The 141759-nt window shown below is 45.5% G+C and overlaps 6 protein-coding genes and 1 pseudogene across 8 annotated transcripts in view; 1 reads left to right on the forward strand and 6 right to left on the reverse strand.

The window, feature by feature from the left end:
- Positions 1-2946: 2946 nt before the first annotated feature.
- PRIM1 (DNA primase subunit 1) lies at positions 2947-23537 on the reverse strand. Its single transcript, XM_028721431.2, has 13 exons — positions 23383-23537; positions 21301-21458; positions 20806-20912; positions 19379-19452; positions 17951-18087; positions 17151-17209; positions 14107-14216; positions 12965-13056; positions 12074-12206; positions 11632-11701; positions 9311-9402; positions 5398-5496; positions 2947-3351 (listed from the first exon to the last, which is right to left on the reverse strand). Exons 1-13 carry the CDS (start codon positions 23483-23485, stop codon positions 3332-3334), a joined length of 1254 nt encoding a protein of 417 aa, XP_028577264.2. The 5' UTR covers positions 23486-23537; the 3' UTR covers positions 2947-3331.
- Positions 23538-28084: 4547 nt separating this feature from the next.
- Positions 28085-36992, forward strand: LOC114592979 (17-beta-hydroxysteroid dehydrogenase type 6-like). Its single transcript, XM_028721434.2, has 5 exons — positions 28085-28233; positions 30634-30955; positions 32698-32956; positions 33753-33916; positions 35994-36992. The coding sequence occupies exons 2-5, from the start codon at positions 30649-30651 to the stop codon at positions 36212-36214; spliced, it is 951 nt and encodes a 316-aa protein (XP_028577267.2). The 5' UTR covers positions 28085-28233; positions 30634-30648; the 3' UTR covers positions 36215-36992.
- A 3352-nt stretch (positions 36993-40344) lies between these two features.
- Positions 40345-46782, reverse strand: LOC114592801 (retinol dehydrogenase 7-like). Its single transcript, XM_077923811.1, has 3 exons — positions 46470-46782; positions 42017-42275; positions 40345-40540 (listed from the first exon to the last, which is right to left on the reverse strand). Exons 1-3 carry the CDS (start codon positions 46780-46782, stop codon positions 40375-40377), a joined length of 738 nt encoding a protein of 245 aa, XP_077779937.1. The 3' UTR covers positions 40345-40374.
- Positions 46783-65973: 19191 nt separating this feature from the next.
- Positions 65974-76421, reverse strand: LOC144326863 (17-beta-hydroxysteroid dehydrogenase type 6-like). The gene is made up of 4 exons (XM_077923810.1): positions 74812-76421; positions 72909-73167; positions 72287-72444; positions 65974-67326 (listed from the first exon to the last, which is right to left on the reverse strand). Exons 1-4 carry the CDS (start codon positions 75122-75124, stop codon positions 67109-67111), a joined length of 948 nt encoding a protein of 315 aa, XP_077779936.1. The 5' UTR covers positions 75125-76421; the 3' UTR covers positions 65974-67108.
- A 14151-nt stretch (positions 76422-90572) lies between these two features.
- On the reverse strand, positions 90573-103947 carry LOC114592982 (17-beta-hydroxysteroid dehydrogenase type 6-like). Its single transcript, XM_028721437.2, has 5 exons — positions 102715-103947; positions 96568-96889; positions 94659-94917; positions 94010-94167; positions 90573-92156 (listed from the first exon to the last, which is right to left on the reverse strand). The coding sequence occupies exons 2-5, from the start codon at positions 96878-96880 to the stop codon at positions 91939-91941; spliced, it is 948 nt and encodes a 315-aa protein (XP_028577270.2). The 5' UTR covers positions 96881-96889; positions 102715-103947; the 3' UTR covers positions 90573-91938.
- Positions 103948-117461: 13514 nt separating this feature from the next.
- LOC114592983 (17-beta-hydroxysteroid dehydrogenase type 6-like) lies at positions 117462-125642 on the reverse strand (annotated as a pseudogene). The gene is made up of 4 exons (XR_013391741.1): positions 125309-125642; positions 119899-120157; positions 119253-119410; positions 117462-118017 (listed from the first exon to the last, which is right to left on the reverse strand). The product of XR_013391741.1 is annotated as a 17-beta-hydroxysteroid dehydrogenase type 6-like (transcript).
- Positions 125643-137162: 11520 nt separating this feature from the next.
- The window catches only part of LOC114592701 (17-beta-hydroxysteroid dehydrogenase type 6-like), a 5674-nt gene continuing 1077 nt past the window's right edge, over positions 137163-141759 (reverse strand). The window contains exons 2-5 of one of the 2 annotated variants that reach the window (XM_077923809.1): positions 141267-141588; positions 140376-140634; positions 139659-139816; positions 137163-137566 (exon numbers count right to left, since the gene is read on the reverse strand). In XM_077923809.1, the coding sequence (XP_077779935.1) occupies positions 137508-137566; positions 139659-139816; positions 140376-140634; positions 141267-141579 (789 nt within the window). In that variant the 5' untranslated portion in view covers positions 141580-141588 and the 3' untranslated portion in view covers positions 137163-137507. Of the gene's footprint in view, positions 137726-139658; positions 139817-140375; positions 140635-141266; positions 141589-141759 lie in introns of both variants that reach the window. The other variant, XM_028720992.2, reaches the window with a different exon arrangement.

The raw sequence follows: 141759 nt of genomic DNA on the forward strand, positions 1-141759 counted from the left end.
GTGGGGCATTCTTTGGGCCCAGTTGCTGCCTCAACTTCAGGCTGCTTGTTCCCCCCTTCTGTGCCGACTTGGCAGGGCTGCACATGAGGTGGTGGCTGTTATGTACTGAAGTTCTCACCCTGGGCCAGCAGGGGGATACTGTAGTTATGCAAACGAAGGATCGAAAGTGACGTTCAGTGATTGGATAGTTTTAGAAAGTTGCTACAGTAACGTTGTACCGGAGCTCTATATAAGCAGGCTGACTGAACCCTTCAGTTCTGTTCTGTTCTGGCCTCTGAATAAACAAGAGCTGTTTGAAGAATCGCTGTGTCGTCTGATATGTTCACCCACAACTTAACAGTGGCCTTGCCACTCCATTAAGTACTGTTGGGTAGCAGCCAGGGTTGGGACTGAACCCGAAGTGAGGCAATTCCACACTAACTGCCTGGTGTGAAAGCCCCCTGGGGACTTCCAGGCTGTTGCTGTTTTGTGGGTAGAATTCAGTCTCATACCAGAAAATTCAGGTAACATAATTAGAGTGGATCTGATACTCTTGTGCCATTACCCTGCTTCTCCCCACCCACCCAGCTCCAAATATTTTTTTTTTTGCAGTAAGGAACATGGTAGGAAAATATGCTAGGAAGTATGGGATAAGAGGGACGCGGGTGGCGCTGTGGTCTAAACCACTGAGCCTTGGGCTTGCCAATCAAAAGGTTGGTGGTTCGAATCCCCATGACGGGGCGAGGTCCCGTTGCCCGGTCCCAGCTCCTGCCAACCTAGCAGTTTGAAAGCACCCCAAAAAGTGCAAGAAGATTAACAGGTAAGGTAAACGGCGTTTCCATGCGCTGCTCTGGTGTCGGTGTTCTGTTGCGCCAGAGGCGGCTTAGTCATGCTGGCCACATGACCCGGAAAAACTGTCTGCGGACAAACGTCGGCTCCCTCGGCCAATAAAGCGAGATGAGCACTGCAACCCCAGAGTCGTTTGTGACTGGACTTAACTGTCAGGGGTCCCTTTACTTTTACGGGATAAGAATTGCTTGACAAAGATCCACAGCACACATTTAAAGCACATGGCACCCTCCAAAGGATCTAGGGCACTGTGTTAAGGGGGCTGAGAATTGTGACTCCATGTGGGGGGAACTAGTCATGTGTTAAATGTGCTTTTAATGTACGGTGTGGCTCTCCATGCAGACAAATCAGAACTGATGCTCAATAAAAAGCCAATGTCCTCTAACCTCTCCACAAACTTTCTTCAAACAAATCAGGGTGATTGCTCAATGAGCAGAACATCTGGAAGCAACCCCTTGTGTCTATGCAACCATTTGAGGAAACACATGTAAACTGGAAGAGAGTAGATTCCCCCCTCCTTTCAGACCGTATGCAATCTCACAACTTTTGTGGCTGTTTTGAAAATTTTATTTATGAAAATGTAAAGATTTTAGGACAACGGAGCTTTAAATATAAAGAAAACCAAAAAGGACAACATGAACAAATTCCTTCTAAGGTGATAAAATAAAACAGTCTTAACATTTAGCCTGTACAGAATTAAAAGGAAGATAACAACAACAGGAAAGTGGGGAAGGCACTGCTGGTTACAGCATAGATGTTGCATACATTAATGTAAAAGGTAAAGGTACCCCTGCCCGTACGGGCCAGTCGTGACCGACTCTGGGGTTGCACGCCCATCTCGCTTAAGAGGCCGGGGGCCAGCGCTATCTGCGGACACTTCCGGGTCACGTGGCCAGCGTGACGAAGCTGCTCTGGTGAGCCAGCACGAGCGCAGCACACGGAAACGCTGTTTACCTTCCCGCTATAAAGCGGTACCTATTTATCTACTTGCACCCGGGGGTGCTTTCGAACTGCTAGGTTGGCAGGCGCTGGGACCGAGCAACGGGAGCGCACCCCGCCGCGGGGATTCGAACCGCCGACCATACGATCGGCAAGCCCTAGGCGCTGAGGTTTTACCCACAGCGCCACCCGCGTCCCTATATACATTAATGTACACAGCCTATAAAATACATGGAGCCAAGCTGCTCAGCCTGTTTTTTGGGTACTACAGAGGTGGGCGATGCACACATGGCTATTATGCACACTTCCTGTAACCCTCTCCTGACTTCCCCCAGATACTTTGTCACAAAAATTCATTTTGGAGCACCGTTAAGGCCTTATGCTGCTTTATTATAATACCTGCAACTCAGAGACTGATTTAGGCTGCAAACCTAATGTCACTTACCTGGGAGCAAGAACCACTGAATTCAATAGGGCATACTTCCAAGTAGACATGGCTAGGCTTATGCTGTGTTTCAGTGGGTGTGGCCAAAAGTTTGTATAGCTCTGGCAGAATCTCTGTGTTGCATCGACTTAGCTTTTGCTTTCTTTTTGCTGCTAATAGAAATCAGCAGAGTCTTTGGTAGCAGGAGTGGGCAGAAAAAAAAAAGACTTGGGAGGCAGATTAGGCTGTTGGGCTGAGAATTAAGCACTGCTGCCTTAACACATGACCTGCAGGTGGCATTTAGCTTGGTGGCTCACAAGCAGAGCAGGTCTGTTCTAGTGCCTCTCTTGGGGGCAAAATGCAAACTCTTGAGAATGAAAAACTGCCCAGATATTTACAGAAAATACCTGGCTTACATTCATTAACTCAGGACCGTTAATCTAAGAGGCATCCTACTCAAAAGCAAATGCATACTGAACTTTCTGCATAAAAAAAATGGGGGCAGGGGACAAAACCAACAAGAACTAGACTGGAAAATAGAGGATGATGAGGTAATCAGGGCTGCTTAGCACATTGCCTGTTGCCTCTTTTGCCATAAATGTGCCACAATGTTTTCTGCCGAGTCCTGCACATCTGATGCTTGGTAGCCAAATCAAGCCAGGCTCCCTCTCCTTCAAAGTTCCAACCAGAGTTTCCTGTTCTTTGAAGTTTATCTCAAGGAGAAACAACACCACACCATTTTTTCTGTGCTAGTATGTGATACAAACTCTTCTTTTATCTGCTACCAGTGAAAGACACATCATGTTGAGTAGGCTCCCACCTTATGCGGAATTTCAACACTACTGCTGAATGTTTACATTTTAATCATGCGGGTAGTTTACATCAGGTCCTTTTGCCACATGGGCTCTGTATTCTGCTGCTGGCACCTACAAGACTGTCAGCTCCTAATTCTATTCTAATCACCAGCCCTTGGATGGGGGGGGGGATTATTATTACTTTGGTCTGCTTCTGTAAATGAATGTGGTTGGGTGCTGCAAGAATCTAACAAGGCAGCTAAAAATACGTTCCACTGCAGATGAACACAGCTGTCTGGCTGCATGAAAGGGTCCTCATTACTGCACATCAAATGTCAAAAAACCTTCAGAAATCCAGTTGCATATCTAAAAAGAGAAAATGTACCGGTAAGGCATAGTTTGAAGGTATTATCTAACATGTTCTGTAACAAATTAATAACAATAGCTATTATTCTGCCCTTCACCCTAAGGCTCCAGGGCAGGTTGAAAAATTAGAATACAATATCAAAAATGGTTTAAAACAACTTACAAAAGGCTTGTCCCAATTTATTTATTTTTAAAGTTACAGAACTCTTAGGTGGCTGCAGGAAAAAGGCACCAAGCAGAAATTGAGGAACATATCATTGATCACCCACCTCCACTCCCAAAAGTGGAGTATCTGCAGAATGAACATCCACACCAGGGTGTCTTTGCACAACGATTCCAGTGTTTTGAATATTGTTGGATTTTTTGCAGCAAGTTTAAAAAAGAACAGGGATGATGAGGGACATAAACCAGAAAACTGACACAATGATGGCATTGTTTCTGGGGCTTTTTTGAGGATCAGTATAAATAGCATGGGCAACGCTATAAAAGGCATGTCTGGAGGGGTCCTCAAACAAAGCAAACAAAACAGCATTGTTACTCAAAATAGCCCGGTGTCGAGTTCCCTGCTCTGCAGCATGTAATACAATGTTCCCTGCCATCTGGACATCACTATGCTGTGTTTCCCTGACCTCCACTAGAAGCAGCCAGTTACGTAAAACAGAGAAGCCCAGTGTAACGACACCAGTGGAAGTTGTACCATGTTAGGGGGGTGGTAATGAGAAAGCTGGGACGTGGGTGGCACTGTGGGTTAAACCACAGAGCCTAGGACTTGCCGACCAGAAGGTCGGCGGTTCGAATCCCCGCAACGGGGTGAGCTCTCGTTGCTTGGTCCCTGCGCCTGCCAACCTAGCAGTTCGAAAGCACGTCAAAGTGCAAGTAGATAAATAGGTACCGCTCCGGCGGGAAGGTAAACGGCGATTCTGTGCGCTGCTCTGGTTCGCCATAAGCGGCTTAGTCATGCTGGCCACATGACCTGGAAGCTGTCTGTGGACAAACGCCGGCTCCCTCGGCCAGTAAAGTGAGATGAGCGCCGCAACCCCAGAGTCGGTCACGACTGGACCTAATGGTCAGGGGTCCCTTTACCTTATTAATGAGAAAGCTAGGGCAGCTGTTTTGGGTGGCAGACCCACATTTCTTATCTGTGGTTCTGCCTTCAGCCTAAGGCTGTGTAATGCCATATGTTTAAAGCACCCTCCCAAAGAATCCTGGGGTCTGTAGTTTGTTAAGGGTGCTGGGAATTGTAGCTCTGTGAGGGGCAAGCTACAGGTCCCAGGCTTCCTGGTGTGTGTGTGTGTATGCGCTTTAAATGTATGGTGTGTACATAGCCTCTGTCACAGAGCAAAATACGCAAAACTCCAAAATCAAGACATACAAGAATAACCAAAGCAAATTTCAAAGTGAAGGATGCAATAGAGCTGCGGTACATATCTTCTGTAAAGCAAGGGTGTTCTGTAAAAAAACAAGCTTCTAAAGCGTGTTTATAGGTCCCCAGTAAAACTGACTGCATACAGGGGTAACAAACTGGTGTTTGCCCGTTGGTTTGAAAATGTCTGTACAGGGGAGAGAGAAAGGGTTAAAATGTAGACCAATAGGAAAGCCGGAGGCGGAGCCTACCTGTTTATAAAAGGGCTTAGCCCAAGGTTTGGGAGTGGGTTGGTTTTAGTGGGTTAGTTGGGAAAGGCAGTTGGAAAAGCAGTTGGCAGGCAGTTGGAAAGAGACAGTTAGTGCAGTGGGTTCTTGTGTGAGGGGAGGTAGAAGAGATAAAGACAGGATAAAATAAGACTAAGAAGGTAAAGAGTAACAACATTTGGAATGCAGCTAAAATTTGTTTGTGTCTGCAATAAACTACACTCTTCTTTGTTAACTTGAGAACCTGACTGAGACTAAGTGATTTACCGGGGAGGACCTGGTTGGTGGCAGCAGATTAGTGGTGTACGGGTCAATAGTCCGTGAGACAACTGGGGGCTCCGTACGAACGCCACACAAACGTTTGGGGAAAGCACAGGGAGCACAAGCCAACCCTCTCATTCTGACTCAAGCCCTTACCACTAGCCTTGAGACGTTCCTTTTTGTGAGATTTTTCCATTTCCTCCAGGAACTGCTCGAAGACTTTCACATATGGAGCCAGGCTGGTTTTCTTGTAATCTATAAACAGAAGACATACAACAAAGTATGTTGTCAGGCTGTTCACTTTCCATGCTAAACTTAATAATCTGAACTCACAGCCTCCAGATATTATTGGATTCCGACTCCCCTGAGCCTTAGGTTGGCACTGCCAATGCTCAGGGATTATAGGAGATGTAATCCAACAACCGCAGGAGAGTCTCAGGTTCCCTATGCCCTTTTACAACAGAAAAACAGTAGGAGTATGTGGCTGCATACACAGCATCCATCTAAAGCACACACTGAATAATCCTGCAAACTGTTGTTTACCCTGCAGGGAGCTAGAATTCCTAGCACCCTTAACAAAGTACAGTCCCCAGAATCGGTTGCTGAGGTGCATGCGTGTGCTTTAAATGTGTGGTGTATACACAGCCTGTACAGTGGTGCCCCGCAAGACGAATGCCTCGCAAGACGGAAAACCCGCAAGACGAAAGGGTTTTCCGTTTGCGAGTTGCTTCGCAAGACGAATTTCCCTATGGGCTTGCTTCGCAAGAAGAAAGCCCATAGGGAAATCTCCGGGGACCTCTTTTAAATGCTGGCGGTGGGGAGCAAAGCCTTTCCCCCCCTCCGGCCTTCAGAAGAGGTCCAGGAAGGCCGGCGGGGGCCGAAAGGCTTTGCTCCCCACCGCCAGCATTTTAAAAGCAGTCCGGGATAGCAGGGAAGCGCTTCCCGCTATCGCGGACGGCTTTTGAAGGCAGGCCGGGGGGGAGCAAAGACTTTTGCCCCCCGCCCGCCTTCAGAAGAGGTCCTGGACCTCTTCTGAAGGCGGGCGGGGGGCGAAAGTCTTTGTCCCACCTGCCTGCCTTCCCAGGGGCTTTTAAATCGCCCCGGACAGCGGAGAAGTCCTCCGCTGTCCCGGACGATTTTAAAATGCCGCCCGCCAGCATTTTAAGATCGCCCCGGACAGCGGAGAAGTCCTCCGCTGTCCCGGGGTTTTTTAAAATGCTGGGGGTGGGAAGAAAAGCCCTTGTCCCCCCCCCCCCCAGCCTTCAGAAGAGGTCGGGGGACAGACTGTTCCCGGACCTGGTCTGAAGGCGGTTTCCATAGGAACGCATTAATTGATTTTCAATGCATTCCTATGGGAAACCGTGCTTCGCAAGACGAAAAACTCGCAAGAAGAAAAAACTTGCGGAACAAATTAATTTCGTCTTGCGAGGCACCACTGTATCTCATCTGTCCCTGAAGGTAAGGGACACAGATCAACTTTCTCCACTAGATGGAGATGTTTTAATACACTTCCCCCAGCCTGCTCTGAGCCAGCTGGGAGAAAAGAAGACTCAAATCTGCAGAGCTCTGGAAGGTACAGCAAGTCAGGGTGAGATTTGTTCCCATTTTCCCCTGCCACCCTCCATGTGCTCTGATCAGCGTTAAAAAGTCAGTCTCCTAATCTCACGTTCTAGCCCAGGGGTCGTCAAGCTTTTTGGGGGGCGGGCCAGTTCACCGCATCACAAACCTCCTGGTGGGCCGGAGTGCGTGTGTGCACGCGCATATGGCAGAGAGGGCTTCTCTCTCCCCCAGCCCTTCCCGTCCTGTCCCCCTGCCTACCTAGGGTGCTGCCAAGAGGCAGAGGCTAATGGTGGCAACGGAGGAGGAATGAGCAGCCTGAAAGGGCTGCTTTTGGGCTGCTTGTTCCTTCTCTGCCGCCGCCAGCAGTGGCACTGGCGGCGGCAGCATAAGCTGCAGTGGCAAACAGCTTGCTCCAACAAGGGGCTGCTGAAAATGCACTCAGCCAGCCCAGCCCCCTTCCTCCTCTTGGCCATGTGCAGCCGCCGCTCGCCCATTGGCTGGGGCCTCAAAACTTTGCAGGCGATTGGCCAGCGATTTGCTGCACAAGAAGGAGGGATAGAGGAGGGAGGAGGTCCTGCCATGGTGAGGAAGAGGGGAGAAAATGTTGGCCAAAAAAAATGGCGCCCGTGCCGCAAAAAAACCCACAACGGAATCCAACCCCCGATCCATGGAACTGGCCATGGGCCGGTTCCAGGAGGCTCATGGGCTGGATCCGGCTTATGGGCCTTAGGTTGCCGACCTCTGTTCTAGCCCATGGGTCAGCAAACTAAGGGCCGTGGGCTGGATAAGGCCCAATTGCTTTCTGGATCCAGCCCAAGGACGGTCCGGGAATCACTGCATGGATCGCCAGCATGCGTGTTCTTTCCCTCGCCCTCACACAGTGGCAACAGCAGCGCCTCCTCCCTCCCTCCTCCCCACCCGACCTAGAGGAGGAAGGGGGTTGGGCTTTGTTGGTGCCAGCAGCGCTCGAGTGGCCGCCATTTTAAGCAGCCCCTCTCTGGCGTCCCTCCACCGCCGCCAGCCCCTGCCACTCGCAAGACACAGGTAAACAGCCACTGGAGCTCTTGCATCATCCCCCCCCCAATAAAGTCCCCCCCCCCCAAGGTCTGAGGGACAGTGGACCAGCCCCCTGTCGGAAAAGTTTGCTGACCCCTGTTTTGGCTAGCCAAACAGGCTATAAATACGCACGTGTCAGGGTTTGGCCCCGAATGCGTGTACATGTAACTCTGAGGCCAAGCCCGTTACAGGCCTATGTAAGAACTCAATGACTGCTGTGTATCTTTTGTTCCTTTTGGATAACATACATTACATTTGTGCAACAGGACTTCCCCCTGTTCCCAAATTTACTCTGAAGCACTGAGGGAACCCCTAAAACAGATTTAGGGGTTGTGCGGGGGGAGAACATTCCACATGCAAGCAGAAATCTTTGTGCTTATGGAATGATTGCCAGGGCGCTACATTGGATTCCACTCATGAATTATTATTTCTTTATGGGTGAGATTCAACCAATGGGTCCCGTCAATTTGTGTGATGGGTTCCCCCCCCCCCCCATCTCCTCCCTGGTGGCTCAGTGGGTGGTGGTTTGGCAGAACTCTGGAACATTGCATGGGGGGAGAGAGAGATTGTCCTTTCTGCCAAGTGAAAATATTGGATCCTGCCTTTTCTCCCAAATCCAAGGCAGCAAACAGAAAAATGTTAAGCCAACACAGTATAAAAAAACATACAGTACAGTTGTACCTTGGAAGTCGAACGGAATCCGTTTGACTTCCAAAACATTTGGAAACCAAGGCGCGGCTTCCGATTGGCTGCAAGAAGCTCCTGCAGCCAATCGGAAGCCGTGCTGCACGTTCGGGATCCAAAGAATGTTCACAAACCGGAATACTCACTTCCGGGTTTGTGGCATTCGGGAGCCAAAACGTTTGACCTGCAAGGCAACCAGAGTACGACTGTACTTAAAACATTTTTTAAAACAATTTAAAAAAACCATACTAAAACTTCTAAAAATTGCCATATTGTTGTGATTATACAGTGGAACCTCGTTTTTTGAGCGTCTTGGAAGCCAAATGTTTCAGAACCTGAACGCTGAAAACCCAGAAGTACTGTATTTTTCTGTGTATAAGACTAGGTTCCCCCCCCCAATAATGTCAAAAATTAGGGGGCGTTTTATACACGGATAGTGCCGAGGGTGGACTGGCGATTGGTTGTTGCCCAAAAATAGGGGGCATCTTATACATGGGGGGTCTAAAAGATGGAAAAATACGGTAATTGCTTCTGTTTTCAAACACACCTTGGAAGTCGAACGGCTTCTGCGGCATGTTTTTCCATTTTCAACACTGAAATTGCTGACAGCCCTTTGCACCTCGGTTGTCGAACGTTTCAGAAGTCTTCCGGAACAGATTATGTTCGACAACCAAGGTTCCACTGTATACGTTTTACTACTGCCTTATTACAATCTCATGTTTGAAAGTGGGTGAAGATTTCACAAGGTCTTATGCTGCCTGCTACGAACCTCTGCTTCGCCGAGAGTTTTCGGGCTCCCCGTCATTTTCTTTTGCATCCCCCTCGTCGTTGCTAACTGTGTCCAGCTCATGACAGAGGCGGCTAAAACAAAACAGAAACATCAGGAATCCCACAAAACCTGGTAAAAAGGTAAAGGTAAAAGGACTCCTGACGGTTAAGTCCAGTCTCGAATGACTCTGGGGTTGCGGCGCTCATCTCGCTTTACTGGCAGAGGGAGCCGACGTTTGTCAGCAGACAGTTTTTCCAGGTCATGTGGCCAGCATGACTAAGCCGCTTCTGGCGAAACCAGAGCAGTGCACGGAAATGCCATTTACCTTCCCCACTAAATTATTAATGGCTAACAACATTAGCTTCGTATACCGGATACACCAGTTACAATAATAATAGTAACAATAATAACTACTACTACTAATAATAGTGGTAGTAGTAGTAGTTTCTGGGGCAGCAGAACACAGGTGTTGAAAACTAAACAGAGCAGGCACCAGGCAAGCCTCCCTAGGGAGAGCCCAAGGATCCCACCTGTCTCAGCTCCCAACCAGGCTGATGTGGGGTGATGTGTGCTGATATAATGTTTTTTGTGTGTGTGTTTTAAAAAAATTAAAGCTTTGGATTTGGAAGTTACATTTTTGCAATGAAGAATGCTATGATTCAGAAGCTCATGCTAAGCTTTGATCTTTCATTTTAGGATTTTCAAAATATTGTTGCGATTCCCTTAAAGGTAAAGGTAAAGGGACCCCTGATCATTAGGTCCAGTCGTGGACGACTCTGGGGTTGCGGCACTCATCTCGCTTTACTGGCCGCGGGAGCCGGCATACAGCTTCCTGGTCATGTGGCCAGCATGACTAAGCCACTTCTGGAGAACCAGAGCAGCACACGGAAACGCCGTTTACCTTCCCGCCAGAGCGGTACTTATTTATCTATTTGCACTGAACTGCTAGGTTGGCAGGAGCTGGTACTGAACAAGGGGAGCTCATCCCCTTGTGGGGATTTGAACTGCCGACCTTCTGATCAGCAAGCTCTAGGCTCTGTGGTTTAACCCACAGCGCCACTCTTCTAGGAACATCCTCTCCTCAAATCCACCTTCTGTATTACAGGGTGGAACTCTTTCAACAGCTTGGTCCTATGTAGTTTAGCACTCCTAAACCCACTGATGCATACGATCAGGCAACGTCGGGGAGTCCTCTGTATGTTGCTGGACTACATCTCCCATCATCCCTGACTATTAGCTGGCTGGGGATGGTGGGAGTTGGAGTCCAACAACATCTGGTAGTCCACAGGTTCCCCAGCTCTGGGCTATGACAAAACTGAGGCAGAATAAAGTCGTAACCTGCCCTGGGACCTTATTAATAAATCTCATCTATTACATTTTTTGGAAAGTTGTTTGTTCACTATGCATTTTGACACTTCATACAATATCGTAAACAAATCCTGCATAATGGTTCTAGAGATCAAGCAGCAAGAGCAGGCTTTCCTTTATGTTTGGACATAACTGGTTACCATTTTGAAGCAAGGACTGAACCTTTCAAAACTTCAGTGATTGCAACTACTGATTTCAAAACTCCACCATTTACTGTATTTTTTGCTCTGCAAGACGCACCAGACCATAAGATGCACCTAGTTTTTGGAGGAGGAAAACAAGAAAAAAAAATATTCTGAATCTCAGAAGCCAGAACAAGAGGGATCGCTGCGCAGCGAAAGCAGCAACCCCTCTTGCTGTTCTGGCTTCTGGGATAGCTGCGCAGTCTGCATTCGCTCCATAAGACGCACACACATTTCCCCTTACTTTTTAGGAGGGAAAAAGTGAGTCTTATAGAGCAAAAAATACGGTATTTATTTTTTGTTTCTTAGAATTCCCAACCAATGAAGGGCACGAGGCTGCTGGTCAACAGTAAATAAGTAATGGAGAATGTTGTGTTGTGGCTGCAGAGATATGAGGGTTAAAGGAAATTAAGAGTAAGAAACAGGAGTTTCCTCCCCTCGGTTAAAAAAAGCTATGCCTCTGTTAATGCAAGATGCTGTAATCCTCCTAGTCCAGTGACCTAAGGGTCTAACCACATGAAGAGCAGCTGATATGGTGTCTTCCAGATGCTGTTAGACTACAATGGCCATCATTCCTAACTGTTGGCCAAGATGGCTGGGGCTGATGGGAGTTGTAGTCCAACAAGCATGCGGACGCCACCACAGTGGCTATCCCCAGACTACACAGTGAAGCTAATGCAGACTGCTGCTGCAGCTCTGCGCTCCAAGAGACAAATGGCAGCGTGTGTTGCGCTTCAACTTTCCATGTGCCCAAAGCTGGATCATTCATACCTTATAGTGGGGACAGCAAATGGATCAAATTCATCCAGTTTCTTCAGGTCGATTGGAACTGAAATACGTCCTAAAGGAGGGCAATGAGCAAGTTAGAAAGGGACTTTCTGGGTGCCAGCATAGATATAACTCTACATGCTTTGGGGTGGGGTGGGGGACAACAATACTGCTACTACCACTGACCAAGATGGTTTTATCTCACCCATCCTCCACAGCTCAGAGCGCTCTAGGTGGCCCTCTTTCATTTCACCCTCTCAACAACCTTGCAAGGTAGTTTAGGCTGAGAGAGAAGCGAGTGGCCCAAGGACACTGGCAAGAGTGAAGCTGGCACACCTAAGGGGATAGGTGAACTCCCAGATCCAAGACCAAAGGCCCTATCCAACACCCTATTAGATCCCCATCTTCACTAAAGGAAGGTATGTTGAAGCATCATGCAACCAACCTGTTTTGGGGTGAACGCTGAAGGGGCTCTTCAACAAGTGGTTGATTCCTTTGCTGACATTCATATCTAGCCGTGGAAAACAGTACTGAAGCATGATCTCAGACTCAGTGTGCGCCATTTTCTTGAGTGTGCTCTGGGAAGGAAGAGGAAGATTGGAAAGGGTTCAAACTTGGGAGGATCTTTTGTAGGCATTTGTATTTCACCCTTCTATTAGAAGGAGGCTACGCTGTGGGTTAAACCACAGAGCCTACGACTTGCCGATCAGAAGGTCGGCGGGTCGAATCCCCGTGACGGGGTCAGCTCCCGTTGCTCGGTCCCTGCTCCTGCCCACCTAGCAGTTCGAAAGCATGTCAAAGTGCAAGTAGATAAATAGGTACCGCTCCGGCAGGAAGGTAAACGGCGTTTCCGTGCGCTGCTCTGGTTCGCCAGAAGCGGCTTAGTCCTGCTGGCCACATGACCCAGAAGCTGTACGCCGGCTCCCTCGGCCAATAAAGCGAGATGAGCGCCGCAACCCAAGAGTCAGCCATGACTGGAACTAATGGTCAGGGGTCCCTTTACCTTACAGTCGCTGAGGAAGGGTTGTGCCACCACAGCACCTAAGAGCACACTCTGCGACTGCAACGCTGAACAGTTTTATATTGGGGGCGGGGGTGGAATCAGCAGAAGGGGTTAGTGAGAAGTGCTTTTATCAAACACTGCCCATCCCAACAATCCCATTGCTTTAGAATTCAGCTGTCAATCCCACTTCTTGGTCAAGAAATAAAAGCTCGCCAGCTTCTCATGTTGTTTTGTTCCCCATCACCCAGTGCTGGCAGCCTAGGGACTCACCCAAAAGATTCTTATGATGCAAATGCCCCCTCCCCCGCTACCTCAAGCACCTCAAATACTTACACTGTGTCTTTCCAATGCTTTTGTCAAAAGCTCCCAGCGCTTGACTGAATCGTGCTTTTTAGTGAATTCCTGAAGCAGTTCTTTTCGAACTGGTGGCCAAATTGTTAAGGAGTTTCAAATCTGGTCCGAGGCCTGCTGGTGCCTGGGGCAGAGGAGCCCTGCTGGGTCAGACCAAAGGCCCATCGAGTCCAGCATCCTGTTTGCATAATGGCCAACCGGACGCCTATGGAAAGCCGACAAGCAGGATACGAACACAACAGGATTCTCCCACTCAAGTTCTCCAGCAGCTGGTATTTAGAGGGATGCTGTTTCTGCATCAGTAAAATTTGGGGCATCACACGGCAGGACAGCGTCTCAAGCAAAGATATGCTCTCCCAATCTCACATTCCCAGCATGCTTGTACAGTCATACCTCGGGTTACGAACGCTGTGGGTTGCGGACTGCGCCAAACCCGGAAGTACCGGAATGGGTTACTTCCGGGTTTCGACGCTCGCGCAGAATGACATGATGCACATGCGCAGAAGTGCTGAATCACGTCACGCGCGTGCACAGACGCAGCGCTTCAGGCTGCAAACGCTGTGGGCTCTTGCAGATTATTGCAATGCTTGGAGACGGGCAGGTTGTGCATCCCTAGCAGTGACCACAGGAGGAATGCCTGCTGGAAGGAGCGCAGAGAGAAGCAACGCCATGGTACATCTGCAGCAGCACAACCAGATGCCTTCATCTGCCCCAGTTGCAACAAAACATGTCTCTCCCATATCGGTCTCCAATGCCATAGCAAGCACTGTAACATTCCAAGTTTGAATTCACCCCCAAAGGCAAACGGATGCCAACAACAACAGCCGCCTCTGCCTCCGATATGGGATAAATCTGCTTCCTGACCCCTGCATCAACACAAGTGCCAGTATCTGGATTTTTGTCCCCATGGCCTTGACTATTTATTGCAGGGAAGGGGAAGCTGTGGCCCTCCCAAAGTTAATGGAATATAACCCCTTTCATCCCTGGCCATATAACCATGTTGGATGGGAGTTGCAGCCCAACATCTGGGGGGCCACAGATTCCTCATCCCTGATTTTATGGGAATGTCACTAGTAAGATGTGCAGCACTCTCTGGCACGCCCCAGAGGTTCTTGAAAGGATATTCTCTGGGACCAAAGCCAACACTTTTTCATAGCTCTCTTTACTTCCAAGAATGTCCTGCTCGACAAGTGCATACTCTCTGAAGTAACGCTTCACCACATTTAGAGATTCGCTGCAACAGAAAAGGGGAAAACATCAGAGAGTCAGAGGGGTAACTTTGGGGGAGAGGCAGGTGAATGGGCACAAGGAAGGTTACCGAGGGAATGGGCTGAAAGCACCGCAAGTGACTATGTCATCAATCATCAGGAAGCACAACATTCCTGCTATGTATATAAAGCTCAATAATCCTCCTACATATACAAAGTTAGGGACATGGGTGTCGCTGTGGGTTAAACCACAGAGCCTAGGACTTGCCGATCAGAAGGTCGGCGGTTCAAATCCCCGCGATGGGGTGAGCTCCCGTTTCTTGGTCCCAGCTCCTGCCAAGCTAGCAGTTCGAAAGCACGTCAAAGTTCAAGTAGATAAATAGGTACTGCTCCGGCGGGAAGGTAAACGGCGTTTCCGTGCACTGCTCTGGTTCGCCAAAAGCGGCTTAGTCATGCTGGCCACATGAACCAGAAGCTGTACGCCGGCTCCCTCGGCCAGTAAAGCGAGATGAGCGCCGCAACCCCAGAGTCGGCCACGACTGGACCTAATGGTCAGGGGTCCCTTTACCTTTATACAAAGTTAGTTATCTTTTATAAGGTGCTTTGGAGTAAGTGGGTGGTCTTTGCCCTGAAAGGTGCAATATGTTTACACACTCACACGCCCACCCACACCTAGGATGTTGGGAAAGAGGGAATTTCAGCAGGAACAGCCTGCCACACAGAGGTGATAAAAGCCTCAATGGCATTTCATTTGCTCTTGCCTAGGTCTGGGGAAATCTGTACAGCAGGACCTCCGGCTGTGCACGGGATCCATTCTGGAGCTCCGGTCGGATCCCAAGGAATTCGCAACCGGAGGTGCCTGTTCTGCGCATGTGCGCAGCAGGGTAGAAGGTCTCTGCGCATGTGGCAAAACCCGGAAAAACACTTCTGGGTTTGCCGCGTTTGCATCCTGAAGGATACGCAACCAGAGGTGTGCGCATCCAGAGGTACCACTGTATTGTTGAAGAAGGGAGCTGCAACGTAGTATGGCATCATTTTGTAGCATTGCCACACCCAACCCTGGTAGAAAAGCACAAATATTGCGAGAAGGGAAAAGAGAAGGTCTTTGTTCTGTGCAGATTGCACAAATGGGATGCATGCCAATGGGCATGCATTCCAGCACTTGCCTGCAGGAGGGGAAATGTAGATATGGTCTCGGAATTAGTAATGTGGTAATGTCTCTGTGCACACTAGGATAATGTGAGTTGAGTGGTTAATGTGCATAACAGCTGGCCATTGTGCACATCCACATGGGGAATGTGCACATAATCTGTCTATGAAAAGGGAATTCTGCACATTCTCCAGTCATTATGCATAGTCTTCAATGGGCCTTTCCTCCACTTCACATCTGAATATTTACCCTTGGAGCTGCATTAACCACAGCCTACCCTAGTTTTGGGTCTAAACCACAGAGCCTAGGGCTTGCCAATCAGAAGGTCAGCGGTTCGAATCCCCGCAACGGGGTGAGCTCCCGTTGCTCGGTCCCTGCTCCTGCCAACCTAGTAGTTTGAAAGCACGTCAAAGTGCAAGTAGATGAATAGGTAGTGCTCCGGCGGGAAGGTAAATGGCATTTCCATGCGTTGCTCTGGTTCACCAGAAGCGGCTTAGTCATGCTGGCCACATGACCCGGAAGCTGTCTGCGGACAAACGTCGGCTTCCTCAGCCAGTAAAGTCAGATGAGCGCCGCAACCCCAGAGTCGTCCGTGACTGGTCTTAATGGTTAGGGGTCCCTTTACCTTTTACCCTAGTTTTAGGGTTTTAGGAGCAGCCCAAAAGCTTTCCCATGGCTCAAGGCTCTTATTATATAGAACAGTGTTTCCCAACCTTTTTTGGGCAAAGGCACACTTGTTTCATGAAAATAATCTCGAGGCACACCACCATGCCAGATGGGGAAAGGTCACTTTTTACTTATGTAAAAAAAAATAAAAAAATAGTAACAGCATAGAAGGTAATGGTTAGGCTAGCATCCCTCTTCCAAATATGCTAGGTTTTTATTTGCAGGGACTGTTCTACATGGGAAAGCATTCAGCACTGTCGTTCTCCCATCTGCCATCTGAATTGGTACTATTCTGGGTCAACTTACTCTGCTGCATGTGTAGATGAAAATGGCACCAAGTGTGGGGGAGGGGGCAGAACAGGTTTCAGATACAGGATATTAAGCATACACGTACTTCAGATTGAACTGGTTGCTTGCTTTGCAAGTTTTCATTTCCCAAATGACTGCCTTGGCAAGCGCAATACCTACCAGGCTCAACGCCGGTCTCGCGCTGCCGCTTCCCGCGCTCTCAAGGACCCGGGAGGAGGAAGGCGTGAAGGGAATCCCGAAGGCGCGAAAACCTCGCGCATGCGCAGGCCTTCCGCCTGCAACAGCCCAGTAGGCCGGCCGAAGCGAGCGGCGATGGGATGTGCGAGGGAGCTCGCTCGCCGCCCCGCGTGTGCCTATGTGGGGCACGTTACAGCCCCGTGACGTCAGCGCCATGCAGGCAGCCAGGCAGGCAGACGGCGAGAGCCCCGCGCTGGGCGGCCTCTCCTCGCCGCCCCGCCTCTCGCCGCCCGACTCGCCCGCCTCCCTCCAGGCAACATCTCGCGGCACACCAGGCAACGTCTCGTGGCACACTAGTGTGCCGCGGAACACCGGTTGGGAAACACTGATATAGAAGGCTTTTCTCAGCCCCCTGGTTCATGGTTAAGTGTGAAACAGAATGCCACTGAAGCCTCATCAATAGTTGCACCTATAGCTTCTACACACCCTTCTCCACCAGAAAGCCACAAAGCAGTCCATACCTCCTTATTCCATAGTGATTCTCAGCACAGCTTAAAACAACACTTAAAGCTTAACATTTGCTGAATAACCAATTCAGGATGTGCAACCTCTCTATGCTAGAAATGCCATAAATTCCCTGGCTGTTGCCTGAACTGACCTGATGAAAGGGTGGATGTTGTCCGGAAGAGTCACCTTCTTGATGGTCTCTTCGCCACCCTGTGAAATATGGAGGTTTAGTTTAGGTTGGTTTCTTTAAGCATCTTTCAGTCTATCTAATGTTTATCGGATGGATTTCCCCCCTAAATTGATTTTTTATTTTATTGTTATTTACGCTTTATACCGTATTTTATGCTGGGTTTTTTTGTAGCATCAATTAAGTGTTTTAAATTTGTTGTTAGCCACCCTGAGCCCCGTTTCCTGAACCGGGAAGGGCGGGGTATAAATAAAAAATTATTATTATTATTTCCAAGTCAGTTTACAAACAAGAAAACATTTAAATACAAAATTAAGAAAGAAAACTAGAAGCTCAAAACAAGATTAAAAATGAATTGAAAATGCACCAGAAAATAAAAAATATGCAAAATGAGCTCTGGTTAATACCCCTCCACTGAGAGCTAGAAACGTCACGCTTTATGGGCTTCCCAGAGGCATCTGGTTGGCCAATGTGAGAACAGTCCTCAAGTAGATGAGCCTGTGGCCTGATCCAGCAGGATTCTCTGTTAATACACTTAAAGATTGCTCCTGGTCATGACACTGTGCTCTGCCTTTCCTTGTCCTAGGGGCATGTCCCAACGTGACAGGCCAGTGCTGTAGCTTAACTGGGCCACTGGTTCTCTGCCCTCCAGTGTCACATAATCATAGAACTGTAGAGTTGGAAGGCACCCGAGGGTCATCTAGCCCAACCCCCTGCAATGCAGAAATTAAGTTCCACCTCCTTCTGTCCTAAAGATACCACACCTTCACAAGGGAGAGATATTCCACTGCTGCAGAGCGGAGACTTGAAGACCACTTCCTGACCGATTCGTCACACACCCAGCAATGAACGCCTCTCCGTCCCGAGTACACCCAGAGGCGGTGCTTGATGCCAAAGTCCTCTGGAGGTGCAGAAGAGCAGAGTAGAAAGCACAAAAGGTAACAGCTTTGACGAGAATGCATGAATAGAACCTTAGTGCTGCGAGTGCTCATAGCGTTCTGCATGCTTCATCCCAGCAATTCTTACAACAGTCCCATAAGGTAGGCTGCCATTATTATTCTTATATTGCAGATTGGCTGGGTGTGTGTGTGTGTGTGGCAGCAAGTCAGAAAGAAACAGACCTTGATCACGGCTAAAGTGAGATTTGAGCAAGCATATCCTGAAGTGCAATACCACGTGTGTTAGTATTTATACCAGTAGATACTAACTCCCACACACATACACAAATGCAGCAATAGAAAATAACAGAAGCATTCCATCGGTACAAAGCATATGAGGAGGGTAAAAGGGAAGAGTCAATTCAGCAATTTACCAATCTGCAGATATTGCTGCCGAAAGTTAGGCTGCGCGGACTGACAGTAGTAACAGAGGCAAAAGCATGAAAAGGAAAGTCAGGGAGTCCCCATAATTGGAAGGCTTACAGAAGTTGGTTGTAATCATATCCACTAGAAATTTAAGGAAAATCGACTTTTCCTCACTGCAGAATGATACATTAGGTACCCTCTTAAAGATACCATTCCAGCCCTAGGACTTGAACATGGAAAAGGAACCGTAGCTTCCATGTCCGTCCTGTCTGTCTGCTTGGATAGAAAAAGCTGCAGCAGCACAGCAATGTGCAACCTCCTGTCTTTTCAGTCCCAGAATTCACCTGCAGGATGAGACCCAGTTTTAAATTTTTTTATGCATAAGCTTAATTTGCCCCCCATCTGTTTAGGCTGGAAGTTCCTTGGGACAAGGACCCATCTTCTTTTGCTTACACTTCCCAAAAGGCTCCACAAAAGCCAATGGTACTGGATAAATCATATACCGGATTTTTTGCTCTATAAGACTCACTTTTTCCCTCCTAAAAAGTAAGGGGAAATGTGTGTGCGTCTTATGGAGCGAATGCAGGCTGCACAGCTATCACAGAAGCCAGAACAGCAAGAGGGATTGCTGCTTTCACTGCACAGTGATCCCTCTTGCTGTTCTGGCTTCTGAGATTCAGAATATTTTTTTTCTTGTTTTCCTCCTCCAAAAACTAGGTGCGTCTTGGGGTCTGGTGCGTCTTATAGAGCGAAAAATACGGGTATATTTGAAAATATGGTACACACTGCTGGAAGGCGCTTAAACTCTGACTTGGGTGAGTCTCCGAAAGAAAGGTGGACAAAATGGTCAGTCTGGCAACAGTTGCTACATGGCCATTGGCCACTTACCCACGAGTGCCCGATCTATGATGCGGATGGCAATGGTCATTAGAGTCCAGCACTTGGGGCAGATCTCTGCAGAGCTGAAAGAAGAGTCATTAAAAAATGAAGCCCTGATTAGTTTAAAAATATAACCCACGACTCCCACCCTTCAAGGAAGCTTACAAAACCATATAAAAACCACAACAACCCAGTTCAGACAATTGTTCTAGACTCTGTGGTTTATGGAACAGTGGAAAAATGTTGGGGCTGAGCACTCATCCTCTCCTCTGTTGGCTTAAGTGCCAAGACCCTGGACCGCATTAATCCAGAGTTTTATGTTATGTCCAAACTAGGAAGCTCTAAGTTAACGTCCCTTAACAAACAAGGAAGTAAGTCAGGGTGTGATCTGCTAAATGCTCTTCAGCCCAAAGTGGGCAGTGTATTTTTTAACACACACACACCCCAAAGGCACTGAACAAGCAAATCCAAGAGGCTATTCTACGGCTTCAGGATTCAGTGGGAAGAGGCTTATATGTAATGAGTGGCTATTTCACTGAACATGAGAAGTCATTTGACACTGCATCCACACACACATTCTTGCGCACATTCTGAAGTTTCAGAATGGAAAAAGGATTTTCTTTTAATGAAATAATTTATACGATTTCGTGTTTCATCCAACACTTAGATCTAGCATCCTTATTATTAATAGGCGTGTGGGACAAAACAAAGGGTGGCTTCCATTATCCTGCCCACCTGCAATCTTGCATGCTGTGTCAGAAGACAGAGCACTTGGTTGAGTCAGGCAAACTCTATATTCTTCCAAGCTCCCGGAAGAGTGCTATTCAGAGTTCTTCAGGCTGAAGGCCTATCCAGACCTACCTGGCAGCAAGTCCCATTGAACACAGTGGGACTTACTTCCAGGAAAACATGCACAGGATTGCACTGTCAAGGCTCCTCCAGATGACCTAGCTAGTCATTTGTTCAACCCCCCCACTTCTGAATGAATTTCCCTGTCACTTTCCAAACTGCAAAAAGCCTGGTTCTTTTTTAAAGTGGATTTGTTGTGCCAGGGTGACAGGGCCCTTTAATCCTCTTCTACTGTACAGACCTAAAGTTCTGGTATCCACTTGTGTGGGAATCCTTCCCACAAAATACTGAGAGTCTAGACTCCCATTTAATGTGCTGTCAAGGTTCAGGGAATGCCCACACATGGAAATAAAGTACAAAAACAGACAATAAGCTTAAAGTAAAAACGAAACAAGTTTCTAGTCCATAACTGTTACAACAACGCTGGAAGCATAGAAGTGGGCAGCATCTTGTGAAGTTCAGAGCAGAACTCAAGAGTGATCAGTCAATGGAGAGCGAATGCTTCCCAAACATATACAATTATCATCCTCACCAACAAACTGGCCTCTTGTCCCCAAATCACTATCCCAGAAGGGTAACAGAAATACCTGCAGCATCTTCTAACATCATCGTAATCTGTCATGTCTATATCAAATACGAGCTCTTTCTCCTGGGCCTGGAAGGCACCTAGGTGTACCATGTTGTGCTGGATGGGCTGCAGGGAAGCGAAAGGGAACAGAAATAACTTAGAAATGATAGCTGCTTACAGTAATTTAGAATTTTATTTCCCTGCCTTGTGACAGTTAACTAACTGGTTCCCCCTCAACGGTTCCAGTAAAATTATGTTTGATCATATTTGTACGGTCAAAGGGCCAAGTCTTTTTTTAAGCCAGTTAAATGGTGGACTTTAGGGCAGGCAGTTTTGAAAACTTTTTCTAAATCATTTTTATAACAGGACTGCAGAACCTGTGACCCTCCAACTGTTGCTGGACTCCAGCTCCCATCAGCCGCAGCCAGCAATGCTACCAGGGTGATGATGGGAGTTGTAGTGCAGCAACACCTGGAGATTCCCCAGCCTGGCTTTATAGCATTGAAGTGCATACCTTGTGCGAATACACGGCCCCAATGTCAATTTTGTAAGGGCACATTTTCTGGATCTCTTTTTCCAATTCCAAGGGTGTGTTGAAAGACTGGTACCGCACGTAGATGTCATCGCGGAGCGTGAACGAAAACTCCCTTCGCTGAAAGTAATTCTTTGACACTGCAAAAGGAAGATCACATGCTAGTTACATTGCGCAGCACAGTTTCTGCTTTGAATCTCAGCTCTTCCACGAAGCTGGCAAGGCGGTCTTAGGCAAGATGCTCTTCTCCAAGCCCCAGTTCTCCTTTTGCAATATGGTGGAATAAGACAGCACACTGAACACTCTAAATGATATATATAAACTCTAAGCGTGATTATATTTTAGTCAGCCAGGTTGGCAATAATTCAGGAAAGTCCGTACAAGAAGTTCATACAACCCTAAAAATTCTGTGGCCAGCAAAATGTTGGGTCCTCCTTAACTGTCCTCTGTTAGCTGGGCTGGTCCTCTGTCCAAAAGTGTCTGCTATTTGCAGAGCCTTCCAGTACAATTCCACTTTAAAAATAACAATAAGAAGAGAAAGCAGAGGCCTTGAAGTTGTCCATTATTCGGTCACAGATCATTCAGTCACAGTCTTCCCCACTATGGTGTCATGTATTGTATTGCACTAATCATATTTGCATTTATGCCAAATACATGAGCACGTGTAAATTTTATGCATGTCTGTGCTCTCTTTTTTACCACACAGGTGGCCACGCTAACCAATGCCAGACGGGGCACGAAGGTGGCAGTGTTCCCTTGTATAGTGCTTCCAAACACAGACTCATGGAACTGAACTGTACAGTTGGAAGGGGTCCTGGGTGTCATCTAGTCCAACCCCAATGCAGGAAGATGCAGGTGGCCTGTATGGGGATTGAACCTGCGACTTTGGTGCTATCAGCACCACCCTCTACTAACCAGCTGAGCTGACTGAGTCGGGGAGCTTCTGTTTAGAAGAGAGGTGAACTAGCCCTGTTGTATATCGGGGGGGGGGGGGCTGTGTGGAGAGAGTCTCTTCCTTTAAATTCCTGGGAGTTTACCTTAGTGAAGACCTCACTTGGAAAAGCAATATAACTCAGGTGGTTAGGAAGGCCCAACAGAGACTCCATTTTCTCAGGGTCTTGTGAAAGAACAATGTTAAACAACAACTGATGACCACCTTCTACCGGTCCATAATAGAAAGTGTCATCTCATATTGTCTCACAGTGTGGTACGTTGGCTTGACAACCACGGACAGAAAGTCTCTACAGAGGGTGGTGAACACAGCACATGGGATCATGGGCTGTCCCTTGAGTCCGCTAGATGACATCGCAAGGGATCGTTGCCTTAGGAGAGCGAGAAAAATTCTCAGGGATGATTCACACCCCAGCGAGCACCTCTTTAATCTTTGGGCAGGAGATATAGAAGTACCAACAGGCTAAAAAACAGTTTCTATCCGTGGGCTGTTAAGTTGCTGAACAGAAAATAATATAGTGCAACTGACTTTAGGGGTTGGTGAATTGTGCGACAAGCACACAGAGCGCAATGAGATTGAGTGTTTGTGGGGGGTGGGGAAGGGAGGCTTGATTAATTTCATTGTACACAGGTTGTACACTGACAATAAAGTTATTATTATTATTATCAGTTCAGCGTAGTTGATAGTCCCTCTTCCACAAACCCGCAGAACCTTTTCTTTCGGAAACCTATTGCTCCTGCACCTTGCAGTTGTGCGTTCCTCAATTAATTCCTCAGTTAATTACAAACTGCGGGAAGAAGCCTGCCCTGAGTCTGCAGGCAGCGACTCATTTCCCTTAGCTACCCCATTTTCTTTGAACCGGGCGCCTCCTCCCGTTCCAGTGCCCACCATGAAGGGCGAGACCAGGTGCGTTTCTTCGCCTTCTGCATATGCTCAGAGGCACCCGTGTTGCAAGGCTGTGGGGGCTGAGCCCCGCCCCGGAGCACTTACGCGCCTCGACCACCTTCCCCCCCCCAGTTGGGGGGGCTTCCCTTTCGCTCCCTCCGCAGCTCCAGGGTCCCAGGAGCGCGACTCTTCCCCCCCCCCCGCCCACCCGCCCGCTCCTTGCTCACCGTCGCCGTAGCGCAGCCACCGCCCGTAAAGGCCGAAGGGGAAGACGCGGCGGTAGTACAGCGGCAAAAGGTCGGGCAGGGAGCCGGGTTCGAAATCTGCCATGTCCAAAGAGGAAAGCGGAGCGCGCGCGCGGGAGAAGCCAGGCTCCGCCTCCCGCTTCTCGAAGAACCAATCAGAGCAGCGCCCGCCATATATGCACCGCGCCGGGGATTGTGGGAGTTGTAGTTCCGGCGAGAAAAAGCGGCCTCTGAGAGCCTCTAGCGGCCCTTTAGGAAAATGTTGTTGTTTAGTCGTTTAGTCATGTCCGCCTCTTCGTGACCCCCTGGACCAGAGCACGCCAGGCACTCCTGTCTTCCACTGCCTCCCGCAGTTTGGTCAGACTCATGCTGGTAGCTTCGAGAACACTGTCCCACCATCTCATCCTCTGTCGTCCCCTTCTCCTTGTGCCCTCCATCTTTCCCAACATCAGGGTCTTTTCCAGGGAGTCTTCTCTTCTCATGAGGTGGCCAAAGTATTGGAGCCTCAGCTTCAGGATCTGTCCTTCCAGTGAGCACTCAGGGCTGATTTCCTTCAGAATGGAGAGGTTTGATCTTCTTGCAGTCCATGGGACTCTCCAGAGTCTCCTCCAGCACCATAATTCAAAAGCATCAATTATTTGGCGATCAGCCTTCTTTATCGTCCAGCTCTCACTTCCGTACATCACTACTGGGAAAACCATAGCTTTTACTATATGGACCTTTGTTGGCAAAATAAAAAAATAAAAAAAAAAATTAAAAAAAGTTCTCTCCTTTCTGAGGGCAGATGAAGGCCCTTATTCCAATAGGCTTTTGGGAGTGGACTTTTTTTTAAGCGAAAGGGCATATAATAGTGTTGTGCTGTTTTTACTGTCTGCATTTTAGGGTATTTTATGGTCTCTTTCTTGTGAGTAGATCTTTGGGAGCCTGCCTACCCTGGGAGGATTCCCAAGTTCTTTAAAGTGAGTTGTAACACACACCAGATCAGTTTCTGTTTTCAAGTTCATTTCTCCATTAAATTTGATTCTATTACTATAGAATTGTAGAGATTGTTTATCCTCCTCTTCCTTATGGTCTTGAGAACTGGTAAATAAATGCTGCCATCAAACTCTGGCCCAGCCTGCTACTCCCTGAAGTCATTCTGCAGCTTTCTTGGGATAATTCCCACAGGAATGTCAATAGCCACAACAGGGCTAGAGCTGGCCATTCTCTTGCTACTGTGAGGCAAGGGTAATGCTTATTAGTCAACTTCACTTCCTTGGCATTCTGTTTTCAAAGCTCTGGAGAAGTTTCCAGGTGTTAAAGGTAAAGATAAGCCCTGACCATTAGGTCCAGTTGTGGCCAACTCTGGGGTTGTGGCACTCATCTCGCTTTATTGGCCAGGTCATGTGGCCAGCATGACTAAGCCGCTTCTGGCGAACCAGAGCAGCGCACGGAAAGGCCGTTTACCTTCCCGCCGGAGCGCTACCTATTTATCTACTTGTACTTTGAGGTGCTTTCGAACTGCTAGGTTGGCAGGAGCAGGGACCGAGCAACAGGAGCTCACCCCATCATGGGGATTCAAACCGCCGACCTTCTGATCAGCAACTCCTAGGTTCTGTGGTTTAACCCACAGCGCTACCCGCGTCCCTTCCAGGTGTTAGCTCTAAATAAATTATTATTTTGTCTGCAGCTGTTCCCTCCATCAGGAACTCATCAAAGACATTTCCCTGACTGAGCTCACACGGCAGGGTAGCCTCTCTAGTTGCCACTTTGCCACTGAGGATGAAGTCGGGTTTGTCTACCATAAGGCGCAAGGTGCAGGTCTTGGCTAGCCTGGCAATTGTGTTCACACCGCTGAAATGGTCAAGGCAACTGCCATCTGTGGTATTGGCTCTGAAGCGCATTGGCATTGGGGGAGGAACGGATAGTGGCTCGAGGGAGAAGTGCTGCCCCCCCCCACAAAACTCATGTTTGTTGATCCACCCACTTTTACCTCTGCCCAGTGTAAAAGTTCTAAGCTGAATGTGCATCAAATGCTATGCTTGTATGCATTGTGTGTGAAACTTAGTGGAGGTTTGCATTTGCAGGATTTCTGTTTTGCAGAGAACTGTAAGGTCCATATAGTTAAAGCTATGGTTTTCCCAGTAGTGATGTATGGAAGTGAGAGCTGGACCATAAAGAAGGCTGATCGCCAAAGAATTGATGCTTTTGAATTATGCTGCTGGAGGAGACTCTGGAGAGTCCCATGGACTGCAAGAAGATCAAACACATCCATTCTTAAGGAAATCAGACCTGAGTGCTCACTGGAAGGACAGATCGTGAAGTTGAGGCTCCAATACTTTGGCCACCTCATGAGAAGAGAAGACTCCCTGGAAAAGACCCTGATGTTGGAAAAGATGAGGGCACAAGGAGAAGGGGACGACAGAGGATGAGATGGTTGGACAGTGTCCTCGAAGCTACCAGCATGAGTTTGACCAAACTGGGGGAGGCAGTGGAAGACAGGAGTACCTGGTCCAGGGGGTCACGAAGAGTCGGACACGACTAAACAACAACAGCAGCAACAACAACAACAACGTAGCAAGTGCAAACGGGTGCTTTTGCAGCTAGGGTTGCAACAGAGGGTGGAATCTTTGCTTCATTGCTCATATTAATAGATAACTCTTCCCGGGGAGTCTGGGCATCTCTCAGAAGCAACCTGTTTATTGGAATCTCTCTCTGGGCTATATTAACAAGTTACAGCTTAAATAAAATTGGACTGCATTGCTTGTTGTTTAAGAGCAATGTGCTGATTTCTATTTACAATGTTTTTGTGACTGGTTTAAGGTAAAACTTTGGAACTCTTTCTTGGTGTGAAGAGCTTTTTGATTCAGGCTCTGCACAAGGTCCAGATCAGGGAATTCTGCTTACATAATTCTCACAGCCCTGAAAGGTTGCTCAGGACTTAGCATGACCCTCAGCCTTATCAGCACCCTGCCAGGGCAGTTATCAGTTCACAGATACAACCCAGTACTTTGAACTTTTCTTCAGGGTTATGAGTTTGAGGTATTCAACTGTGTGGATCTGGCAAGACTTTTAATTTTGGGAATAGCCATGCTAGCCTACTGGTGATGTGCAAGGAGAACAAAGGAAGGGGCTCACATGGTAGACAGTGAATGGGTGAGGTAAAGGTAAAGGGACCCCTGACCATTAGGTCCAGTCGTGGCCGACTCTGGGGTTGCGGTGCTCATCTCGCTTTATTGGCTGAGGGAGCCGGCGTACAGCTTCCGGGTCATGTGCCAGCAAGACTAAGCTGCTTCTGGTGAACCAAAGCAGCGCTCGGAAACGCCGTTTACCTTCCCGCCGGAGCGGTACCTATTTATCTACTTGCACTTTGACGTGCTTTCGAACTGCTAGGTTGGCAGGAGCTGGGACCGAGCAACGGGACCTCACCCACGTCGCGGGGATTCGAACCGCCGACCTTCTGATCGGCAAGTCCTAGGCTCTGTGGTTTAACCCACAGCGCCACCCGTGTCCCTGAATGGGTGAGGACCCTCCCTCAATTCAGAGATAGTGAAAAGGGGGAAAAAACCCAACAACCAGAGATTTTGAGAGGAGAGCAGTGAGGAGATCTAGAAGCAGCTAGCTGGATAGACACCCAGAGACCAATGTTTGATATCTATTTAAATCCGAGGCTGTAGTTATGGGAGAAACAAAACCCTTTTGGGGTGCTAATGCTGTGAACCCCTCCATTGCAGGCTCAGCTTATATAGTTGTGTAAATAAACCACATAGCATGAAGACACCACGGTCTCTGCTCTGCGTAATTCCAAAAGGAAACACGAACCCTGGAAACGCGCCTGGGACCCTCTGGAATCTCACACCGCTTGGTGACTGGGGTGGCGGGCAACACTATGTTCTTATGTTAAATGCTGGTCTACCTGTTTGTGTGTTTCTAAGGGCCAAACAAAACATGATGCTAAATGCTACACCTGAAGTGCCATGATTGATCTTTTAAAAAAAATGTTAATAGCTCCTGTGTGATTAATACCTCCTCCCTGTTGACACAGTCTGAACAAAATCAGTTAAAATGCTGCCTGATGGCAATTAACATTGAAAGCCAACCACCATGGCGCATATATATATATATATATATATATATATATATATATATATATGTATATGCAGGTTTTGGTGTCCTCGGGTGTCTTCCCGTGTAAAAGTTGGGGTGTCTAGGCGACGTTTCGACGAGGTCTCACTCGTCATCTTCAGGCTGGTGCTTTCGGCTTCTTGTTACTGGAACAGAGCTATATATACATATACATATATGTATATGTATATATATACACACACACACACACATATATATACCATGCCCTAAATGAATGTAAATCTTTGCACGGATAAAGGAGAGTTACATCTTGAAAAATTAACGGGAAAACCTGAAAGAAGAAAGCAGGCCTAATCTGTTCTTGAAAGGCTTGCAGATAGCATTCACAGGGACATTTTGATCAGCTCCCTGCCATGCACTGTGACTGGTGCCTTGGAGAAGATGGCAAGCAGCCAGCCAGCTGCAGGAATAAGTACTTCCCTGGCTAATGATTTCAGACAACTGAAGCAGGGAAGTCATTGAACTAAGCCCCAGAATGGTTACCAATTCATAGATACACAAAGTACTTTGGACTTTTCTTGTTTTGTCAAAAAAACCCAACAACTTGGTGGCTGTTTTCCAGCCTATCCAGAACCTCCGTACAAATTCTGGGGTGGGATGTAAGGGAAAGGTTCACTAACAGAATGGATTAACAGATCTACTCTTCTGTTTGTAGAGGGTTCCTGTTTCAGACAGATTGGACAGTCAAGGTGTTGGTTGAGTTTTGAGGTAAGCAAAGCGTATTTCTTTTCGTTTGGCGATGGGAGTGCTTCCAGAAGTGACTTAATATTGTACATGGGTCACTAAGATAATCACAAATGAGTCATTGCCAACAGGTGTTTTTAATACAGAATTAATGCCTGGAGAGGGTCAAGCTGGATTAAATTGGGAGGGAGATACAGGCTGGCATTTTGATGCCACTAACACCGTGTGAATGCTGCAAAAAGCTTGCGTGCATGAGACACACCAATCCACAACACAAACGCATCTGGAAGCATCCAGGGTGTGTTTAAAAGAAGAGAGTGGCTTGAATCTTAGCTTTCCTTTTTGGAAGGAAGTTGGGTGGGTTACAGCTTAATAGAATTGTCAGTAGCATTGCAAGAAGACAAGCACTGTTCTTCCTTGGAATAATGAACCTATACGTCTATTAAGTTTTACAAGAATGACATCAATGGCTGCTTGCGGGGGGAAGCCCATGGCTCCCTAGAGGCAGAGAAATGAGGTCTCTAAAATGGAATACAGGTTACAATCTGGAACTAAGGTGCCCGGATGCAAAGGAGGACCAGCCTCGGGTCTGCAGCTGCTGTTGCTGAATGCCAGGTCGACACTGAGTAAGACCTCTTTCAGCCATGATCTGATGATGGATAAGGTCAATCTGGTCTGTATCACTGAGAGTTGGGTGAGTGAGCAGGGTGGAGTTGGTCTTACCCATCTGTTCCCACCTAGATACTCTGGGCAGCATCTAGGCAGACTTGAGGGTCAGGGAGGAGGAGTTGCTATAGTCCGTAGGGTTTTTGTCTTTCTCTTCAGGCTCTCTGTCCAGTTGGGTGGGATCTTGAGTGTATGTTCCTAGCACTGGGCAATTGGGACAGATTAGGAATTCTGTTGGCTTACTGTGCAATGTTGCTGCCCAGCAGTTTTCCTGCCTGAGCTGGTCTTGGAAGGGGCGTTGAGGACTCCCAGACTGCTGTTTCTGGGGAACGTCAACATCCACGCCAAGGCAACTGACTCTGGGGTGGCTCAGGACTTCATGGCTTCCTTGATGACCATGGCGCCGTCCCAACATGTCACTGGCCCAATGCATGTGGCAGGTTACACTCTGGACATTGCTTTCTCAGCTGAGCAGGAAGAGGGTGATCTGAAAATGTGAAATATTGACATCAGTCCATTGTCAGGATCAGATCCCTTGACTGATTCAGGAACCTTTTCCACATCCTTTATCCTTACTAACTGAAACTCATCCAGCGTAACAGGGAGGTGATTAATGCCCCCTTGAGAGAATGAATGGCTGTTAAAAGAATGGATTATGCTTAACTTTAAGTGAAAATGGCTGGCTGGGGTGCTGTGTGAGAATGTGGGGTGGCTATAACCACTTATAGGTTCCAGCCTGACCCACCCCTGGTATGCAGTCCTTTTGCATGTTGCAAATGCGGACATCAAGGGGTGGGTGGCTCCCCCATCTCTCTTCTATTGCATGTCCTTTCCAGAAAGAGTCTCCCTGGAGCTTTTTTTTCCTTTTAGGATCCCTCAATATTAAGCATAGTGTCTCCGTTAATTTCAACAGAGCAGTGCCAGTTGAGTTCAGTCATTGTCACAGGCAAGGACACAGTCTCAGAAATCAGTGTAATGAACTCCAGGGCAGGCATGGCTTTGTTAATCATTACCCTTATGTTGTTATGTTAACCCTTTGAGTGTTGCAAACTGCTTTCCTAAGAGAACTTTGCTGCCCGATAAGTCCAGAATAGGGACGCAGGTGGTGCTGTGGGTTAAACCACAGAGCCTAGGACTTGCCAATCAGAAGGTCAGCGGTTCGAATCCCTGCAACGGGGTGAGCTCCCGTTGCTCGGTCCCTGCTCCTGCCAACCTAGCAGTTCGAAAGCACGTCAAAGTGCAAGTAGATAAATAGGTACCGCTCCGGCGGGAAGGTAAATGGCGTTTCCGTGCATTGCTCTTACACCGGCTCCCTCGGCCAATAAAGCGAGATGAGCGCTGCAACCCCAGAGTCGGTCACAACTGGACCTAATGGTCAGGGGTCCCTTTACCCCTTTACCTTTACCTAACTCCAGAATGGGAATAATGAAGCCTGGCGCCTTCATTAGGTGCCTTCAGGCACCAGGCAAAAAACATTCCTTTTTAACCAGGTCTTTGGTTGAATTGATTTACATCCTATGCCCTTTCAAAATGTGGTTTTTTTTGGGGGGGGGTGTAGTTATTGGGTGGTGTTTGTTTTTGTTTTGATTGTGTATTTTGTGGTTTAATATTTTGCTTTTATTCTGCAAACCACCCTGAGACCTCTGGGTATAGAGTGTATATAAATTCAATAAAATAAAATAAAAATAAACCTGGAATGCATAAAAACAACAAGAATTAAAAAACAACCCTGCCATGTTTTGCTTCCTCTTTTGAAAGAAACACACAGTGAGCATGTGGCTCCTTTTGGCAGTCTTGCTGTTCTTTGTCATCCGATGGTACCTGGAAAGGCAGAAGGTGGAAAACCTCCGAGAGAAGTATGTCTTCATCACTGGCTGCGACTCTGGCTTTGGGAACCAGCTTGCCAGGCAGCTGGACGCTGAGGGGCTAAGGGTGTTGGCAGCCTGTTTTACACAGAAAGGGGCCGAAGAGCTGGAGAGGCTCACATCAGATCGGTTGAAAACCACCCTCCTGGATGTCACCAGCACAGAGAGCATTGTGGCAGCGACTGAGTGGGCGAAAGGGTGCGTCAGAGACAAAGGTACAGTGGCTGGCTTCCAGATATGAGCTTGAAGATAGTGTGATAGGAATTTTATGGTCTTAGGTATATGGTAATGTTCATAAGTGTACCAACCAAGCACGTACATAGATCAGCACAGGAAGACCAACCTGGAACCATTTTGATTCCTAAACTGAGCCAATGTTTTCTCTGCAAGGTCAAAGTGGGAAACCTCCCATTGTCTCTTTCCTCACAAATCCTGCCTTAAGGGCACATTTAAGCAGGAGAGATACAGCTATATAGCAATTTTAATTGTGTGCACAAACAGCAGTTCAAGTACAGTAATAGTTTCACACAAACAAGGGAAGATTCAAAAGAGCCATTTGTGGTATCCCACGGCAACATAAATCCATATGTGGCTCAGCTTCAGGAGTCCTCTATAGGGACTGCATAGCCAGGTGTTTCCCTTAGCTTGCCTACATAGGAACATCTTCAATAACTTTTAAAGCTTTCTACCTATCTATTTTTGGCAATGCTCCATGTCCTCCCTCTAGCCAGCATTACCACCTGTTACTCTAGGCACACAATCCCCTGCATGCTGTGATACGTTGCACACAACTAATTCTGCATCTGGCGAGCAAACTGTTTTACTACAAACCACAGCTGTTTCTTTTTTCTTTTTTAAATAATATTTATTACTTTTCCAACCATTTAAACACTACAAAAAAAGTACAATAAAAAGAACAATACAATACAAAAACACTACATAACACTAACACATTAAACTAACAAAACAGAACAAAAACTAACAAAAACAGTTTAAAACACCTCAAACATTTTCAATATCTTATCTTTCATTCACTTATTTCAACGACCTCCTCACACCTCCCTTTTTGTATTCCACTTCTGTTAATTGTTTCAGCAATTCCTTTCCATCTTCCTCTGTTTTCTATCCTATAATTATCTTAACACATTCTAGCCTTATTTTTTCCTTTAATATTCTATTAATCTATTTATACTTAATTCCTTATAACATTTCTGCTAAAGCCATATAACTTCATTCCAACATTCTTCTAACATCCATTAATTTTACAATATTTCTGTAAATAGTCTTTAAACTTTTTCCAGTCTTCTTCCACCGACTCTTCTCCCTGGTCTCGGATTTTGCCAGTCATTTCCGCCAATTCCATATAGTCCATCAACTTCATCTGCCATTATCCAACACTTCAGTGTTTTCAAGAAGCAGCCATTCTCTCAGCCAGCAAAAAGCAGCTGGTTCACAACAAAGTTTAAGGTCTGGCAGGGCAAGTCCACCTCCTTCCAAACCACAGCTGTTTCAACCATTTTTCCTCTTACTCACTAAAGCATAGAAAAAGCATGCTGAAGAACAACACTTTGATACAGAAAGGCAGATTTTAAAAACACAACTCCCACAATCCTTGTCCATCACACATGGTGGGTGGTATTGATGGGAGGTGGAGTCCAACACCATCAGCTTCCCCATCCCTAGCTTACAAAACATTGTGAGTGCATAATTTTTAGACCCCCCCCCCCAGGCAACACATTTTGTTATGAGAAAATTAAATTTATTGGTGTTCCCAAGCTTTGCTTAGCCTGGGCCAGATGTTCAGCATCATTTTATCGTGTTTTTAATAGTCCTTTGGTTTCTGCCCAGAGTGGCTGGGGTATAAATAATAAATTATTATTTAATTATTATTTAATTATTAATGATGATGATGATGGTGTTCTTACTCAAATGCTAACTTGCTGCCTCTACTCCACAGGGCTCTGGGGCTTGGTGAACAATGCAGGGATTGTGGAAGCGATGGTACCCAATGAGTGGCTGGACAAAGATGCCTTTGTAAAAGTGCTAAATGTCAATCTGGTTGGACTGATTGACGTGACGCTACACATGTTGCCGCTGGTGAAGAAGGCCAGGGGAAGGGTTGTTAACGTGTCCAGCATCCTGGGGCGACTGGCTTTCTACGGAGGAGGCTACTGTCCATCTAAGTATGGGGTGGAGGCTTTCTCCGACTCTCTCAGGTAAGCTATCACTTCTGACATCACAATTGTCAAAATGCAGTGCAGAGAGGGGCTAAATATCTCAGGCCCAGATCAAGAGGAGGAAGAAGGCAATCAATTTTGGGCTTTGCTGGCTCTTTCATTCCCCCCCACTTCATAGCTGGGGACAGTGAAGCTGAACAATTACTGTATTTTTCGCTCTATAGGACACACCAGACCACAAGACGCACCTAGTTTTTGGAGGAGGAAAACAAGAAAAAAAATATTCTGAATCTCAGAAGCCAGAACAGCAAGAGGGATCGCAGTTAAAGCAGCAATCCCTCTTGCTGTTCTGGCTTCTGTGATAGCTGCGCAGCCTGCATTCGCTCCATAAGACGCACACACATTTCCCCTTACTTTTTAGGAGGGAAAAAGTGAGTCTTATAGAGCAAAAAACCCGGTATGTATCCAATGCCATTTTTTTTTTATTAGCTTCCCTGCTAAGGAGTGAGGTTTTAAGAAGCACCTTTTGCAAAAATTTGGGCCGAAATGATGCCTACCTCTGCTCACTGGGTTAGCCTCGTCCCTGGAATGTGAGATAATTTTCTACGGACCTTGCAAAGTGTCCTTGACTAGCCAAGTAAGCTTTTGAGTTCAGCTGTTTACAATCACCTACCCTCGCTCCCAAAATTCACCCTCACTCACCATTTCCTTTAATTGCCAGACCCAGATTCAAACTAAATTAAATATTCAATTTCTTCCCATATAACTGTCGTCTGTTAGCCACAGTTGCAGGGGTAGCTGTATGAACCATGTCAAACCCATTGTTTCTTTCCAGGCGCGATCTCCGCCCATTTGGGGTGAAAGTAGCCATGGTGGAGCCAGGCTATTTCCGAACAAACATGACTAACATCCAGCACAGCATGAGCGTCCTCGAGCAGCAATGGGTCCGCACCCCACAGGAAGTCAAAGATAGCTATGGACAGACCTACTATGAGAGATGTGAGTCCTCCATGTGGTCTGTGGGGAGAGAACTGGGGCTGCCATTGAGATAAAGGTGGATGGAGAACCTAGCGCCCTTCAGATGTTGTTGGATTGCAACTCCCATCAGCCCAAGTCATCATAACCAATAGCTGGGGATAGTGGGAGTTGGAGTCCCGCAACATTTTGGAGGGCCACAAGTCCCTTGCATTTGTGAACCTCTGCCAGCAGAGCTTCCCTGTCCATTTGAAGGATGGGAGCTTTGCCCTTAATATTGGGTTGCATCCACACCATACATTCAAAGCATGTTTATACCACTTTAACGGTCATGGCTTCTCCCAAAGAATCCTGGGAATTGTAGTTTACCCCTTGCGGAACTATAACCCCCAGCAGCCTTAACAAACTACACTTCCCACGATTTGGGGAGGGGAGCCATGATTGTTAAAGTGGTATATATGTGATTTACAGGCATGGTGTGCTTGGTGCTGGAGAATCATTTTGAAGCCATTTGGGGGCCTTCTGCCCTTTTCACAGTACAGTGGTACCTCCGGTTACCTGAAACTGTCCTTAACCTGAGGTACCACTTTAGCTAATGGGGCCTCCTGCTGCTGCTGCTGTACCGCCACCGCGCAATTTCTGTTCTCATCCTGAAGCAAAGTTCTTAACCCGAGGTACTATTTCTGGGTTAGCAGAGTCCGTAACCTGAAGCGTCTGTAACCTGAGGTACCACTGTAGTCATCAGTCACAACTCAGGCACTCATTGGCTAAAACAGTGGAAGGTGGAAGCAAGTCAATATCTCACAAAGGACTGTGGCTCTGTGTCATTTGTTCCAAAGGAGCTAGAGACTTAATACGTCTTTTTAAAATGAAATCTCAGAGTCTGCCCTGTGTTGGTTCTGGGCCCAGTAGTACAGAGGTGCCCCTTGCACTTACCCCCTTTGGTGGCCCTGATTCCTTTTGATGAGTCAGAATTGTCTCCTGACATAGGAAGGGGGGAGAGACCTGATTCTGCAACAGCCTCATCTGCTGGCCGGTCTCTCTGATTTCTGCTGCTTGTCTCTATGATTTATGGTTAGCCCCCTAAGGGTTCTATCTTCCTCCCAGTCTGAAAACAAACTCATTGGGGGGAAAAGATCATCTGCCCTACTTCCTCCCTCAGACTTGGCAAAGTCCCAACTGCTCAAAGGTTTGTTGATTTCTTTAATGGAACAGGGAATGTACCTTTCCAAATTCAGAAAGTGCTCTTTTCTGTGGGGGGATGGTTGAGTGATTAGCACCAGTTCTTGTTGTTGATTTGAAAACTGTTCATATGCCACCCTGACTGTCCCACAGAGAACGGCTTCATATCCTGGTGTTTGTTTGCCGTGTTTTGGACCACAAATCTTAGAATCATAGAGTTGGAATAGACCACAAGGGCCATCGAGTCCAACCCCCTGCCAAGCAGGAAACACCATCAGAGCACTCCTGACATATGGTTGTCAAGCCTCTGCTTAAAGACCTCCAAAGAAGGAGACTCCACCACACTCCTTGGCAGCAAATTCCACTGTCAAACAGCTCTTACTGTCAGGAAGTTCTTCCTAATGTTTAGGTGGAATCTTCTTTCTTGTAGTTTGGATCCATTGCTCCGTGTCCGCTTCTCTGGAGCAGCAGAAAACAACCTTTCTCCCTCCTCTATGTGACATCCTTTTATATATTTGAACATGACTATCATATCACCCCTTAACCTCCTCTTCTCCAGGCTAAACATGCCCAGCTCCCTTAGCCGTTCCTCATAAGGCATCGTTTCCAGGCCTTTGACCATTTTGGTTGCCCTCCTCTGGACACGTTCCAGTTTGTCAGTGTCCTTCTTGAACTGTGGTGCCCAGAACTGGACACAGTACTCCAGGTGAGGTCTGACCAGAGCAGAATACAGTGGCACTATTACTTCCCTTGATCTAGATGCTATACTCCTATTGATGCAGCCCAGAATTGCATTGGCTTTTTTAGCTGCCGCGTCACACTGTTGGCTCATGTCAAGATTGTGGTCAACCAAGACTCCTAGATCCTTTTCACATGTACTGCTCTCTTCTCCTCTAACTCCCTCTCTTTTTCTTCTCAGGGCGCCAGTTGTTCAAAGAGGCCCTCATAACTCGATGCAGCACTAACCTCTACCTGGTCACTGACTGCATGGAGCATGCCTTGACGTCCCGGCACCCTCGCACACGCTACTCTGGAGGCTGGGACTCCCAGTTCTTCTTCGTTCCTCTCTCTTACATGCCCACAGCGTTGGCAGACCTTGTGCTGACCTGGTCTTGGCCCAAACCTGCTCAGGCCGTGTAAAGACAGTGACGTGAAAATAGTGGCTAGGGAAAGAAAAGGGGGGATTGGGTAGCCAGATGCAAGAGAAGAGAGACAAGGCTCCTATGCTTTCAATCGTTGTGTGCAAAAGGGAATTTCAGCATGTGTGGTTTGTGTTGGTAAGCTGTACATGTTGCACGTCCCTCTTCTATGTAACTATTCAAGGTTCAGGAGCCTTCTCTGCTTCTGCTGCTGGCCACAGGGCACACAGGTTGCTACATCTCACACCTTCCTGAGATTCTCACCTTTCTGAATTTTCTGATGGAGTTCTCCAAACCAATAACATGTCTATAAGGGTCAGGAACAGAAACCAGTCAAAAGAGTAGGATCATTACTGGTTCACATCATTGTTGTTATCAAGTCACCGAATAACAGAACTGTAGACTTGGAAGGGACCCTGAGGCTCATCTAGTCCAACCCCCTGCAATGCAGAATCTCAACTAAAGCGTCCATGACAGATGGCCATCCAACACCTGCTTAAAACCCTCCAATGAAAGCGAGTCCACATCCCTCAAGGAAGCTTCTTAGACTGAATAAAGAAGAGGCGCCACCAAGTCTGCAAATGCCATGTAATCAATAACTTTTTTTGGATCTGATGATTCCTTTACACTGACATGAATGTACATTATGTAAGCTAAGTAACTTGTACTAAACAGCAGACAGCGAGGCAATTCATGTGTCTGGTGGAAACCAAACTGCAGTAGAATGGAAGCAGCTGTCTTCCTCCCACTTAGAAATAAAAGACAGAGAGAAACCAAAACTGACAGGTCTGTTCACTCCTAGCTTTTCGTGCGCCACTTTCTTTCCCTTCTGAAAAGCTTTTTGCCTTACGAACTGGATATTGGGTAGAAATTCAAGAGGCACAACTCTGCCCCAGTCTGGAGGTGCATGGAGAAAAGGGCTGCCCCCAGTAATGTTCCGTCTGTTGCGTTAAAAACACATGGCTTCTCAAGCTGCAATTCATGCAAGAGGCGGTGTGGGAACCTCAGGTGTAACCCTCAACTTCTCGTTTGTTTGTTTGTTTTATTCTGTGGCAGCCAGTCCTGACCTCACTGTAGAGACTGTGGTGAGGGGGGAAGTTTCTGCTTCTTCCATTCATCCCATTCCTCACACATAAAATTTGATCTTAATCTAATTAGTTCTTTGTTTTTAAAAAGCTTTCAGAATTTTCTAACATACATTCAGGATATATTCATAATAGATCATATACTGTACTACATTTGCAAACAAATTCCTTTTCCAATAATTAATAAAAGCTCATTGCTGTACAGTGGTACCTCGGGTTAAGGACTTAACGTTCTTAACCTGAAACTGTTCTTAACCTGAAGCACCACTTTAGCTAATGGGGCCTCCTGCTGCCGCTGCACCGCCGCCATGTGATTTCTGTTCTCATCCTGAACCAAGTTCTTAACCCGAGGTACTATTTCTGGGTTAACAGAGTCTGTAACCTGAAGCGTATGTAACCTGAGGTACCACTGTATTGTTGCCTGACTCCTTTGGACCCTATGTCATGAGGTAGTTTGGCAAAAGAAAAGAAAAGAAAAGAAAAGAAAAGAAAAGAAAAGAAAAGAAAAGAAAAAAAGAATAGCATAGGCCATTTTATTTTCCTATTCTGTGATAGTAGTCACATTTTCTAATAAGGGACCACAATGGCCATCTAGTCTAACCCCCTGCAAAATAAGTCCTGCCAGAGCAATCTGATGTCTTTTTTGGATGGAATTACAAACTTGGTGGATCAGGGGAATTCTGTGGACATAGTGCACCTTGATTTCAGTAAGGCTTTTGACAAAGTCCTCCATGACAGTCTCATGAGGAAGCTGGTAAAATGTGGGTTAAATGAGGTAACTGTTAGGTGGATTGACTGACCGAACCCAAAGATACTCATTAATGCAGGCATAGGCAAACTTGGCTCTCCAGATGTTTTGGGACTACAACGCCCATCATCCCTAGCTAACAGGACAAGTGGTCAGGGGTGATGGGAGTTGTAGTCCCAAAACATCTGGAGGGCTGAGTTTGCCTATGCCTGCATTAATGGTTCCTCATCACCGTGGGGAAAAGTGACCAGTGGGGTGCCACAGGGTTCTGTCCTGGGCCCGTTGTTGTTCAACGTCTTTATAAATGACTTGGATGAAGGAATTGAGGGGATGCTCATCACATTGGCAGAAGACACCAAACTGGGAGGGGTCGCTAATGCCGCGGGAGTCAGAATCCGAATTCAAAATGCCCTTATGATGGAGCATGAACACCCCAATAGATCTTATTTGAATAATTTTTATTAACAGACCAATTAAATCAAATCACATAAATTCCAAATTACAAAGCCGAATTTTAAATTTTTTGTTGGGGGTACCCATATTTCAAGTTCCAAAAGGGATCCAATCCTCTTGTTGCTGCTGCTTTAATGTCCACAAATAATGTTCACAATTCTATCCAATCCTTTCTTGTTGTTTTCCACACCTCTTCTTGTCATTTTCATATATTTTTCCTTTCTTTTTGTCTTTGTGACCTCTGATAGTCTCCACAAGCGGGTTGAAACAAATTTGTAATCCTGTGTGGGTTTTTCCGTTCATCCAAGGGTCATATTCAGACGGCTACCGTATTTCATCGCTTCCATAAAGAAAAACACTCTTACCGTCTACTCATTAAATTTTTCACAGGTCTGTCACTCCGTTTCTCATTCCTGAGGAGGTTCTGCCAGGAATCCAATATGAAAACAAAGCTTCCTCCTCCCGATCATAAATCTTTCGACAGAACCTGCCAAGATGGTGACTCCCTTTTTATTACTGCGCCATTCCAATAGCCCTTGTTCTTTTCTCGATCTCCATAAGTCAAACTTTTGGTTAGTATTTCATCTCCACACAGTTTTTAATCATACTGCTTAGGTCAGTTATGCGATGGTTCTTTCTTGGTTGGGGAGGTTAATCACATAGAAGAAAAGAAAAAAAAAGTCCCCCCCCCATCCAGTCCCGCTGGTACATAAAATGATGTACCAATGGTATCTAACTCGTGAAATTATTTAGACTGTATAAAGGTGTTTGAAATGTTTGTTGGAAGTGTGAAAAATATGCAGACCCATTTTGTCATGCTTGGTGGACTTGTAAAATTGCCAAGAAATATTGGATTCAAATACATACAATGATGCAAATATTTTAAAGTTTCACATTCAATTGCCATCGGAACTTTTCCAGCTAGGAATAATGGATAGACAATTAGAAAAAGACTGCAGAACATTATTTCAATACATGATCACAGTGGCAATACTCTTCTATGCACAAAGACTGAAAGATTCACCATTATCTACCATGAGGGAATGGATGTAAAAAATATTGGATTTATCTGAGATGGTAAAGTTGATGTGTGTAATAAGAGAATAATCACTGTCACTATTTATTAAAGATTGGAAACGCCTTATACACTTTTTTGCATGAAAAAGAAAATGAACTTATGATATCTGGGTTTGAGGATTAATGGAAATATTGGTTTATAGAAAGTGGAATCATTGGGTGTCATCTTGGAGTGGATGTTTTGAATAATTTTCTATACATAGCTGCCACTAGATATAGTTTCATTAAAAAAAAATTGATAAAAGAAATTTCAGTCAGGGATGGCTCAGCCTGTCAATTTTAGATTCTGTTTCTCATTTCTTCAACCTTTAAGTTCAGTTCTCCACATTTCAGTTTGTGGTTTGAAAATTCTCACAAAATGTTACCAGCATTTCAGTGCCAATTTCTCATAATATTTTTATATGCAATTTTCCACAAGGGACACATTTTTGCAAGCAGTTTTCTCTAACACAGAGTATTCTTGTATGCTAGCTTCACTTTTGATACATACTTCCTACTAATGTATTGTTATAGATATAGCTAAGCCCTAGAAATTAATAAATACCAGGGTTTTGCTTAATTGGGATATGGATTAGACTTGGCGTGACTTTTGGGGGGGAGTGCAGAGTTGTTGAGGGGGCAGACACCAGGCTTGTGTAACAGTATGTATTTTTGTACACATTATTGTTTGGGGAAAGTGCATTACTAAATTTACATGAGTCTGAATTTTGGTTCATGTGTTGTTTCGTTGATTCATGTGTTGTTTTGTTAAGTGTGAACTAGGTAGCTTTCATACCAAACTGAGTTTCTCCCCCAGGTCTACTCACATTGCTCAAAGTACTTCCGCCCATAGCATTCCTTCAGGTCAGAAGGTAACCGGCTCCATAAAGGTTCGTAGGACTCAGCTGATTTTGACTGTATGGGTGTCTTGAAACTACCTGGTTCAACAATGCTGACTTTGATTCCAAAAGGATGGAGCTCTCTTCTGAACGAGGGAGGAAAAGTCAAGAAACATCATTTCCTACTGAAGACTAAAATATAGTGGGCTGTTTGACTGCTAGGAAAGGTCCTGGGCATGCAAAACAGATTAGGCGCCTGGGGATTCTGGGGGAGCAGGGCTGCCAGGCTTGGCAGAGGGCAGAGTCAGCCAAGCTGGTGGCCTTGCGAGAGGGAGGGGTCCTCAGCAGGAGCAGGTGGGGTCTGTGCCAGGGTCACCCAGCCACCCAGGCCTGGCCTCTGCCTGCCTTCTTAGCTGGTTGCTCTACTCCCTCATCTTTCTTTTTCATGGCATGTGCCTGAGTGCTGCACACCTTGGCCATGTGCCAATTAGGGGGTGTTCTTTTCTGGACGGAAGCTTAATTTTTGCAAATTTCTTCCGTGAGGGGACTTAAAAGTATGTGTTTGGGTTTGGGAAATTCAAATCTGCTGTTACTGTTTTGATTTGGCAACATTTAGCTTGGTAAACCTACATTTGATTAAAAAGCACATCAGCTGCTCTCAGCAAATCATAGAATTTTTATTTTGCCTTCTGAAAAGGTCAGGTAATTAATGCTTAATAATAATAATAATAATAATAATAATAATAATAATAATAATATAACTGCAAGTCCTTGGCAATCATTTTTAATGATTTCTATGCAATTTCACACTTTTTACTTATCAGTCAAAACTAAATGGTATCAATTGAAGCCAAATATCTTTTGAATTCCCAAGTCATGTTACAACTTTTTAGCACCCCCATTTTTGGAATTTGAAAGGTGAAAAACTGAACATGTCCTAATTGTGCCAAGCTCTCTGGCAGGGACCCTGCAGCCCCTTGATGGCCCTGTGTGGATTCCGGCAGAGACAACAAGGTGGTGCAGGCAGCAGTAGTGATGGAGGAGGAGGCAGCAAGCCCTTCTGTAACCCAGCCTGCCCCTTCTGGTGCCCCTCCCAGATGATCTACTGTTCTGAAGATGCTGTCATCTCTCAAAACACAACCAACCATCTTTGAGAACCAGCCACAACTTCTCTGTCCACCCTCACCAAATGGCGGGGAGGCAGTTAGCACGATGGTTTGGCCCCTGTGCTGCCAGGGTTGCATCCTCATCTGGGGGTCTGGAGGGCGGCTGGCAGAGGTGATGGGTTCTCATCGGTGGTGGAGCAAATTCAATCAGATCTGTGGAGTCCACGCACGCACCTTCCCCCTCCCATCTCATCTCAGGCTTGCATTTTGAAAAAACATATTTCCCCGCAGACCTGGAGATGAGCAAATGTATTTCAGGTCCAGTGTGGGCATAGCATGAGCTGGATCCTTATTTCTCAAACAGTGCAAATGTCTGCTTTTTGATCTGTGATTGAAGGTTCAGCCCTTGACAGCAGCCTGATTTCCCAACACCTGTTTTTTATTCCCTACACCTGGAGAAACACCACGTCACTAAACCAAACCAAACCAAAAGTAGGCTACAGAGCTTGTTTTTACCTCAGGGTGTCAGAGAAGGCTTCCACACCAAACTCTGATGGGCAGTAACCGCCTCCGAAGCAGGCCAGGCGTCCATTCACACTGCACACATTGACCACCCTCCCTCTGGCTCTCCTCACCAGCGGCAGCATGTGTAGCGTCACGTCAATCAACCCTAGCAGGTTGACATTGATCACCTTTGCAAAGTCATCTTTGGTCAGCCATTCGTTGGGACCTGATGGGACACCTATTCCCGCATTGTTCACCAAGCCCCAGAGCCCTGTGCAGGAAGAGACAGTTATTCTTTCCCAAAGGAAATGATATATAATGAACTGAAATGATATATAATGAATTTTTAAAATGTTTAAAATAACTTTGATAAAGAAACCTTTTTATTAGGAAGTGTAGGTACCAAGATCCCAAAGGAACAGAAAAGACTTTTTATGTATGCAATGACAGCCGCATGGATGTTACTTGCCCAGAGATGGAATGAAGACAAAGTCCTTACCAGAGAAGAATGGCAAACTTGAGGCACCACTGTAAGCAGATGAAAACATTAGCAGGACTGCAATAACACTTGTAATGTAGAAATTATTGTGGATAAAATGGAGTGACATAAAATTTGGATGAGGAAATAATATGCAGTTGAAAAGGTTGATAATAAGACCCATGAAGCAGAAGGGGGAAGTCTGAAGATTCAGAGAAATCTCTAAATGTGGATATGGATTTGGTATTGTTATAATCTTGTAAAAATCAAATAAAAATTATTTCAGAAGAAGAAGAAGAAGAAGAAGGAGGAGGAGGAGGAGGAGGAGGAGGAGGAGGAGGAGGAGGAGGAGGAGGGACAATTATTGTTCCAGGTTCCCACCTAGCATAACATTTGGATGTATGCTAGATTTTGGAAGTGTGGATGTAGTATTATTCTTGTGGTCTATATTTTGGTTGATATGTATTCTAGGATTTGTTAAAGTTGCAAAACAACGAAGCACGGGATGGAGCAAGGGAGAAATTTCTGGAACAACATTGGGATATCAGCTCCGCCCAAGGCATGAAGAATAACAGCCACAACTGGGTGGGTGGGGAGACATAACTTCTTACAAGGACCAGAAGAAACACCTCAGGCAGAAGAATTGCCACACACAGGAAGAACAAGGATGTAGTTTGAGTTCCTCACTTGTAGTTTCATAAATCATTTAATGTGTCAACACGAATAGAAGTTATTAATATTGCAGTTGTTGTATAAGGGATTATTGTTATGACTGGAATGTAATGGAAATTAAGAAGATTTTGGAAGGCAGAAATAAAGAAAATAATAGAATCATCAAATTTAGCACACAGGGGGCCACTTTATCTAAATTATATAATTCAGCATTGGAACAATTGGTATTAATAATTGTATTATAAATTGCTATTGTTATAATGAGGCTATTATTGGATTGTAATTGAAAACCAAAAAAAATGATTTATTTATTTTTTAAGTTGAATGGGCGGTTCATCATAATTTCCCCAACTACTATCAACAAGAAGCAATAAAATGGGCAATATTTGTTAAGAGGAAAGCTGTAATTAAAAGCATGGGAGTCCTAAAGCTTCTATTCACATCACTCCAAAAAACCAAAAATGGGTATCTACAAATTGAGAAAGACAACACAGAAAACACTGGACTGAAACAGACAATTTTGACCAACAAACGTTTTATCTCTGGAGATATATATATATATATATATATAGAGAGAGAGAGAGTTCAGTATGCGTCCCTGCTCTTGCATTTGATCTTAGTATTGCGTGGACAGGCGGAGTCCCCAGATCCTGCACGGTCCCCCCGTCATGTGGAATAACGACTCAAGACAACGTGCTATGGGATTAAATTGGCCACAACTTTATTAAATTTCAAATGTGGGTAGACCTTGGCTCAGGCATTGGGCGTTCTCCCTCCCCGGTCCCCAGCCGGGGACCTAGGGAGCATCAGGGTTATCCAGTGTGTGTGGGGGGATGGGCCGGCTCAGGAGAACATATGTTCAAGCAGAGATAGCCGCCCCCGTAACGCCGCAGCCGCAGGGGAGAGCAATGACGACCTTTCGGTGTACGGCCAAAGCCTCCCTTCAGAAAACCCCTTTAACGGGGAACCCTGGTATCGCCGCCGCAAAGAGGAAGATGGACAAAAGGATTCCGCCCAAGGCCTGATACCGCCAAAGTTGTGACATTTTGCTACGGGAAAGGCGAAACCTGCCAATGCAGGGAAATTCCTTTCCGGCCCTTTAACAGCGACCTTAACGTAGCAGCTCCTGCATACCTGTGAAGAAAAGTTAACCTGCAAAACCTGTGAAGAAAAGTTAACCTGCAAAATAAGACATTAACAGAGGGTGGGTAGGGTGGGAGAAGCTCTGGAGCCAAGTGAGGATTCCCAGGTAAGATCCTCCCTCTATTGTGTGGGCAGGTAATCCCTCCCCTACCTGGCCTGGTCTTCTTGGCAACGCTTCCCTCAGGTGGGATTGGGCAACTCACTGAGGTAGGCGGAGACCTCCAGGTATCCCACCTGAGGGAAGGCAAAGCCAAGCCTATGCTGTTGGAGCCGCTCCAGATCTAGGGGCTGCACGCGTCCACGCAAAGGGCGCCCCCCGTTTTAAGCGGGGAGCGGTCATTGCTGGAGATCCAATATTTCCCCAGGGATTCACACAGTTTTAAAAGTAAGGCCAACCAATGACCTCTGGGGGCCATTTTGGGAGGCCTTTACATGAAATTTAGCAAAGAGCATGAAGGCTTATCCAAAGTAGATCTGTTGGATAAAACTGATCCAGTTGACCTAGTGTACTTAGACTGCCGACTCCTGAATAAGCTGAGCAGTCATGAAACTGGTTAAGAAGCAGGACACAGAGTATAGGAATCAATGGAATATCTAGATGGGGAGATGTAGAAACTGGAGTTCTCCAAAGATCAGTGTTGGGACCTCACCCAATGAGCAGTATGCCAAGTGGAGATTTGAACCCAGGTCTCCCAGGTCCTAGTCTGAAACTCTAACCACTGCACCACACTGCTTCTCATTCTCCAACAATGGAACTCATGGACGTCCAATGAATGTTGGAAGGTTCAGGAGATAGGGATGCCCACCCACTTGGATGGTTTTAAAAGTGGATTGGACAGCCAAGATGTCTATGCTCTGCCTCTACAGCTGGAAGCAGAAATACTTCCAAATACCGATTGCTGGAAAGCACAGGAAGGGAGAGTGCGCTTGATTGCTGCTTTCGAGAAGTCATCTGCTGGTAACTGAATGCTGGATCAGAAGAGAAGAAGAAGAGTTTGGATTTGATATCCCGCCTTTCACTCCCTTTAAGGAGTCTCAAAGCGGCTAACATTCTCCTTTCCCTTCCTCCCCCACAACAAACACCCTGTGAGGTGAGTGGGGCTGAGAGACTTCAAAGAAATGTGACTAGCCCAAGGTCACCCAGCAGCTGCATGTGGAGGAGCGGAGACACGAACCCGGTTCCCCAGATTACGTGACCACCGCTCTTAACCACTACACCATGCTGGCTCCAAGAAGAGACATTGGCCTGATCCAGAAGGTTATACCTTCCATATTCTCTGCTCTGGGCTCCCCAAACACATTTAAATGGGAAGCATCTTAAAAGATATTGCAATATAGCTGCTCTGGTCCCTTCTTCTCCCAAGTATTTCCCCCCATCTAAATTGCCTCCTTTCCCAGCTGCTATTAGGAGGAAAAATTCAATGTAGATCAGCCAAATGACCCCAGAGGCTTCTCCTACACTGCAAATGCTGGCTAATCAGTTTGAGGTCCTGCAGCTGCTTGTCAGCTAAAATTAAAATCTTGCAACACTGATTATGATATCTTGCATCTGTGCTTTTAGAATCAGGTTGATCAGTGGACATTATCAGACAGGAACATTTATCTTCATACAAAATGAAGTTTCACTGTGTGACTTCACAGAACAAGCTGCTGTCAAAGGCATAAAGCAATAATCTTTCAGGTTATTTGGCAATCCTAGCAGCTCTTGACAGAGGCTGAATTAAGGTGACCCCATGGAATTCCTTCCCCATTCATTGCCTTACTGATTTTAGTTGTTTCTAATACTTTTTAAAATGGTCATACTTTTTCGTTTTGATATACAGTGGTACCTCGGGTTACATATGCTTATATATGCTTCAGGTTACAGACTCCGCTAACCCAGAAATAGTACCTCGGTTTAAGAACTTTGCTTCAGGATGAGAACAGAAATTGTGCTCTGGCGGTGCAGCGGCAGCAGGAGGCCCCATTAGCTAAAGTGGTGCTTCAGGTTAAGAACAGTTTCAGGTTAAGAACAGACCTCCGGAACGAATTAGGTACTTAATACGAGGTACCACTGTATTGGGAGTCACTCAGACCACATTTTGTGGGAAAGTGGAGTAAAGATAAGTAGATGATGATACAGATAATCCCTGGCCTGATCCAGAGCATGGAAACAAAACAACAAAAAGCTACCTTTGTTCCCCACTTGTTCTTTCACCCACTCCGTCGCTGCCGCAATGCTCTCTGTACTGGTGACATCCAGAATGGTGGTTTTCAAGCGCTCTGAGGTGACCTTCTTCAGCTGCTCTGCCCCATTCTGGGTGGTACAGGTTGCCAACACCCACAGACCCCGGGCATCCAGATGCCTGGCAAGGTGGTTCCCAAAGCCAGAGGAACAGCCGGTGATGAAGACATATTTCTCCGTCAGGTTCTCCACCGTCTTTTTCTCCTGATACCATCGGCGAAGGAAGTAAAGCCCCAGCAGGGCAGCCAGGTAGAGCCACATGGCTGAAACCAGCAGGCAATAAGCTTGCAAGAGTGGGAACACACAGGGACCTAGCAAGCCTTGGAGAAACCAAATCCCAACCCCTGCTCCACCATGAAGCTCGCTGCTCTATTTATCCTCCCTCGCAGTGTTATTGAGGGGAAGGAGGAATTTTGCATGAAGCAATGAGCTGCTTGGAGCAGAGGCAGGCTGAAAGAAGTATAAACAATAGCTCTAGCTAGCTGCTTATTAACAGCTTAATAACAGCTTAATAAAGAGGAGGCCGCCTTTGATTCCATTCCTAGGCAGAGATTATGGTCCAAACTTGCCCATCTGGGAATTGATCCGCACCTCCTCTCCCTAATTATTTCCCTTTATTCAAACACCACAGCTCGCGTCCGAAGTGGTCCCAACGGCTCCCTTACTACTCCATTCCCAACGGCCAAGGGCGTCCGACAAGGTTGTCTCTTGGCCCCTTTACTGTTTAATCTCTATCTTCATGATGCAATTTCCCCTTTGAAGCTAGCATCTAAGTATCCTCCTCACTTAGCGGGCCACCCTGTTGCTTCCCTTTTCTATGCAGATGATGCCGTCATCTTATCCAGAACAGCTGCGGACCTAGCAAATGCAGTTAATGCATTTATCGCCTATTGTAAGGCGGAAGCTCTTAATATTAATTATAAAAAATCGAAAGTCCTCCACTTCACTCGTTCCCGCAAACTCAAGCTGGAGCCGCTTAAGATCACAGGTGGCTACTTAGAAAAGGTAAAAGCCTTTAAATATCTAGGCTTAATATTCACTTATAATCTCTCCTGGACCACCCATCTACAATCTGCCTTTCTCGCTGCAACCACGACCTCTAATGCCATTGTCCGATTTTACCACCAGAAGGGCGGCAAACACCTTCCAGCAGCAATTCAAATATTTAATGCCAAAGTTGTCCCTAAATTATTATATGGCTGCGAAGTATGGACTACAGCAATATCAGGTAACTTAGATCGCCCACTTCATATGTTTCTGAGATCTCTTTCCGGCGTCCCGAGATGTGTCTCAGGTGCAGCCCTACGACTTGAGTTCGCCCAGCCCTCAATTGTAAAACGAGCATGGAGTCGAGCCATTTCCTATAGCTCCCACCTATTAGCATCGGATACTCGAATTAGAGGTGGTTTTTCCAATCTGATCCTAAGAGATATTCATAATTCCCCTTGGAAAACTACAATTAACCTCAAATTCCGCTCTCTTCTCAATCTGAATTGTAAAACTGTTCTTAACTTAGAGTGTATCAGCCCGGCGGCCCTACCTCCAATTAAAAAGAAGCTACAGCAACTTGACTTCTCTAATACAGCTTCCCATGCAAGAGGGCCGTGTTCAGGCCTAGCCCTAGCTATTCTACCCCCTGAAGGGATCCCTCTATACTGCTTCACAATTTCTTCGGAGGCTAAGCGAAGGGCCTTTACCTGTGCCCGTCTCAACTGTTTTCCTACAACAGTTCTGTTGGGTCGTTATTCCAGAGTTCCCATCGCAAATAGAACATGCACCTGTAATAACACGGCTCTGGAGACTATGGAACATGTAATGTTCTTCTGTCCCAACTGGACAGATGAAAGATCTCGGTTTTTAACTCCTCTCGTGAACAAGCTTCATCTCCCAATCCAGCCTTGGATAGTGTCCCTTTTTCTGCAGGATTCTGATTGTTGGATTACCGAGATGACAGCTAACTTCCTGCTCAGTGTGATGAAGAGGAAAGCGGCACTAACTTCTTCTTTAACACCACAGCTGCAGTCGATACGCCTCACAATCGAACAAAGTTCCAAGTAGCCTTATTGTACAAGGACAATGGAGCTAGGACAAATCTGAGGAGCTGAAGGACCCTTTAACGATCCTCCTCCAGCCTCAGCAGTTCTTTGTCTTTTTGTTTTTGTACTATCTGTCACTCGATGTTTTAAATCCCCTGTCACTTTTGTTATCCCCCCTTTTTTTCTTTCTTTAAGTATTCGCCCAGGACGATATCTACTTTTACCTCCCCACTCCCATTTTATGTTGTTATTTCTATGTATATCATGCTATGGCCACACGGCTAATGCAATAAAATCTATTGATAAAGAGGAACAGTGTGATCTTATTGACATCTATAGACATAAACGACACTGAGCTCAAATATTGTGCAAGCTCAGCATCAGCATCCAACAGGTCATATGCCTTATTTTGCCATCACTGCACCACTTGCTCAAGGTCCGATACCCAATTTGTTTTGTTTGTTAATTTTATTTTTCGAGTTTTCAGCTTAACAAAAGATATGAAATGTAGTGCATCTTCAGAAATAAAAACATAATTTGACTTCCCTCTTCCCCTTCTATTTCACCTTCTGGTTTCATTTTTATCACTGCATTTCCCCTATAGTGCCTTATAATTGTTACTGCCTAGTTTCCAAATTGGTTGGACAGTGTTCTCGAAGCTACAAACATGAGTCTGACCAAACTGCGGGAGGCAGTGGAAGACAGGAGTGCCTGGCGTGCTCTGGTCCATGGGGTCACGAAGAGTCGGACACGACTAAATGACTAAACAACAACAACAACAGTTACCAAATAAGTTATTATTTAACTTATTGTGTTGTTTTCTTCCTGCTAATGTAGTTAAATGTTTGCAAATATTTTTTAAATAATCCACGTATTTCTCCCATTCTTTAGTGATTCTTTATTGACCTGATTTTTAAACACATATGACATATTTTATCATGTGATGAACTGGAGAATACAATGAGAGGTACAAGATCAAGAGTTGTTTTTCCGATTTAAGCAAATCAATTGTGTGCATCAGGAAATATAGCTCCACTTTTTGTTTTCTTTCTTGCACTCTCTCTTTCCCTTTCTCCATTTATAAGAAGCCCATAAAAGTTTCTTTTTATATTCAGAACATAAGAAAAATGTGTGTGTGTTTGTGTGTAGATGTGTGTACACACCACACGCGCACACACACACACACACACACACAGAGAAGGGCAAACGTACTTGTATTTTCCCTCTTTTTTTCTGAATTTAATGAGCAAATATTCCATGCCCAGCCTAACTGGAAGGATCTACTCTACAAATGGTATTTGTTGTGTTTAAAGGATCACTCAAGTTCTGATAAAATGGTGTGGTTGGTACAATATGATCCCATATAATCCTGAAATATTCTCCATTCTCCAAATGTTTTCTTGTTCAATACTCCTCTAACTCTTTCCGTCAGTTTTGCTAGTTGTAAATATTCTAACATGAGTATCTGCCAATCTGTGATTGTCGGTATTGTTTCATTTTTCCATTTCCTCGCCACAAGAATTCTTGCTGCTGTGGTGGCATACATGAACAGTGGTCTTATGTCTTTTTTAATTTCTAATGGTAAAATGCCTAAAAGAAAGATCTCTGGTGTTTTTTTTTAAAGTGTGTCTGAATAATTTCTTGAATTCATTATAGATATTATCCCAGAATCCCCTAATGATTGCACAAGTCCACCACATGTGGTAGTATGACCCCACATCTATTTTACATCTCCAGCAAGTCGGTGACCTTCCTTTATACATTTCCGCTAGTTTCAAGGGGGTATGATGCCATCTATATAACACCTTCATGATGTTCTCCCTAAGATTACAGCATGCTGTGAATTTAATATCTACATTCCACAATCTCTCCAACCCCAAACTTGGATCTTGGCATCCAGGGATACACACACACACACACACACACACACACACACACACATTGCACCAATGTGATATTCTCATTGTTGCTTGCATTGCAATCTTCTTCCCCACAAGGGAGTTTTGGCAAAACCTTTGACTATTCCATAATTTTTTATAAAAAGAGGGCCTAGAGCCCAAGAAAACCTGTATGGTCCTGTTCCTTTCCTACAAATGGCCTGTCTCGTCCCTCTTAACAAGCAGAATGCACAGAGGCAACAGAGGATGCAGGAAGGAGGGTAAGAGGCATTCCTGCCAGGCAAGGCTCCCTCCTCTCTGTAGCAAAAGCTTTTCACCCACCTGAATAAATAAATTCCGTTCATAATTTCATATTAATCAATACTCTTCTATGTTTTCTGGCCACGTATGTAAAATTTATTACTGGAATGGGAATTGAAGGTTAAGGAAGTAAAGGAGGTCATGATTAGGTGGGGCCAGGATTTCGGTTATGCAATCGAGATGGAACAGTGGGAAAGGTTGTGGAAACAAGACATCAAATTGACTGCCTGTTACATACAGAGCCTTCTTTCCCATAGGGTTTTGTGGTGCGTCGCGCCAGGGCGGTGGCCTCTCAGGGGTGCTCCAGCGAGTGGGGGAGCTGCGCGGGTTTGCTGCCGGCCTCCCCTTTCCCTGCACGCCCGCCAGCTGCACCCCACCAACCATATGGCTGGCGGGCGTGCAGCTTCCCTCCCAAGCCTCTGCAGGGATCGCTCTCCCGCAGCAGCATGGGGGAGAGTTGTGCCTCCCCCCATGGCTGGCAGTGTGCAGCTTCACTCCCCCACTATCCGTGGTAATTTGGGGGCGCTGGGAGGATATCTGCACCCCAGCGCCACATCTGCTAAAGACGGCCCTAGTTACACAATAAAGGAAAATTGGATGAAAATGATGTACAGGTGGTATATGACCCCTGCCAGATTAGGTAAAATATATAAATTAAAATCAAATGTATGTTGGAGATGTAAGAAGGCAGAAGGAACAATGTATGGTGGGGATGTGAGAAAATAAAAAAGTTCTAGTGTAGTATCCATGAAGAACCAAAAAAGATGTTTAAAACAACATTCGAGAAAAGGCAAGAAGTGTTCCTTTTAGGTATAGTGACAAAAGACATCCCCAATGACAAGAAAAAAGTATTCTTATACACAACAGCTGCCGCTAGAATTCCAGTTGCGAAAAATTGGAAAGCAGACTTTGTTCATTCAGTAGCGGAATGGCAAAATAAATTTTGTGAGTTTGTCAATCTGGCCAAAATGACGGCAGCGATCAGATTACAACCAAATCAGAAATTAAGGAAAGAATGGGAGTATGTAGAAGAATACATGACAAAACATTGTTCCAAAATAAATTTATTGATATGCATAGACTGAAATTCGCAAAGTTAAAAAATAAAAGATTTTATGGGTTAATATGTATAATGTATCTCTTTAACACAATATTAAATGATATAAAAATAATTAAATGATGCTAAGCACAGGTGGAGGGAAGTCACAGAGATACAAAGAAAGAAAATGTATAATTGCATACACATAAAAAAAATTAATTTGGTGTTACAATAATTCAGAAGGCAGTGGGGTGCAAAAAAAGGAGGTCAGCTCTGTTTGTGATCTGAAGGTGGTTGCATGAATTTCCTAGAGAACTTGACTCTATTTAACTTTCCTACAGCGGAGATATAAGATTCACAATTACAGTTGTTCTTTATTTGAAAAGACTGAACATTTACTGAGAAGGCGTGAAAAAACCTCTTAATCTGGATATATTATACATTCTTTTGAGACTTTTTGGATACCATGGGGCAGGGAGGGGGGAGAGCTTCCTGGGAACTTTTACTTTCAATTTTGTGGAACTGTGTAGATTGAAATTAAAAACTGTTAAGGGGAAAAGAAGCCAAATAGCAGCTTTCTTTTAGCAGGACCTGCAAATGTCCGGCATAGATAGACCTATTTAAAACTTTATAAAATAGCCGTACCTCCAAACACCTTGGGGAGAAGCTGTGTGGAGAGGAGAGTGTTAGAACCCCCCCCCGCTCCCTTGTCTTTAAGTTGTTTTTTGGACTCCTGGGATTCTTCTTCTATAGTGAATAGTGACTGCGTGGAACTGTGTGGAATTAAGCCAGCAAGTGGCTCAAGATATTGTATTTTATTTTTTCTTATTGGTTTTTATTGTGAGGTTTTTTTTGGGAAAGCTTCAAAATCTGTGGATTAGCCAAACAAGTGGCGGAAGATGCCCAGCTCATTTATACTTCTTCTTAACAACGAAGTCTGGAACATATTGTTGTAAACTATTCCCTAAACCTTCCTTAGATTTAACAGATGAAGGAGATAAGTAAAAGGATGCAAAGCTTGGAAGAAGGAATGAAACAGGCACAGCGAGAAATGAGAGAGTTGAAAAAGGAGGAAGAAAAGACCATAGGAGATGTGTCCGAAATAAGTAAGACACAGGAAGACTTATGGGATGCTATTGCTTTAAATGAAATGAAGCAGAGAGAAATGAATTTGAGATTTAGAATAGTTCCATAAACACCAGGGGGAAATATCATGAGAAAATTGATCATTGAGATTGCACAATGGTTAAGTATGGAAGCAGAGGAGGTAGCAAATACAATTCAAAGTGCATTTGGGATCAAAACAAAAGCTACTAAAGCTTAAAAATTCCCAGGTGATTGTTTGATCATATTTAAAGATAGAGAGATGAGGAATCTGATCCTGAAGAAAAACAGAGAACAAAGACTCTGTATTGATGGAACATTTATAATCATATTTAAGGACATCCCACTTCGTCTCCTGAAGAAATGCCAGCCTTACAAGACTGACACAAATACAGAGAAAAAACTATATTGAATTCAAATGGGAATTCCCAGAAGGGGTCTCATTCTATTACAAAGAAAAGTGGTTTCAACTTAAAAATGTGGATGAGACAAAGAAATTTATGAGAAGATACAAAGAGCTAGGCAAGGAAGAAGACAGCAGCAGCGACCCCGGACCTAGAAGAAGAAGATAATGAGGAAGGAGGAGGAGGAGGAGGACAGGTTTAAATACCTTTTCTCTTTTCTTTTAACAAAAAGTAAAAGAAATCAAGATGGCATTAAAAACCTGGACATGGAATGTTAATGATTTAAACAATAAAAATAAAAGAAAATTGGGCATGTTTTGTTGAAAAAGAATTTGGATATTATCTGTTTACAAGAGACTCACGTAGCTAGAAAACAGAATTTTGGTTAATAAAAAACTAGGGAATGAATTTATATCTTCAGATGGAAGTAAGAAGAGAGGGGTAGTTTTGTATATAAAACACAAATTTGAAGCACGGCAAATCTTCAAGGACAAGGAAGGTAGGATGATTGCAGTACAAGTCACGTGGCAAGGCGAAAAACTTAATTGTTGGAATTTATGCACCAAACGGCTGTAAGACTGAATTTTATAAATCTTTAGAAGAGAAATTGTTTGACAATGTTGATCAAAAAATTGTAATAATGGGGGACATGAACGGGGTAATTTCATTAGAAATGGACAGATTAAGAAGAAAAATGAAATCAAAAGAAGGAAAGTTACCCAAAACTTTCTTCTCTTTAGTAGAAAGTTGTAATCTGGTAGATGTTTGGAGAATGAGACACCCATTAGAAAAACAATTTACTCACTTTTCAGAGCCAAATCAATCAGCCGCAAGAACAGCATGCTGGTCCCATGGGCTAACTGAAAGGCAAGGTCCGAGTCCAGTCAGAGGTTGATGTTGCAGTATGGAGGTAGTCTGAATAAGTTGAAGCTGGATGCAGGGCAGGTAGTCGGGTGAGGTCAGGAGCTCCGGCAGGATAGCAGGACAGGGTTCGGGCAGGAACTGACAACCAATGAAGTTGCTCCCACAACTTGGGACTGACTTTTATCTGCCCTGTGGCACAGGGTGGCCCCGATCCTCAGGTGTCTGACTTCTCCTGGCCTGGAGGCAAGCACTCCTCCTGCGGAAACATAGTTCCCTCCGCCTCTCTGCCCTGAGCCTCTCCAGCTCAGGAAAGGCTGGAGGGTTACTGGACCCAGAGGCAACCTCAGCTTCCCCGACGGGGCTGAGAGTGGAGCACCTGCAGGCAGTGGGTCCTCCACCCCCTCTGGAGCCAGAGCAGACTCAGCTGGTGCCTGCACCTGAGGATCCAGCACAGGTGAGGACCCTTCGGGCTCATGCCCCAGCCCCGCCTCAGCTGTTTCTGTAGGTGGGGAATCCTGTGCAGGCTGGGATTCCTCAGGTTCAGCATCTGAATCCGAATCCCACGCCATCACAAACAGAACTATGTTTGGACATCCAGCGTACTAATACCTTGAGTTATAAAAATTGAGATTCAACCAAAGACACTTTTGGATTACAATGCCTCAAGACTCTTTAGCCCCATTTTCACGAAACATTTAAAGCAGTATCATACAACTTTAGGGACGCGGGTGGCACTGTGGGTAAAACCTCAGTGCCTAGGACTTGCTGATCGTAAGGTCGGCGGTTCGAATCCCCGCAGCGGGGTGAGCTCCCGTCATTCGGTCCCAGCTCCTGTCCACCTAGCAGTTTGAAAGCACTCTTAAGTGCAAGTAGATAAATAGGTACCGCTTTATAGCGGGAGGTAAACAGTGTTTCCGTGTGCTGCGCTGGTGCTGGCTCACCAGCTGCAGCTTCGTCATGCTGGCCAAATGACCCGGAAGTGTCTTCGGACGGCGCTGGCTCACGGCCTATAGAGCGAGATGAGCACGCAACCCTAGAGTCAGACACGACTGGCCCATATGGGCAGGGGTACCTTTACCTTTACCTTTTTAAATGAAAGTTTGTTAGATGATCAAGTAATAAATGAGGCAGCACAGAAGGTCTTAACAGAGTATTTTGTGAATAATAGTAATGGAGAAACAAAAATGAGTGTGGTGTGGGATGCAAGCAAAGCGTTGATGCAAGGATTCTTCATACAACAAAATAGTATTAAGAAAAAGATAACAGAGAAGAAAAAAATGGAAATTTTAAATCAGATGATGAAAAATGAGAAAAAGCTAATTAAAAAAACCAAATGATGTCAAAGTTAACCAAAATATTAATATTTGTGGATGCAGAGAAGGCTTTTGATAATATATCTTGGGAATTTATGATAAATTTTTTAGAATTAATGGACATGGGACAATTGCTTATAAGAGGAATAAAAGCAATATATTCAAATCAAAAAGCGTATTTGATAGTAAATAATGTTATAACAGAATATATTGAAATTATGAAAGGTACAAGACAAGGGTGTCCATTGTTACCATTATTATTCATATCGGTACTGGAGGTCCTCCTAAAGAGTATAAGGAAAACTGAAGAAATGAATGTGCTACCAAAAATATTTTTTTTGTTCCAATCAATTCCGATAATCAAAGGGGCAGCTATATTTAAGGAGTGGCAGGAAATAATTTCAAGATACATCTGGCAGGGGAAGAAACCAAGAATTAAATTTAAATTGTTAACTGATATTAGTAAAAGAGGGGGCTTTGCCTTGCCAGACTTGAAGTTATACTATGAAGCATCCTGCCTCTATTGGTTGAAGGAATGTTGTTAGAAAATATTTAGAAGGATTTGATCATAGGTTTGGTTGGCACACATATTTATGGTATGACAAAACAAAAGTGCCTAAAGGATTTGGAAACCACATATTCTGAAGATCTCTATATGAAATATGGGATAAGTATAAAAACCTATTAGAAAATAAAACACCATGGTAGTTGTCACTTTTGGAAGCAATGAGTGTAAAATAGATAAATATGAGTAAAAATTGGGCCACATATGAAAAGTTAGTAAGAGAAGAAGGAAATAGTTGGAAAATTAAACCTTATGAAGAGGTAAAAGAATATGTAAATGATTGGTTGCCCTATCGCCAAATTAATGAAATGTTTAAAGAAGATTTAAAGAAAAATGGATTTGGTTATATTAAGTCAAAATTTGAAATGGAAATATTAAATAACAAATTTAAAACATTGTCAAAAATGTATAAATTGCTGTTGGAATGGCATTTGAAAGATGAAGAGGTTAAGTCGGTTATGATACATTGGGCCAAAGACTTTGGTTATAATATACAGCTAAACGACTGGGAGAAATTATGGAAAGAAGGAACAAAATTTACTGCATGCAATGCTTTGAAGGAAAATGTAATGAAAATGATGTATAGATGGTATATTACACCAGTGAAATTAGCTAAAATGTATAAAATAAGCAATAAATGTTGGAAATGTAAGGAAAAGGAAGGCACTTTTTATCATCTGTGGTGGGAATGTAAGAAAGTGAAAAGTTTCTGAGAAATGGTTTATAATGAGATGAAAAAGATGTTTACATTTATTAAAAAAAGAAGCATTTTTACTTGGTATTGTAGGCACTGACATTAAAAGACAAAATAAAAAACTGTTTTTATATGCGACAACTACTGCAAGAATATTATTGGCACAGAAATGGAAGCAGGAAGAACTACTGGCGAAAGAGGGATGGCAGATGAAATTGATGGACTACGCAGAATTGGATAAGATGACAGGGAGAATTCGAAACCAGCGGGACCAGAAATTCTTGAAAAATTGGAGTAAATATACGAGTTACCTGAAAGACAATTGTAACCAACTGACTATGCTTGTAGGACTACAAGAAGTTTTGTAAGGAGAACTATATGAAATATTGCAGAAAAGATTTATGAGAATGGACTTTAAGTTATGGATGATTAAAAGTAAAAGATAGGATAACAAATGTAAGATTAAGAGATGAGGTTTGAAAATCATTAGATGTGGTTGATGGAAGTCTCAGGCTAAAATAGCCAAAATGTTGTATACAATGAGATGAGATGATATGTTCTGTTTGGAAAATATATGTAAAAACTAATAAAAATGCATTATTATTTTTTAAAAAGAATTTGTTCAACCCTTTCCCTCTATTCTAACATATGTAGGAATAGAACAAAGATGTCCAATCATTTGTATGGTGGATGGGAAAAGACTTGGTATGTCAGGGTCCCAGTAGACCTAGTGGACCAGCCTCCACCACATCCCATGTACCTAGAATGCCCCAGATCTTTTCTGCGAAGATGACAGATCCTAATCTTGCTGCACCCAAGTTTCTTAACTGGGGTCTGCTCATACATCATAAAGGTGTTCATAGGAAGGTAACTTGCAAAAATTCAGAAGGATGAGTGTAGGGGATTGGAAGTTATGATGACCAACCAACCAACCAACCAACCAACCAACCAACCAACCAACCAACCAACCCACACCTTCCGTATTCTCTTAGCTTTCACCTCTCTCCCCCTGCTTTGTGGTAGCCTGCCTAGGTTTTCCCAGAATTTTGGGAGAGCCAATGTGGTGTAGCGGTTAAGAGCTGTAGACTTGTAATCTGGTGAACCGGGTTCGCGTCTCCGCTCCTCCACATGCAGCTGCTGGGTGACCTTGGGCTAGTCACATTTCTTTGAAGTCTCTCAGCCCCACTCACCTCACAGAGTGTTAGTTGTGGGGGAGGAAGGGAAAGGAGAATGTTAGCCACTTTGAGACTCCTTCAGGTAGTGATAAAGTGGGATATTGAATCCAAACTCCTCCTCCTCCTCCTCCTCCTCCTCCTCTTCTTCTTCCCCTTGAGTATATCGGACACAGTTCTCAGTCCATGTTGGGTCCAGTCCTCTGCCCCCCTTCCTTCTGGATTGTGGGTCAGGGCCTCCAGTCTCATACCCCCAGTCAATTTCCCCAGCTGCTTGAAACACAGGACCCCAGCTGCTTCCTCTCTGGCACATGGGGAATCTCCTCCCTGGACATCCCCTGCCCCATATTCCAACTCAAAATCATCTTGCCACCAGGCTTTATCTGGGGGCACTTCCTGTGGAAGCGTTTAAACGATTCCCTGTTTGAGTATATGCAGCGACAAGCGGGTTGCTAACTCATTTGAGTCCTATCAATAATTATACCTTCCTAGTTGATAATCCCTCTCTGTCCCTCTTAAAGAAAACACATATGAATCTGAATCATATTAACATAAACTACTTTACTTTCAGAATCATTCAGGTTGACAGAGTGGCTCCTGAAGGCAGGTTTAGGTTACATAACAGATAAACTATATACTAGATAGTAGTGAATCATGAGAAGACTGCAACCGAGCAGTTACCAGTTAAAACTCCGAGCAGCAACCAACCATCCGACCAACTGACAAAACTACCTGCCACATAGAGGCAGTTAGTCGTCTTGGAATGTTGGACTAGACTGACAGCTTTATATCCCACACTTCCTTCAGAATCCCTGGGCCCACCCCACCCACATGGTGCAGCCAAACTCATTGTAATGGTTCAAGGGGTTGCTCGTGCATAAGCCGGTGGCCACACCTGGCTGGGTTGCCTAAGTGAACCTTTTCTGTCCGGACAGCCACTCACCCGTGGCTGTCTCTCTCTCTTTTTTTTCCCCCAAATTTTTTTTTATTTCCAATATACACTCTTTTAAAATCACATACTTACCGAACAAAGCAAAAAACACACAAAAAAACACTCAGAACAGTAAACAATATAAACAATAATACATCAAAACATGAAAACATTTATCCAAAAGTACTAGTTGTCATATCGTCGTTCCGACTTCCCTCCACCACGATTTAAGCTATATCACATTAATAACCGTCTTGCAGTTCCTTCTTTCAACCTTTGTCTTTACCTCACAGATTCTATAGTTCGCCTACTGTTATTTTAATGTTGCCTAAATTTTTTTCCATGTAAGATATAAATTTATTCCAATCATTAATAAAATTTTTATTACTCTGATGCCTGATCTTCTGTGTCATTATTGCTAACTCCGAATACTCAAATAGCTTGTTTTGCCATTCACTAATAGTTGGGATTTTAGTTGATTTCCAGTTTTGTGCCAACAGTATTCTGGCTGCTGCCGTTGCATATTGGAACATGGTCTGGTCTTCTTTCCTAATCTCCTCACCGATCATTCCCAGAAGAAATGCTTCTGGTTTTTTTGGAAATGTGTATTTCAGTATCTTTTTCAATTCGTCATAAATAGAACCCCAAAACCTCCTCACTTCTTCACATGACCACCACATATGATGGAAGTCGCCCGCTTTTTTCTTACATTTCCAACATTTTTTGTCTCCAGTTTTAAACATTTTTCCCAGCTTGACAGGGGTAATATGCCAGCGATACATCATTTTTTCTATATTTTCTCGGAGGCTAACGCATGCTGTAAATTTCATATCTTTTGTCCAAAGTTTCACCCATCTCTCATAATCTAAACTATATCCCAAATCTATGGCCCACTTTATCATGACCTCCTTCACCTCCTCGTCCTTAGTATCCCATTCCAGTAATTGATTATACATTTTGGATAAAAGCTTACTTTTCCCTTCTAATATTTCCACCTGGAATTTTGATTTTTTCTCATTCATCCCTATTTTTTTGTGTTCATTCCATAGGGCATTAATTTGATGAACCTGTAGCCACCCTATTGACTTATCCTTTAGTTCTTCATACGATTTAATTCTCCACCCTTTATCCGATTTAGTCAGGAGATCTTCGTAAGTCCATCTTTGGGTTTTCATATTTACATTTATAATTGATGAGATATTAACTGGCGATAGCCACCAAGGTATGCCCTTTTCCAACAGTCTTTTAGTTCTATTCCACCCGTGGCTGTCTCAATCGCTGGCAGAATCCGTCAGTGGGTGTTTCTTAAACTTCTTCCAGCAAAGAAGTTCTTTCACGCCCAGTCTCCTCCTACTCTCCCTGCGTGGAAGCCTTCTGCGCAAGGAAGGCGTAGGCAGCGGAGGACCCTTCCTCCCCCCGCTGGTCCCCGGCAAGGAGTCATGTGACTCCCTCTCAGATTCCCCCATCTGCCCCCCTTCTCCACTGGAGCTGAGCTGATTCCCTTCCCCAGAAGATGGGCTGCCTCTCCCAATCCCGGGACGCTCTCTGGGATCCCTCTGGAGCCCTCTCTCTCCCTCCGGCACTGATGGCAGTTCCCTGACACCCACCTCCTCCTCAGGACCCCTCCCACCCCCGGCACCATTTTCCGACACAACCTCCTCTCTCTCCTTGGCCAACGATGCGGGGAACCCCCTGAAAGAGCTATCATCCTCTTCTGAGGATTCAAAACCAGCCTCCCATCCGCTGGGATCTCTTCCCACTGGTTGAACTTCCCAGTCTGATTCTTCGCCCTCGGATACCTCCTCTCCCTCCTCTTCTGAGGCAGGAAAACCCACAAAGTCCCCTTCGTCATCTGTGGGTCCAAATTCTTCCTCCCAAAATCTAGCTAATGGTTTGGGCTTATCCGGGAACAAACTGTGGAATTCTTCCACCAGATACCCGTCAGTGATTGATTCAGCCGGGACCCATGTGTTTTCCGACCGGGGTTCCCCCTCCCAGGCTACCAAGTACTCTACCTGGCAACCTCGCCACCTTGAATCAAGTATTTCCGTGGCTTCGTTACAGTGTTCCCTCTCCTCGACCTGCGGGTGGATGGTGACCCCTTGCTCCCGTCCCGGGAATTCCCGCCCCTCCCTGTACGGCGAAAGTAGGGACCTGTGGAACACCGGATGTATCTTCATGCTGCCAGGCAACTTGAGTTTAAATGCCACTGGGTTCACCTGCTGCATTACCTCAAAGGGCCCCAGCCGCCTAGGCTGCAACTTCTTGCACCCTCCCTTTAGGGGCAACCCTTGGGATGACAACCACACCCTGTCTCCCACCTGTATAGCCTCCCCCTCCCGACGGTGCCTGTCCGCCTGCCTCTTGTAAACTTCCTTGGCCCGCTCTAAGTTCAGCCTGAGTTGCTGGTGTAAGGCCTCCATTTCCTCCACAAATTGCTCAGCCGCAGGTACACTCCATCCTTCCTCCCCCTGCCCCGGGAATGCCCTGGAGTGACACCCATAATTGGCCATGAAAGGGCTCATTCCCGTGGACACATGTTCAGCGTTATTGTACGCAAATTCAGCCAAAGCTAATTTCTCTACCCAATCGTTCTGTCTCTCGCTGACATAGCAACGTAGGTACTGCTGGAGTATGCCGTTCGCTCTTTCGGCTTGTCCGTTGGTTTCCGGGTGCCTCGCCGTCGAGAAGCTCACCTCGACCTGTAGCAAGCTCATGAGTTTCTGCCAGAACCGGGAAGTAAATTGTTTCCCGCGATCCGAGATTACCCTCAATGGAGCCCCATGCAGTCTGAAAATGTGATCCACAAACAGTCTGGCTGTCTCCTCTGCCGTTGCTGCATGTGAGCACGCTACGAAACGGCACATTTTTGTCAGTAGATCGACTACTACCATGACCGCTGTCTTTCCCCTCGACTTGGGCAGATCTGTCATAAAATCAATGGACACCACCTCCCAGGGCCTTTCCGGTGTGGGTAAGGGTTCCAGTAACCCCGCGGGGGCAGCCCTTTCCCCCTTTGCCCTCTGGCATCGGTCGCACCCCCGTACATATTCTCTTACGTCTTCCCTCACCTTTGGCCACCAGAACTGCCTGGTGACAAGTAACATGGTCTTGTGCTGTCCAAAGTGCCCAGCTGTTGGGTTGTCGTGGAGTTGTTTAAGTACCTTCCCCCTCAAAGTCTCCCCCGGTACATACAGCGCCCCCTTATAGTACAATAGCCCTTCCTTTTCCTCGAACCCTCCATTGACTTCCCTTCCGTCCCTGAGTTCCCTGATTTTCACCTGAGCAAACTCATCGTGCCTGGTGAGCCCTGCCAGTTCCCGTTTCCCAACCAACGCTCCCCCCCACACCCACCGATCCTTGGGGAACACGTGCCTGGTCTCTGGGGGCCCCTCTCCTTCCATGTACTCCGGTTTCTGGGAGAGAGCATCTGCCCTTACGTTTTCCTCTCCCGGCACATATCGGATCTCGAAGAAAAACTTGGCGAACTCCTGGGACCATCTGATGTGTCTCTGGTTGAGCACTCGTGCGGTCCGCCAGTATTCCAAGTTCTTGTGGTCCGTTCTGACCTGGATCTTGTGCCATGCCCCTATCAACAGATGTCTCCATTGCCGAAATGCCGCATAGATGGCAAGCAGTTCGCGGTCATACACTGTGTAGTTTTGTTCTGACTTGCTCAGCTTCCTTGAGAAAAAGGCACACAGCATCCAGTTCTGCTTGTCCCCGGGCTGCAAAAGGACTGCTCCAATGGCGTGGTCGGACGCGTCCGTCTCCAGCCTAATGGGCTTCTCCGGATCCACGTGAAGGAGCTGTTCTTCCGAGGCAAACACCCTCTTCAGTTTTTCAAAGGATTGTTGGGCTCCCTCTGTCCACGCAAACTTCTTTTTGCTACTAAGACAATCCGTTATGGGCGCTGTCAAGTGAGCGAAGTTCCTTATGAACTTCCTATAGAAGTTGCTGAAGCCTAGGAACCTTTGCACATCCTTTCTGTTTTGGGGGGCTTTCCATTCCAGCACTGCCTTTACCTTGCTCGGATCCATGGCTAGTCCCTTGTCTGACAGCCTGTATCCCAGGAACTCGACCTCCCTGGCGTGCAATTGGCATTTTTCCAGCTTGACTCACAACTGATGCTTCTTCAATCTCTGTAGCACCTCCCTGACGTCTCTGACGTGTTGCCTTTCATCGTCTGAATAGATTAAGACGTCATCCAAAAAGGCTACGCAATTCTTGTACAGCAGGGGCCCCAACACATGGTGCATGAATGCTTGAAAGCAGGCCGAGCCCGATTGCAATCCAAATGGCATCACTAAGTACTCAAAAGCCCCCAGGGGGGTGAACATGGTCGTTTTCCATTCGTCCCCCTCCCTTATCCTGATCAGATTGTATGCCCCCCTGAGGTCCAGCTTGTTAAAAATCTTTCCCTGCCTCACACGTGTCAAAATATTGTCAATCCTGGGCATTGGGAAAGTCACGGGTTCTGATACCAGATTCAGGGCCCTGTAATCCACAACTAATCTGGGCTGATTAGTCTCTTTCTTGTCCACAAAGAACACTGGACTGCCCCCCACCGCCTTAGATTCCCTTATGAAACCTCTCTTCAGGTTCTTGTCAATAAACTGCCGCAGCTCCTGCATCTCCCGGTCGGACATGGCATACAGCTTACCCACTGGTAACTGAGCCCCTGGAAGCAGGTTGATTTGGCAGTCAAAGGGCCTGTGGGGGGGGTAGTTTGTCTGCCTCCCTTTCACTGAAGACCTCCTTCAAATCAGGATATTGTGGTGGCACCTGCCCTTTTTGCTCCAGGGCCAACCCCGCCACCCTGGCTACAGTCATCCTTGGTTCCTTCCCTCCCAGACAGTGTTCTGAGCAGTAAGCTGACCCAAAAGTGACCGACCGCTGATGCCATGACACCACCGGGTCATGTAGTGCCGGCCAGCTCATTCCCAGTATTATTGGGGGTCCTGCCAGCGTGGCAACGTGAAAGGCAATGGTTTCCGTGTGCCTAGCAACCCTCATTCGCATTGGCGGTATTTGGTGTGTCACTTCCTCTCCCAGGAGCTCCCTGCCATCGATGGTGGTCACCTGCAAGGGAAAATCTAGTGGCAACAGGTGGAGTTGGTGCTCCAGAGCGAAGTCTCTGCTGAAGAAATTACACGAGCTGCCAGAATCTAGCAGTCCCTCCACCTTGACGGGGTGCCCGTTTGGGAGTTCTAGCACCACCTCTATGGCTACCGCTGCCTTGGGGGGGTCAGGCTGGGGCACTTCTATTGGTTGCTGACCTGGCTGCTGGCCCCGCTGGTTGGCAGCCAGGCGTTGGCGTTTCCCTGCGCCTGCCCCTCCTCCCCCTTCTCGTTGTGGCCTGCAGCCCCCATCATGCCTTGACAGGCCTTTCGTTGAGGGCAGACCTTTGCAAAATGTCCCGGTCGCTGACAGAGGAAACACTTCTTGGTAGTTTTCCACTCCTTCACCTCCCTTTTCTGCCCTTCACCGGTGTTTGAAACTTCGCGCGCGCGCTGCATCAATTTCCATCGGCTCTGCCGCCTGGGAAGGCTCCCTCGGCATTTCAGGAATGCGGTTGTCATGGAAACATTCCGCCCTTATCTCCCGCTTCTCCTGAGCCTGCACTTCCTGGCGTACCCCGATCGCAAGCACAGTCTTTATGAGTTCATCCATCGACCGCGGGCGGGGCGCTCGGGACAATTCACTTCAGGGGACAACCCCCCCTCAAACAACATTTGCATAGGTTCAGATCCCACCCGAGCTTGTGGACTAACATCGTGAACCGCGACCAGTAGTTCCTGACAGACAGGCTCCCCTGCTTGCACCCCATCAGCTCCCGGCGTGTCACGCTTTGCTCAACCTCGCTGGAGTACATCGCGTCCAACGCCTGATAGAATTTCTTGAGATCTTTCAATGCATCATTCTGCGTCGCCATTAGGGGCCTGATCCATTCACACGCCCCATCCTGCAGATGTCCCACAATGTAAGCCACCCTCTCCCCGTCATTGGCAAAGTCATCTTTCTGCAGTTCCAAAGCGTACTGGATTTCCGTTCGGAATGCATTGTAGTCCTGGGGCTTTCCACCAAATTTGTGTACCAGCCCCTGAACCTTCCTCCCTATCGGGGTGGCTCTGACCTGTGCATCCTGAGCCCGTCTCTCCTCCAGCCGCGCCGTCTGGGTAGCAACATGCGTCTCCAGGTCTCGGTTCCTCTCTACCAGACCTCGCATCAAGGCTTCTTGCTCTGTTCCTCTGGCCGGCTCTGTTTGGCTCATCATGCTGCCTCTCTAGTACTGCGCACAAGCAACGTCAAGGACTGACGGATTGCTGTAATGGTTCAAGGGGCTGCTCGTGCGTAAGCCGGTGGCCACACCTGGCTGGGTTGCCTAAGTGAACCTTTTCTGTCCAGACAGCCACTCACCCGTGGCTGTCTCAATCGCTGGCAGAATCCGTCAGTGGGCGTTTCTTAAACTTCTTCCAGCAAAGAAGTTCTTTCACACCCAGTCTCCTCCTACTTTCCCTGCGCGGAAGCCTTCTGCGCAAGGAAGGCGTAGGCAGCGGAGGACCCTTCCTCCCCCCGCTGGTCCCCGGCAAGGAGTCATGTGACTCCCTCTCAGATTCCCCCATCTGCCCCCCTTCTCCACTGGAGCTGAGCTGATTCCCTTCCCCAGAAGATGGGCTGTCTCTCCCAATCCTGGGACGCTCTCTTGCATCCCTCTGGAGCCCTCTCTCTCCCTCCAGCACTGATGGCAGTTCCCTGACACTCATTCATGAGAAAGTCATTGGGACACTGAGGTTAACCCTGAGATAATATCATGATCCTGCCTTTAACTCAGTGTACTTTGGGGATCGACCAAAGGTATTAATTTGTTTACTGGAACTATAGGCCAAATGCCACATCAAACAAGCTTTTCAGTGGTGCATCTGTGTGGTGTGAGAGAAATCCTTACTGAGTAGGACATTACATTGCAACAGATAAACATTTTAATAGACTTCTACTCTAGAATTCCAATTGTAATGCAATAAAATACATTGTATATATAAAGATATAAAAGAAGCTATAAACTACAATAAAAAACAACTGAGAACTCTATCATAGAATCATAGAATCATAGAATCATAGAGTTGGAATAGACCACAAGGGCCATCGAGTCCAACCCCCTGCCAAGCAGGAAACACCATCAGAGCACTCCTGACATATGGTTGTCAAGCCTCTGCTTAAAGACCTCCAAAGAAGGAGACTCCACCACACTCCTTGGCAGCAAATTCCACTGTCGAACAGCTCTTACTGTCAGGAAGTTCTTCCTAATGTTTAGGTGGAATCTTCTTTCTTGTAGTTTGGATCCATTGCTCCGTGTCCGCTTCTCTGGAGCAGCAGAAAACAACCTTTATCCCTCCCCTATATGACATCCTTTTATATATTTGAACATGGCTATCATATCACCCCTTAACCTCCTCTTCTCCAGGCTAAACATGCCCAGCTCCCTTAGCCGTTCCTCATAAGGCATCGTTTCCAGGCCTTTGACCATTTTGGTTGCCCTCCTCTGGACACGTTCCAGTTTGTCAGTGTCCTTCTTGAACTGTGGTGCCCAGAACTGGACACAGTACTCCAGGTGAGGTCTGACCAGAGCAGAATACAGTGGCACTATTACTTCCCTTGATCTAGATGCTATACTCCTATTGATGCAGCCCAGAATTGCATTGGCTTTTTTAGCTGCCGCGTCACACTGTTGGCTCATGTCAAGATTGTGGTCAACCAAGACTCCTAGATCCTTTTCACATGTACTGCTCTCAAGCCAGGTGTCACCCATCTTGTATTTGTGCCTCTCATTTTTTTTGCCCAACTGCAATACTTTACATTTCTCCCTGTTAAAGTTCATCTTGTTTGTTTTGGCCCAGTTTTCTAATCTGTCAAGGCCGTTTTGAAGTGTGATCCTGTCCTCTGGGGTGTTAGCCACCCCACCCCCCCGGTTTGGTGTCATCTGCAAATTTGGTCAGGATGCCCTTGAGTCCATCATCCAAGTTGTTGATAAAGATGTTGAATAAGACCGGGCACATAAGATCATGGCACATTGCAGTTGCTGCAACGGGTAGCAAAATGATTGAGTGGTCCAGCAAGAGCTTCAGCAATTCTCAAGTGGTCCGTGGGAAGAAAAGTATCAGAACCACTGGTTTAGAACTTCAGAAAAGAGAAACAACAGAACATCGTTAATAGTGCAAAGACTTCCTTGGTTCACTTGGAGAACTGAGATGTTTCTTCAGAATATTCTACACGGCTTGTGCTGGTTTGGGCCAGATGCATCTCCACAGGAAGTCAAGAATGGAGTCTGGCAAGTAAGAGAGAGGAACGTAGAAGAGTTTGGCATCCCATCCTGGACAGTAGCGGATGCGAGGGGAGCAGGAGGTCAGGGCATGTTCTATAGAGTCCGTGACCGGTTGAAAGTTGCTGCTGCCGGTGAAGGAGAAGAATTTCAATAATTTGAGACCTGTGATATAGGAAACAAGAGTAAAGTTAGTGGTACAAAAATATATATGCATTTATTTCTGCATTTATTTATTTATTTAATTTGTATGCTGCCCTATAACTTCACATGAGATAACCTAAATATTTTGGGTTCTGAAAGGATATGTTAGCTTCTGGATTTCTCTGCCTAGGAGATCTAAATCTAAGGAGGGGCATTGGGAACATATTCTGTTGCTTTAAGACAGAACCTTTAGCAGCAGCTGATTGTTGTTGTTTAGTCGTGTCCCACTCTTCGTGGCCCCATGGACCAGAGCATGCCAGGCACTCCTGTCCTCCACTGCCTCCCGCAGTTTGGTGAAACTCATGTTGCTAGCTTTGAGAACACTGTCCAACCATCTCGTCCTCTGTCGTCCCCTTCTCCTTGTGCCCTCCATCTTTCCCAACATCAGGGTCTTTTCCAGGGAGTCTTCTCTTCTCATGAGGTGGCCAAAGTATTGGAGCCTCAGCTTCAGGATCTGTCCTTCCAGTGAACACTCAGGGCTGACTTCCTTAAGAATGGATAGGTTTGATCTTCTTGCAGTCCATGGGACTCTCAAGAGTCTCCTCCAGCACCATAATTAAAAACCTTTAGCAATAGGTGATTAGACAGTGTCAATATGTATTTCAGTCAGTAAGTGGGGCTCAATGGTTGTATCTAGGTGAGGGTTGCCATATGCCGGGTTCAGGCCCGGGCAACCCACTGGCAGAGGAAGAGGTAGCACGATCCCGGTGGGGTGCCATCGTGGCTGCTGCCCCCCGCCACACCCCCAGGACACACGCCCTGCCCCAGCCTGCCCCCAGCTGCTCTCCGCCTCCCCCCTCTGTGCCGGAGCATGAAGCTCTGCCACTGGGGCGACCTGGCTGTTCTCCCTCTCTGCGGCTTTTAAAAAAAGCATAAACTGGTCTCCTTTCTTAGAGCTGCCTCCCAGGATCAAGCGGGTAGCGGACACTGTTTTGGTGTGGGTGTCTGTGCATCTTTCTCCCTCCCCCCCCCCCCGAATCTCTTCCCTTTTTTCCACTGGACTCGACCGTGTGTGTGCTTATGTGTGTATAACTGTCTCTTTGTGTCTCCTCTCCATCTCCCACAACTGATTGTGCTTCCCTTTCCGTGCAGTAAACAAGGAGCCCAGAGCAGCACCCTGCTGGCCCCACCCGCCCAAGGTCCTTTGCTCCACAACTGCAGTGTTGGGCTGTGTTGGTCTCCCACCAGGGCCATCTCTCTCTCTCTCTCTCTCCCTCCCTTCTATGTGTCTCCTTATGTATCATATATGCTAAATTGAATCAAAGATCAAACGACAGGATAGGAATGGGTGTGATTTCATATCTCTCCAGATACAGACCTGAACGTGTCACATTAGCTCAGTTCTGCCCCCACTCCTAACTATAATCAGCATTGTAAATAGACTTCATGCCCCCCCCCCATCTCCATCAACCTCAGTCACTAAAAGGGCAAATGGTTAAAAAAAAAATATATTTAGGATATTGGCCAGTACAGTGTACAAAATTTAGCCTTGTATGTTTTTAAAGGGGGGGAGGGGGGAGATTACACACACACACACACACACACACACACACACACACACACAAACACGTGTCAGTGTGTCCATTGGAGGGGGGATGTTGTTGTTGTTTAGTCGTTTAGTCGTGTCCGACTCTTCGTGACCCCATGGACCAGAGCACGCCAGGCACTCCTGTCTTCCACCACCTCCCGCAGTTTGGTCAGGCTCATGTTTGTAGCTTCGAGAACACTATCCAACCATCTCATCCTCTGTCGTCCCCTTTTCCTTGTGCCCTCCATCTTTCCCAACATCAGGGTCTTTTCCAGGGAGTCTTCTCTTCTCATGAGATGGCCAAAGTATTGGAGCCTCAGCTTCAGGATCTGTCCTTCCAGTGAGCACTCAGGGCTGATTTCCTTCAGAATGGAGAGGTTGGATCTTCTTGCAGTCCATGGGACTCTCAAGAGTCTCCTCCAGCACCATAATTCAAAAGCATCAATTCTTCGGCGATCAGCCTTCTTTATGGTCCAGCTCTCACTTCCATACATCACTCCTGGGAAAACCATGGCTTTAACTATACGGACCTTTGTTGGTAAGGTGATGTCTCTACTTTTTAAGATGTTGTCTAGATTTGCCATCGCCTTTCTCCCAAGGAGCAGGCGTCTTTTAATTTCGTGACTGCTGTCACCATCTGCAGTGATCATGGAGCCCAAGAAAATAAAATCTCTCACTGCCTCCATTTCTTCCCCTTCTATTTGCCAGGAGGTGATGGGACCAGTGGCCATGATATTCGTTTTTTTAATGTTGAGATTCAGACCATATTTTGCGCTCTCCTCTTTCACCCTCATTAAAAGGTTCTTTAATTCCTCCTCACTTTCTGCCATCAAGGTTGTGTCATCTGCATATCTGAGGTTGTTGATATTTCTTCCAGCGATCTTAATTCCGGCTTGGGATTCATCCAGCCCAGCCTTTCGCATGATGAATTCTGCATATAAGTTAAATAAGCAGGGGGACAATATACAGCCTTGTCGTACTCCTTTCCCAATTTTGAACCAAGCAGTTGTTCCATATCCAGTTCTAACTGTAGCTTCTTGTCCCACATAGAGATTTCTCAGGAGACAGATGAGGTGATGGGGCACTCCCATTTCTTTAAGAACTTGCCATAGTTTGCTGTGGTCGACACAGTCAAAGGCTTTTGCATAGTCAATGAAGCAGAAGTAGATGTCTTTCTGGAACTCTCTAGCTTTCTCCATAATCCAGCGCATGTTTGCAATTTGGTCTCTGGTTCCTCTGCCTCTTCTAAATCCAGCTTGCACTTCTGGGAGTTCTCGGTCCACATACTGCTTAAGCCTGCCTTGTAGAATTTTAAGCATAACCTTGCTAGCGTGTGAAATGAGTGCAATTGTGCGGTAGTTGGAGCATTCTTTGGCACTGCCCTTCTTTGGGATTGGGATGTAGACTGATCTTCTCCAGTCCTCTGGCCACTGCTGAGTTTTCCAAATTTGCTGGCATATTGAGTGTAGCACCTTAACAGCATCATCTTTTAAAATTTTAAATAATTCAGCTGGAATATCATCACTTCCACTGGCCTTGTTATTAGCGATGCTTTCTAAGGCCCATTTGACTTCACTTTCCAGGATGTCTGGCTCAAGGTCAGCAACCACACTACCTGGGGTGTACGAGACATCCATTTCTTTCTGGTATAGTTCCTCTGTGTATTCTTGCCACCTCTTCTTGATGTCTTCTGCTTCTGTTAGGTCATTTCCACTTTTGTCTTTTATTATGGAAATCTTTGTACAAAATGTTCCTTTCATATCTCCAATTTTCTTGAACAGATCTCTGGTTTTTCCCATTCTATTGTTTTCCTCTATTTCTTTGCATTGCTCGTTTAAGAAGGCCTTCTTGTCTTTCCTTGCTATTTTTTGGAAATCTGCATTCAATTTCCTGTATCTTTCACTATCTCCCTCGCATTTTGCTTGCCTTCTCTCCTCCGCTATTTGTAAGGCCTCGTTGGACAGCCACTTTGCTTTCTTGCATTTCCTTTTCATTGGGATGGTTTTAGTTGCTGCCTCTTGTATAATGTTACGAGCCTCCATCCATAGTTCTTCAGGCACTCTGTCCACCAAATCTAAATCCTTAAACCTGTTCCTCACTTCCACTGTGTATTCATAAGGGATTTGACTTAGATTGTATCTAACCGGCCCAGTGGTTTTTCCTACTTTCTTCAGTTTAAGCTTGAATTTTGCTATAAGAAGCTGATGATCTGAGCCACAGTCAGCTCCAGGTCTTGTTTTTGCTGACTGTATAGAGCTTCTCCATCTTTGGCTGCAGAGAATATAATCAATCTGATTTCGATGCTGCCCATCTGGTGATGTCCATGTGTAGAGTCGTCTCTTGTGTTGTTGGAAAAGAGTGTTTGTGATGACCAGCTTGTTCTCTTGACAGAACTCTATTAGCCTTTGCCCTGCTTCGTTTTGAACTCCAAGGCCAAACTTGCCAGTTGTTCCTTTTATCTCTTGACTCCCTACTTTAGCATTCCAATCCCCTATTATGAGCAGAACATCCTTCTTTGGTGTCACTTCTATAAGGTCTTGTAAGTCTTCATAGAATTGGTCAATTTCAGTTTCTTCAGCACCAGTAGTTGGTGCATAAACTTGGATTACTGTGATGTTAAAAGGTCTGCCATGGATTTGTATCGAGATAATTCTATCATTTTTGAGATTGCATCCCAGTACAGCTTTCACCACTCTTTTGTTGACTATGAGGGCCACTCCATTTCTTTTACGGGTTTCTTGTCCACAGTAGTAGATATGATAGTCATCCGAACTGAATTCGCCCATTCCCGTCCATTTTAGTTCACTGATGCCCAGGATGTCAATATTTATTCTTGCCATCTCATTTTTGACCACATCCAACTTACCCAGGTTCATGGCTCTTACATTCCAGGTTCCTATGCAATATTTTTCTTTACAGCATTGGACTTTCCTTTCGCTTCCATGCATATCCGCAACTGAGCGTCCTTTCGGCTTTGGCCCAGCCGCTTCATCAGCTCTGGATCTACTTGTACTTGTCCTCCGCTCTTCCCCAGTAGCATGTTGGACACCTTCCGACCTGAGGGGCTCATCTTCCAGTGTCATAACTTTTATATGCCTGTTGTCTTTGTCCATGGAGTTTTCTTGGCAGGGATACTGGAGTGGCTTGCCAGGTCCTGCTCCAGGTGGATCACGTTTGGTCAAAACTCTCCACTATGACCTGTCCATCTTGGGTGGCCCTGCACGGCATAGCTCATAGCTTCTCTGAGTTATTCAAGCCCCTTCGCCACGGCAAGGCAGTGATCCATGAAGGAGAGGGGGGATGTAGTCGGGACTTATTAGCACATGCTTTAACTGCAGGCTTTCGCACATTGCAAACCAAACTGAATTCTTCCCCCCGCCCATTTCTACTCACTGCGCTCAAAGTAGCGCTGCCCATAGGCTTCCTTGATGTCAGAAGGGGCTTGGCTCCATGCATTCTTGTAGCTCTCTATCATGTTTGACTGAATGGGTGTTTTGAAAGAACCGGGTTCAATAATGCTGACTCGGACCCCGAAAGGATGCATCTCTCGCCTGAATTGAGGAGGAAAAATCAAGAAACACGTCTTCTTACTGAACCAGAATAATAAGGAAGATCATGATTTGGCTTCCATGGAATAGAACATCTTTCCTTGAAGAAGAAGAAGAAGAAGAAGAAGAAGGGAGAGAGGGAGATGTGGTGAAATGCAGCTTCCTGTCTTCTTCTGTCTTGAGGCACCAGGGCATTGTCTATGACCCGGCATCAGGCATATTCAGAGGCAGCCACCAGGAGGTTGGTGCTTACAACTCTTGCTGGCACATTAAATTGTTTCCTCAAGAAAAAGAGCTGACTTAGGTGTGCAAACCCCTGCTGATTACTTGGTAAGTCTCTGGTGCAGTCCACATGTCCCAGCACCTGCTCTTTATTCATTGCTGTCCTCTCCTTGAAACTTAGCTGGAGAAGCAGACATCCCACTAAAGCAAGGAGAAAGAGGAAGATACAGAACTATCATGTTTACCTCAGGATGTCAGAGAAGGTTTCCACGCTGTACTTGGATGCGGTATAGGGTACTCCAAAGCATGCCAATCGTCCCGCCATACTGGACATGTTGACCAACCTCCCTCTGGCTCTCCTCACCAGGGGCAGCATGTGTAGCGTCATGTCAACCATCCCAAGAAAGTTGACACCGATCATCTTTGCAACACCATCTTTGGTCAGCCACTCACTGGGAGCTGATGGGGCAGCAATGGCTGCATTGTTCACCAAACCCCAGAGCCCTGTGTGAGAAGAAAAAATTATTCTTATTGTTCCAGGTTCCCACCTGCCCTAATAATTGGATATACACAATTCTTTGGAAATGTGGGTATATCTGCATTCTTGTGAGTGCTGTGTGTGTGCTATGCACTATATGCCAGGGATGACGCTGTTAAGTCAAGGCACCCATCTTAACTTCTATCCCACACATCTTTTGCTCACTTAGTGCACAGACACTCTTGCAACTTCCGTCATTGCCCTCTGTCAAATGAGCACAGCACTAAAGTGGAGGATAGTATGGAGCCCTGGGCATCAATTTGCACAGCAGCCACCTGATTTCCCTGCATGCTATCAGAGAATGGAGTCTGTAGTTTGGGCCTACGTTTTGCACAGGTTGGTTAGGAGATTTTATAGTGAATTTGCTATAAAATTAATAAGACATAATACGTGTAGAATATAGCATGCATGGAACACTGAGAGGGTGTTTATGAGAGGGCGATGAGAGGAATAACTAAGAAAGAGGGGTTTGTATCATTAATAAATTATTTATATCATTTATTAACAATAGTACAATAATCTCCCTTCTTGTCTCAGTCTCAGCAGCCACTATTGAGAAGTTATCTTAATCTTTAGATTGCATCAGGCAGCATTTCTGAAGAAAGGGAGGGAACACATATCTCCTCCTTCTGAGTCATTTTCCTGGTGTGGATTGCAGCTCCTCCCAGCTGCTCTTAGGAGGAAAAATTCAGAGCATCACCTGCTTGTCAGTTAAAGTTACCATTTTGTACCATCACTTACGGCTTTTCATATATGTGCTTTAAAGAGCAGTTTGATCAGTGGACATTATCAGGTGTCAATGTTTCTCTTCACACCACAAGGAGCTTCACCTGCTGATGTCACAAAATAAGCTGCTGTCAAAGGCACAAAGCAAATGTCTTTCAGATCAGTTGGCAACCCTAGAAGCTTCTTATTGAGGTTGAATTAAGCTGATTGCATAGTTTTAAATTTTTTTTTTTACTCACTGATATTTGGATATTTGGATATTTGGATTAATTGTTTCTAATAAGTTTTTTGAATATTACTTGTTCATTTGATATATTTAGAGTCACTTTGGCGACATTGTGTGGGAAAGTGGAATAAAGATACAGATGATACAGAAAATCCCTGGCCTGATCCTTCCAGAGGCACTGGCTAATCAGTTTGAGGTTCTTCAACTGCTTGCCAATTTAAATTTAAATTTTAAAAATATAATTAATTTTTTTTAATTAAGATTAAAATCTTGCAGCATTGATTATGCTCTCTTGTATCTGTAGACATTATCAGATAGGAACATGTATCTTCATACAAAATGAAGTTTCACTGTGTGACTTCACAGAACAAGCTGCTGTCAAAGGCATGAAGCAATAATCTTTCAGGTTATTTGGCAATCCTAGCAGCTCTTGACAGAGGCTGAATTAAGGTGACCCCATGGAATTCTTCCCCATTCATTGCCTTATTGATTTTAGTTGTTTCTAATACTTTTTTAAATGGTCATACTTTTTCGTTTTGATATATCGGGAGTCGCTCTGGCTACATTTTGTGGGAAAGTGGAATAAAGATAAGCAGATGATGATACAGATAATCCCTGGCCTGATCCAGAGCATGGAAACAAAACAACAAAAAACTACCTTTGTTCCCCACTTGTTCTTTCACCCACTCCGTCGCTGCTGCAACGCTCTCTGTGCTGCTCACATCCAGAATGGTGGTTTTCAAGCGCTCTGAGGTGACCTTCTTCAGCTGCTCTGCCCCCTTCTGGGTGGTACAGGTTGCCAACACCCGCAGGCCCCGGGCATCCAGATGCCTGGCAAGGTGGTTCCCAAAGCCAGAGGAACAGCCGGTGATGAAGACATATTTCTCCGTCAGGTTCTCCACTGTCTGTCTCTCCTGGTACCATCGGTGAAGGAAGTAAAGCCCCAGCAGGGCAGCCAGGTAGAGCCACATGGCTGAAACCTGCAGGGAAGAAGCTTGCAAGAGTGAGGGCACACAGGCACCTAGCAAGCCTTGGAGAAACCAAATCCTAACTCCTGCTCCACCATGAAGCTTGCTGCTCTATTTATCCTCCCTTGCAGTGTTATTGAGGGGAAGGAGGAATTTTGCATGAAGCAATGAGCTGCTTGGAGCAGAGGCAGGCTAAAACAAATATAAATAATAGGTTTAGGTAGCTTTTTATTAACTGTACAGCTTAATAAAGAGGAACAGTATGAGCCTATCTACATCTATAAATTTTGTGCAAGCTCAGCATCAGCAGCCAACAGATCGTATGCCTTATTTTGCCATTATTGCACCACATATTGCACCAGACGGATCTGAACCAAAGAGAAGGGGCCATGCCAATGTCCTAGCATTGCCCCCCCCCCCCCCGCTTAGGAAGGCATGTTTGCCTCCTTTGATGTTACTTTGGAATCAACTCCAAAGGGTAATTAGGAGTCCTTTCCATCTCACTAATTTGTCGCTTGCTGGCAGGAGAAGGAGAGCTCCAACATTAAACTGTTTTGCTCCATCAATCGCCTCTTTAGGGGGAGGGGGCTGGGGGCACTGAACCCTCCAGGCTCTCCCTCGGCGAAGAGACCCCCCAAACTCGGCAAGCCTCCAAAGGGAATACTGACATCGGAGAACATCTCGACATTGCTCCACCATCCACCGCTGCTGCCTTCCCATTGCCAACCCTCAATCCGTCTTCCTCCTCCCGCCTCCCAACGGCTTCTGCTTCTGCCTTTCTTGTGCGTGTGTGTCTTTCGTGTCGGCTTTGGAGCCGTTGCCTTTCTGGTGAAAAGCATGTTATGCTCTCTGGGGCTGCCTCGGGCCCGGGAGCAACAGGAATAGGGCCTGTGATCGATGGGTTGGACATATCTGCTGTATGGGGAAAATATAAAAATTTACTTGAACAGAAAACACCTTGGTGGCTTTCCCCATTAGAAGTGATATCTTTGAAAAAAGCAAATATGAGAAGTAATAGGGTGACATATAGAGAGCTGTTAACCGAGGTGGAACATCAGGTGAAACTGAAAGATTTTGAAGAGATAAGGGATTTATTAACAGATTGGTTACAGTTTCACCAATTAAATGATATCTTTAAGACAGACAAAAACAAAAAGATCTGTTAGAAAACAATTTGAAATTATTGTTGAAAATGTATAAATTGCTCTTGGAATGGTATGCAAAAGATGAACAGGTTAAATTTGTAATGATACACTGGGCAATGGATTTGGGGCATAATATTCAGGTTTCAGATTGGGAAAGGCTATGGAAAACAGATTTGAAATTCACAGCATGTTGTACGCTGAAAAAAATTTACTGTAATTTTCGCTCCATAACACACACTTTTTTGCTCCTAGAAAGTAAGGGGAAATGCCTGTGCGTGTTACGGAGCGAATGCACTGGATCGGAGCCGTGGCTGCCGTCAGTCAAGCAAAGCGGGAGCCGCTTGCAGGGCTTTGCAGGGCTTTGCACGGCTCTAGCTTTGCTTGCTTTACAGCCAGGAGGAGGGGCTCTCTGAAAGTAAGCAAAGCGAGAGCCGCTTACATGCTCTACGAGGCTCTCGTTTTGCTTGCTTTAAAGCGACCTACGGAGGAGCCGGGAAGGAGGGAGGGAAGGAGAGCCATGGCAGCAAAGCGGGCAGCAGCCGCTTACACGGGAGGAGGGACAGACGGGAGCCATAGCGAGCCGGGAGGAGGCAGGCGGTTCAAAGCCAGCAGGCGCTTTTAAAGTAGCCAGTAACAGCTGCTGCAGCCTCAGCTAGCAAAGGTCCGCGCGCTCTCTAAACGGAGCAATGAGGCTGCAGAGGGACAGCAGGGCACAGGAGGGCTTGGATCAGGAAGGATAAAATTTAAGCAACCAGCAGCAAAAAAACACCAACCTGGAGCTCTGAGCAGTGAAAGCCAGGAAGTAAAAGACAAGGCTATCCCCTGCTTCTCAGCTGTTTTCAGGCAGGATAGATTTGAGCATTGTCTGGGTCCTAGTGCCCTATCGCTTTTTTGTGCTCCATTCTATTGCTGCTGGTGGCTGCTTATCACTCAAACTGAACCTGATACCAGTAGCCACGTGTACAAACAAAGTAGAAGGCTGCAAGGAGGAGCGCTTTTACACAGCTAATGGTGAATCCCCTGCAATCCAAGTCCTCCTCACTTGCTCAAATCTATTCTGCCTCAAAACAAGGAGCGGAAGGAACAGGCTGCAAACTGTTAAATGGAAAAAAAACCCAGGCACAGGGCAAATACCTTAAGTATACCTTTAAAGCAACAGTGCTCTTTTCCTCCCTGCTCAGCTCCCTGCTCCCCGAAAAGCTCCTTCTCCACACACCCCACGTGTGCTCCTTGTCCCTTGAGTGCTTTTCCTTCCCTCCCCACTTAAAACGTAGTTACAAAGCACGGATCCACATGGATCCTCAGGATTTTTGCACTGGGTCACCCCAAATTCACCGTCAGATCACATGTCTGTGGCCACAGCATGAACCACAAAAATCATACATCCACTGTTTCGTTTAGAATATTTTCTTCTTGTTTTCCTCCTCTAAAAACTACGTGCGTGTTATGGTTAGGTGCGTGTTATAGAGTGAAAAATACGGCATATGAAAATCATGTACCGGTGGTATTTGACTCCTAGCAAGTGAGCAAAAATGTATAAAGCAAGTACAAATACCTGCTGGAAATGTAAAGAAAAAGAAGGTACCTTTTATCATATGTGGCGGTCATGTAAGGTAGTAAAAACTTTCTGGGAAATGATATACAGTGGTACCTTGGTTACATATGCTTCAGGTTACAGACTCCGCTAACCCAGAAATAGTACCTTGGGTTAAGAACTTTGCTTCAGGATGAGAACAGAGATCGTGCGGCGGTGATGCAGCAGCAGCAGGAGGCCCCATTAGCTAAAGTGATGCTTCAGGTTAAGAACAGTTTCAGGTTAAGAACGGACCTCCGGAATGAATTAAGTACGTAATCAGAGGTACCACTGTATAATAAATTGAAAAAAAAGTTTAAAATAACTTTTGTAAAAACAAACAAACCAGAAGTATTTCTATTAGGAATTGTAGGCACCTATATTCTAAAGCAGGCATAGGCAAACTCGGCCCTCCAGATGTTTTGAAACTACAATTCCCATCATCCCTGACCAGTAGTCCTGTTAGCTAGGGATGATGGGAGTTGTAGTCCCAAAACATCTGGAGGGCCGAGTTTGCCCATGTCTGCTCTATACCATCTAGATGGATTACGGTCTTCAAGCATAGAGGTTGAAAAGGAATTTGATGTTGTTCTGTAATGTACTTTCAGCCAGGCCTTGGTTATAATGAGCCATGTGTTGGTTTCCATCAGATGAACCAGGAAGGGACCATCCCCAGGCGGGCGATGGGACAAATATTTCTTGGCATCCTTAACTGGACAAGGACCGGACTCACCAGTGGCTGGGAAGAAGATCCCCCCCCCACATACTGAGCAAGCTGAGACCCTCAACTCCCATGCCCAGGGGGTGCAGACTGTGACCGGGGCAAACCGGACTGGAATGCCTGCTGTGTCATGCACCCATACTCCTAGGTCGACCCCTGGGACTGGCTGGGACTGGGATCCTAGAAGGCTGGAATTGGGAGAACAAGGCACCAGAGGAATCAAAAGCCTCGCTCCCTTCACTCGTGTCAGAAGGACCATGAGCCTCAAAAACAGTAGACAAGGTGGAAGGACCAGGCTGTCTTGGATGCTTTAGCTGAGATTCCTGCATTGCAGGGGGTTAAACTAGATGACCCTTGGGTCCTTTCCAGCTGTATGATTCTATGAATGCCAGAGTCTTTCTGTTCAAAGATTGGGGAGATGCTTAACAATACAATATATAGACTTTGTAGCAGGTTTGCTTGCAAAGTGCTGTAAGACTGAAGATTTGAGGCTGGAACTTCACATTTTGCAGTATCTGACTGCAGTTGTGAAAGAAGGGGTTGATTTTCAAGGGGAAACCAGTGAGAGGAGAGATAGCGCTTAGATTTCCTCAAATGCTTTCTTTCTCACTGGGGTTCCAGAAATGTGATTGCCCAGAAGTGAGCGTGACAACAGAAACCCCTTCTGAACCAAGGCTAGACACTTCTAGGTGCTGAGGATTTGTACAACTGTACTGCTTAATAGTCTACTATTTATTTTCAAGAGAAGATACTGGTACATAACAAAGAGTCTTCTGGCATCCCACCGGGATTAGGTGGCACCTGCCTCCTCTGCTCTGCATCCGTCTTCCTTAGCCTGGCCCATCACATAACAGAACTTGTCTTAATTTGATGCTCACCTGGTTTGGGCAGTTTAATGGAGTGTGGTTGTTTTTGTTTCATATTTTCATGGATCTACTGATGACAGTGTTGCAGGCTACACAAATCCAGAGTTCTTGAATGTTAATAGTGTGCGCATAACCAAGCAATGGAGAACCAAACCAGGCTATTCTAAAACTTTCTTCAATTACTGATGAGTGTGATAAGAGTAATATTCTAACCCATTCACAACTCTAAACTAAAAGGTCCCTTTTGCTATAAGAACTGACAGGTATCAGGAATTGCCTCTTATTTGCCCCAGGGTGTGATGGGTGGAATACAGCTATATCTGCGAAGGACCACTGACGAATAAGTAGAAATGGATTTTTTTTTGCTTGCAGGTTTGCACCAAGGCAAAATAAATACCTTTCAGGCCTGTGGTCCAAATCGAAGGCTGCATTCTTGGGAGTATTGGCAACTAGTTGGAGCTTAGCTCCTCAAATTGCCCTTGTCATCTTTTCTGTCTAAACCTGTCTCTTAAACACGCCCCACCCCGCAATGCATGTGATGTGAGGTAATTCTGTTCTGGGAGAAAGTACATGCTGAGACACTGTGAATGTAGCTGGTTCTGCTGGCTTAGACAATGATACTTCCTGCAAAATGTAAGGAAAGGCTTCCAAGCAGGTAAGATGATGCTCTTGTTTTGTATTTGGCTTACTTTGAGGAGCTGCCAAAACAATGAAATTGTTAATTGTGAGTTATGGTCAAAATGCCTGCAGCCGTCTTACATCAAGTGAGTGTATTTCACCATGTTTCAGAAAGGCGACTGGACGTTCTCCAGGGTGCCTTTTATGGTTGCCACATCCCAAGCTCCAAAGGAACCAGAGGCTGCTCTACCTGTCAGGTGTAACTTCACAGATATTAATGAGCAGTTGGTAAGATTTATAAGCCTTTTATTACAGCATCATGTTGCAAGCACAAATACACAGCTCTTCGCAAGGAGGCAGTTGCCTCGTCGTGAAGGCTGCTCCCCGCAAGGCCCTTTCCACCTGGCCTAGGGGGTGAGGCCCACACTCACCAGCCCTACTGAAGAGGCGCCTGCTGAGACTGGAGGGACGTTGCTATCCCTGACAACAAACCCTAACTATTGGATTCTTTTGCCCCATCTTTTTGTGCCTGCCAAACAGTCGTGTCATGCTTATGGTAATATTTTATTCTCTTGTTAATTAAAGGTAAAGGTACCCCTGCCCGTACGGGCCAGTCTTGACAGACTCTAGGGTTGTGCGCCCATCTCACTCAAGAGGCCGGGGGCCAGCGCTGTCCGGAGACACTTCCGGGTCACGTGGCCAGCGTGACAAGCTGCATCTGGCGAGCCAGAGCCGCACACGGAAACGCTGTTTACCTTCCCGCTAGAAAGCGGTCCCTATTTATCTACTTGCACCCGGGGGTGCTTTCGAACTGCTAGGTTGGCAGGCGCTGGGACCGAACAACAGGAGCGCACCCCGCCGCAGGGATTCGAACCGCCGACCTTTCGATCGGCAAGCCCTAGGCGCTGAGGCTTTTACCCACAGCGCCACCCGCGTCCCATCTTGTTAATTATGCTGGTTTAAATGTGCATTTTATATTTGACTTGACTTAGCAATTTTTTTTGTAGGTTTTTAAAAATATTTAATATTTTGTGTTAGTTTTGTTTGTGTTAAATATGTATTCTGTAGTTGACCTCCTTTGCAATGTTTTATTTGAAAATTTTGAGATAATATTTTAGCTTTCTGTTAATTATGTTGCTTTGACTGTGTACTCTATATTTGACTTTCTTCAGAAATGTTTGATTCTGGATTGTTTTATTGATGTTTTAATAAACCGCTTTGAGATTTTTCTTAAAAATATAAAGCGGTATAGAAATGAAATCATCATTTGGACCTCCAGGTCCGAGGGGGGGAGAATGAAGGAGGAGCCATATTATTGTAAAAGACCAAGGAAGGCCAAAGGCCTGACAGGGAGGACACAAAGGAAAACAAGAATGGGACTAAGCTGGAAGTTAGAACATTTGGGACATTCAGACTTAAAAGGATTAAGAAACAGAATTTGAGTTTTACTCTTAAATATAGAGGTCTGAATGGAAGAAAAATGGACTTTCTTGAGATAGAGCTTTTTTAAGATTGGGTGTTTGAAACTAAAGATTACCAAGAAAAACCGGCAAAGTGGAGCTGAGAGAGATTTGGACTGGACGTGAGGTCTCCAGGCTGATAGCAGTTAAACTGATGGATATTGGGGATCGATACCGGGAAAGGGGGGAGGGAGATTTGGAATCCAAAGGGTGTAAAATTATATTTTGAATCTTTTCTTTTTCTTTATTTCTTTTAACTATGTGTGCATTAAAAAGGGGAATTCGTGGAAGGGAATGGGGGTCGTTCTTAGGGGGGGGGAATTTAATGTTGAAAGAAGGTGGATTTTTAAGGGGAAGTGATTATATAAGATGAACTAAATTGAATATTGGGTTAAATATAATAAGTTTTAAATTTGGGGTAAAAACTTGTGGAACTAATCTAATGGAAATGGAATACAAGAGGGGGAGGGGTGGGGAAGTCCTGGAAAGATGTTAATGAAAATAAGGTTTTAAATGCTTTTTTCCTTTTTCTTTTTTCTCTCTTTTTTCTTTTTTTCTTTTTTATGTTTTGGATTGAAAAAAAAGATGGCGTCGTTGTTAGTAGTAGCGTCGACTTGAACTCCGCATCAGTTGATGCTGTTTTTATTATTTTTATCAGTTTTTACTAGCTTTTTTATCAGTTTTATCAGTTTTTATTAGCTTTTATCAGCCTCAGTACTTTATTTTTGTTAGTTGGCAGCTATTAATTTACAGAGCTTAGGTCAAGGGCCTGAGTTACAGAAAGTCTGGAAAGCTCCGGAGAAGGCCCTAATTAGCTCCAGCTCGGCAGGAGTGGAGATTAGACGCCCTATCGTGGGTAGACGCCGAGCTTCCTGATTTACAGCAGAAGCTGCTCTGATTTACAGCGGCTCTATCCCTGGAAAATGCCTAGGAAAAAGAAACGACCGGCCTCATCTCCAGAAGGGAGCCCACAGAAGAGCAAGCAGAGGAAAATGGACGATTTTGTAAAAGCACAGAACTCAGAACCTACCACACCAAACAGAACTCATTCCCAGGTAGGTGGGGATGCTTTAATGGGCGGAGATCACCCAGGGGAGAATGCTGAGATGAGCGCTCATGAATTATCCCATGAACTACCATCTGAGGGGGCACCGCTCTATGCAGAAATACTCGCGGACCACTGTCTGCTGACTGCAAGAACAGTGGAGGAAATTAACATCAAATTAGAAAAGGTAACATCTCTCCTGACGGAGTTGGTGCTCCTGACAGCCAAAAACAGCCCACTCAGTACTAAAGAGACTGACCATAGCGTTGCCCTCCCTCTAGACCATCATGTACAGGGGTGCAACCGGTCTGGACTTGATAACCGAGAGACTACAAATACTAAAAACAACAAAAGCGAAAGTAGGGACCTGATCCTACAAAGTACTCAAGTAGCTCTGGATATATATCCTTTTAATGGTATGCTGCCTTACTGGAAATCAATCGACAGTGTGAAGAGAAACTTTCAGCTTTTACTAAATATCCATTGCAACACTCTGATCGCGATAAACTTGCTTTGCACGGACCCCCAGCACACTAGACTCATGCTGACATTTTCTGACTCAGCTACCCCTAAAATGCTACTGAAATATAGGGCCATTTTACAGGACTATAATATTGTTTTGAGACGTGTTTTTAAAGATACAGAACGAAAACAACTACTGCCAAACTTGTCGTATAGCCGGACCAACCCCAAGCAACCAGCACCCTCTCTGCCGAAGGGCTTTCGCCATAGGGCCATGATACATTCGGAAGGGCCGTCAAAGATGAATATGTGCGGTGAACCCAGCTGCAACACTCACTTGGAGAGGAAAACATCAGACCAAAAAGGTCAAACACACAAAGAACGCCAGCCCAATCTAGATAATTCAAAGATAGGACTCTCTATCACGCCTTTGGCAGATCCAGAATTTCACCACCCTCTATCCCAACTGGAACCTGACCAGCCTATGCCAAGTGATGACCCTCCCAAGGGAAATGGGACACATAGAAAGCCAGAGACAGATTTAATTATCTTTGACGAAGACCCCCCGATGGCACCAGCAATTCAAATAACACCGTCGATGCCAGGAAATCGGGAAAATGCTGCAAATCAACCCCGAGAACAACAACACAGTGCATATCCTAAGAACGGTTGCATCATTACCGAACCAGTGGGAGAGCTGATAACAATTTCCCCACCACAATGAAGCCAAGCCAGTTATGGAACGAGCAGCTTTAACATTATCTCATGGAACATAGCGGGTTGGGCTAACAAACTTGGGGACGAGCCATTTCGTGAATATATAACGGGTTTTCACATAATAATGCTGCAGGAAACTTGGGCAACTGATAACATAGCTCTCGGCGGTTACGACGTCTATGAAATCAAGGCCTCTAAACCGCTTGGAAGGGGACGACCGAGGGGGGGCCTAGTAACTCTGGTTTCCACTCAATTGGCGTCACAAGTTATTGAGTGCTCAGTTTTCGAGCAGCTGGCACTGGGGATCATCTTGCATATGGAATCCAAGAGTATTATTCTTGTTTCAGTGTATATTCCACCATATACAGTGCAAACACAGATAGAGAGCACATGGCGTAAATTCCAGTTTCCTTTATTCCCTACAAATTAGGTACCCTGGCTCGCCATTTTACCTAATGGGAGATATGAATGCCAGAATAGGCTCAAATGATGATAGCCTGGAAATAAAATTCCCAATATTAAGAGATCTAAAGGAAAATAGCGCCCTCTTGCTAAACCCACCCCCACGTAGACATTCGAAAGATTGCCAAATCAACTATGCTGGATTCTGCCTGGCTTTTTTACAAATAAGTCTTGATCTGATCATTGCTAATGGGGCATTCCCCGGGGACAGAGAAGGCGAGTACACATTCATAAATACAAATGGAGCCAGCACAGTAGACTACTGTCTCACTAACAGACAGGCCTTCGGATCAATTAAAAAATTCACCATAGATAATAGGACTGAAAGTGACCACTTACCTCTTATCATCTCCACTACTGGCCAAAATTCAATTCAGCACTCTCACATAGAACATGAGGATATAGACAAAGCAAATGAGCCAGCATTGCGTAGGAAAAAATGGACACCTGAGATAGCAATTGCAGTTGAGAATAGATTGAATTCACAAACTGCAATTAAGTTAAGATCAATTATAATAAACAATTTATCAATAGACTCCTCCCTGACAGCTTATGAAAATCTCATTGAGTCCTTGCAGGATGTGGTCTCGGTTAACATAAACTCAGCTGGCAAGCCACGCACTGCTAAAGGGTGCAGTTGGTTTGACCAAGAGTGCCACACAAAGAAGGAAGCCTTAAGGAACGCCTATTTGGCCTATAGAAACGCTGGATTAAGCTACTTACCTCAATCTTATTTCAAAATCAAAAAAGAGTATAAAGCCCTTTTGGCCTCAAAAAAAAGGCAGTCCGAACAAAATTCCTGGTCCCTACTATTGAATGCCTCACTAAACAATGAAACTAAACTCTTTTGGCAACTGGTCTCCAACTCAATGAAAAATAGTTCCTCACCCCCCAGCTGTGTCATTCCAGCTCAGGTTTGGGAGAACCACTTCAGAAATATATTTATGGAAAATCCAAACCTCCCTTCCAGCTTACAGGATGATGACAGGGCAGGATTGTCACTGCTCCCTAATTGGAGGCCGGTTACTGTGGAGGAAGTCCATACATTAATTGGGAATCTGAAGAGTGGAAAGGCTCCGGGGAAAGACTTTATCCCAGCTGAGTTGATTACATCAAACCAGCACTGGTGGGCTCCGCTTCTGGCAGCACTCTTTACGGTAGTAAATAACTCGGGTAAGGTACCACATAGCTGGAAACATGCTATAGTAGTTCCAATCTTTAAGAGAGGCCACCCAAATGTACCTTCCAATTATAGGCCTATTAGCCTGCTCTCAATAATTGGGAAACTGTATGCCCATTTCCTCAGTAGCAAACTGACAACTTTCCTAAATGAACATAATATACTATCTGAAGCCCAGGCAGCTTTTCGTGAGAATCATTCAACAACAGACCACTGTCTAATGCTGTCCTTCCTAGCTGAGAAGTATACCAGACCTCTACAGGGTAAACTCTTCGTGGCCTTTATGGACCTGAAATCAGCATTTGACTCCATCCCCAGATCCCAGCTATGGTCCAAATTGAGTCTGATTTTGCAGGACAAACAACTTCTCTTTCTTATAAAAGCCCTATACAATGGAACCAAACTGCAGGTCCGATGCGGTCGACAGGGACAGTTATCGAACAGCATCGAGATGACTAGGGGGGTGAGACAGGGTTGTATTTTGGCCCCCACATTGTTTTGTCTATTCTTAAATGACCTAGAAGAGAACTTAATGGGCCCAGATGGACACATTCCAAAAATAGGAATGAGAAGGACCCCTTTGTTGTTGTATGCTGATGACGCAGCCATCATCTCGCGTTCCAGACTGGGCTTGAATTATCTGTTGAGGAAATTTTCTGATTACTGTTCTGGAAATGGCTTATCCATTAATTATGAAAAATCTAAAATCTTAGTCTTCGAAAGAAGATTCTCCCAGTCTAAATGGGTGCTGGATGGCCATAACCTTGAACAGGTAAAATACTTCAGTTACCTAGGGCTCACATTCCATCATACAGGATCTTGGAAGCACCATTTGCAAACCTCCCTTCAAAAGGCGGAGATTACAAAGCTAGCCATACATAGATTTTTCTTCACAAAGGGCGGCAAATATGTTCCAGCAGCCTTAAGGGTTTTCAACGCAAAGCCCGTTTCCCAACTCCTGTATGCAGCAAATGTCTGGCATAATGGGGACCTGCCAAAGCTAGATGGCTTTCAGGCAAAATTTATACGATCTCTGCTGCAGGTACCTAACTGCGTCCCCAACTCCGTACTTCTGTTGGAAGCTGGTGAATGCCCAATTTCAGCTAGAGCGTGGTGGGCTGCCCTAAAACATTGGCTCAGGACTTCAGTGTTTAATCTAGGGAAGGGTCTGTACCAACATTTGACCAATGAGGAATATGTCAGCAAATGGCAGAAAACCATGGCTAAAAAAGCCACCTCTATTGGTCTGTCTCCCCCCCAACTGTATTACCTGGGCTATGAAGGCGCCCAAAAGCTTTTAAAGCAAAGATTATGGGACAATGCACACAGTGACTTGCGATCTCGGTCACACGCAGTCTGTAGTCCACTGGCAGCAGGAGTTCAATATGGGTATGTCTTTGAGTTAACATCTTACACCAAAAACCTGACAGTACCTAACTATCGAAGGCTTTTCACCAAAGCCAGACTGAATGTCTTCCCCTCTGCAGTGCTGGATGGTAGGTTGAGAGGAGTTCCCTACCAGGACAGACTTTGCTCGTGTGCTCAAGACATCGATTCCATAAATCATATTTTGTTACATTGTGCGAAGTATGAGCAGGCCAGGGCTGAACTGATACTACCCTTGCTGGTGCCTTTCCCGGGAAAGTCAGAGGCTCACTATGTCAGGTTCCTACTGGAAGACCAGACAAAAGCCAGAATGTTGGCAGTGGCAAAGTTTTTAGCGGTGGTTGCAAGAACAAATGAGCCCTATAGTCCAAACAAAGTGCTTGATTAACGTGGAGGTAGGCTGTATGAACTCTGTATTGATTTGTAATGTTTTGTTGGTCTCTGGACCGTAATAAAGTTTGTTGTTGTTGTTGTTTTGGATTTTTTGGAAACTTCAATAAATATGGTTTAAAAAAAGAAAAGAAAAGAAATGCCGCATAGATGGCAAGCAGTTCGCGGTCATACACTGTGTAGTTTTGTTCTGACTTCCTCAGCTTCCTTGAGAAAAAGGCACACGGCATCCAGTTCTGCTTGTCCCCGGGCTGCAAAAGGACCGCTCCAATGGCGTGGTCGGACGCGTCCGTCTCCAGCCTAATGGGCTTCTCCGGATCCACGTGCAGGAGCTGTTCTTCCGAGGCAAACACCCTCTTCAGTTTTTCAAAGGATTGTTGCGCTCCCTCTGTCCCACGCAAACTTCTTTTTGCTACTAAGACAATCCGTTATGGGCGCTGTCAAGTGAGCGAAGTTCCTTATGAACTTCCTATAGAAGTTGCTGAAGCCTAGGAACCTTTGCACATCCTTTCTGTTTTGGGGGGCTTTCCATTCCAGCACTGCCTTTACCTTGCTCGGATCCATGGCTAGTCCCTTGTCTGACAGCCTGTATCCCAGGAACCCGACCTCCCTGGCGTGCAATTGGCATTTTTCCAGCTTGACTCACAACTGATGCTTCTTCAATCTCTGTAGCACCTCCCTGACGTCTCTGACGTGTTGCCTTTCATCGTCTGAATAGATTAAGACATCATCCAAAAAGGCTACGCAATTCTTGTACAGCAGGGGCCCCAACACATGGTGCATGAATGCTTGAAAGCAGGCCGAGCCCGATTGCAATCCAAATGGCATCACTAAGTACTCAAAAGCCCCCAGGGGGGTGAACATGGTCGTTTTCCATTCGTCCCCCTCCCTTATCCTGATCAGATTGTATGCCCCCCTGAGGTCCAGCTTGGTAAAAATCTTTCCCTGCCTCACACGTGTCAAAATATTGTCAATCCTGGGCATTGGGAAAGTCACGGGTTCTGATACCAGATTCAGGGCCCTGTAATCCACAACTAATCTGGGCTGATTAGTCTCTTTCTTGTCCACAAAGAACACTGGACTGCCCCCCACCGCCTTAGATTCCCTTATGAAACCTCTCTTCAGGTTCTTGTCAATAAACTGCCGCAGCTCCTGCATCTCCCGGTTGGACATGGCATGCAGCTTACCCACTGGTAACTGAGCCCCTGGAAGCAGGTTGATTTGGCAGTCAAAGGGCCTGTGGGGGGGTAGTTTGTCTGCCTCCCTTTCACTGAAGACCTCCTTCAAATCAGCATATTGTGGTGGCACCTGCCCTTTTTGCTCCAGGGCCAACCCCGCCACCCTGGCTACAGTCATCCTTGGTTCCTTCCCTCCCAGACAGTGTTCTGAGCAGTAAGCTGACCCAAAAGTGACCGACCGCTGATGCCATGACACCACCGGGTCATGTAGTGCCGGCCAGCTCATTCCCAGTATTATTGGGGGTCCTGCCAGCGTGGCCACGTGAAAGGCAATGGTTTCCGTGTGCCTAGCAACCCTCATTCGCATTGGCGGTATTTGGTGTGTCACTTCCCCTCCCAGGAGCTCCCTGCCATCGATGGTGGTCACCTGCAAGGGAAAATCTAGTGGCAACAGGTGGAGTTGGTGCTCCAGAGCGAAGTCTCTGCTGAAGAAATTACACGAGCTGCCAGAATCTAGCAGTCCCTCCACCTTGACGGGGTGCCCGTTTGGGAGTTCTAGCACCACCTCTATGGCTACCGCTGCCTTGGGGGGGGTCAGGCTGGGGCACTTCTATTGGTTGCTGACCTGGCTGCTGGCCCCGCTGGTTGGCAGCCAGGCGTTGGCGTTTCCCTGCGCCTGCCCCTCCTCCCCCTTCTCGTCGTGGCCTGCAGCCCCCATCATGCCTTGCCAGGCCTTTCGTTGAGGGCAGACCTTTGCAAAATGTCCCGGTCGCTGACAGAGGAAACACTTCTTGGTAGTTTTCCACTCCTTCACCTCCCTTTTCTGCCCTTCACCGGCGTTTGAAACTTCGCGCGCGCGCGCTGCATCAATTTCCATCAGCTCTGCCGCCTGGGAAGGCTCCCTCGGCATTTCAGGAATGCGGTTGTCATGGAAACATTCCGCCCTTATCTCCCGCTTCTCCTGAGCCTGCACTTCCTGGCGTACCCCGATCGCAAGCACAGTCTTTATGAGTTCATCCATCGACCGCGGGCGGGGCGCTCGGGACAATTCACTTCAGGGGACAACCCCCCCTCAAACAACATTTGCATAGGTTCAGAGCCGAGATCCCACCCGAGCTTGTGGACTAACATCGTGAACCGCGACCAGTAGTTCCTGACAGACAGGCTCCCCTGCTTGCACCCCATCAGCTCCCGGCGTGTCACGCTTTGCTCAACCTCGCTGGAGTACATCGCGTCCAACGCCTGATAGAATTTCTTGAGATCTTTCAATGCATCATTCTGCATCGCCATTAGGGGCCTGATCCATTCACACGCCCCATCCTGCAGATGTCCCACAATGTAAGCCACCCTCTCCCCGTCATTGGCAAAGTCATCTTTCTGCAGTTCCAAAGCGTACTGGATTTCCGTTCGGAATGCATTGTAGTCCTGGGGCTTTCCACCAAATTTGTGTACCAGCCCCTGAACCTTCCTCCCTATCGGGGTGGCTCTGACCTGTGCATCCTGAGCCCGTCTCTCCTCCAGCCGCGCCATCAGGGTAGCAACATGCGTCTCCAGGTCTCGGTTCCTCTCTACCAGACCTCACATCAAGGCTTCTTGCTCTGTTCCTCCGGCCGGCTCTGTTTGGCTCATCATGCTGCCTCTCTAGTACTGCGCACAAGCAACGTCAAGGACTGACGGATTGCTGTAATGGTTCAAGGGGCTGCTCGTGCGTAAGCCGGTGGCCACACCTGGCTGGGTTGCCTAAGTGAACCTTTTCTGTCCGGACAGCCACTCACCCGTGGCTGTCTCAATCGCTGGCAGAATCCGTCAGTGGGCGTTTCTTAAACTTCTTCCAGCAAAGAAGTTCTTTCACACCCAGTCTCCTCCTACTTTCCCTGCGCGGAAGCCTTCTGCGCAAGGAAGGCGTAGGCAGCGGAGGACCCTTCCTCCCCCCGCTGGTCCCCGGCAAGGAGTCATGTGACTCCCTCTCAGATTCCCCCATCTGCCCCCCTTCTCCACTGGAGCTGAGCTGATTCCCTTCCCCAGAAGATGGGCTGTCTCTCCCAATCCTGGGACGCTCTCTTGCATCCCTCTGGAGCCCTCTCTCTCCCTCCAGCACTGATGGCAGTTCCCTGACACTCATTCATGAGAAAGTCATTGGGACACTGAGGTTAACCCTGAGATAATATCATGATCCTGCCTTTAACTCAGTGTACTTTGGGGATTGACCAAAGGTATTAATTTGTTTACTGGAACTATAGGCCAAATGCCACATCAAACCAGTTTTTCAGTGGTGCATCTGTGTGGTGTGAGAGAAATCCTTACTGAGTAGGACATTACATTGCAACAGATAAACATTTTAATAGACTTCTACTCTAGAATTCCAATTGTAATGCAATAAAATACATTGTATATATAAAGATATAAAAGAAGCTATAAACTACAATAAAAAACAACTGAGAACCCTATCATAGAATCATAGAATCATAGAGTTGGAATAGACCACAAGGGCTATCGAGTCCAACCCCCTGCCAAGCAGGAAACACCATCAGAGCACTCCTGACATATGGTTGTCAAGCCTCTGCTTAAAGACCTCCAAAGAAGGAGACTCCACCACACTACTTGGCAGCAAATTCCACTGTCGAACAGCTCTTACTGTTAGGAAGTTCTTCCTAATGTTTAGGTGGAATCTTCTTTCTTGTAGTTTGGATCCATTGCTCCGTGTCCGCTTCTCTGGAGCAGCAGAAAACAACCTTTATCCCTCCCCTATATGACATCCTTTTATATATTTGAACATGGCTATCATATCACCCCTTAACCTCCTCTTCTCCAGGCTAAACATGCCCAGCTCCCTTAGCCGTTCCTCATAAGGCACCGTTTCCAGGCCTTTGACCATTTTGGTTGCCCTCCTCTGGACACGTTCCAGTTTGTCAGTGTCCTTCTTGAACTGTGGTGCCCAGAACTGGACACAGTACTCCAGGTGAGGTCTGACCAGAGCAGAATACAGTGGCACTATTACTTCCCTTGATCTAGATGCTATACTCCTATTGATGCAGCCCAGAATTGCATTGGCTTTTTTAGCTGCCGCGTCACACTGTTGGCTCATGTCAAGTTTGTGGTCAACCAAGACTCCTAGATCCTTTTCACATGTACTGCTCTCAAGCCAGGTGTCACCCATCTTGTATTTGTGCCTCTCATTTTTTTTGCCCAACTGCAATACTTTACATTTCTCCCTGTTAAAGTTCATCTTGTTTGTTTTGGCCCAGTTCTCTAATCTGTCAAGGCCGTTTTGAAGTGTGATCCTGTCCTCTGGGGTGTTAGCCACCCCACCCCTCCGGTTTGGTGTCATCTGCAAATTTGATCAGGATGCCCTTGAGTCCATCATCCAAGTTGTTGATAAAGATGTTGAATAAGACCGGGCACATAAGATCATGGCACATTGCAGTTGCTGCAACGGGTAGCAAAATGATTGAGTGGTCCAGCAAGAGCTTCAGCAATTCTCAAGTGGTCCGTGGGAAGAAAAGTATCAGAACCACTGGTTTAGAACTTCAGAAAAGAGAAACAACAGAACATCGTTAATAGTGCAAAGACTTCCTTGGTTCACTTGGAGAACTGACATGTTTCTTCAGAATATTCTACACGGCTTGTGCTGGTTTGGGCCAGATGCATCTCCACAGGAAGTCAAGAATGGAGTCTGGCAAGTAAGAGAGAGGAACGTAGAAGAGTTTGGCATCCCATCCTGGACAGTAGCGGAAGCGAGGGGAGCAGGAGGTCAGGGCATGTTCTATAGAGTCCGTGACCGGTTGAAAGTTGCTGCTGCCGGTGAAGGAGAAGAATTTCAATAATTTGAGACCTGTGATATAGGAAACAAGAGTAAAGTTAGTGGTACAAAAATATATATGCATTTATTTCTGCATTTATTTATTTATTTAATTTGTATGCTGCCCTATAACTTCACATGAGATAACCTAAATATTTTGGGTTCTGAAAGGATATGTTAGCTTCTGGATTTCTCTGCCTAGGAGATCTAAATCTAAGGAGGGGCATCGGGAACATATTCTGTTGCTTTAAGACAGAACCTTTAGCAGCAGCTGATTGTTGTTGTTTAGTCGTGTCCCACTCTTCGTGGCCCCATGGACCAGAGCATGCCAGGCACTTCTGTCCTCCACTGCCTCCCGCAGTTTGGTGAAACTCATGTTGCTAGCTTTGAGAACACTGTCCAACCATCTCGTCCTCTGTCGTCCCCTTCTCCTTGCGTCCTCCATCTTTCCCAACATCAGGGTCTTTTCCAGGGAGTCTTCTCTTCTCATGAGGTGGCCAAAGTATTGGAGCCTCAGCTTCAGGATCTGTCCTTCCAGTGAGCACTCAGGGCTGACTTCCTTAAGAATGGATAGGTTTGATCTTCTTGCAGTCCATGGGACTCTCAAGAGTCTCCTCCAGCACCATAATTAAAAACCTTTAGCAATAGGTGATTAGACAGTGTCAATATGTATTTCAGTCAGTAAGTGGGGCTCGATGGTTGTATCTAGGTGAGGGTTGCCATATGCCGGGTTCAGGCCCGGGCAACCCACTGGCAAAGGAAGAGGTAGCACGATCCCGGTGGGGTGCCATCGCGGCTGCTGCCCCCCGCCACACCCCCAGGACACACACCCTGCCCCAGCCTGCCCCCAGCTGCTCTCCGCCTCCCCCCTCTGTGCCGGAGCATGAAGCTCTGCCACTGGGGCGACCTGGCTGTTCTCCCTCTCTGCGGCTTTTAAAAAAAGCATAAACTGGTCTCCTTTCTTAGAGCTGCCTCCCAGGATCAAGCGGGTAGCGGACACTGTTTTGGTGTGGGTGTCTGTGCATCTTTCTCCCTCCCCCCCCCCAGTAATCTCTTCCCTTTTTTCCACTGGACTCGACCGTGTGTGTGCTTATGTGTGTATAACTGTCTCTTTGTGTCTCCTCTCCATCTCCCACAACTGATTGTGCTTCCCTTTCCGTGCAGTAAACAAAGAGCCCAGAGCAGCACCCTGCTGGCCCCACCCGCCCAAGGTCCTTTGCTCCACAACTGCAGTGTTGGGCTGTGTTGGTCTCCCACCAGGGCCATCTCTCTCTCTCTCTCCCTCCCTTCTATGTGTCTCCTTATGTATCATATATGCCAAATTGAATCAAAGATCAAACGACAGGACAGGAATGGGTGTGATTTCATATCTCTCCAGATACAGACCTGAACGTGTCACATTAGCTAGGTTCTGCCCCCACTCCTAACTATAATCAGCATTGTAAATAGACTTCATGCCCCCCCCCCATCTCCATCAACCTCAGTCACTAAAAGGGCAAATGGTAAAAATATATATATATTTAGGATATTGGCCAGTACAGTGTACAAAATTTAGCCTTGTATGTTTTTAAAGGGGGGGAGGGGGGAGATTACACACACACACCCATGTGTCAGTGTGTCCATTGGAGGGGGGATGTAGTCGAAAAGCTTGGGAATCATAACAACATTTTACTGATGGGTGGAGTGGGGTGGGATTTGGAAACCAGCAATTTAGCCTGGTGGGTCTCAGGGTCTCTCTCTCTCTCTCTCTCTCTCTCTCTCTCTCTGTGTGTGTGTGTGTGTTCCACTGCAACAGTGAGACTTATTAGCACATGCTTTAACTGCAGGCTTTCGCACATTGCAAACCAAACTGAATTGTTCCCCCCCCCCCGCCCATTTCCACTCACTGCGCTCAAAGTAGTGCTGCCCATAGGCTTCCTTGATGTCAGAAGGGGCTTGGCTCCATGCATTCTTGTAGCTCTCTATCATGTTTGACTGAATGGGTGTTTTGAAAGAACCGGGTTCAATAATGCTGACTCGGACCCCGAAAGGATGCATCTCTCGCCTGAATTGAGGAGGAAAAATCAAGAAACACGTCTTCTTACTGAACCAGAATAATAAGGAAGATCATGATTTGGCTTCCATGGAATAGAACATCTTTCCTTGAAGAAGAAGAAGAAGAAGAAGAAGAAGAAGAAGAAGAAGAAGAAGAAGAAGAAGGGAGAGAGGGAGATGTGGTGAAATGCAGCTTCCTGTCTTCTTCTGTCTTGAGGCACCAGGGCATTGTCTATGACCCGGCATCAGGCATATTCAGAGGCAGCCACCAGGAGGTTGGTGCTTACAACTCTTGCTGGCACATTAAATTGTTTCCTCAAGGAAAAGAGCTGACTTAGGTGTGCAAACCCCTGCTGATTACTTGGTAAGTCTCTGGTGCAGTCCACATGTCCCAGCACCTGCTCTTTATTCATTGCTGTCCTCTGCTTGAAACTTAGCTGGAGAAGCAGACATCCCACTAAAGCAAGGAGAAAGAGGAAGATACAGAACTATCATGTTTACCTCAGGACGTCAGAGAAGGCTTCCACGCTGTACTTGGATGCGGTATAGGGTACTGAAAAGCATGCCAATCGTCCCATTATACTGGACATGTTGACCACCCTCCCTCTGGCTCTCCTCACCAGGGGCAGCATGTGTAGCGTCATGTCAATCATCCCAAGAAAGTTGACACCGATCATCTTTGCAACGCCATCTTTGGTCAGCCACTCACTGGGAGCTGATGGGGCACCAGTGCCTGCATTGTTCACCAAACCCCAGAGCCCTGTGTGAGAAGAAAAAATTATTCTTATTGTTCCAGGTTCCCACCTGCCCTAATAATTGGATATACACAATTCTTTGGAAATGTGGGTATATCTGCATTCTTGTGAGTGCTGTGTGTGTGCTATGTACTATATGCCAAGGATGACGCTGTTAAGTCAAGGCACCCATCTTAACTTCTACCCCACACATCTTTTGCTCACTTAGTGCACAGACACTCTTGCAACTTCCGTCATTGCCCTCTTTCAAATGAGCACAGCACTAAAGTGGAGGATAGTATGGAGCCCTGGGCATCAATTTGCACAGCAGCCACCTGATTTCCCTGCATGCTATCAGAGAATGGAGTCTGTAGTTTGGGCCTATGTTTTGCACAGGTTGGTTAGGAGATTTTATAGTGAATTTGCTATAAAATTAATAAGACATAATACGTGTAGAATATAGCATGCATGGAACACTGAGAGGGTGTTTATGAGAGGGTGATGAGAGGAATAACTAAGAAAGAGGGGTTTGTATCATTAATAAATTATTTATATCATTTATTAACAATAGTACAATAATCTCCCTTCTTGTCTCAGTCTCAGCAGCCACTATTGAGAAGTTATCTTAATCTTTAGATTGCATCAGGCAGCATTTCTGAAGAAAGGGAGGGAACACATATCTCCTCCTTCTGAGTCATTTTCCTGGTGTGGATTGCAGCTCCTCCCAGCTGCTCTTAGGAGGAAAAATTCAGAGTCCAGCATCACCTGCTTGTCAGTTAAAGTTACCATTTTGTACCATCACTTACGGCTTTTCATATATGTGCTTTAAAGAGCAGTTTGATCAGTGGACATTATCAGGTGTCAATGTTTCTCTTCACACCACAAGGAGCTTCACCTGCTGATGTCACAAAATAAGCTGCTGTCAAAGGCACAAAGCAAATGTCTTTCAGATCAGTTGGCAACCCTAGAAGCTTCTTATTGAGGTTGAATTAAGCTGATTGCATAGTTTTAAATTTTTTTTTTTACTCACTGATATTTGGATATTTGGATATTTGGATTAATTGTTTCTAATAAGTTTTTTGAATATTACTTGTTCATTTGATATATTTAGAGTCACTTTGGCGACATTGTGTGGGAAAGTGGAATAAAGATACAGATGATACAGAAAATCCCTGGCCTGATCCTTCCAGAGGCACTGGCTAATCAGTTTGAGGTTCTTCAACTGCTTGCCAATTTAAATTTAAATTTTAAAAATATAATTAATTTTTTTTAATTAAGATTAAAATCTTGCAGCATTGATTATGCTCTCTTGTATCTGTAGACATTATCAGATAGGAACATGTATCTTCATACAAAATGAAGTTTCACTGTGTGACTTCACAGAACAAGCTGCTGTCAAAGGCATGAAGCAATAATCTTTCAGGTTATTTGGCAATCCTAGCAGCTCTTGACAGAGGCTGAATTAAGGTGACCCCATGGAATTCCTTCCCCATTCATTGCCTTATTGATTTTAGTTGTTTCTAATACTTTTTAAAATGGTCATACTTTTTCGTTTTGATATATCGGGAGTCGCTCTGGCTACATTTTGTGGGAAAGTGGAATAAAGATAAGCAGATGATGATACAGATAATCCCTGGCCTGATCCAGAGCATGGAAACAACACAACAAAAAGCTACCTTTGTTCCCCACTTGTTCTTTCACCCACTCCGTCGCTGCCGCCACACTCTCCTTACTGGTGACATCCAGAACGGTGGTTTTCAAGCGCTCTGAGGTGACCTTGTCCAGCTGCTCTGCCCCCTTCTGGGTGGTACAGGTTGCCAACACCCGCAGACCCCGGGCATCCAGATGCCTGGCAAGGTGGTTCCCAAAGCCAGAGGAACAGCCGGTGATGAAGACATATTTCTCCGTCAGGTTCTCCACTGTCTGTCTCTCCTGGTACCATCGGTGAAGGAAGTAAAGCCCCAGCAGGGCAGCCAGGTAGAGCCACATGGCTGAAACCTGCAGGGAAGAAGCTTGCAAGAGTGAGGGCACACAGGCACCTAGCAAGCCTTGGAGAAACCAAATCCCAACTCCTGCTCCACCATGAAGCTTGCTGCTCTATTTAGCCTGCCACGCAGTGTTATTGAGGGGAAGGAGAAATTTTGCATGAATCAGGAATTGCCTCTTATTTGCCCCAGGGTGTGATGGGTGGAATACAGCTATATCTGCGAAGGACCACTGACGAATAAGTAGAAATGGATTTTTTTTTGCTTGCAGGTTTGCACCAAGGCAAAATAAATACCTTTCAGGCCTGTGGTCCAAATCGAAGGCTGCATCCTTGGGAGTATTGGCAACTAGTTGGAGCTTAGCTCCTCAAATTGCCCTTGTCATCTTTTCTGTCTAAACCTGTCTCTTAAACACACCCCACCCTGCAATGCATGTGATGTGAGGTAATTCTGTTCTGGGAGAAAGTACATGCTGAGACACTGTGAATGTAGCTGGTTCTGCTGGCTTAGACAATGATACTTCCTGCAAAATGTAAGGAAAGGCTTCCAAGCAGGTAAGATGATGCTCTTGTTTTGTATTTGGCTTACTTTGAGGAGCTGCCAAAACAATGAAATTGTTAATTGTGAGTTATGGTCAAAATGCCTGCAGCCGTCTTACATCAAGTGAGTGTATTTCACCATGTTTCAGAAAGGCGACTGGACGTTCTCCAGGGTGCCTTTTATGGTTGCCACATCCCAAGCTCCAAAGGAACCAGAGGCTGCTCTACCTGTCAGGTGTAACTTCACAGATATTAATGAGCAGTTGGTAAGATTTATAAGCCTTTTATTACAGCATCATGTTGCAAGCACCAATACACAGCTCTTCGCAAGGAGGCAGTTGCCTCGTCGTGAAGGCTGCTCCCCGCAAGGCCCTTTCCACCTGGCCTAGGGGGTGAGGCCCACACTCACCAGCCCTACTGAAGAGGCGCCTGCTGAGACTGGAGGGACGTTGCTATCCCTGACAACAAACCCTAACTATTGGATTCTTTTGCCCCATCTTTTTGTGCCTGCCAAACAGTCGTGTCATGCTTATGGTAATATTTTATTCTCTTGTTAATTATGCCGGTTTAAATGTGCATTTTATATTTGACTTGACTTAGCAATTTTTTTTGTAGGTTTTTTTTAAACATTTAATATTTTGTGTTAGTTTTGTTTGTGTTAAATATGTATTCTGTAGTTGACCTCCTTTGCAATGTTTTATTTGAAAATTTTGAGATAATATTTTAGCTTTCTGTTAATTATGTTGCTTTGACTGTATACTCTATATTTGACTTTCTTCAGAAATGTTTGATTCTGGATTGTTTTATTGATGTTTTAATAAACCGCTTTGAGATTTTTCTTAAAAATATAAAGCGGTATAGAAATGAAATCATCATTTGGACCTCCAGGTCCGAGGGGGGGGGGTGTCCTCCATGCTCTCAAGTGATGTCTCAACTAACTTCCCCCTCCCTGCCAGAGTTCAGGAAACCTGAAGTCCACGGTGGGCATGCATGTAAGCATTGATTTACCTGTGAGCAAGGCCATTTTTTGGGGGGGGTGGCGAACCAGTTTTCTGATATACCAGACTTGGGGTTCAAATTTTTTTTCCACTTGGCCCCACCTATTGCAAGCCACCTAAATTACATAATTGGCTACGTGATTGATTTGTATTTGAGTTGGTATTGTAATTTGGTATTGCTATAATAAGGCTTATATTGGATATTTTTTTAATGAAAATTAATAAAAAATATTTTTAAAAAATCTGAGTGGAAAAGATTCTGGGGTGAGAGATTCTGGGTCATTTTTGCCAGTTCTACATAGTTCTTAAACTTCTCTTGCCATTGTTCTTTAGTTGGTATTTCTCCAGTCTTCCAATTTTGTGCAATCAACATTCTTGCTGCTGTAGTGGCATACATAAATAAAGTCCTCACTTCCTTTGGTATGTCTTGACCTAAAATACCTAACAAAAAGGCTTCTGGTTTTTTTTACAAAAGTTATTTTCAATTTTTTTTCAATTCATTATATATCATTTCCCAGTAGGATTTTACCTTTTTGCAATCCCACCACATATGATAAAACGTACCTTTTGTTTCACATCTCTAACACTCTTTCTTTTCATTTTTATACATTTTTGCCAATTTAACCGGTGATAAATACCATCTATACATCATTTTCATATAATTCTCTCTCAATAATATGCAATCTGTAAATTTCCACAATTTTATCCAGTCCTGAAATTGTATATTATGTCCTACATCTTGCGCTCATTTGATCATTGCTGATTTTACTTCTTCATCTTTGGTCTCCCTGGAGGAGACTCTTGAGAGTCCCATGAACTGCGAGAAGATCAAACCTCTCCATTCTGAAGGAAATCAGCCCTGAGTGCTTACTGGAAGGACAGATCCTGAAGCTGAGGCTCCAGTACTTTGGCCACCTCATGAGAAGAGAAGATTCCCTGGGAAAGACCCTGATGTTGGGAAAGATGGAGGGCACAAGGAGAAGGGGATGACAGAAGATGAGATGGTTGGACAGTGTTCTCGAAGCTACAAACATGAGTCTGACCAAACTGCAGGAGGCAGTGGAGGACAGGAGTGCCTGGCATGCTCTGGTCCAGGGGGTCACGAAGAGTTGGACACGACTAAACAACACCTCCTTTTTACATGTAGATGCACAATTAATCTCATGCATTTTATATAGAGAGGGGACAGGGGAGATGAGTTCATTTAATCCACATTCCTTTCTGAACAACATTAGTGAAGGGAAAGGATTCTACCATTTGGTAGTATTTGTACAGTGGTGCCCCGCAAGACGAATGCCTTGCAAGACGGAAAACCCGCTAGACGAAAGGGTATTCCGTTTTTTCCCCCGCTTCCCCCCTTTTTCTAAGCCGCTAAGCCGCTAATAGCCTTTTAGCAGCTCAGCCGCTAAGCCTTTAATAGCCGCTAAGCCGCTAAGCCGCTAATGGGGTTGCTTCGCAAGACGAAAAAACCGCTAGACAAAGAGAATCGCAGAACGGATATAACTTGCTGCTGGAATGGAATACACAGGATGAAATAGTTAAATCAGCTATGATCAAGTGGGCACAACACATTGGTCACAACATTATGTTTGAGGACTGGGAACGGTTGTGGACCACCGGTATTAAATTCACGGCATGTAATGCCTTAAAAGAAAATATTATGAAAATGATTTATAGGTGGTACATGACTCCAGTCAAGCTTGCAAAAATCTACCACTTGTCTGATAATAAGTGTTGGAAATGTAAAGAGTCTGAAGGTACATCCTTTCACCTTTGGTGGACGTGCCCAAGGACTAAGGCTTTCTGGGAAATGATTTATAATGAAATGAAAAAGGTATTTAAATATATCTTCTTGAAGAAACCAGAGGCCTTTCTCCTGGGTATGGTCGGCCAATTGGTGTTAAAGAAGGATAGAACTTTCTTTATGTATGCTACAACAGCAGCAAGAATACTCATTGCAAAGTATTGGAAGACAGAAGATCTACCCACCGTGGAAGAATGGCAGATGAAGATGATAGACTACATGGGACTGGCAGAAATGACTGGCAGAATCCGAGACCAGGGAAGAGAGACGGCGGAGGAAGATTGGAAGAAATTTAAGGACTATCTTAAGAAACATTGTAAAATTATTGAATGTTAGAACGATGTTGATTTAGAAATTAAGGGGTTTTCAGCTGTAATGATCATGAAATTAAGAAAAGAAGGGTCAAAAATTAAATAGAAATTAGGGGAGGGATTTGCTGAATTGAATTAATTTGAGATTGGAATACAGAAAGGGGAGGTACGAGGAGATCGGGAAAGTAGGTTTTGACAAATATAAGGGTTTAAAATTATACATGTTGTTGTATGTGTTTTTTTATGTTTGTATTTTTGCTTTTTATGTTTTCTGTTTTTTCTATTTTATATAAATTCTTTAAAAAACCTTAATAAATATCTTCTAAAAAAAAAAAAAACAGGACCCACCCTACTGGGGGAGGCTGTAATTTGTTTTTAATTGTTTTTAATATCATATTTTAAATTGTTGTGACCTGCCATGGGAACTAATGGGGAAAGGTGAGCAATAAAGCAAGTGTGTGTGTGTGTGTGTGTGTGTGTGTGTGTGTGTGTGTTATTGTTGGCATTGTCTGCTTCGGAAGACGATGGAGTGCATCTCCAGAGGTGAAGTCAAACCACTGTGTTAGCAGCACCTAAGTGACCTCTCTGGGGCACAAGCCTGAGCAGTGTGTATGGAGGTCCTGGGCTGCCCAGACAACAAGACCCCCCTCTTGGCCTCACTGATGTGGTCCAAAAGAAAGCAGAGCAAGATGTTTGGCACCAGCTTGGCTGCAGGAGTTGCCAGATGGAGATGTACAAGGTGCTATCCAACCGTCTTAAGGACTCCACTCCAGATTTGTGTAGAGTTTACTCTTCAGACTTTTCTAGATGGGTCATAGGAATTCGTGCATGGGTTACTTCAAGAGTGGATGATTACAATGTGCTCTGTGTGGGACTTCACTTGCACTTGGTCCAGAAGTTGCAGTTAGTGCAGATGGCTGCAGCATGGTTGCTGACAGGAGTGAGACATTGCCAGCATATAACACGTCTGCTCAGAGAACTGCACTGATTGCCTATTTGCTACCAGGCAAATTTTTAGCATATAAAGCCCTTAACTGCTTGGGACCAGTTTACCTGCGAGATCATCTTATCCTATATATGCCCAATTGACCACTTCAATCTGCAGAACTGGCACCGTTACATAATACCCATTCCGTAAGTGTAGGAAATTGAACTTTGAGTGTGGCAGCACCTGCATGTAGGAACCCCCAGACCATGGGCATCGGGCAGGCACCTCCTAATTTTGTGTGTGTGTTTAGACAAGCCTACCCATACATGTTGAATGTTGAAAGTCATAATCCATTTTTACCTTATTGCTGATTTTATTTTATTGAATGTTTTAGGTAGTTGTTTTTAACTGTTTCCACAGATCATTTTATTGTTTTCCACTCTTTGTAAACCACTTTGAGTTTTTTGTTTTCTTTTACAACCCATCAGTGCTAGATTTTAGGAAATGTAGACAAGGAAGGAAGGAAAGAAGGAAATGTTACCAGACTGGTGAGGAAGAGAAAGTGTGGGTTTCTTGGTTTCAGAGGCAGCCAAACATTGGATGCAACATACAGCCTATGATATCCATAAGAATAGAATACTCAATGAACTGTGTTTGGCCAAACCTTTGTTCCCCACTTGTTCTTTCACCCACTCCGTTGCTGCCGCCACTTCAGCTCCCCCCCCCTGCCGCCACTTCAGCTCCCCCCCCTGGATTTCTCCTGTCTGCTTTCCTCTCCCTCAGGCTTTGCGCATTCACATGTGTCTGCACACGCGCACACATTAAATTAAGCCAATACAGTGGTACCTCTGGATCCGAACGGGATCTGTTCTGGAGCCCCGTTTGCATCTAGAAGCAAACGTAACTAGTGATGGCACGTCTGCGCACGCGCGCGCCATTTTTCGCCACTTCTGCGCATGTGCATGACGTCATTTTGAGCCTCTGCACATGCGCAAGTGGTGAAACCCGGAAGTAATGAGCACTGTTAATTCTGGGTTGCCACGGAGCGCAACTCGAACATGCTCAACACGAAGCGCATTCCACCCGAGGTATGACTGTACAAGATTAAGCAACACAGCCATTGAGTCAAAGGTTCATCATCACTGCTCCGAAAGGAGGACAAGCACAAACCTTGGTCCTTGCACAGATGCCAGAAGATGCCTTTAAACATAGCAATGGAAAATCAAAGACTGAACAATTATTTTTATGAGTTTCTTACCTCCTCTGTAGAACTTTCAACTGCTGCCAGTTGATGGGGTGTTGTTCCTGAACTTGGAGTCCTTTGTGTTACACAACCAATGCTTGGACTTTTTAAGCTTCAGTCCGGAAGTGTTGGAGTCCTTTTCCCATTGGCTGGGGGGCATGTACCAGTTTCAGATTTCAGATTTCTTCTCTGCTTCTACCTCTGATGCCCTCTAGGTGGTACTTGGAGGGAACAGATCCTTCCAGTTAGGCTGGGCATGGAATATTTGCTCATTAAATTCAGAAAAAAAGAGGAAAAATACAAGTACATTTGCCCTAGTGTGTGTGTGTGTGTGTGTGTGTGTGTGTGTGGTGTGTACACACATCTACACACCAACACACATACATTTTTCTTATGTTCTGAATATAAAAAGACACTTTTATGGGCTTCTTATAAATGGAGAAAGGGAGAGAGAGAGTGCAAGAAAGAAAGCAAAAAGTGGAGCTATATTTCCTGATGCGCACAATTGATTTGCTTAAATTGGAAAAACATCTCTTGATCTTGTACTTCTCATTATATTCTCCAGTTCATCATATGACAAAATATGTCATATGTGTTTAAAAATCAGGTCAATAAAGAATCACTAAAGAATGAGGGAAATACGTGGATTATTTAAAAAATATTTGCAAACATTTAACTACATTAGCAGGAAGAACACAACACAAGAAGTTAAATAATAACTTATTTGGAAACTAGAGAGTAACAATTATAAGGAACTAGAGGGGAAATGCAGTGATAAAAGTGAAACCAGAAGATGAAACAGAAGGGGAGGAGGGAAGTCAAATTATGTTTTTATTTCTGAAGACGTACTACATTTCATATCTTTTGTAAAACTGAAAACTCGAAAAATAAAATTAACAAACAAAACAAATTGGGGATTGGACCTTGAGCAAGTGCAATATGTGATGCAGTGATGGCAAAATAAGGCGTATGACCTGTTGGATGCTAATGCTGGGCTTGCACAATATCTGAGCTTAGTGTTGCTTATGTCTAGATATTTATAGGATCATACTGTTCCTCTTCATTTGGTTGTTCAGTGAATAAGCAGCTAGCTAGAGCTATTGTTTATACTTGTTTTAGCTTGCCTCTGGTGCAAGCAGCTCATTGCTTCATTTCTCCTTCCCCTCAGTAACACTGTGAGGGAGGATAAATAGAGCAGCAAGCTTCATGGTGGAGCAGGAGTTGGGATTTGGTTTCTCCAAGGCTTGCTAGGTGCCTGTGTGCCCTCACTCTTGCAAGCTTCTTCCCTGCAGGTTTCAGCCATGTGGCTCTACCTGGCTGCCCTGCTGGGGCTTTACTTCCTTCACCGATGGTACCAGGAGAGACAGACAGTGGAGAACCTGACGGAGAAATATGTCTTCATCACCGGCTGTTCCTCTGGCTTTGGGAACCACCTTGCCAGGCATCTGGATGCCCGGGGTCTGTGGGTGTTGGCAACCTGTACCACCCAGAAGGGGGCAGAGCAGCTGGACAAGGTCACCTCAGAGCACTTGAAAACCACCATTCTGGATGTCACCAGTAAGGAGAGTGTGGCGGCAGCAACGGAGTGGGTGAAAGATCAAGTGGGGAACAAAGGTAGTTTTTTGTTGTTTTGTTTCCATGCCCTCGATCAGGCCAGGCATTTTCTGTATTATCATCTGCTTATATTTCCCACAAAATGTGGCCTGAGTGACTCCCAATACAGTGGTACCTCGGGTTAAGTACTTAATTTGTTCCGGAGGTCTGTTCTTAACCTGAAACTATTCTTTTTTTTAAAAAAAAAAAATGATATTTATTACTTTTCGAACAGTTTCAACACAACACTACAAACAAAAAAAAAGGAAAAAAAGAACAATACAAATACAATACAAAAACACTACATACAAAACAAAACAAAAACAAACAAAAACAATTTAAAAACACCTCAAACATTTTCAATATCTTATCTTTCATTCGCTTATTTCCAACGACCTCCTCACACCTCCCTTTTTGTATTCCACTTCTGTTAATTGTTTCAGCAATTCCTTTCCATCTTCCTCTGTTTTCTATCCTATAATTATCTTAACACATTCTTGCCTTATTTTTTCCTTTAATTTTCTATTAATCTATTTATACTTAATTCCTTATAACATTTCTACTAAAGCCATATAACTTCATTCCAACATTCTTCTAACATTCATTAATTTTACAATATTTCTATAAATAGTCTTTAAACTTTTTCCAGTCTTCTTCCCCCGACTCTTCTCCCTGGTCTCGGATCTTGCCAGTCATTTCCGCCAATTCCATATAGTCCATCAACTTCATCTGCCATTATCCAACACTTCAGTGCTTTCAAGAAGCAACCATTCTCTCAGCCAGCAAAAAGCAGACGGTTCACAACAAAGTTTAGGGGTCTGGCAGGGTAAGTCCACCTCCTTCTTTGGCATCCGTCAATATCTTAAATTTTACTCGAGACTTCCTGCACTGCCAAACAAATCTAGAGACGTCCCTCTGCCACCTCCTGAAACAATCCATCCCATCCAAAGCTTGCAATGTTTGAAACAAAAGCAACATCCCCGACAACACAGCAACCCTCATCCCTACCACAGCAACTCGGCCCAACAATAACTTCAGATTTGTCCATATTTCCAAATCCCCCTTCTCTTCAATCCAACGTCCTTCACAGTTATCCTTGAATAAATTCACATTTCTGGCGGTCATACTAACCCCCAAATTCCTCTCTTTCTTAACCGATGTTAGTCCTGTCTCCTCCTGAAGCTCTGTCAAGCTTTCCTTTTCCTCAGGTAGGGCTCTGATCCTCAAATTCATCTGTTTCTCTTTAAGTTCAATCATAACAAATGTCAGCTTATGTTCATCAAGTTGTCCTTGTATGGATGGGACTCTCTCTCTCTCCAGTTGTATTGCGTTACATTCAGCAGCAAGGGTTTTCTCCTTGATTTCATCCGCAGTTTGCCGCATCAGAGTAGATTCCTGTATCAATTTCTGGATGGTTTCTGTATTGGTATTCACCTTTTGTCCCAGATTATTTAAACTTTCTACAATTAAGTCTATTTTAATATTTGCAGCATCCACTTTCACATTTATCACGTCTGTTTTCTTGTGAAGCTGTTCCAGCGAATCGTTTATTTTCACTAATACGACCGCTAAGGCCTCTTCTGTCGACATTCCGTCTGTTTTTTCCTTTCCATTTGCCATAACACTTAAGAGATTCAAGGTCAATCCCAGAATCTCACAATTCTTTATCTTGCAGCTGGAAATTCCCCTAGCCCAGCTCCTGTAGAGCAACCAATTTCAAAAGCTTCCACTAGGGGAAAACAGTTTCTATTTGTATTAGTCAGTACTGCCCTCTTTTAAACAATGTTCCAATAATCCAAAGTTAGTTTGAGTTTTCAGTTACTTTTACTCCTCTTTAAAAGCAGCCAGAGACAGTAGAAACAATGTATTCTCTTATTTAGCTACCTGTCAATGAACGTTCTAAACGCTGTCAACGAACATTCCGAAAGACATCGATCCTGCTAGCAGCCCGTTTCCAGGGTCTGAGCAGAGGTATTTTAACTCTCTTGACTCTCTCCTACAGGCATATTCAGTCCACCACTTCCCTCCCTCTTCTCCTGTCTCCAAAGGGGGGGGGGGGTTTAGTTATTTGCCGATGGAGATTTAGCCTTTTTACAAAAGGCTTTCCAAGACTTCAGCTTCCAGGCTCATTGCTTTAGTTTATTTACAAAAGGGGAGGCGGACTTCCTGTATTGAACCTCCCCGTTTCGATGCCAAATTAAACGTTTAAAAATCCAATTCCCCCACTTCAGCTCTACTCATGGGTAATTACTTTAGAGTGAAATTGTCCACAGGAAAAAGTCAGTGCTCTCCGGCAACAGCTATGCGGCTTCGCTCCGTGGAAGAAGCAGATGATTCGAAGCACCGCGCCGCTCACCCCACGTTGCTCCGGATCCCCGAAACTGGGTTTCCCCACGAGTAGGGGAGGCGCAAAAGGTGCCCGCCAAATCCCACGTTCACAGGCTTCTCCCGCCTGTGATTTTTACGGGTCTCTGCCTTCGCCGTGGTGGTACAGACCCAAATTCCCACGCGGCAAATTCCTCCCGATCAGAGGAATTCCACCATTGCCGGAGGCACCAACCCAGAATTCCAACCTGAAACTATTCTTAACCTGAAGCACCACTTTAGCTAATGGGGCCTCCTGCTGCTGCTGTGCCACCGGAGCACAATTTCTGTTCTCATCCTGAAGCAAAGTTCTTAACCCAAGGTACTATTTCTGGGTAAGTGGGGTCTGTAACTGAAGTGTATGTAACCTGAAGCGTATGTAACCCGAAGTACCACTGTATATCAAAAATAAAATGTATGACCATTTTAAAAAGTATTAGAAACAGCTAAAATCAATAAGGCAATGAATGGGGAAGGAATTCCATGGGGTCACCTTAATTCAGCCTCTGTCAAGAGCTGCTAGGATTGCCAAATAACCTGAAAGACTATTGCTTTGTGCCTTTGACAACAGCTTGTTCTGTGAAGTCACACAGTGAAACTTCATTTTGTATGAAGATAAATGTTCCTGTCTGATAATGTCCACTGATCAACCTGATTCTAAAAGCACAGATGCAAGATATCATAATCAGTGTTGCAAGATTTTAATTTTAGCTGACAAGCAGCTGCAGGACCTCAAACTGATTAGCCAGCATTTGCAGTGTAGGAGAAGCCTCTGGGGTCATTTGGCTGATCTACATTGAATTTTTCCTCCTAATAGCAGCTGGGAAAGGAGGCAATTTAGATGGGGGGAAATACTTGGGAGAAGAAGGGACCAGAGCAGCTATATTGCAATATCTTTTAAGATGCTTCCCATTTAAATGTGTTTGGGGAGCCCAGAGCAGAGAATATGGAAGGTATAACCTTCTGGATCAGGCCAATGTCTCTTCTTGGAGCCAGCATGGTGTAGTGGTTAAGAGCGGTGGTCACGTAATCTGGGGAACCGGGTCCGCGTCTTCGCTCCTCCACATGCAGCTGCTGGGTGACCTTGGGCCAGTCACACTTCTTTGAAGTCTCTCAGCCCCACTCACCTCACAGAGTGTTTGTTGTGGGGGAGGAAGGGAAAGGAGAATATTAGCCGCTTTGAGACTCCTTAAAGGGAGTGAAAGGCGGGATATCAAATCCAAACTCTTCTTCTTCTCTTCTGATCCAGCATTCAGTTACCAGCAGATGACTTCTCAAAAGCAGCAATCAAGCGCACTCTCCCTTCCTGTGCTTTCCAGCAATCAGTATTTGGAAGTATTTCTGCTTCCAGCTGTAGAGGCAGAGCATAGACATCTTGGCTGTCCAATCCACTTTTAAAACCATCCAAGTGGGTGGGCATCGCTATCTCCTGAACCTTCCAACGTTCAACTTCATTGGATGTCCATGAGTTCCAGTGTTGGAGAATGAGAAGCAGTGTGGTGTAGTTCCCTGGGCCTTGGAGTTCCCTAACCTATTGGTATTGGGGGACTTCAACATCCACGCTGATGCCACTCCCTCCTCACAGGCTCTGGACCTGGCGTCTTCCATGGCAACACTAGGGCTCTCCCAGCTTATTTCGGGCCCCACACATCAAGCAGGCCACACGCTGGATTTGATCTTTGGCGTTGGTATAGATGTGATCATGTCTCCTTCGATGAATGTGCCATGGTCTGATCACTACGCTCTGAAAGCCAGGATTGACTTTCCACCCCCACCCTGCTTAGGTGGCGAGCCGATTTGGGCTCGCCCGCAGAGGCTGATGGACCCTGAGAGATTCCGCCAAGCCTTGCGGGACCTTGCTCCCCCTGGCGACTCATTGACTGAGCTAGTTGAGGGCTGGAATACCGAGTTTACCGAGGAGCTTTGGAAAATGAAGCGGGACCTCAGACGGCTAGAGCGAGTATGGTGGGGTGCCCGTGACGGAGCCTCAAAAACATCTTATAGGGTTTTTATAAAAACCTATGAGATGGCAGTGAAGGCCGCTAAGAAGTCTTACTTCTCGGTCTCCATTGCATCCGCTAGCTCTCGCCCAGCACAATTATTTAGTATAATCAGGTATTTAATGTCCCTTGAAGGACAGCCAAATTTAAATAACAATTTGACACACAGCTGTGAGGCATTTGCGAGCTTTTTTGTGGAGAAGGTCCTGTTGCTCCGCCATGACCTCCCTGCCAATTTCGATGCACTAAAGGAACTGGAGGCCCCTCGACTGTCCTCGGGTCCAGTATTGGACCACTTTGACCGGATATCCCCAGCCAATGTGACAGACTCCACTGAGCTGGAAAGCCCACCACCTGTCCTCTCGACCCATTATTTTCTTTATTTCTGCCTTCCAAAATCTTATTAATTTCCATTACATTCCAGTCATAATAATAATCCCTTATACAACAACTGCAATATTAATAACTTCTATTCATGTTGACACGTTAAATGATTTATGAAACTACAAGTGAGGAACTCAAACTACATCCTTGTTCTTCCTGTGTGTGGCAATATTTCTGCCTGAGGTGTTTCTTCCAGTCCTTGTAAGAAGTTATGTCTCCCCACCCACCCAGTTGTGGCTGTTATTCTTCATGCCTTGGGCGGAGCTGATATCCCAATGTTGTTCCAGAAATTTCTCCCTTGCTCCATCCCGTGCTTCGTTGTTTTGCAACTTTAACAAATCCTAGAATACATATCAACCAAAATATAGACCACAAGAATAATACTACATCCACACTTCCAAAATCTAGCATACATCCAAATGCTATGCTAGGTGGGAACCTGGAACAATAATTGTCCCTTCTTCTTCTTCTTCTTCTTCTTCTTCTTCTTCTTCTTCTTCTTCTTCTTCTTCTTCTTTTGAAATAATTTTTATTTGATTTTTACAAGATTATAACAATACCAAATCCATATCCACATTTAGAGATTTCTCTGAATCTTCAGACTTCCCCCTTCCGCTCCATGGGTCTTATTATCAACCTTTTCAACTGCATATTATTTCCTCATCCAAATTTTATGTCACTCCATTTTATCCACAATAATTTCTACATTACAAGTGTTATTGCAGTCCTGCTAATGTTTTCATCTGCTGACAGCGGTGTCTCAAGTTTGCCATTCTTCTCTGGTAAGGACTTTGTCTTCATTCCATCTCTGGGCAAGTAACATCCATGCGGCTGTCGTTGCATACGTAAAAAGTCTTTTCTGTTCCTTTGGGATCTTGGTACTTACACTTCCTAATAAAAAGGTTTCTGGTTTCTTTATCAAAGTTATTTTAAACATTTTAAAAATTCATTATATATCATTTCAGTTCATTATATATCATTTCCTTTGGGAAAGAATAACTGTCTCTTCCTGCACAGGGCTCTGGGGCTTGGTGAACAATGCGGGAATAGGTGTCCCATCAGGTCCCAACGAATGGCTGACCAAAGATGACTTTGCAAAGGTGATCAATGTCAACCTGCTAGGGTTGATTGACGTGACGCTACACATGCTGCCGCTGGTGAGGAGAGCCAGAGGGAGGGTGGTCAATGTGTGCAGTGTGAATGGATGCCTGGCCTGCTTCGGATCGTTGCCCATCAAAGTTTGGTGTGGAAGCCTTCTCTGACACCCTGAGGTAAAAACAAGCTCTGTAGCCTACTTTTGGTTTGGTTTGGTTTAGTGACGTGGTGTTTCTCCAGGTGTAGGGAATAAAAACAGGTGTTGGGAAATCAGGCTGCTGTCAAGGGCTGAACCTTCAATCACAGATCAAAAAGCAGACATTTGCACTGTTTGAGAGATAAGGATCCAGCTCATGCTATGCCCACACTGGACCTGAAATACATTTGCTCATCTCCAGGTCTGCGGGGAAATATGTTTTTTCAAAATGCAAGCCTGAGATGAGATGGGAGGGGGAAGGTGCGTGCGTGGACTCCACAGATCTGATTGAATTTGCTCCACCACCGATGAGAGGCCATCACCTCTGCCAGCCCCCCTCCAGACCCCCAGATGAGGATGCAACCCTGGCAGCACAGGGGCCAAACCATGGTGCTAACTGCCTCCCCGCCATTTGGTGAGGGTGGACGGAGAAGTTGTGGCTGGTTCTCAAAGATGGTTGGTTGTGTTTTGAGAGATGACAGCATCTTCAGAACAGTAGATCATCTGGGAGGGGCACCAGAAGGGGCAGGCTGGGTTACAGAAGGTCTTGCTGCCTCCTCCTCCATCACTACTGCTGCCTGCACCACCTTGTTGTCTCTGCCGGAATCCACACAGGGCCATCAAGGGGCTGCAGGGTCCCTGCCAGAGAGCTTGGCACAATTAGGACATGTTCAGTTTTTCACCTTTCAAATTCCAAAAATGGGGGTGCTAAAAAGTTGTAACATGACTTGGGAATTCAAAAGATATTTTGCTTCAATTGATACCATTTAGTTTTGATTGGTAAGTACCGTATTTTTCTCTCTATTACACGCAGATTTTTTCTCCTAAAAAGGAAGGGGAAATGTCTGTGCGTGTTATGGAGCGAATGTGGGGGGGGGGGGTCCCTGGAGCCGATTAGGGGAGCACAGGAACAAAAATCAGCAAAAATCAATTGTGCGTTGTGTCGGAGAGGGAAACCTGAAAAGAGGAAGTGGTTGCTTTCCTGCATTCTGCCTCAGGGTCTTACTGCCCACCCTCCTCTGTTTCGTTGCTGTGTTTGCTCAAACGGAACAAAGAGCAGGCAAATCCCCTCCCCTCCAGGCAAGCAGAGGGGAAAGCAGAGGTCTTTCCTTCTAATTCCTCTCCGTGCTCCTTGCAGGCAGCCAGAAAACATGCAGGAGGAGAGAGAAAGCTGGCTTCGGTTTGTGGAAACTTTTGCCTTTCTTTCCTCCCTCCCGTAAAATCCCACTCCTGCTTTCTTAGCCAGCTGCTTCTCTGCACACCGCTCTCTTGTCCCTTCTGTGTTTTTCCTTCACTCCCCACTTAAAATGTAGTTACAAAGCATGGATCCACATGGATCCTCAGGATCTTTGCATTGGGCCACCCCAAATTCACCATCAGATCACATAGCAGCCTGCCCCCCTAAAATCACACACCCACTGTTGCCTGGGGCTGCAATGGTGCAAAAACGTGGTTAAAAAGCATGGATCCACATGGATCCTCAGGATCTTTGCATTGGGCCACCCCAAATTCACCATCAGATCACATAGCAGCCTGCCCCCCAAAAATCACACACCCACTGTTGCCTGGGGCTGCAATGGTGCAAAAACGTGGTTAAAAAGCATGGATCCACATGGATCCTCAGGATCTTTGGATTGGGCCACCCCAAATTCACCATCAGATTACATAGCAGCCTGCCCCCCAAAAATCACACACCCACTGTTGCCTGGGGCTGCAATGGTGCAAAAATGTGGTTAAAAAGCATGGATCCACATGGATCCTCAGGATCTTTGCATTGAGCTACCCCAAATTCACCATCAGATCACATGTCTGTGGCCACAGCATGAAGCACAAAAATGATACATCCACTGTTTCATTCAGAATTTTTTTCCTTGTTTTCCTCCTCTAAAAACGATGTGCGTGTTATGGTCAGGTGCGTGTTATAGAGCGAAAAATACGGTAAAATGTGTGAAATTGCATAGAAATCATTAAAAATGATTGACAAGGACTTGCAGCTATGTTGTTGTTGTTGTTGTTGTTGTTGTTGTTGTTGTTGTTGTTGTTGTCAAGCATTCATTACCTGACCTTTTCAGAAGGCAAAATAAAAATTCTATAATTTGCTGAGAGCAGCTGGTGTGCTTTTTAATCAAATGTAGGTTTACCAAGCTAAATGTTGCCAAATCAAAACAGTAACAGCAGATTTGAATTTCCCAAACCCAAACACATACTTTTAAGTCCCCTCATGGAAGAAATTTGCAAAAATTAAGCTTCTGTCCAGAAAAGAACACCCCCTAATTGGCACATGGCCAAGGTGTGCAGCACTCAGGCACATGCCAGGAAAAAGAAAGATGAGGGAGTAGAGCAACCAGCTAAGAAGGCAGGCAGAGGCCAGGCCTGGGTGGCTGGGTGACCCTGGCGCAGACCCCACCCGCTCCTGCTGAGGACCCCTCCCTCTCGCAAGGCCACCAACTTGGCTGACTCTGCCCTCTGCCAGGCCTGGCAGCCCTGCTCCCCCAGAATCCCCAGGCGCCTAATTTGTTTTGCATGCCCGGGACCTTTCCTAGCAGTCAAACAACCCACTATATTTTAGTCTTCAGTAGGAAATGATGTTTCTTGACTTTTCCTCCCTCGTTCAGAAGAGAGCTCCATCCTTTTGGAATCAAAGTCAGCATTGTTGAACCAGGTAGTTTCAGGACACCCATACAGTCAAAATCAGCTGAGTCCTACAAACCTTTATGGAGCCGGTTACCTTCTGACCTGAAGGAATGTTATGGGCAGAAGTACTTTGAGCAATGTGAGTAGACCTGGGGGAGAAACTCAGTTTGGTATGAAAGCTACCTAGTTCACACTTAACAAAACAACACATGAATCAACGAAACAACACATGAACCAAAATTCAGACTCATGTAAATTTAGTAATGCACTTTCCCCAAACAATAATGTGTACAAAAATACATACTGTTACACAAGCCTGGTGTCTGCCCCCTCAACAACTCTGCACTCCCCCCCCCCCAAAAGTCACGCCAAGTCTAATCCATATCCCAATTAAGCAAAACCCTGGTATTTATTAATTTCTAGGGCTTGCAAAAATGTGTCTCTTGTGGAAAATTGCATATAAAAATATTAAGAGAAATTGGCACTAAAATGATGGTAAAATTTTGTGAGAATTTTCAAACCACAAACTGAAATGTGGAGAACTGAACTTAAAGGTTGAAGAAATGAGAAACAGAATCTAAAATTGACAGGCTGAGCCATCCCTGACTGAAATTTCTTTTTTCAATTTTTTTAATGAAACTATATATAGTGGCAGCTATGTATAGAAAATTATTCAAAACATCCACTCCAAGATGACACCCAATGATTCCACTTTCTATAAACCAATATTTCCATTAATCCTCAAACCCAGATATCATAAGTTCATTTTCTTTTTCATGCAAAAAAGTGTATAAGGCGTTTCCAATCTTTAATAAATAGTGACAATGATTATTCTCTTATTAAACACGTCAACTTTACCATCTCAGCTAAATCCAATATTTTTTACATCCATTCCCTCATGGTAGATAATGATGAATCTTTCGATCTTTGTGCATAGAAGAGTATTGCCACTGTGATCATGTATTGAAATGATGTTCTGCAGTCTTTTTCTAATTGTCTATCCATTATTCCTAGCTGGAAAAGTTCCGATGGCAATTGAATGTGAAACTTTAAAATGTTTGCATCATTGTATGTATTTGAATCCAATATTTCTTGGCAATTTTACAAGTCCACCAAGCATGACAAAATGGGTCTGCATATTTTTCACACTTCCAACAAATATTTCAAACACCTTTATACAGTCTAAATAATTTCACTGGAGTTAGATACCATTGGTACATCATTTTATGTACCTAATCTACACCTTCAGCTTCCAAAAGATTCTAGGTGCCACCTAGGCTTTTGCAAGGATAATGTTTCTTTTGCTTCACAAACAGGTTGCAAAATAAGCGAATATTTCCAAAAGGCTTGCAGCGACAACCTTCACCTGGTCACGGACTGCATAGAACATGCCCTGACATCCTGCTCCCCTCGCACTCGCTACTCTCCAGGCTGGGATGCAAAGCTCTTCTACCTTCCTGTCTCTTACTTTCCAACGTCCATCACTGACTTCGTGATGAGCTGCATTTGGCTTAAACCAGCTCAAGCAATATAGGGTTGTTGTTGTTGTTTTAAAATAGCGACTATAGAATAATCAAAACATACAATACAACAAAGTAAAGAACCAAGAGGCAACTTACTATTATAGATCCACCATTCATAATTAGATATTACTTTGAAACATAGGATCGTTCAATCCAAGATTGATCAAGAAAATTGGAATTTTATTTTCGTGGAAGCAAAGAGGGCTAATAGTAATGAGTATTCACATTTATAGTGAATGAGTATTCACATTTATTAAAGAAAATAAATTGTGGTAGGATCGCTCCAGTGTTTTTTATAGACATCAAAAACATCCACTATATAGTGACATACAGTGGTATCTCTGGTTAAGAACTTAATTCGTTCCGGAGGTCCGTTCTTAACCTGAAACTGTTCTTAACCTGAAGCACCACTTTAGTTAATGGGGCCTCCTGCTGCCACTGCGCCGCCACCGCGTGATTTCAGTTCTCATCCTGAAGCAAAGTTCTTAACCCGAACAGAAATCAATCCAGTGAATATTGATGTAGGTTTGAGGGGGTCAGACTGCATGATGCCCTGGACCCCTTCCGGTTCTTGGGCTTCTGTATCAGTGGGAGTAGAAAGCGTGAGAACAAGTTTTCCAAACCATTCCCTTTGTCTAGGCAATTGTAAGACAATGGCCATGGCTGGATACTTAAGCACCATGAGTATCCCAAAAGAATGAGCCGTCCTGCAAAAGCTACAACTAAGTGATGGTGTCCTCCCCCCCTCCTCACCTGGCCAGTAGATAGAGAACAGGGGTGTAGCTGAGCTAGAAAGCAGGAGAAGCTAGAAAGACAGATCCATGTCTGATCTGTGCTGGGCTTTGGAGCTCCCCTAGAAACCAAATCGGGGAGCAAGATCTATTGGGTGGGGGGGGGGCCCCAGGGGCGCATTGGAAGATGGCCGACAATACAATCTCTCCGGCTCACACGAGGTAATTAGGAGGCTGATATGGGAGTATGCAGCCTCTGTTGTTGCCCCAAGGACATGGGGAACACTGCCTTGCCTGCTGTGGCCATAAATCACCCCCGGTTCCGAAAGAAGGGGGTGAGGGCACTAGGCACAAAACCCTTGTGTGGGTCTGGCTCTTCTGGACACTGTCTCTGATCGCGCACTGGCTGCAGCAACTTGAAATAAACAATTAGAAAAGAAGCAAATGCACATATTTCAAGTGAAGAACGGGAGTGAAGACTGCTATTTGAAGTGACCTCTGCAAAAGGAGCGACGGGTTGGATTTGATGGAATATAACATGAAGAAGATACATCAAAGGTTTAGTATGCCGGAGCGGGACTGGATGGGGGGGCTTTCTTTTCTTTTCTTCTATGTGATTAACCAATAACCCCTCCCCAACCAAGAAAGAACCGCCACATAACTGACCTAAGCAGTATGATTAAAAACTGTGTGGAGATGAAATACTAACCACAAGTTTGACTTATGGAGATCGAGAAAAGAACAAGGGCTCTTGGAATGGCGCAGTAATAAAAAGGGAGTCGCCATCTTGGCAGGTTCTGTCAAAAGATTTATGATCGGGAGGAGGAAGCTTTGTTTTCATATTGGATTCCTGGCAGAACCTCCTCAGGAATGAGAAACGGAGTGACAGACCTGTGAAAAATTTAATGAGTAGACGGTAAGAGTGTTTTTCTTTATGGAAGTGATGAAATACGGTAGCCGTCTGAATATGACCCTTGGACGAACGGAAAAACCCACGCAGGATTACAAATTTGTTTCAACCCGCTTGTGGAGACTATCAGAGGTCACAAAGACAAAAAGAAAGGAAAAATATATGAAAATAACAAGAAGAGATGTGGAAAACAACAAGAAAGGATTGGATAGAATTGTGAACATTATTTGTGGACATTAAAGCAGCAGCAACAAGAGGATTGGATCCCTTTCGGAACTTGAAATATGGGTACCCCCAACAAAAAATTTAAAATTCGGCTTTGTAATTTGGAATTTATGTGATTTGATAAAAATTATTCAGATAAGATCTATTGGGGTGTTCATGCCCCAGATCTTTTCTGTGAAGATGACAGATGCTAATCTTGCTGCACCCCAAGTTTCTTAACTGTGGTCTGCTCATACATCATAAAGGTGTTCATAGGAAGGTAACTTGCAAAAATTCAGAAGGATGAGTGTAGGGGATTGGAGGTTATGATGAATGAATGACCAACCAACCAACCAACCAACCAACCAACCAACCAACCAACCAACCAACCCACACCTTCCGTATTCTCTTAGCTTTCACCTCTCTCCTCCTGCTTTGAGGTAGTCTGCCTAGGTTTTCCCAGAATTCTTATCCTTGAGTACATCGAACACAGTTTTCAGTCCATGTTGGGTCCAGTATTCTGCTCCCCTTCCTTCTGGGTTGTGGGTCAGGGCCTCCAGTCTCACACCCCTAGACAATTTCTTCAGTTGCTTCCTCTCTGGCACATGGGGAATCTCTTCCCTGGACATCTCCTGCCCCATATTCCAACTCAAAATCTTGCCACCAGGCTAAATCTGGGGGCACTTCCTTCAGAATCCCTGGGCCCACCCCACCCACATGGTGCTCAGAATCCATCCCCTTTTCCCTACTCATGGAGCTAAACAAAGACATATTATTTCCCCAGTGACTTTCTTCCCCCAAACCCAGAGGACTCTGGGCGACCCTGGTTGTTGCTGCCGGAACTGAGACAGGGCCCCACGCATTTCCAAAAGGGAAGGTAGCCAGTCCTGGAGAAGGAAAACTCTGGTTCTCAACCTCCACTGCCTTGCAGCCAAACTCATTCATGAGAAAGTCATTGGGACACTGAGGTTAACCCTGAGATAATATCATGATCCTACCTTTAACTCTGTGTACTTTGGGGATCCACCAAAGGTATTAATTTTACTGGAACTATAGGCCAAATGCCACATCAAACAAGTTTTTCAGTGGTGCATCTGTGTGGTATGAGATAAATGCTTACTTAGGACATTACATTGCAACAGATAAATATTTTAATAGACTTCTACTCTAGAATTCCAATTGTAATGCAATAAAATACATTGTATATATAAAGATATAAAAGTAGAAATAAACTACAATCAAAAATCGCTGAGCACCCTACCATGGCACATTGCACTTGCTGCAACGGGTAGCAAAATGATTGAGTGGTCCAGCAAGACCTTCAGCAATTCTCAAGTGGTCCGTGGGAAGAAAAGTATCAGAACCACTGGTTTAGAACTTCAGAAAAGAGAAACAACGGAACATCGTTAATAGTGCAAAGACTTCCTTGGTTCATTTGGAGAACTGACATGTTTCTTCAGAATATTCTACACGGCTTGTGCTGGTTTGGGCCAGATGCATCTCCACAGGAAGTCAAGAATGGAGTCTGGTAAGTAAGAGAGAGGAACGTAGAAGAGTTTGGCATCCCATCCTGGACAGTAGCGGATGCGAGGGGAGCAGGAGGTCAGGGCATGTTCTATAGAGTCCGTGACCGGTTGAAAGTTGCTGCTGCCGGTGAAGTGGCAGAATTTTAATAATTTGAGACCTGTGTGTGGGATATAGGAAAGAAAAGAAAACTTAGTGATGCAAAAACATCTATGTACTTATTTCTGCATTTATTTTTTTGATTTCTATGCTGCCCTATACCTCCGCAGGAGATAGCCTAAATATTTTGGGTTCCGAAGGGATAGGTTAGCTTCTGGATTTCTCTGCCTAGGAGGTCTAAATCTAAGGAGGAGCATTGGGAGCATGTTCTGTTGCTTTAAGACGGAACCTTTTTCAACAGGCGATTAGGTAAAGGTAAAGGTACCCCTGCCCATACGGGCCAGTCTTGACAGACTCTAGGGTTGTGCGCCCATCTCACTCTATAGGCCGGGGGCCAGCGCTGTCCGAAGACACTTCCGGGTCACGTGGCCAGCGTGACAAGCTGCATCTGGTGAGCCAGTGCAGCACACGGAATGCCGTTTACCTTCCCACTAGTAAGCGGTCCCTATTTATCTACTTGCACCCGGGGGTGCTTTCGAACTGCTAGGTTGGCAGGCGCTGGGACCGAGCGACAGGAGCGCACCCTGCCGCGGGGATTCGAACCGCCGACCTAGGCGCTGAGGCTTTAACCCACAGCGCCACCCGCGTCCCCCAACAGGGGATTAGACATGGTCAATCTGTGTTTCAGGCTGTAGGTGGGGCTTGAGAGTTGTATCTAGGTGAGGGTCGCCATACGCCAGGTTCAGGGGCAGGCAACCCAGGATCTGTCTCTGTCTCGGGCAGGGCCGGATTTAGGCTTGATGAGGCCCTAGGCTACTGAAGATATTGGGGCCCTTCTCCAGCTGTCCTTTGTCAACAACAAATTGTCACTGTTTTTTGTGTTGAACATATTCTATATGGTAATTTATGGACCTAACAAGTATCTAAAGCCATTTGCACATAACAAAATAAGTATTTTATTTTATTTGTTTTTTATCTTATATTTTGGAAATGTCCATCTAGGTTATTTTCCTTTAAATTTTTTTGGGGGCCCCAAGAGAGTGGGACCCTAAGCCATAGCGTGTTTAGCTATGGATTTGGAAACCAGCAATTTAGCCTGGTGGGTCTCTCTCTCTCTCTCTCTCTCTCTCTCTCTCTCTCTCTCTCTCTCTGTCTCTCTCTGTGTGTGTGTGTTCCACTGCAACAGTGTGACTTATTAGCACATGCTTTAATTGCAGGCTTTGCTGTTATAATAGTTGTGTGCTTTCGCACATTGCAAACCAAACTGAATTCTTCCCCCCGCCCATTTCTACTCACTGCGCTCAAAGTAGTGCTGCCCATAGGCTTCCTTGATGTCAGAAGGGACTTGGCTCCATGCATTCTTGTAGCTCTCTACCATCTTTGACAGCATGGGTGTTTTGAAACAACCGGGTTCAATAATGCTGACTCGGACCCCGAAAGGATGAATCTCTCGCCTGAATTGAGGAGGAAAAATCAAGAAACACGTCTTCTTACTGAACCAGAATAATAAGGAAGATCATGATTTGGCTTCCATGGAATAGAACATCTTTCCTTAAAGAAGAAGAAGAAGAAGAAGAAGAAGAAGAAGAAGAAGAAGAAGAAGAAGGGAGAGAGGGAGATGTGGTGAAATGCAGCCTCATGTCTTCTTCTGTCTTGAGGCACCAGGGCATTGTCCATGACCCAGCATCAGGTATATTCAGAGGCAGCCACCAGGAGGTTGGTGCTTACAACTCTTGCTGGTACATTAAATTGTTTCCTCAAGAAAAAGAGCTGACTTAGGTGTGCAAACCCCTGCTGATTACTTGGTAAGTCTCTGGTGCAGTCCACATGTCCCAGCACCTGCTCTTTATCCATTGCTGTCCTCTGCTTGAAACTTAGCTGGAGAAGCAGACATCCCACTAAAGCAAGGAGAAAGAGGAAGATACAGAACTATCATGTTTACCTCAGGACGTCAGAGAAGGCTTCCACGCTGTACTTGGATGCGGTATAGGGTACTGCAAAGCATGCCAATCATCCCATTATACTGGACATGTTGACCACCCTCCCTCTGGCTCTTCTCACCAGGGGCAGCATGTGTAGCGTCATGTCAATCATCCCAAGAAAGTTGACACCGATCATCTTTGCAACGCCATCTTTGGTCAGCCACTCACTGGGAGCTGATGGGGCAGCAATGGCTGCATTGTTCACCAAACCCCAGAGCCCTGTGTGAGAAGAAAAAAATATTCTTATTGTTCCAGGTTCCCACCTGCCTTAATAATTTGATATACACAATTCTTTGGAAATGTGGGTATATCTGCATTTTTGTGTGCGCTCTCTCTGTCTGTGTGTGCGTGTGTGTGTGTGCAAGCAGATACACACAATGATACATTTCCCATTAATACTATATGCACTGCCAAGGATGACGCTGTTAAGTCAAGGCACCCATCTTAGCTTCTCTCCCACACATCTTTTGCTCACTTAGTGCTTAGGATCCCTGCACAAACACTCTTGCAACTTCAGTCATTTCCCTCTGTCAAATGAGCACAGCACTAAAGTGGAGGATAGTATGGAGCCCTGGGCATCAATTTGCACAGCAGCCACCTGATTTTCTGCATGCTGCCAGAGAATGGAGTCTGTAGTTTGGGCCTACGTTTTGCACAGGTTGGTTAGGAGATTTTATAGGGATTTTGCTAGTGAAAAAGATAAAATTAATAAGACATGATACTTGTGGAATATAGCATGTATGGAACACTGAGAGGGTGTTTATGAGAGGGTGATGAGAGGAATAACTAAGGAGACTTCCGGGTTAGCTCCTCTGGCAATGGCGGATTTCCTCTGATCGGGAGGAATCCGCTCCGTGGAAATCAGGGTCTGGACCGCCACGGCGAGGCGGAGACCCACTAAAAACCACAGTCGGGAGAAGCCTGTGGACGTGGGATTCGGCTGGCACCTTTTGCGCCTCCCCTACTCGCGGGGAAAACCGGTTTCGGGGATCTGGAGCGACGTGGGGTGAGCGGCGCGGTGCTTCGAATCGACTGCTTCTTTCACGGAGTGAAGCCGCATTGCTGTTACCGGAGAGCGCCGACTTTTTCCTGTGGACAATTGGACTCTAAACAACTACCCGTGAGTAGAACGGAAAATTGGATCTCTAAACATCTTAATTTGGCCCCGAAATGGGAAGGTTTCAAACAGGAAGTCCGCCTTCCTCTTTTGTAAATAGATTGAAGCAAAGACATTGCAAGCTAAAGCCTGGAAAGCCTTTTGTAAAGGATTAAATCTCCATCGGTTAAAATTACTAACCCCCCCTTGGAAGCAGGTCAAGAGGGGGGAAATTTTAGATCGCCTACACCTGCAGGCGAGAGAGTGAAGAAAGATAAATTACCACCGTTTTGAACCTGGGGACGGGCTGCCAGTAAGATCGACGTTTTAGGAAAGTTCATTGACTGTGAATAAAACGTATGTTGACAGATAGTTAAATAAGAGAAATATATTGTTTCCATTGTTTCCTTTTGCACTTAAAAAGGAGCAAAAAAGTAACTGAAAATCGAAACTAACTTTGTTGCTGGATCTGTGCTTAAAAGGACGGATACAAATAGAAATTGTTTCCCCCAGAGGGAGCTTTTGAAACTGTTGCAGGAGTGGAGCTGGGGAATTTTCCAGCTGCAGAGATTAAAGACCGTGAGAATCAGAGATTGACCTTGGACAAGAATGTTGACAGAAGAAGCCTTAGTGATTGCATTTTGCAAGACAAGTGCTTTATTGGAACAGCTTCATGAGAAGACGGATGTGATGATTATTAAAATTGGCAATTTGGGACAAAAAATGACTGATTTGGGACAAAAAGTGAATACCTATACAGAAACTACTCAGGAATTGATTCAGGAATCTGTTTTGACATGGCAAGCTGTGGAGAAGACGAAGGAGAAAGTTGTTGTTGAACCTCAAGTAATTCAAGTGGAGAGAGCCCCGGCCTTACAGAGGCAATTTGATGAACATAAGCTGTTGCCTTTTACAATTGAATCTAGAGAAAGCCAGATTTGGTGGGATGGAGCCCCGCTTGGATTGGAGAAGGAAAGTTGGATAGATCCCCTTATGCAGGGATGTTCTGGCTTTTGGGATCTGGATTTGGGTCAGGGGGAGATTGGAGTTGTGGGGGCCTTTAGCTTTGGAGGGACTCTGAAACACACTCTGAAATATCTTTTGGACTTTAGTTCTGACTATGGAGAATGGGCTGACCTGTCGAGAAGGAATAAAGACATTGTTAGGTTGGAGTTTCCCCGAGATCTACTCCTCAGTGCCAAAGGAAGGAAATTAAGAACAAGATCAGCAGAAGATAAAGTAAAGTGCATGTATAAATATGAAGATCTGCAGAAGGGACATGGAAAAGAGTTAAGAGCCTCGGACAGAAGATCACCAGGTTGATGGACCATATGGAATTGATAGAAAGGACTGACAGAATCCGAGACCAGGGAGAAGAGACGGTGGAAGAAGATTGGAAAAAAGTGTTTTTTAAAAAAATTATTTAGAGAAATATTGCAAAATTAATGAGTGTTAGAAAAATGTTGGAATGAAATTATACAGCTTTAGTAGAAATGTTATAAGGAGTTACGTATAAATAAGTTTTAGGGTTTTAATGGTAAGATAAGGTTAAAATAAATTAAGATAATTAAATGACAGAAAACAGTGAAAGATGGAAAGGATTTGCTGAAATAATTAATAACTAGAACACAAAAAGGGAGGTGTGAGGAGGTCGATGAAACAAGTTAATAAAAGATAAAGATATGAAAATATTGGTTGTGTTTTTAATTGTTTTTGCTTTTGTTTTTGTTTTGATGTATTGTGTCTTTTGTTTTTTATATGTACTGTAACGTATTGATTTGTATTGTTTACTTTTTCTCTTTCTTTTTTACTTCTTTCTGTAATTTTTAAACTTTTAATAATTTTTTTTTTAAAAAGAGAGAGGAATAACTAAGAAAGAGGGGTTTGTATCATTAATAAATGATTTATATCATTTATTAACAATAGTACAATCATCTCCCTTCTTGTCTCAGTCTCAGCAGCCACTGTGGAGAAATTATCTTAATCTTTAGATTGCATCAGGCAGCATTTCTGAAGAAAGGGAGGGAACACATATCTCCTCCTTCTGAGTCATTTTCCTGGTGTGGATTGCAGCTCCTCCCAGCTGCTCTTAGGAGGAAAAATTCAGAGTCCAGCATCACCTGCTTGTCAGTTAAAGTTACCATTTTGTACCATCACTTACGGCTTTTCATATATGTGCTTTAAAGAGCAGCTTGATCAGTGGACATGATCAGGTGTCAATGTTTCTCTTCACACCACAAGGAGCTTCACCTGCTGATGTCACAGAATAAGCTGCTGTCAAAGGCACAAAGCAAATGTCTTTCAGATCAGTTGGCAACCCTAGAAGCTTCTTATTGAGGTTGAATTAAGCTGATTGCATAGTTTTTGTAATATTTTACTCACTGATATTTGGATTCTTTCTTTTTTTAAAAAAAAATATTAATCCAATCAAATCACAATACAAACGAATAAAACCAAATTACTTTCCGAATTTTAAAAAAAATTCAGAAGGATTTCCCATGTTCCAGATGTCTGGAAAAATTGTCTCACACTTTCCCCCCTGCTTCATTTGAAGATGAATGACGCCGTGAGCTCTCATGTTGTTTAAGAAGCTGTTATTCCAAAGTTTTTTGTAGAAAATCAACATGATAGGGTATATTTCACTTTCAGCAATCATTTGGCAATTGATCGGCTTTTTCCAGAGTCCACACCTCCCCCCCCCGGGCCCTAGGGGGGAGCCTGCCAAATGCCAGCTTCACCTTCACTTTCACCTTTTATAATAATAATCCATGCAAACAAATGCATTGTTTTTCGTGAAACATTTCCCATATTGTAGTCCCAAAAAATTTCCCCCCACTCCCTCAGAAGGAGGTTTTTCCTTCTGCACCACAGCTAATGGACGCCATTTTCTCAACTCCTTTATCTTTTGCTAAGTCAAATTAGAACTTCAAAGGCAGCGGCGTAGCGTGGGTTGTCAGCACCCGGGGCAAGGCAAGTAATTTGCGCCCCCTAACCCGTGGATTTGCGCCCCCTAACCTGTGGATTTGCGCCCCCTAACCCGTGGATTTGCCCTAACCCCAGAAGTTGCGCCCGGTGCGGCCGGCCCCCCCTGCACCCCCCACGCTACGCCACTGTTCAAACGAGGGCTGCACAGCCAGATAACTAATTACAATTGGAAATCTGCCTGTATTCCGTTTAATGTTTGTTCTTTCTTGGTGAGGTTTGGCATAGAAGAGTAGATGTAGATATATAGAAGGAAAAATAACCACGCACCTCACATTAATTTAAACACAACAATAGAGTCCTTTTCAAAACCTTGACATCCAAATTTTGGTTCGTTTAGCAGATCTTTTTCATCTCCTTTCCAGAACATGCCTGTTTCTTAGTCCAAATTTTCATAATTTTGAGAACAAAGGGACCCCCCAGCTCATGAGACTGTTTCTGGAAGGTTCCCAGTTTCTGCCATGGTCATCAACCTGCCCCCCTGCCCCCACATCTTGTTGCGGAGGGCAGATAATGCACGATCTGAGGGTGGCACAGCCTCCCCTACCCGGGGGGGGGGGGTCAGCAGGGCTAATTACCTTCATATTAACCCTGAATTACTGGCAAGACTGAGGGTTCGATCTCTTGGGAGGCAGCCATATCTCACAGCTGGAAACCAGAAGCCTAGATTAATTGTTTCATATAACTTTTTTGAATAGTACTCCTTCATTTGATATATGGGGAGTCACTTTGGCCACATTTTGTGGGAAAGTGGAATAAAGATAAGCAGATGATGATACAGATAATCCCCGGCCTGATCCTTCCAGAGGCACTGGCTAATCAGTTTGAGGTTCTTCAACTGCTTGCCAATTTAAATTTAAATTTTAAAAATATAATTAAATTTTTTTAATTAAGATTAAAATCTTGCAGCATTGATTATGCTCTCTTGTATCTGTAGACATTATCAGATAGGAACATGTATCTTCATACAAAATGAAGTTTCACTGTGTGACTTCACAGAACAAGCTGCTGTCAAAGGCATGAAGCAATAATCTTTCAGGTTATTTGGCAATCCTAGTAGCTCTTGACAGAGGCTGAATTAAGGTGACCCCATGGAATTCCTTCCCCATTCATTGCCTTATTGATTTTAGTTGTTTCTAATACTTTTTTAAATGGTCATACTTTTTCGTTTTGATATATTGGGAGTCACTTTGGCCACATTTTGTGGGAAAGTGGAGTAAAGATAAGCAGATGATGATACAGATAATCCCTGGCCTGATCCAGAGCATGGAAACAACAGAACAAAAAGCTACCTTTGTTCCCCACTTGTTCTTTCACCCACTCCGTCGCTGCCGCCACATCCAGAACGGTGGTTTTCAAGCGCTCTGAGGTGACCTTGTCCAGCTGCTCTGCCCCCTTCTGGGTGGTACAGGTTGCCAACACCCACAGACCCCGGGCATCCAGATGCCTGGCAAGGTGGTTCCCAAGGCCAGCGGAACAGCCGGTGACATATTTCTCCGTCAGGTTCTCCACTGTCTGTCTCTCCTGGTACCATCGGTGAAGGAAGTAAAGCCCCAGCAGGGCAGCCAGGTAGAGCCACATGGCTGAAACCTGCAGGGAAGAAGCTTGCAAGAGTGAGGGCACACAGGCACCTAGCAAGACTTGGGGAAACCAAATCCCAGCGCCTGCTCCACCATGAAGCTAGCTGCTCTATTTAGCCTCCCTCGCAGTGTTATTGAGGGGAAGGAGGAATTTTCCATGATGCATTGAGCTGCTTGGAGCAGAGGCAGGCTAAAAGAAGTATAAACAATATCTCTAACTAGCTTCTTAATAACTGAACAGCTTAATAAAGAGGAACAGTATGATCCTATCTACATCTATAGAAATAAGCAACGCTGAGCTCAAATATTCTGCAAGCCCAGCATCAGCATCCAACAGGTCATACGCCTTATTTTGCCATCACTGCATCACATACTGCACTTGCTCAAGGTCCAATCCCCATTTTGTCTTGTTTGTTAATTTTATTTTTTGAGTTTTCAGTTTTACAAAAGATATGAAATGTAGTACATCTTCAGAATAAAAACATAATTTGACTTCCCTCCTCCCCTTCTGTTTCATCTTCTGGTTTCACTTTTATTTCTGCATTTCCCCTATAAAGGTTAAGGGACCCTTGACTGTAAGGTCCAGTCGTTACCGACTCTGGAGTTGCGACGGTCATCTCGCTTTGTTGGCCCAGGGAGCCGGCGTACAGCTTCCAGGTCATGTGGCCAGCATGACTAAGCCGCTTCTGATGAACCAGAGTAGCACACGGAAACGCTGTTTACCTTCCCGCCGGAGCGGTACCTATTTATCTACTTGCAGTTTTTGGTGTGCTTTCGAATTGCTAGGTTGACAGGAGCTGGGACCGAGCAATGGGAGCTCACCTCGTCGCGGGGATTCGAACCGCCGACCTTCTGATCGGCAAGTCCTAGGCTCTGTGGTTTAACCCACAGCGCCAGCCGCGTCCCCCCCAAAAAAGTATTAGAAGCAATCAAGCACACTCTCCCTTCCTGTGCTTTCCAGCAATCGGTATTTGGAAGTATTTCTGCTTCCAGCTGTAGAGGCAGAGCATAGACATCTTGGCTGTCCAATCCACTTTTAAAACCATCCAAGTGGGTGGGCATCCCTATCTCCTGAACCTTCCAACATTCATTGGACGTCCATGAGTTCCATTGTTGGAGAATGAGAAGCAGTGTGGTGCAGTGGTTAGAGTTTCAGACTAGGACCTGGGAGACCTGGGTTCAAATCTCCACTTGGCATACTGCTCATTGGGTGAGGTCCCAACACTGATCTTTGGAGAACTCCAGTTTCTACATCTCCCCATCTAGATATTCCATTTATTCCTATACTCTGTGTCCTGCTTCTTAACCAGTTTCATGACTGCTCAGCTTATTCAGGAGTCGGCAGTCTAAGTACACTAGGTCAACTGGATCAGTTTTATCCAACAGATCTACTTTGGATAAGCCTTCATGCTCTTTGCTAAATTTCATGTAAAGGCCTCCCAAAATGGCCCCCAGAGGTCATTGGTTGGCCTTACTTTTAAAACTGTGTGAATCCCTGGGGAAATATTGGATCTCCAGAAATACTAAGATCAAATGCAAGAGCAGGGCATTTGGTTTTTTGAAAGAGTGATGTGAATAGAAGCTTTAGGACTCCCATGCTTTCAATTACAGCTTTCCCCTTAACAAATATTGCCCATTTTGTTGCTTCCTGTTGATAGTAGTTGGGGAAATTATGATGAACCACCCATTCAACTTTTTTAAAAAAATCATTTTTATTGGTTGCGTGGCGATTTCCCGCCTCCCCCTGAAGAAATGAAGACATAGGACACAAGAGTTCAGGTTAATGGTTCAAATTAGGCCACAACTTTATTGATTACAGGAATTGAGCGGTATTGGCCTTAGGCATTGGTCCTAACTAATAACCGGCGAAAGCCGGAAGGGTTAATCACCAGTGGGGGGAGTCCTGCTGAGGCACGTCAACTAGGACCTCCCCCGGTGTCACCGCGTGGGGGCATGCCGTGCGCCCACACCTCCATAGGCTTAGGACAAGGCCACGCCCCCCAGAATCCTTTACCGGACTACCCTTGTTTGGGGGAAGGTGATGGCGCTCCTTCCCCCTTCATTTGCATAACAATAGGACTGTGCCCCCACCAATGCCTAACCGCCACTCGAGCCCAAGCTCGCCGCCAATACCCTCAAACCTGTAATCAATCCCTAATCCCTGATGTAATGTCTCTCAACCAAACATCATTTCCCTCATCTCTGTAGAGGGCCACCTTGGTGTACTGGATCTCGGGATGGTCAATGACCCGTCCCCCAAGCGCTGCCACTCTACGTGCCACAGTACATTGCAAGATCTTTCGGGCTCTATTCACCGCAGCGGGAGAATGACAATTTCTCCACGTGCGCCTTTCTAGCAAAGATGACCACAGAATGCTAATGCCGGGGTAAGAGGTGAGTAGTTCCTCAAAGTCCCCAAAAATATTCCATTGCAAATCGATGGCTTTACGGTACACTATATCATTTCCCCCAAGCTGAATTACTAAGGCATCTGGGGGGCCCTCAATCACCACTCTGTTCATAACAATCAGCATGAACTCGCATCCCTCTCCTAGCCATCCAGGTGACATCAATGTTTGGCGGTAAACCGAGCCTAGGCCAGGAGCCCAACATAGCAGCCCGTTTAGCAGCCCAATGCACGATACTGTGGTCCACGATCCATATCCGAATTCTTGTGTCTCCTGAAAGGTAAATGAAATAACAAGGCAAGATCAGTCACCGGCTCTTTCTAACATATGTTTTGTAAGCATCTGATTTCCATCGCCCCATGTCCTTAATTCTTTCTGCTGAAAGGCCCATATGTACGGCAGTAGTAGCTGCCCCAATCCTGAAGGAATGAGCTGCGAATTCTGCCCTGTTGAGGCTGCAGGCCACTATCGCCATCCGCATTACCCGAGTAAACTGGTGCCTAGTCAGGGGAGAACCATCGTTGTGGATTAATAACGGCCCGGGCAAGCTGGGTCTCAGATATAGGAAGCGCCTGGTATCTTTTACCGGGCAAGGCCCTGCTTTCTTCGTTGAAAGTAATCTAATTAGCGCCCCTTTCCCTTGCTGGTCGGTCTTAGAACTGCTGACTTGTACGACCAGGTCTGAGCACGAGAGGGTCAAGTCCTGCCACAATATACCCCGTTGTGTATTTTCTGGGCCTCCTTCGCATACCACCTCACCTATCCGGAGCGCTCCAAAAAATGCAATGGAATATGCTGCTGAGAATATAGCTGTGCTTCAAATTTTGACCAGCATATGGCTCTCAATTTTCTGTGAATTTGGCTAAGGATGTCAAATGTAATAGGCTTCCTTTTATCCTTGCTGGGGGCTCCTGCCTGCGCCAACCTTCGAGCACTTTGCGCACTACAAAGTCTGCACATGGGTCTGTGGAATAGGCCACTTTGGAAAAGAAGGATAGAGCGGCCGAATGAATGTTCAAGGTATTTGATGCCCTCCCTAAGTTTTTTAGGTGTAATAAGTATTTTAGGACCTCCTGTTTTGAAGGGGAGGATGTGGTATTCAAGTTGCCTGCTCTGTTACGGAAATTTAGGAAGTCCACCCATGCCATAGCGTATGTTCTCTGAGTGGATGGCGCTAATGCTGCCAATACTCCCTCCATTATCTTGAGTTCCCAAGGCGCCAAAGGTGCTCTGGGAAAGGCAGCGGCGATTGTTCCGCCTCTGGTGCTAACGAGCGGAAGCGATCCATCTGGATATGAGACAGAGAATCCATAATGTCATTGTTAACGCCTGTCACAAACTTAGCAGAAAAATAGATGTTACATTGAAGACATAGCAGGACAAAGGAGCTTAGGAGGCTTCCCACCCTTGGGGAGCGTGAGGATTGCGTTGAAAGGACCGCTACGACCGCCTGGTTGTCGGTCCAAAAGCACACCCTGTGGTTACAAAATACCTGCCCCCATAAGTGAACTGCCACTACGATGGGAAAGAATTCTAAGAAAGTAAGGTCCCGCCACTCAGATGGCCAGCGTTGGGCGCACCACTGACCCTTGAAGTAAACCCCGAAACCTAATGATCCTGCCGCGTCGGACTGTACCTGAAAATCTGCGTGAAGCAGCAAGTTGTCTTTCCATAGTGATATTCCATTGCAATTATCAAAAAACTGAAGCCATACCTCCAGGTCAGACTTGACCGCCCTGGAAAGGCGCACCCTGTGTTGCGGAGCACGCAGGCCCACTGACAGTCTAGCTAGACGGGTACAAAAGGGGCGCCCCAGAGATATCACCCGGCAGGCAAAATTCAAGTGACCTAGCAGGGACTGAATTTGTCTGAGGGTAACCTTTCTCAATGGCAAAAGCTGCCGATTCAATTCCCTAAGGGTGTCTAATTTTTCTTTTGGCAACCTGGAGGACTGCGCAACCGTGTCTAGTTCAATGCCTAAGTACACTATTTTGGTAACCGGGCCCTCTGTTTTGTCTGCCGCCAAAGGGACTCCGAGTTCCTCAGCTAAAGAGACAAATGATGCCAGTAAACTGGTGCACTGGGGTTCTTTAGCTGCAACGAGAATAAAGTCGTCGAGGTAAAGCGAGACCCTGATGGAACCTGTTTTAAATTGAAATGTCCATTCCAGGAACGTACTAAGAGCTTCGAAGGCTGCACAGGCCACCGAACAACCCATGGGCATAGCTTTGTCGACAAAATAAGACCCTTCAAATCTAAAGCCTAACCAGCGAAAATTGTCAAGGTGCAAAGGGAGGAGACGGAAGGCCGATTCAATATCACATTTTGCTAGGAGCGCCCCCTTTCCAAATTTACGGATCATCTTAACCGCTTGATCAAATGACGTATATTTCACTGTGCAAGGCTCTTGGGGTATGGAGTCGTTGACGGAACCTCCCCTTGGATATGAGAGATTATGGATCATACGGAACTCCCCAGGGGCTTTCTTGGGAACTATGCCCAGGGGGGAAATGTGTAGGCCTTCAATAGGAGGCTGATTGAAGGGACCGACCACCCTCCCCGCTGCAATTTCCTTTTGAAATTTCTTTCTGGCTATGTCAGGCATTTCCCACACTGATTTTTGGTTGGGAGGATCGCCCGGGTTGGGTGGGAAGGAGACCGGAATTCTAAAACCTGTGGAGAACCCTTCCCAGAGATATGCCGCTGCTGTTTTATTGGGGTATGATTCTAATAGGGCTTTTAACGGGTGTAATTTGATAGGTGAGAACGCTAGGTCGAGGGCGACATTATTGGCGGTTCCCTGCATTTCTCTGTGGGTGTCCGGAGGTACCCCTGGGGCCTTGGTGAGAGTACCCCCTGCCGCCCCGAAAGGGCTGCCTTCCTTTAATGCAGGCAGAGCCCGGGTGACTACCAAGGCACCTTTCACATTCGTGGGCATACTTACAAGCCGGTCGGGAACAGACCCCCCTGTTGAAGTCCCAGCATTGTTGACGGCGCTTAGGCTCCACCTTTCCCTTTTTAGGAGAATCCTGAGATTTCTTTTCAACATATGGACCTACATGATCCATCCAATAGTTCTGGTCCCTCAGTTCCCAGCGAGTGGATGGCAGAAGTGACGCATTTCTACGAAAATCCTCGTCATAAGATAAGGCAGCATTCTCCCCTGCTATTGTGAATGCCCGTGTCACGTGTGCCATGTGTGCTATAAGATGCATAGCCCGCTTGTGATAAGTGGCGGAAACTACACCCATAAAGACCTGGTAACCATCTAACCAATTATCAAAAGTGTGTTCCGCCCGGGGGGGGGGGGTGTCCTATATCCCCATTTCCCATAATTACGTTTTTTCTCCCCTTTACCAGTCATCTTAGTCGGGGGGAGGAGAGTGAATATGTCAATGTAATCCCCGTTGAGTATTTTAGTCCTCTTCTTCTTAGATAAATGATTGCCTAGTATAAAATCAGTGGACACATTGGTGGATGTTTTTACATCTTCCACCAACGCCCCCCTCTTTCCATTACAGGGACCCATTAAAGGACTTGTGGTGGGAATTAGCCCTCCTTTCATGCACCCACAAAGGGAGCCGAGAAATATCCTCGCCCTGGCCCCAGTAATCCTCCATGGGAGCGTCGCTATCCGAATCTGAAGAGGAGGTACCTGACTCATCCTTGGAGTCCGACTTCCTGCTCTTCTTGCCGTTTTTCGCTGTGTGCTTCCGCTTGGACTTCCTTTTTCCACCCTGCTGAACAGCATCGGCTACCATTTGGACCATGGCCGGGGTGTCTTGGCGTCCCTGTTGTTCCTCCTCATCGGACGATCCAGAGTCCCCCTCCACCGTCGTGAGCTGCTGTGATGAATCCTGAAAGAGACTAGGCATACCTATGTCCTGATGAGAATTAGTATTGTTGGCTCCCCCAGTAGGAGCTCTGCCGCCTGAGGAACCCGAATTGGACCCAAGCAAGCCACAAAATAATCCTTCCGATGGGGCTACAGGGTAGCAGCCCACCGGCACAGAGAAAGCTCTGCCTGCACAGGTAGTGGCTTTATTTTGAAGGCAGTGGCTTTATATGAAGGTAACGGCCGCCCTCTTAGCACGAGAGGCTATAATGAAATGGCTTAGCCTTTCCCAGCACCCGGCAGCTTAAAATTGCCGCTGAGATGCGATGCTGGCCAGGCCGTGCCTCACCTAAAATGGCGGATCACTTAAAATGGTGGCGCCAGCAGACGTTGTCTTGGCAACAGCGTGGCTATAGGGATTTTAAACGGGGGAAATTCCCCCCCAAGGTACGCCGTAACACGAATAAATTCAAATAACCAGATAAATTTCAACCCTGAATGAATCGCTAATTATGCTCGCTGATTGCCTCTCCCTAGTTGGCCACCGAAAACAAAGCCTGCCTGCACCACGTGGGTTCAGGTAGCCTAGCGACGCTGTGTAGCAGCGACCAACAACCGGCAACACACACAAGCGACCGCTTCAATTCAGACTGCAGTTTAATAAAATACGCGACTAAAACCCTTTGGTACTGCTGACTCCTGCGTCCTCTCAGCTACCAATAAAATTATTAATCTTTCCCCTGCACACAGTTAGCAAATTTTATGAAAAGTTAATCGGCAGGCAGCAGCTGCCTCACCTAAAATGGCCGCAGTTCAAGGGAAGGAAACCTCCGACCATGTGGGCTACCACAATGCAATGCTGCTCGAGCTACCGCGGCAACCTTCAAAAATGATTATGCTGGCTAAAACCCCCAAACCTCAGGGGGCTGCTCTTTCCCCCGCTCCCGTCACAGCTCATGCAACCAAAACAATGCCCCCTTATAAGTTACCACTCCATGGAGAGGAGTTGAAGCTCCCAGACTGCAGGGAAACTGCTGGAAAATACCCGTGAAATTCTGACACTAGCCCCTGACTCGCGGAGGAGGCGGTTGCATTGAAATCAGCCTCGGTGACTTCCGGGTTAGCGACAACGGCTAATGGCGGATTCTCTCCGAGCTCCAGAGAGAATCGGCTCCGTGGGAGACGGGTCCCGTCGCGACGGCAACGCGGGGACCCTTAAAAACCACAGGCGCTGAAACCTGTGGACGTGGTGGCTCAGTGGGACCATTTGCGCCCCCCCAACCCGCGAAGAAGCCTTTTTAAAGGCTTTGGAGTGGGGGAAGGTGAGTGGCGCGGTGCTGGGAGCTGATCGATACTTCTACGGAGTGAAGCCGCAAGCCATGGCCGGAGAGCGCTGACTTTTTTCCTTGAATTTGGGACTGCAAAACGACAACCCGTGAGTAATAAGAAATCTGGACTTAAAATTTTCTTCAATTTCTTGAATTTCGGTACGGCCGGGGGAGGTGTCAAAAGGAAGTCCGCCCCCCCCATTCATGTAGATAATCTGAAGCAAGAATTAAACAACTAAGGTCGAGAGAACTTTTTGTTTCCTTGTGAAATTAATGTTATTAATTCCACGATTTTGAAAGAATCAAGAACAGCCTTTTTTTTTTTTAAGAAAAAGAAGAGAAACTGACTGGTAATCCCCCTCCCCCCAAAACCCGGGAGGGATCCGTGAAAGAGCTGGCTCTGGAGACATAAGAAATTTGACAGCTGTCAAACGAGCTGTCAAATAAGAAAAAGTTGCTTATTGATATTTTGGCTGGTAATTTGTGTCGAATTTGGCTCTGGGTTGTTGGAAATAAAGAAGAAACAAAACTAAACAAAGTAACTTGACTGTTGGAGGAAAAATACTAAGTAACTAAATCCCTCTAGAGGGGAATTAGAGACATTACAATGGCAGCAGATGGAAAAATACAGGCAGAGCTTGAGAGAATGTTTTTTCTTGTGGGAAAATTACAAGATCAACAAAAAGCTTTTGCAACAGATGTTATGGCCTTGAGTCTCAAAGCAGATAAATTTGCTGACCGTACAAAGGAACTGATTCAAAATACTCTGGCAGTCGAACAAGAAGATAAAGTTATTGTTTCAGAGGAGGAAGAAGGAGGTGTTGGAAAATTGACGGAGAAAGAGAATAACCAGAAGCCTTTAAAAATGTATTATAAGGGAAACAAGTATTGGATGATAGAAACCTGGTTGGCAATTGAGAAGGAGGATCGCAGAGATTTCTTTATGGGAAGATTGGAAGACCTTGGGATTATAAATTCGTACAAGGCGAAAGATGGAGCCTTTGGACTACTTGGGACTTTTGGACTTAAAAGGAATATGAAACATCACCTGGGCTCCACTTTTGAGTATGGAGGTTTGGCTGGAAGAAATGCAGATCCTATTGGGATAGAGATTCTCCGAGACATGAAGTTTAAGATAAAGGACCGTCAACAAAACCGGCTGAGAGGGACTGAGAGATAATTAAGGGCCTCGGATGTGAGGGATCCAGGCTGAGAACTGATAGGACAATGGACATTCTCTGGGGATCAAAACCAGGAACGGGGGGAGGAAAGCTGGGATTGTAAAGGGTGTATAACTAGAATTGAATGTCTTTGTTACTTGGTATTTCTATGAAAGTTGGGAAATCGTGGGAAGGGAACTTGGGTCGACCTTAGAAAAGGATGTACTGATGGGTGTTTAAATCAATTATATGGGTAAAATGTATAAGGTTAAAAACTAAGTATATATAATTTTGAAAGTTAAGCATATAAGCTAATTCAATAAGAACTTGCTGAACTAGATATTGGAATTGGGATACAAGAATGGGAGGGGAGGGGAAGTCTGCAAAAAGGGTTAAGAAGTTAAGGATCTTAAATTATACATGTTTGTGTTTGTGTTTGTTTGTTTGTCTATGTTGTGTATTGTGTGTCTTTAAATTGTGTAAAACTTAATAAAAAAATTATATATATAAAAAAAATGAAATCAGCCTCGGTGAGCGGCATCCGGCACGACGAGGTCACTTGAACCTCCAGAATCCGGGTGCTGGCGGGCGGGCAGTTATGAACGAAAACCTGCAACTTAAAACGCCCCCAGTGATTTCAGCTCTGATCCATAAGATAGGCTCCTAATGCAGCGACTCTTTGACCGTTGTCGGCGACTGCTCCGTCCCACGCGGCCGGGATGCGAACGGGACAGATCACGGAAGAACGGCGAAGCAAAACACTGGTAAAAACGTTCCAGCTGTAGTGGAGGAAAGAGGAGGGGCCTCGGCTGGAGCCGGGTTAAATAGCCAAGGCCCCGCCCCCGGAGCCAGCCGATTGGCTGTCCTGGTGAGTGAGGTGAACGGGGATTCCCTTGTTCTCGCAGGGGCTGGAGCCAGCCCCCGCGCGTGTGGGGGAGGGGTGTGAAGCCCGCAACCCCACCTTTGCCAGCACGGAAGTGGCTTTTTCAATTGCAATCCAATAATTGCCTCATCATAACAATACCAATTTATAATACAATTATTAATACCAATGGTTCCAATGCTGAATTATATAATTTAGATAAAGTGGCCCCCTGTGTGCTAAATTTGATGATTCTATTATTTTCTTTATTTCTGCCTTCCAAAATCTTCCAGTCATAATAATAATCCCTTATACAACAACTGCAATATTAATAACTTCTATTCGTGTTGACACGTTAAATGATTTATGAAACTACAAGTGAGGAACTCAAACTACATCCTTGTTCTTCCTGTGTGAGGCAATTCTTCTGACTGTGGTGTTTCTTCCGGTCCTTGTAAGATGTTATGTCTCCCCACCTCAGTTGTTGCTGTTATTCTTCATGCCTTGGGTGGAGCTGATATCCCAATGTTGTTCCAGAAATTTCTCCCTTGTTTCATCCCGTGCTTCGTTGTTTTGCAACTTTAACAAATCCTAGAATACATATCAACCAAAATATAGACCACAAGAATAATACTACATCCACACTTCCAAAATCTAGCATACATCCAAATGTTATGCTAGGTGGGACCTGGAACAATAATTGTCTCTTCTTCTTCTTCTTCTTCTTCTTCTTCTTCTTCTTCTTCTTCTTCTTCTTCTTCTTCTTCTTCTTCTGAAATAATTTTTATTTGAATTTTACAAGATTATAACAATACCAAATCCATATCCACTATTAGAGATTTCTCTGAATCTTCAGACTTCCCCCTTCCGCTCCATGGGCCCTATTATCAAACCTACCAAGTTTGTTGATGTTGACCGGTTTTGGCACCTAAGGTTAGATAACTTATGCATTTAGGGGCACCAAGGATCTTGCAAAGAAAAGTGGCTTGAATTTGTTCGACCCTTTCCCTCTATTCTGACATATGTAGGGATAGAACAAAGATGTCCAATCATTTGTATGGTGGATGGGGAAAGACTTGGTAGGTCAGGCTTCCAGAAGACCTAGTGGACCAGCCTCCACCACATCTCATGTACCTAGAATGCCCCAGATCTTTTCTGTGAAGACGACAGATGCTAATCTTGCTGCACCCCAAGTTTCTTAACTGGGGTCTGTTCATACATCATAAAGGTGTTCATAGGAATGTAACTTGCAAAAATTCAGAAGGATGAGTGTAGGGGATTGGAGGTTATGAAGAATGACCAACCAACCAACCAACCAACCAACCAACCAACCAACCAACCAACCCACACCTTCCATATTCTCTTAGCTTTCACCTCTCTCCTCCTGCTTTGAGGTAGCCTGCCTAGGTTTTCCCAGAATTCTTATCCTTGAGTACATCGAACACAGTTTTCAGTCCATGTTGGGTCCAGTGTTCTGCTCCCCTTCCTTCTGGGTTGTGGGTCAGGGCCTCCAGTCTCACACCCCTAGACAATTTCTCCAGCTGCTTCCTCTCTGGCACATGGGGAATCTCTTCACTGGACATCTCCTGCCCCAGGGAATCTTGCTACCAGGCTAGATCTGGGGGCACTTCCTTCAGAATCCCTGGGCCCACCCCACCCACATGGTGCTCAGAATCCACCCCCTTTTCCTTACTCATGGAGCTATACAAAGACATATTATTTCCCCAGTGACTCTGGGCGACCTTGGTTGTTGCTGCCAGAATTGAGACAGGGCCCCACACATTTCCAAAAGGGAAGATAGCCAGTCCTGGAGAAGGAAAACTCTGGTTCTAAACCTCCACTGCCTTGCAGCCAAACTCATTCATGAGAAAGTCATTGGGACACTGAGGTTAACCCTGAGATAATATCATGATCCTGCCTTTAACTCTGTGTACTTTGGGGATCAACCAAAGGTATTAATTTGTTTACTGGAGTAGGACATTACATTGCAACAGATAAATATTTTAATAGACTTCTACTCTAGAATTCTAATTGTAATGCAATAAAATACATTGTATATATAAAGATATAAAAGTAGAAATAAACTACAATTAAAAATCGCTGAGCACCCTACCCTGGCACATTGCACTTGCTGCAACGGGTAGCAAAATGATTGAGTGGTCCAGCAAGACCTTCAGCAATTCTCAAGTGGTCCGTGGGAAGAAAAGTATCAGAACCACTGGTTTAGAACTTCAGAAAAGAGAAACAACGGAACATCGTTAATAGTGCAAAGACTTCCTTGGTTCATTTGGAGAACTGACATGTTTCTTCAGAATATTCTACACGGCTTGTGCTGGTTTGGGCCAAATGCATCTCCATAGGAAGTCAAAAATGGAGTCTGGCAAGTAAGAGAGAGGAACATATAAGAGTTTGGCATCCCATCCTGGACAGTAGCGGATGCGAGGGGAGCAGGAGGTCAGGGCATGTTCTATAGAGTCCGTGACCGGTTGAAAGTTGCTGCTGCCGGTGAAGTGGCAGAATTTTAATAATTTGAGACCTGTGTGTGGGATATAGGAAAGAAAAGAAAACTTAGTGATGCAAAAACATCTATGTATTTATTTCTGCATTTATTTATTTTTTTATTTCTATGCTGCCCTATACCTCCGCAGGAGATAACCTAAATATTTTGGGTTCTGAAGGGATAGGTTAGCTTCTGGATTTCTCTGCCTAGGAGGTCTAAATCTAAGGAGGAGCATTGGGAGCATTTTCTGTTGCTTTAAGATGGAACCTTTTTCAACAGGGGATTAGACATGGTCAATCTGTGTTTCAGGCTGTAGGTGGGGCTTGAGAGTTGAATGTGAGGGTCGCCATATGCCGGGTTCAGGGGCAGGCAACCCAGGATCTGTCTCTGTCTCGGGCAGGGCCGGATTTAGGCTTGATGAGGCCCTAGGCTACTGAAGATATTGGGGCCCTTCTCCAGCTGTCCTTTGTCAACAACAAATTGTCACTGTTTTTTGTGTTGAATATATGCTATATGGTAATTTATGGACCTAACAGGTATCTAAAGCCATTTGCACATAAGAAAATAAATATTTTATTGAAGTATTTTATTTTATTTGTTTTTTATCTTATATTTTTGAAATGTACATCTAGGTTTTTTCCCCTTTATATTTTTTGGGGGGGACCAAGAGAGTGGGACCCTAAGCCATAGCGTGTTTAGCTTATATGTAAATCTGGCACTGGTCTCGGGCTCTGGCAGGGCAACCTGCTCGGGTGGCTGGGGTAGCACTCCAAGGGCCAGGGCAAGCTGCCCATAGGGGCAGGGTTTTTTCTGTTATTTTTTTGGGGGGGGCCCAAGCCGCCCATAGGAGTTTGGCACACCGCGGGGCCTCCGGAGTCTGCCTGCTTCCTCCCACTCAGCCGCCCTACAGTTTTGGGGCAAGCCACCGTGTCACTCCCAGGAGAGATGTGTGGCTTGGGTGCGCTGCTGGCCCCGTGGTGAATGCCTCCCGGCATTTTGTCCCCCCCCTCAGTGGTGACACACGGGGCGTCCACACCCACCGCACCCCCTTCCTCCGCCTCCTCTGGGTGTCTGTGCGTCTCTCTCCCCCCTTCCTCGGTAACCTCTTCCCTTTTCTCCACTGGACTCGACCGTGTGTGTGCTTATGTGTGTATAACTGTCTCTTTGTGTCTCCTCTCCATCTCCCACAACTGCTTGTGCTTCCCTTTCCATGCAGTAAACGAGGAGCCCAGAGCAGCATCCTGCTGGCCCCACCCGCCCAAGGTCCTTTGCTCCACAACTGCAGTGTTGGGCTGTGTTGGTCTCCCACCAGGGCCATCTCTCTCTCTCTCTCCCTCCCTTCTATGTGTCTCCTTATGTATCATATATGCCAAATTGAATCAAAGATCAAACGACAGGATAGGAATGTGTGTGATTTCATATCTCTCCAGATACAGACCTGAACGTGTCACATTAGCTAGGTTCTGCCCCCACTCCTAACTATAATCAGCATTGTAAATAGACTTCATACCCCCCCATCTCCATCTACCTCAGTCACTGAAAAGGCAAATGGTTAAAAATATCAGGGATATTGGCCAGTACAGTGTACATAACTTAGCCTTTTATGTTTTTAAGGGGGGGGGGGGAGTTTCATTCACACACACACACACACACACACACGCGTGTGTGTGTCAGTGTGACCATTGGAGGGGGAATGTGTTCCAGAAGCTTGGGAATCATAACAACATTTTACTGATGGGTGGAGAGGGGTGGGATTTGGAAACCAGCAATTTAGCCTGGTGGGTCTCAGGGTCTCTCTCTCTCTCTCTCTCTCTCTCTCTCTCTCTGTGTGTGTGTGTGTGTGTGTTCCACTGCAACAGTGTGACTTATTAGCACATGTTTTAATTGCAGGCTTTGCAGTTATAATAGCTGTGTGCTTTTGCACATTGCAAACCAAACTGAATTGTTCCCCCCGCACATTTCAACTCACTGCGCTCAAAGTAGTGCTGCCCATAGGCTTCCTTGATGTCAGAAGGGACTTGGCTCCATGCATTCTTGTAGCTCTCTACCGTCTTTGACTGAATGGGTGTTTTGAAAGAACCGGGTTCAATAATGCTGACTCGGACCCCAAAAGGATGCATCTCTCGCCTGAATTGAGGAGGAAAAAATCAAGAAACACGTCCAGAAATCAAGAAACTGAACCAGAATAATAAGGAAGATTATGAATAATAAGGAAGATCATGAATAATAAGGAAGATCATGAATAATAAGGAAGATCATGAATAATAAGGAAGATCATGATTTGCGGTCCATGGAATAGAACATCTTTCCTTGAAGAAGAAGAAGAAGAAGAAGAAGAAGAAGAAGAAGGGAGAGAGGGAGATGTGGTGAAATGCAGCTTCCTGTCTTCTTCTGTCTTGAGGCAACAGGGCATTGTCTATGACCAGGCATCAGGCATATTCAGAGGCAGCCACCAGGAGGTTGGTGCTTACAACTCTTGCTGGTACATTAAAATGGTTTCCTCAAGGAAAAGAGCTGACTTAGGTGTGCAAACCCCTGCTGATTACTTGGTAAGTCTCTGGTGCAGTCCACATGTCCCAGCACCTGCTCTTTATTCATTGCTGTCCTCTGCTTGAAACTTAGCTGGAGAAGCAGACATCCCACTAAAGCAAGGAGAAAGAGGAAGATACAGAACTATCATGTTTACCTCAGGATGTCAGAGAAGGCTTCCACGCTGTACTTGGATGCGGTATAGGGTACTGCAAAGCATGCCAATCGTCCCATTATACTGGACATGTTGACCACCCTCCCTCTGGCTCTCCTCACCAGGGGCAGCATGTGTAGCGTCATGTCAATCATCCCAAGAAAGTTGACACCGATCATCTTTGCAACGCCATCTTTGGTCAGCCACTCACTGGGAGCTGATGGGGCAGCAATGGCTGCATTGTTCACCAAACCCCAGAGCCCTGTGTGAGAAGAAAAAATTATTCTTATTGTTCCAGGTTCCCATCTGCCTTAATAATTCGATATACACAATTCTTTGGAAATGTGGGTATATCTGCATTTTTGTGCGCGCTCTCTCTCTCTGTCTGTGTGTGTGTGTGTGTGCAAGCAGATACACACAATGATACATTTCCCATTAATACTATATGCACTGCCAAGGATGACGCTGTTAAGTCAAGGCACCCATCTTAGCTTCTCACCCACACATCTTTTGCTCACTTAGTGCTTAGGATCCCTGCACAGACACTCTTGCAACTTCAGTCATTTCCCTCTGTCAAATGAGCACAGCACTGAAGTGGAGGATAGTATGGAGCCCTGGGCATCAATTTGCACAGTAGCCACCTGATTTCCCTGCATGCTGTCAGAGAATGGAGTCTGTTTTATAATAATAATCCGTGCAAACAAATGCACTGCTTTTCATGAAATATTTCCCATATTGTAGTCCAAAATCCCCCCCCCCCTACTCTGAGGTGTAGTCACTTTGGGAGTCACTTTGGCCACATTTTGTGGGAAAGTGGAGTAAAGATAAGCAGATGATGATACAGATAATCCCTGGCCTGATCCAGACCATGGAAACAACAGAACAAAAAGCTACCTTTGTTCCCCACTTGTTCTTTCACCCACTCCGTTGCTGCCGCCACACTCTCCTTACTGGTGACATCCAGAACGGTGGTTTTCAAGTGCTCTGATGTGTCCTTGTCCAGCTGCTCTGCCCCCTTCTGGGTGGTACAGGTTGCCAACACCAGCAGACCCCGGGCATCCAGCTGCCTGGCAAGTAGGTTTCCAAAGCCAGAGTCACACCCCGTGATGAAGACATATTTCTCCGTCAGGTTCTCCACCGTCTGTCTCTCCTGGTACCATCGGTGAAGGAAGTAAAGCCCCAGCAGGGCAGCCAGGTAGAGCCACATGGCTGAAACCTGCAGGGAAGATAACAGACAGAGTATAAAGGCCAAAGGCACTCCTGTGCATCAACAGCAGGGCAGCTAAAATCTCCATGGAGAATATGAATCTTGCAGAATGTTATAGTCAAGGACACATATGTAAGGAATCCCCAATTAGATCTCCCAATACCTTTTTTATTTAGAAGT

Source organism: Podarcis muralis, chromosome 2, assembly GCF_964188315.1.
Source record: "Podarcis muralis chromosome 2, rPodMur119.hap1.1, whole genome shotgun sequence".
NCBI classification, from domain to species: domain Eukaryota; kingdom Metazoa; phylum Chordata; class Lepidosauria; order Squamata; family Lacertidae; genus Podarcis; species Podarcis muralis.

Bases quoted from the DNA above. Each gene is read 5' to 3' on its own strand.
- LOC114592982 (XM_028721437.2), bottom strand. From the start codon at position 96,880: ATGTGGCTCTACCTGGCTGCCCTGCTGGGGCTTTACTTCCTTCACCGA. The intron at 94,168-94,658 runs GTAAACATGATA...TCCTCAATTCAG, and splicing joins GCCTTCTCTGACGTCCTGAG to GCGAGAGATGCATCCTTTCG. The intron at 92,157-94,009 runs GTGAGTGGAAAT...CCTATATCACAG, and splicing joins GCAGCACTACTTTGAGCGCA to GTCTCAAATTATTGAAATTC.
- PRIM1 (XM_028721431.2), bottom strand. From the start codon at position 23,485: ATGGCAGATTTCGAACCCGGCTCCCTGCCCGACCTTTTGCCGCTGTAC. The intron at 21,459-23,382 runs GTGAGCAAGGAG...TTCCTTTTGCAG, and splicing joins GTGGCTGCGCTACGGCGACG to TGTCAAAGAATTACTTTCAG. The intron at 13,057-14,106 runs ATATCCTTTCAA...CAATTTGGCCAC, and splicing joins GTTGGCTTTGGTCCCAGAGA to CAGTTCGAAAAGAACTGCTT.
- LOC114592801 (XM_077923811.1), bottom strand. From the start codon at position 46,782: ATGTGGCTCTACCTGGCTGCCCTGCTGGGGCTTTACTTCCTTCGCCGA. The intron at 42,276-46,469 runs GTAGCTTTTTGT...CTTCCTGCACAG, and splicing joins AGAACAAGTGGGGAACAAAG to GGCTCTGGGGCTTGGTGAAC. The intron at 40,541-42,016 runs GTAAAAACAAGC...TCCCTCGTTCAG, and splicing joins GCCTTCTCTGACACCCTGAG to AAGAGAGCTCCATCCTTTTG.
- LOC114592979 (XM_028721434.2), top strand. From the start codon at position 30,649: ATGTGGCTCCTTTTGGCAGTCTTGCTGTTCTTTGTCATCCGATGGTAC. The intron at 30,956-32,697 runs GTACAGTGGCTG...TCTACTCCACAG, and splicing joins AGGGTGCGTCAGAGACAAAG to GGCTCTGGGGCTTGGTGAAC. The intron at 32,957-33,752 runs GTAAGCTATCAC...GTTTCTTTCCAG, and splicing joins GCTTTCTCCGACTCTCTCAG to GCGCGATCTCCGCCCATTTG.
- LOC144326863 (XM_077923810.1), bottom strand. From the start codon at position 75,124: ATGTGGCTCTACCTGGCTGCCCTGCTGGGGCTTTACTTCCTTCACCGA. The intron at 73,168-74,811 runs GTAGTTTTTTGT...CTTCTCACACAG, and splicing joins AGAACAAGTGGGGAACAAAG to GGCTCTGGGGTTTGGTGAAC. The intron at 67,327-72,286 runs GTGAGTAGAAAT...CCTATATCACAG, and splicing joins GCAGCGCTACTTTGAGCGCA to GTCTCAAATTATTGAAATTC.